Consider the following 121,896-nt stretch of genomic DNA (forward strand, 5'->3'; position numbering starts at 1 on the left):
GCCATTAGCTCCCCTGTTCTGGTTCTGACAAAGCTGCCAGTTTGATTTGATGTACTGCTCCAAATTAATTAATTAAGATACGTGCACGGAGAGATCAGACAGACAACTCACTACATGGAGTTAATCAGTATCTCTGGTTTATTTCTGAAAACAACATGGGTTTCATGAGAGGAGGGAGTGGGAGGGGGGTGAAAGATAAAGTATATATTTTCTATTGGCTATGAACTCTCTACTTTTCTGTAACCTTGACGGCCAGAGGAAATTCCTTCTCCCTCCCCCCCTTGTTCCTGGGTGAAACCGTTACTTCTTTCTTTGTAGCTGCTTGCTTGAGCTGAACGGAAACCACAAAGAAACACATGATAAAAACACAAAGTAAGATTCTAGTTTATAGGTGTTGGCTGAATGTCTGGCCGCCATCTTAGCTCAACAAGCAAGTATCCATTTTGTATCAATAGTCCATAACAGTCCCCCCTTGGAGACTTGATTGTAGACTTTCCCTTCGCCTAGCGAATCCCCTGGGCATACCATTCGTATCCTCTTCACCCGCAGTGGCGACAACCTACCCCTTATAGGTAGGCTCCCGGTTGCTCGGACTTGTGGTAATACCCTGGGATTCATCTCACCCTATCTCAGCCAGGCATCATTGTGAGGAGGGGGAGCTGTGTTGAACGATGTTTCCTTCTGTCCTTCTTCATCATAGAGGAGCATAATAGGTCGTTCATCAGTTTTCTTCATTCTTTTTGAAAAGCGGGTCACACAAATAAGAACGAGCTTAATCACTACATATATCACCAATATTATTAGGGCTACCTGCAATATTACCTGGACAATTCCCATGAGCCAACCCCCAATACCTTTGAACCAGTTATTGGGGTTAAGGGAAGAGAAGGTATCAGACCACCATGTATCTTTACCAGCTTTATGTGCGTCCAGCCATTTATCTCTTAAATCCGCCATTTCCTCTATACCCACCTTAACTTGCAAATTACCCTGCGGGTCTATGTAATGGCAACAAGAGGGTCCCACAACCTGGCACATACCTCCATCTTTAGCTGTAACATAATCTAGAACTAATGTGTGTTGGTTGGTGACAATGATTAACTGGTTTTGCACAATGTTTGAGGTATTCATAAGTCTAATCACTCCCCATATTTGGTCATCCAGGTAGTCTGTTGCTACTACCAGATGATCCCACATCTGCGCTATCATGGGATATATGAAGATGGAACTAACAATTTTGTTGGTAATGCTCATCTCTACTACATGTGGCTTGCCATTTGGTCTGGGTGTGTTATCTTTGGCCCTACGATACAAGGTGTGTTTAGGTACTGCATTTATGCCAATTTCAGAGTGTGGTACTATAAAGGTGGCAGGAGTAAGCCTGGCGATGGTGCACAGTCCTGTGACATTCTGGGATAACCATTTGTACACTTTGTGTCCACAAACTAAGTATATGTCTTCTGGAACTTCTACTGCTGTGCCATTGAATAATCGGGTAATTAGTTTGGCTAATTGTGTCCCTTTCGCCAACTCATATCCTTTTGACTGACTTTCGGTGTCGTTAGCTGATATACCTGTTAGGAGATCCTGTACAGTACGGTTGTTACAGGGCAGATCCTTTCCGTTCACAGCATCTACACCAATACACTGTACATGGCTGTCTGTTTCTGAATCATCGCAACCTGAGTGTATGTGTGGACTAAATGTCATACCTTTGGTTTGTACTTGGAGACAATAACAGTGTGTCCAGCTAGGAAAACATGTGACATTAGCCCAGTGTCCCTCTTGCCAAGGAGTAGAGCTATAATCTACCGAGGGGCCTGATCTGTTTATCATGAGCCATGGGGCATCTGCCCACCCTGCAACAGGTAAGGCTACTTCCCTGTCCTTGTTTGTACTGGATTTAACTTGGTGTATGCTAGTGAGAAATATGGTAGAATTAGACAGGTCAATCAGTTCAGAAAGGTCCACGGGAATTGCAACATAAGGCATACTGGTTGAACTCACGGGACTGTGGGTACAGATCCAACAATCTCTGAGTGTCTCAACCCCTGGACTAGAATTTGATGGTGCCGTGTCAGTGAATTGTCCCATTCATCACCCAGTGGTGTGAACACTGCTGATATGCCCACTGTCAAAGTCATGATCAGTATGTGAATCCTCATGGCTTATTGTTCCAGGGTCGTCGGGACAGCCTTTACTCTTTTACAATGTGAGGTGTGGATCCAGGTAAGCCTCCATCGAGTTTCACAGAGGTCGGGGTAGTCAGCAACACCTGGTAAGGCCCCTTGTATCGTGGTTCGAGGGCGTTTCTGACGTGTTTCTTGACCACCACCCACTCTCCAGGTTTGAGAGTGTGTATTCCCTCTAGGGAGTCAGGATCTGGAATGGAAGAGAAAACTTGTGCACATATATTAGACAATTGTTTACTATGGGCAATCACATATTTAGCAACAGATTCATAATGCATTTGCAATTGCTGTGGGAAGTACTGTCCCATCCTAGGCCGTGTCCTAAACAAAATTTGGTGTGGAGGCCTAGGGGTGTGTCTAACTGAAAATAGTGCTATTGGCAGGCATTGTACCCAACTGAGCCCTGTCTCCCCAGTCATTTTCAGCATCTTGGACTTCAGTACCCCGTTCAGTCGTTTGACTTTGTCGCCGCTTTGGGGTCTGTAGGGTGTGTGATAGGCTAAGTGTGACCCTACCATCTTCCAGACTTCTTGGGTTACTCTAGCAGTGAATGCTGGGCCCTGATCACTCTCAATGACCTCAGGTACTCCGAACCTACAGACAAGCTCCTGCATCAGTTTTTTTGCAGTAGTGGTTGCTGTCTGGTTTCGGACGGGGTAGGCTTCTGGCCACCCAGAGAACAAGTCTATCACTACTAGCACATATTGAAACCCTTGGCACATTGGCATCTGGATGTGGTCAATTTGAATCCGTTGGAACGGGTACTGGGCTTTGGGGAGACATTTGGTTGGTGTAGGCTCAGGTCTTCCCGGGTTGCACTGCGCACAGATGAGGCAAGACTGAGTATGCCTCACCAGGACAGGGGTTATACCTGGGGCCATTGTCTATTAGTTCTTTCATGATGGTCTTAGATTGATGGGTGGGCCCATGAGCTATTGAAGCTATCAGAGGATAGAGAGCTTTGGGCAGAGATGCTCTCCTTCCTTGGGTCCACAGTCCAGATTCTTTCTCTTCTTGGGCTGTTTTAGCCAATCCAATTTTTCTTGTGGCGTGGCCTGTTTCTGTATTTGTTTCAGGAGGTCCTATGTGATTTCTTCTTGTTCCAGGTCTTCCTGTGTTATCATAATCTGGTCTGACTGGACTCTTTCCTCTTTCACTGCTGCTTCCTTCGCAGCTTGATCAGCTAGGGCCTTTCCTCTGGCTTCAGAGGTGTCAGCTCGAGTGTGCCTGTAGATCAATAAAATCTTCAGATTCTCCAGTATACTCCCCCCTTGGAAGAGGAAGGAGTGCAGCAGGATTGAGGATGTGGCACCTCTGAATGGTGACATTATCTGGCAGAAGCAAACTACACGGAAGCCGGAGGTGGCGCTGTGCAGTGAGGTGTTTAGGTTGAGTCTGCTGGAGGATGGCAGAAATGTCAAGGGGAGCCAGAATAGTGAGGGGATGACCCAGCACAACGTCAGATGTGACATTTAGAAGAGAGCTGGCAGCATGGATAGCTCTGACACAGGAAGGGGCTTCTCTGGCTACTGGGTCCAGTCTCTTGGTATGGTAGGACTCTGGGGTCCTTCAGGGTCACAGTGACTGGTGGGACATTGAGGTATCCAATATCCTGGGGTCCTCTGGCCCAGAGAGTATTGGGGATGAGGTGCAAAATGGTTTGCAGCGAATCCCCTTGCTCATATAAATCAGTGCAGAATTTTATTGTCAGACATCCGGCAGCCGTGGGTGTCACATAATTTGAGTAAAAACCACAAAGACCAAGAAGCGAGACAGTTAGTTTCTTATCAGAAAGAGGAGCTTAAACTAACACAGCAGAAACTAACATTTCTGTGAAAAGAAAAAAGGTGGGGGTCAACTGATCCCCCGCAGCTGTCCTGCAGTGTGGTGAAATGATCTGCATGGAATGATCTGCAAATTTAGCTTTTGTCCATTTCTGTAGTTGTTCTATAAAGAATTCTCCAGACTCATGATCTTGGGGGTCAAAGTTAGCACCTTTAAGTTCAGGGATGTGGATTTGATCCATTATCAGTGAGGAGTATTCACCTGTCTTGTTTTCCACTATACTTTGCAGGTCCGACCATGTGCACCCATAGGTTTGATGCACTTGGGACAGTTTCCTGAAAAAGGGCATGGGATGGGTCTCAGGGTCAGGCAGTAAATTCACTATGGTGAATAACTGTTGTGGGGTGAAAGACACATATTTTGGTGGTCCCTGTGGCCGGTTAAGTGCTAGGGCTTCTTTCAGTGTCTCAAGGTTTCCCTGCTCAATTTTCTGTAAGTTCTTTTGTAACTCTGTAATCTGACCCTGCAGTATTTGATCTTGTGAACGTCGTGATGGGCGCACGGTCATGGGTACAGTCCACTGTGGTGCCAGGGGTAAAGTTGGCGGATCCCCGTAGTCTGTCGGGGTACCCCGCGAAGGAGTCTGCATATTACCCGGTGCATTTTGTATGCCCATTGTGGATTCTGCAGCACCGTCTGCATCCCCCTGTTCTGCTTCATCAGGTTGCCCCCCTACCATTATAGGAGTAAGGGTGGCAGGTGAGTGGGGTAGCATGAATGTACCGTCCGGGTTTATCATCGGGTACAAGGTAGTAGGAAGGGGCAAGGGTGACATAGGAGTGACGGGGGGGTCCGGACCGAATGATATTAAAGGTCCGTTCATGGGCGTTGCCTGGGGACAAGATGGCGCTGTAGCTAACACGGGAAGTGATGGGACGTGCCGGGGAGTAGTTACCAAGGTGTGGTTTTGTGGGTGGGGAACCCCACAGGGAAGGCACGTATCACGGGAGGAGGGATTCTGTTGACCACATGTTTTGCAGGTCCACCCACCTGCTCTCTTCCCGGCGCCATTATAGGGTGGTGGCTAGTCATGTATCAATGCAACACCAGGCTTACAGAAATATCTCTGTCTTTTCTCATCAAAATTTAGTTCCCCCCGGTCTGTTCAAATTCTTTACTACAGTCCAACCACACACGGACCATGTCTGTCAATTTATCATCTTCTAACTTCCCTCTCTTCTCGTTTAACAACACTTGCCAGGTAGCACTACATAGGATGCCTCCTTTACAGACACCTTTAACTCTTCTCCAACTTACTTAATCCTTTTATGAGGATGCCTCCTTTACAGACACCTTTAACTCTTCTCCAACTTACTTAATCCTTTTATGAAACGTTTGCCTCTCCTGTCCGCCACGTACTGTTCAGGTGAACAGTAACCCTTCGGGACACTTTCCTCATTTCCCATTATCTCTCGTACCTACTGAAGCCGCCTAAAGACCTCTGCATAGAGTAATCACTGGACGTGAAGACCTTTGAGTTCCGGTCAGCACACTCTGGGCTACCGCGAACCGCTCTCCACCCATCTGTGATCGTCCCCTTTATGGAGATTCGAGTCAGACACCGGGCTGAACTCCGATACAGGAACACAGGAGAACTCCGTGTCTCAGTCAATGATACTTGTCAACAGGGTCTTCACAACTTATAGGCACAACACAGTACATCAAGACTTTAAGAAAACATATGGGGTTCTTACTTTCATGCCCTCGAGGACGTCCCAGACTGCTTCCGCACCCCTCCCTCAGACGAACACCAAGAGGCTACACCAGGGGACACTTTATAGGCAAGATGACTCAATTTTCCTACCTCATATCACGGGTTGCGATCCCGGTGTCCGTTAGTGCGCCTCTCCTCGTCTGGTCTCTGGGGGTACGGGAACAGAGGGTCCAATCCTCGAGCCCCACGTTGGGCGCCAAAATTGTTCTGGTTCTGACAAAGCTGCCAGTTTGATTTGATGTACTGCTCCAAATTAATTAATTAAGATACGTGCACGGAGAGATCAGACAGACAACTCACTACATGGAGTTAATCAGTATCTCTGGTTTATTTCTGAAAACAACATGGGTTTCATGAGAGGAGGGAGTGGGAGGGGGGTGAAAGATAAAGTATATATTTTCTATTGGCTATGAACTCTCTACTTTTCTGTAACCTTGACGGCCAGAGGAAATTCCTTCTCCCTCCCCCCCTTGTTCCTGGGTGAAACCGTTACTTCTTTCTTTGTAGCTGCTTGCTTGAGCTGAACGGAAACCACAAAGAAACACATGATAAAAACACAAAGTAAGATTCTAGTTTATAGGTGTTGGCTGAATGTCTGGCCGCCATCTTAGCTCAACAAGCAAGTATCCATTTTGTATCAATAGTCCATAACACCCCCAGTGCCATCAGTCCTCCGTGCCATTAGCTCCCCCAGTGCCATCAGTCCTCCGTGCCATTAGCTCCCCCAGTGCTATCAGTCCTCCGTGCCATTAGCTCCCCCAGTGCCATCAGTCCTCCGTGCCATTAGCTCCCCCAGTGCCACTATCTCTGCTCCTAGCCGTCAGTCCCCAGCGCCAGTTAATACTCACCTCTCCTGTAGGGGCGCCGCGGACACGTCACAGCTCGTCCATCCTCTTCATCTTCGCGCGCTGCACTGTCCTCCTGATGTCACACAGCGTCAGGTCATAGCGCGCGCTTACATAACATAGTATGTGAGGCCGAAAAAAGACATCTGTCCATCCAGTTCAGCCTGTTATCCTGCAAGTTGATCCAGAGGAAGGCAAAAAAAAAAAAAAAACCCTGTGAGGTAGAAGCCAATTTTCCTCACTTTAGGGGAAAAAATTCCTTCCCGACTACAATCAGGCATCAGAATAACTCCCTGGATCCCCGACCCCTCTCTAGTAGCCATAGCCTGTAATATTATTACCCTCCAGAAATACATCCAGGCCCCTCTTGAATTCCTTTATTGTACTCACCATCACCACCTCCTCAGGCAGAGAGCTCCATAGTCTCACTGCTCTTACCGTAAAGAATCCTCTTCTATGTTTGTGTACAAACCTTCTTTCCTCCAGACGCAGAGGATGTCCCCTCGTCACAGTCCTGGGGATAAATAGCTGATGGGATAGATCTCTGTACTGACCCCCGATATATTTATACATAGTAATTAGATCTCCTCTCAGTCGTCTTTTTTCTAAAGTGAATAACCCTAATGTTGATAATCTTTCAGGGTACTGTAGTTGCCCCATTCCAGTTATTACTTTAGTTGCCCTCCTCTGAACCCTCTCCAGCTCTGCTATGTCTGCCTTGTTCACAGGAGGCCAGAACTGTACACAGTCCTCCATGTGTGGTCTGACCAGTGATTTGTAAAGTGGTAGGACTATGTTCTCATCACGGGCATCTATGCCCATTTTAATGCAACCCATTATCTTATTGGCCTTTGCAGCAGCTGCCTGACACTGGTTTCTACAGCTTAGTTTGCTGTTTATTAAAATTGCTAGGTCCTTTTCCATGTCACTGTTACCAAGTGTTTTACCATTTAGTATGTACGGGTGACTTGCATTATTCCTTCCCATGCGCATAACTTTACATTTATCAGTGTTAAACCTCATCTGCCACTTATCTGCCCAAGCCTCCAATCTATCCAGATCGCTCTGTAGTAGTATACTGTCCTCTGTAGTATATATACAGTATACTGTACTCTGTAGTATATATACAGTATACTGTCCTCTGTAGTATATATACAGTATACTGTCCTCTGTAGTATATATATATATATATATATAGTATACTGTCCTCTGTAGTATATACACAGTATACTGTCCTCTTCAGTGTTAATTACTTTACACAGTTTAGTGTCATCTGCAAAAATGGATATTTTACTATGCAAGCCTTCTACAAGATCATTAATAAATATATTGAAGAGAATAGGGCCCAATACTGACCCCTGAGGTACCCCACTAGTGACAGTGACCCAATCTGAGTGTGTACCGTTAATAACCACCCTCTGTTTTCTATCACTGAGCCAGTTACTTACCCACATACAGACGTTTTCTCCCAGTCCGAGCATTCTCATTTTATATACTAACCTTTTATGTGGTACAGTGTCAAATGCTTTGGAGAAGTCCAGATACACGACATCCATTGATTCGCCGCTGTCAAGTCTAGAACTTACCTCCTCATAGAAACTGATTAAAATTAGTTTGACATGGCCGATCCCTCATGAAGCCATGCTGATCTGGCGTTATTTGCTTATTTTCATTGAGGTACTCCAAGACAGTGATGGCCAGTTCGCCTGCAAACAGGTGCGGGCTGCCATCTTAAATCACAAGTCTGGCGATGCACAGGTAAGTCCTTACCTGTGCCTGCACCGCAAGCCGGTCTGAAACAAATGCGGTCACCGGGAGCAGGCAGTTCCGAGAACAGCCCGATGAAGGCCCCCGGCGGCTGTTCTCGGAACTGCCTGCTCCCAGTGACCGCATTTGTTTAAGACCGGCTCGCGCACAGGTAAGGACTTACCTGTGCATCGCCGGACTTGTGATTTAAGATGGCAGCCTGCATGTGTTCGCGGGCAAACACAGCGAACCGGCCATCACTGCTCCAAGATAGCATCTCTTAGAAAACCTTCAAACAGTTTACCCACGACAGATGTTATACTTACCGGCCTATAGTTTCCCGCCTCTGTTTTTGGCACCACATTTGCTATGCACCAATCCTGGGGGAACACTCCCTGTCAGTATATATCAGAAATAAGGGTCTGGCTATGGCATTACTTTATTTTCTTAGGATACAGGGGTGTATGCCATCTGGTCCTGGTGATTTGTCTATTTCAATCTGATGATGTGTCAAGATCCAGCACAGTGCAGGGCTGGCGGATGACCACGGAGCGTGAGTAATAGTAAGCGCTTCACTCACGCTTCATAGTCACATGACACAAACATTTTTTTTGGTGTCAAGTTACTATATTTATTCGAGTAATCATAGCAGCCCTAATTAAGGGCTGTCTCCAGCCATTTGCAGAGAATGGTCGGGGTTTGTTTAATTTCAATCCAAGATCCTTTTTAGTTTCTGGGAGATAAAAACGCACTGAAAAAAGTGGCCTAAACGGGTGAAAATGCTCCAAACCCAGACACTGTATCGTGTCTATAACCGGGGAAGCAGTTCATCCGCATGCAGTCCGCAGACAACAGCAAAAAAAAAAAAAAAAAATGTGTACAATGGAGGATGTCGGGGCGGACCGCATGCACCACAAGGACATCTTACACAAAATTATAAATTTTCACCCGTTTAGGCAAGTTTTTGTCTTTATGTTATGGAATGTGCCACTTTATTTTGTTGGCAACGTTCTTATACTCCTGGTAGCTTCTGTGTCACATGGTCTGTTGTGGGTGCGGCTTCTGTGTCACATGGTCTGTTGTGGGTGCGGCTCTCAGCTTTATCCTACCTCACAGTGCATTGGTGATACCACTATGGAGGCATGTGAGAGTCTGGCTGTGAGTGGGTTTCTAGCACTGTTCAGACCCTGTTCACACACCACGGGCAGTTGAGTGGTAGGATCCCATGTGTACTGAGACACCGTGACGCGGTGCTCTGATATGTTCCTGACTGGATAAAGTTAAAGATAAAGTTCTCAGCTTTTAACATCGGCTTGAGGAATTAGCTAGCATTGTCAGTTGCTTATCATTTTGGTGCATTTTTTGCAGCGATTTGTTTCTGGGAGATAAGCCACCACCACCAGGGGTGCAGTGCTGGCAGGCCCTTTCTCCCTCTGTCCATTAGGGCTCATGCCCACGAGCGTACTTGCTCATTGCCCGTATACGACTATTGACATGAATAGATCCACATCTGTCAGAAACGACTGAAGCTAGGGATTCAACTATCTTTTTTGCGGTACGTAGACACGGATCGGAAGCAATTTGTGGCCCACAGCACAGGCACTAAGCAAGTCCGCTCATGGGCATGAGCCCTTAAGGACACATGCATGATCGGTCACGTCGAGCGTTAATGTACAGTACAGACCAAAAGTTTGGACACACCTTCTCATTCAAAGAGTTTTCTTTATTTTCATGACTATGAAAATTGTAGATTCACACTGAAGGCATTAAAACTATGAATTAACACTTGTGGAATTATATACATAACAAAAAAGTGTGAAACAACTGAAAATATGTCATATTCTAGGTTCTTCAAAGTAGCCACCTTTTGCTTTGATTACTGCTTTGCACACTCTTGGCATTCTCTTGATGAGCTTCAAGGAGGTAGTCACCTGAAATGGTTTTCACTTCACAGGTGTGTCCTGTCAGGTTTAATAAGTGGGATTTCTTGCCTTATAAATGGGGTTGGGACCATCAGTTGCGTTGTGGAGAAGTCAGGTGGATACACAGCTGATAGTCCTACTGAATAGACTGTTAGAATTTGTATTATGGCAAGAAAAAAGCAGCTAAGTAAAGAAAAACGAGTGTCCATCATTACTTTAAGAAATGAAGGTCAGTCAGTCCGAAAAATTGGGAACACTTTGAAAGTGTCCCCAAGTGCAGTCACAAGCTCTACAAGGAAACTGGCTCACATGCGGACCACCCCAGGAAGACCAAGAGTCACCTCTGCTGCGGAGGAGAAGTTCATCCGAGTCACCAGCCTCAGAAATCGCAGGTTACCAGCAGCTCAGATTAGAGACCAGGTCAATGCCACACAGAGTTCTAGCAGCAGACACATCTCTAGAACAACGGTTAAGAGGAGACTGTGTGAATCAGGCCTTCATGGTAGAATATCTGCTAGGAAACCACTGCTAAGGACAGGCAACAAGCAGAAGAGACTTGTTTGGGCTAAAGAACACAAGGAATGGACATTAGACTAGTGGAAATCTGTGCTTTGGTCTGATGAGTCCAAATTTGAGATCTTTGGTTCCAACCACCGTGTCTTTGTGCGACGCAGAAAAGGTGAACGGATGGACTCTACATGCCTGGTTCCCACCGTGAAGCATGGAGGAGGTGGTGTGATGGTGGGGGGGGGGGGGGGGGGGGGGGGGCGCGGGGTGCTTTGCTGGTGACACTGTTGGGGATTTATTCAAAATTGAAGGCATACTGAACCAGCATGGCTACCACAGCATCTTGCAGCGGCATGCTATTCCATCCGGTTTGCGTTTAGTTGGACCATCATTTATTTTTCAACAGGACAATGACCCCAAACGCACCTCCAGGCTGTGTAAGGGCTATTTGACCATGAAGGAGAGTGATGGGTGCTGCGCCAGATGACCTGGCCTCCACAGTCACCGGACCTGAACCCAATCGAGATGGTTTAGGGTGAGCTGGACCGCAGAGTAAAGACAAAAGGGCCAACAAGTGCTAAGCATCTCTGGGAACTCCTTCAAGACTGTTGGAAGACCATTTCAGGTGACTACCTCTTGAAGCTCATCAAGAGAATGCCAAGAGTGTGCAAAGCAGTAATCAAAGCAAAAGGTGGCTACTTTGAAGAACCTAGAATATAACATATTTTCAGTTGTTTCACACTTTTTTGTTATGTATATACTTCCACATGTGTTAATTCATAGTTTTGATGCCTTCAGTGTGAATCTACAATTTTCATAGTCATGAAAATAAAGGAAACTCTTTGAATGAGAAGGTGTGTCCAAACTTTTGGTCTGTACTGTATATAGGGGAGGGATCAGAAAAGTCATTTAACAGCGTTATCTTCTGTATGGTTAGCGTAACTGTTACTCACCCCCCTACGGGTACATTGTTTTGGATGTCCTATTACAACTTATCCCTTATCAAAGCCTATGGAGTTGAATGGAGCAGCAGTGCAAATACATATGCGCCTGTCCATTTAAAGGGCATCTGTCAGCAGTTTTGTACCTATGAAACTGGCTGACCTGTTACATGTGCATTTGGCAGCTGAAGACATCTGTGTTAGTCCCATGTTCATATGTGCCCGGATTGCTGAGAAAAATGAAGTTTTAATATATGAAAATGAGCCTCTAGGAGCAATGGGGGCGTTGCCGTTACACCTAGAGGCTCTGCTCTCTCTGCAACTGCCACAATCTCTCTGCTTGATTGACAGGGCCAGAGGTGATGATGTTTTCATTGCATGGCCTGATCAACCAAAGTGCAGAGGGCGCGGCAATGGCAGAGTGAGCAGAGCCTCTAGGTGTAACGGCAACGCCCCCATTGCTCCTAGAGCATCATTTGCATATATTAAAACATAATTTTTCTCAGCAATGCGGGCACATATGAAGATGGGACCAACACAGATGTCTTCAGCTGCCAAGCGCACATGTAACAGATCAGCCAGTTTCATACGTGCAAAACTGCTGACAGATGTCCTTTAAACAAGGGCATCTGTGATTGGTGGGGGCCCCAGCAGTCGGATCCCAGCTGTTAAGACACTTATCACATATCCCATGGATAGGAGATAACTTATAACAGGATAAACCATCAAACCGGTTAATACTTATCCCTTATCCACAGGATGTCTGATCGCTGGGGGTTCGACTGAGACCCCCAGCAATCATGAGAATGGAGGTCCACAAGTGATGCTGAACTGTCCAATGAGAAAAGACCGCCGCTGCTGTGAGCACTGTACTTGACAGTCCCATAGAAGCAAATGGAGAGGAGGACACTGGTGAACCACCGATTCCCCTTATTCTTTTGACTTCTGGGACCCCATGGAGGCGGAAAGCTTAATTTAATCACTAGAATAGGCATCCAAGCAAGAGCACAGCTTGAGATATGACAGATTGCTCACTGAAGTCCATCTGGATTCCACTCCTCTGCCAAGCACACAGCTGGCACTGCACCCACCTTGGCCCAGGGCGCAGTCTCCAGTCATCTGCCAAACCCAGTTTGGCTTGTTACCTTCTCGCTGGTGCAGAGTCCAATACCAGTGCACTATACACCACTCCAACCAACTCATGGCGTTGCATGGTGACCTTAGGCCTCATTCACACGTCTGTGATGAAATCCGCGATAAGATGGTCAGTGATGCAGCCATGAAGATTTCTGTGAAGAATCCGTGTTTGGTCCAAGTGTCACAGCTGAAAATTTATTTTTCAGAGCAGCAACCATGAACATAGACAAAATAGAGCGTGCATGCGTGCTAAAACACAGATGTGAATACATACATTAATCTGCACGTGTGCTGTCCGTGGAGAACACAGAGCGTGCATGTCCATAAAACACTGATGTGTGAATGAGGCCTTAGACTTGCATACACTACAATGGAAACTCAATGCATTGCACCTGCTGAAGCAGACAATTTGGGAGTCACCGGGGAGCGCTGCAGACTGGATTATGTCGCCTACTTTTCAGAATCTAACGGATCATGTTCTTACCCGTCAGATCAGGTCTGCTGGCCCCTGCTGATCTCCAGGGCCACAGCTGTGGGTGATGGAAAGTAAAAGATATGTGTTTAAATGGAAGTATCCTAAGCCCTTGGAAGAAATTCCAGTAAACCTATGCTGATCTGCACACTTTTATCTGTAATCAAACATCCCATGAGTTAAAGGGGTTGTCCGATGAAAAATATTCAACATTTTTCAAACCCGCACATGGATCTGAATACTTTAGGAATTGCATGTAATTAAACATTTGCTATAGCCGCAGACTTATTCAATAAAATCTGTGTGTATAGCGCCACCTGCTGTTTGCCCTTTCCCATGTTTCTCTGTCCACCTCACTAAGGTGGACACACCCGCTCAGTTTAGATCTTCAACCGCCACCTCCGTTTCTACTGTTGAAGCTGTGACAGTTACAGGGAGAGCTGCAGCAGAAAGGACACACGCTCTCTAAAAAGGACATGCTCCCTGAGCGGTCACCTTGAAATAAATCTAGCAGAGCAATTAGAGCAATAAGATCTCTGGATCCATGTGAGGTCCAGGGCTGGCACTAGCTTTGTTAGAAAGAGAATGTCCTGTACTATATGTCGTCCGATTTTTATTTTTTACATTAATAATTTGAAAACCACTTAAGATTTTTGCCTGAGCTCTACTTGGGCTTTGATAAAAGGACGTAACAGTTTGGCGAAGCAGAACTCCGGCAGCAGGGTGAGAGGGGATGGCCGCTTTTACCCCTCATATCTCGGGATCGGTAGCAGCTGTTCAAAAGCTGACGATCTAAGCGTTAGAATAAGGGTCCATTCACACGTCAGTGTTTTGCGGATCCACAAAACACCGACACCTGCAATGTGCGATCCGCAATTTGCGGACCGCACATCACAGACACTATAATAGAAAATGCCTTTTCTGGTCCACAATTGCGGACAAGAATAGGACATGTTTGATTTTGGTCAGGAACGAAATTGCGGATCCCGAAAATGCGGATCTGCATCTGTTCCAGCCCCATTGAAAGTGAATGGGTCAGCAAATTGCGGAACGAATGCGGACCCAAATTACGGACGTGTGAATGGACCCTAAGACTAGAATCAAAGCATTATCTCCACTACATAGCTGTTAGAAAATGGGTCAGGAGTGATAGCAGCTGAAAGTGAAAACAGGTTGTTGGCTGCTTTCAATCCTGGTCTAATTTATAACCGCTATATCCCCCGATGTAGTGGAGATACTCCTGTGATTCTGGTCTTGTTTTAAAAGCTTAGATTGTCAGCTTTAAACAACACCAGGTCCATATGTCTAGCTGCTACCCAGCTTCCCCCCTTTAGATGGCTGTGATCTCCTGGAGTAAGAGATAGAGAGGGAGAATGGGGCACTGCGGGAGCTGACAGCCTGCAGGAGAGAAGGAAAAAAAAAAAATCTAAAATACCATAAATTTGGCATCATCATAATTGTATTTACCACAACATGTTAAATTTTTTTATCCTTTAGCCTAATAAAATGTTATTTAATACACTATATGTACCCCAATATGGATTCTAAAAAAAAAAAAAAAAATTCCGCAAAACTGAAAAAAAATAAATAAAAAAGTTATGACTATTAGAACACAGAGGGAGAAAAATGTTACTGGTCCTTAAGGCTAAACTTAGTTGGGTCAATAAGGGGTTAAAAAAGTACTTGTTTCCCCCGAGTTGTGCCCCAGCTATAGTTACTTCAGACAAATACAAAATCTACAATAAAAACTGACATTTTCGGGAGGGATTTTCCAATTTAAATTTTAAAATTCTAGCCTCCTGCAGCTGCCACTAGGGGGAGCTAACTACACACAAATTCCATATAGGTGTCTTCACCATGCTGATAAGTTCCACCTAGTAGCAGTTTGATTTTTAGCATTATATTTTATGGCTTTGGGCCACAACCTCTATGATAAAAAAGTGGAAGTCTGAAAATGTGTGTGTTTGCGTGTGTGTGTGCGCGCAAGAAAGAAAACGTAGAAAAGTTTAATAATGACAGTTTAATGAACTTTTTTTTATGCAAACTTTACAAGAACCTCCTGTAGTTAAACAATTACAATTCCAGTGATGGAATGTTAGTATTCTAAAATACCCCAAAAAAGTGCATGCTGCGTCTCTAAACTGAAGTATATTGCAGTAAAAGACCAACTTTCAAAAATAAACACAGTACTTGTAATAAGAATATATATATATATTATGTATAAAACACAAACCACTGGTAGATTTAAAGCAGGGATCTGTTCAGACTCGTAAGAAATAATACAAAAAGGCAAAAACAGACCAGAGCCGGAGCTGCCGCTTCAACAGAACTGAAACGCTGGGGTCTTCTTTAGCTTCGGCTCTTTAAATCGTCGCAATGTTCACTGCTATTTGGTATCCAGCAGTAAAAAGGAAAGGTGTGTGGGGGGGAGGTTAAAGGGGCAGACATTCTGAACAAATCCCTGGGGTGAGCAAAAAAAAACAAAAAACAAAAAATTATAATTATTCACAGTCTGAAAATGTCAACAACGCAAAATTGTGAACGTCATTCCGAAATCAGCAGGTTTAATGGAGGAGGGGGGGTAGAGCGAAACTTCACGACCTGGCTTCTCTTATGTATCAGATAAACGCAAGAAAGGAAACGGAATAGGACAACGGTGGCGTGAAGCGGCACATCTTAAAGGAACAGAAACCGTATCTACGTGTCAAAAACCTGCCATTTACTTACAGGTGTGGCGACTTGTTGAGAGGCACAAATCACCGCCTCCTGCAGACATGAAATACAAGCACTGGGCTGTACAGTAAAGCTCGTGTGCTGCTCCAGGGAAACCACATGCTCCTCTACGTCTCCCATTCAGCCCACTATTCCTCATGCGTGTAACACCGGGTTCAGACATCCATGTGCGACCCGTTAAAGAAGGTCAGCTGCCACTAGGTTATACCGTACTGTAGACCCACGATGCAGCAAGTTCGGGTCAGACAGGGCGCAGTCGTACCGGCCCAATCACTAAGCCTCATAAAAAGGATCCGTCAGCAATCCCGACGTGTCTGTTTTAGTAAATACTTGCTTTCTCCATGTACTAACAACTCTCAATTATGGTTTCCTACAACTGGGCCCTGTGCTGTTCCTCTACTATTCCACCTCGAACTGTATGAATAACCTGACCGCTGGTCTTTATCAGCTGGGTGTGTCCCTGCCTACTCTGTCCAACCAGAGCTAACAGTGTCCGAGACCAGGGGAATGGCGATGTCCGATGGTCAATGAAATCCTACATTTCGAAGGGGGGATAACAGAGGAACAGCACAACGCAGATTGCAAAAACAGATGCTCCAGAATTGGTATTACATGGGGAATACAAGTATTGACATGTCAGGAGGGGTGACTCCCTCTCGTCAGAAGCTATGTATCCAGGAGTTGTCAAACACCAATTCGCCATTACTTATCTATTATGCTTCCAGGCTGGCTGTCAATGGTGTGGTTCATCACTCCGTTTCTGCCGGCTGGTATACTGCGGCATTAGTAGGCAGGGCTGCCGCTGGAGACAGGCGTCTGGTTAGTCACTGGTGGACAGTCATTAAAAGGGCATTCCCATCTGGTATTACTTTATGACAGGCGGAGCGTGCCCTCTAAGATTCCCACCAATCCTGAGAAGGAAGGGGTATAGGACCATATCCAGTTACCAGCACCATGTTCCCTTCATTCTCAGGACCATTGGGGCGCCAAGTGGTCAGACCCTCCCCCACAACCCTATAATGAGTGGATATCCTAACAATATGCCACTTCAGATGGGACTACTCAACACCCAGCTTTCCCTGTAACGTACCACTAGAAGACGTCTCAAGTACGTAAAGTCACTGGTGAATGGCGGTCTTTAAGTCGCCAGCATGCCCCATACAATACTGCCTCCTCCTACGATTATATACCGTAAGTCACAGCTCACCTAAAAAAAAAAAAGACAAAGCACATATTTCCTCCGATCCTTACTATGAAGGCGGGTTACGGAGGACGCCGCTTTACTAGGTAAGTACCAAGATAAGGGAGCTGGAGAGATCGCAATTACATTCCATTAAAGCTACATTCACCTAAAGACAAACCGACAGCCAAGTAAAGGAGCAGAGCAGACGTGACCGGCCCTGTAACAGCGAATCCTCCATGTGCCTGCGTGCTAAGGATGACTGAGGCGGCAGAACATCGCTCCCGCACAATCCTGCAGAGTATTGCAAGCAGCAAACTATAACTAAACATCACAGAGGAAAAAAACTAAACAATCCTATTCACAGTTTATTGGGTGCCGCAACTCGAAAAAAAAAACTAACAAAAAAACTAAAATGTAACCGCCGGATCATTGACCCCCCCCACCCCTCTCTCTAGGCCCGGACTATAAAGAACCAAACAAGTATAAAGACACTATATGGCTAAGTGTGCCACCATGAATGCAATGTACAAAAGTCACAACAGTCTGAAATGGACAGAAACTACAGCCATAGGCAGCAAGTCATGTGCAGAAGGTGGTCGCGTTTATGATGTAGGTGCCAATCTGTCGGTATATTTATTGGAGCTTTAAACCTTAAAGTGAATGTTCACCTTGAAAAAATTAAATATATATATATTTTTTTTATAAAACCTTTTAACACAGAGCTCCAAATCCTCTGCATAGTCAAGCATTAGATCATAAAATTCTGTCTGCCTGCGGTCACCACTAGAGGGAGCTTATAGAACCCATAGTAGCCTTAGAACCCAATATCACAGAATGCAGTGCGCTCCCTCTAGTGGGGAGTGCAGGTGAACAGCATGCTAATGTTTGAAAGTCAATGCAAAGGATTTGGAGCCATGTATGAGAAAAACTAAGCTGTGATCCCTTTTAAGATTTATTAAGAAATGATTCAGAACCTCTCTCTGGACGTAAAAACGGTATGAGGATAGAAGGAGAAGATTCACTTTTTGCAAGAGAGGCGCTGCAGTGTATAAGCGAACCCACAGTCCTACCAGGCAGTAAGTCGGTGCTACTGCCGTAATAAAGAGAAGATACGCCCCCGATCGTGACAGAAGTGCAAATAAGCTGCGCTCCCGCACCATTGAGCTCCAACCTGTGTCTCTCCAGCCATCGTAAAAAACGACAACTCCCAGTCTGCCAGGTGGAGAGCCACAGGACTGAAACCACATCTGCACACCATCGTATATACAACACACACTTTTAAGGGGACAGACACGTCCAGGACTTTCAGAGCCGCGACATCATCGCTTCCCGACGCCTCTCATCTGGCGCTATGGAATCCATCCATCACTGGTTCAAATGTAGGAAATACATTGGGGTATCAAACACACACACACCGCCCTCTGGTGGGAGAAAATATAGCACTGTGCATCCACGGAGATTTAAAGCTGAACAGAGGATTTCAGACGACAACCTCGAGCGAACAGAAACTATATATGCACTACGACCCAGCTAAAAGAAACCACTAGCGCCCATAAGACAAAATATGGATGCAGAGAGCAGTCACGGCACCATCGACGTGTGCCAACCTAAACACTCGGGTCATCCATCTTCAGGCAGTGTCACCTGCTTGGCCGAAGCTAGACTACCTGGTCTTCGAGGATACGCCCAGAAGTAGGAACCTACTTTACTACTGTATCAGCACATTTCCTATGCAATTAGCAGTTTCTTGATCCAAGGCAGACCAGTTTACCTCTGGTTGTGGGGTAGAAGACACAGGCAAAGAAAATCATTAAAGGGGTTGTTTTTCCATGTCCATGGGCTGTTTCTAGTATTGCAGCCAAATCCTATAGAATTTAAAGGGCATCTGTCAGCAGTTTTGCACCTATGAAACTGGCTGACCTGTTACATGTGCACTTGGCAGCTGAAGACATCTGTGTTGGTCCCATGTTCATATGTGCCCGCATCGCTGAGAGAACTGGTGTTTTCATATATGCAAATATACCTCTAGGAGCAACGGGGGCGTTACCATTACACCTAGAGGCGCTGCTCTTTCTGCAACTGCCGCGCCCCATCATAAAACATGGCCCTGACATCTCCTAAAGTCAAATCAAAGTGCCGAGGACGCAGCTGTTGCAGAGAGGGCTGAACCTCTAGGTGTAATGGTAACGCCCCCGTTGCTCCTAGAGGCTCATTTGCATATATTAAAGCATCCTTTTTCTCAGCAATGCGGGCACATATGAACATGGGACCAACACAGATGCCTTCAGCTGCCAAGCGCACATGTAACAGGTACAAAACTGGTGACAGATACCCCTTAATGAAGATGATCTGCAATACTAGATGTAGCCCACTGACCAGTGTGGCGCAGTTTCTTGGCTAGGGTGCGTTAACACTGCTATATACATACTGTGCAGTATAATTTTTTTTTTTATTTACCGTCCCAGTGGAGGCCAGTAAATGGGTAAACTGGGGCCTATAGATATGTTTGCCAGAGTGTAAATGCGCGGCACACACACAAAAAAAAAAAAAAAAAGAAGCAGAACCTTTTCCAAATCTTCGAAAAATTTAACAAAATCAAATTAAAAGCCGTATTCAAAATCAACTTTTTTTTAATCAAACCTACGCGCCTCTCCTCTTTTTCAGGCAGCAGCTGTCTTAACTACAGAAAGGCAAGGTCAAAACAAAAATCTTCAGCTTGGGCCATGACACACCTAGAAAGACCAGACCCTGTCACAGGAAGGCGATGATCTCTCCAATTATAGTAATCGCTATATAGCCCTATATGCAAAAAAAAAAAAAAAAAAAGCAACCAACGAGCCTTGAGACAATCCAGTCGAAGGGCAAACTCAGACAGTCAGGCCATCGACGGCAAAGCTACGGTCACTAAGCAGTGTGTAAGTAAGAGACACTTGTGTTGCAGTTAGTTTAGGAAATGCCATGTACAAAAAGCCCCCCCCCCCCAGGCCATAATCTACAGATGTCTGCTTCCGGCTGCGACTCTGTTCGATGAGCAGCAGGAAGAACAGAAAGGAAGGCGAGATAACAGGGAAGACCCTCTCCGAGACAAAGCATCAAAGACAAAGCGGTTCCTGTGTTTTAGGATGGGCGCCACAAAACGAGGTAGATAAAACAAAAAGAAAAAAAGCAAAATGATACATTCATGCAGAGCGTCAGAATGACACTGTACATATATACATGACACTGGCGGGGAGCGCCATCCTCCAGGATTGTGGGGACCGTCCGTCCGAACCTTCGAGAACTTATTCTCCATTGCACAAAGGTTTCAAATCATTTCAGATTTTTTGGGGCACAAAAAAAATATAAAAATACGGACCTGGCGCTCATGTTAACGCACACCTTCCCCCATGTGCAATTAGACACGCTACCTTATAGTTATTGCGCAAAATTCAATTCACAGCAGTGAAACCTTACTGTAGGCCGGAGCCATAGAACGCATCGATCCGTGGGCGTGCCCTTTAAGGGCCTGTCCATGGGCCCCATCCAAGTGAGCTCTGCTACAATACCAGACACAGCCCATAGACGTGAGTGGTGCTAGTTCTCTCCCAAGCCTAGGTGCCACCTTTTTCAGGGCTTGTATGTGCAAATGGTTGAAAGATGGATTTGGACCACTACCCTCCTTATAGGGTTATTCCAAATAACAAGAAGTTATTCTTTAAGCGCTGTATAGGGGATAACTGTTCGATCGGTGGGGGTCCCACTGATCTAAAAGGGGCTATGGGATAACATAGGCGGCAATAGAGCGATGGTCAAGCACACCTACCACGGCTCAGCTATATCCGGCAGTTTAAATGGAGTCACGATACACATGCTCAACCATTGCTCCATTCCAACTGGGGGTACGGCACCGCTGTTCTTGTGATCCCAGTGGTCGGACCCCCACCAATCTCTAATAATTATTCCCTACCTCGTGAATAGGGATAACCTCTTGTTACCACAACATACATTTAATTAGCATGGCTCTCTGCTTTAGAGGACCTAGAGAATCCATTGAGATGAACAGATGCCTACCCCATGAAGGCGGGGGGTCCCTACCAACACCACAGCCTAAGTTCCACGGCAGGCACACCGACCGGTATCTTTCCGAATTCTTAATGCACCTTTTCTCCTACCTTCTCGCTCCCAAGCACTGGGTTTATAGAGTATTTTTCTGCAACAATATTAAACCTCATTCACATTAAGCCCTCATTAAAGTAATAAAAAAAAATGGGAAATGGAAAAAAAAAAACAAAAAAAAAAACAGTACAGTTTTTTTTTTAGTACAAAAATGTATCTACAAACTAGCTGAACTTGAAGTGCCTTCGGCCTGTACGCTGCGGGGTCTAAAATGGCAGGTCATCAAATTCAAGAGACGGCAGACTGTACAATATTCCCCCCAAGGCACAGCAAGAGTCTGCAGGCAAAGCAGAAGCAGCAGTTGTGCGAAAGACAGAAGCTAGAAGGCCTCTATGTTATCAGGAGGTACCGGGAGAGGGGGGGAAATGGGGGGCTTTAAATGCATGCAGGTGAAGCCAGAGAGACATTGTGCTCCAGAGCAATTAAAGAAACCGAGTGACCCTGCTCTGGAGCCAATAAAGCTTGTTGCCGCCGATGGACGTCGGAGACTGTACCGCTTGCCTGGGTAGAAAGCATCCAAAATGCACAACAGCATTATCAATTCACATTATTCCGGAGCTGGTGTAGGAAGCTTCTGTTTTAGGAGATTCTGAAATGGAATCACTGAATACAACAAAAAAAAAAAAACAACTAAGATTTCCAGGGAGGTCGTTGACCACCCTCCAAACAAACATGGGGAGCCCCCAAGAAGCCAAAAGAGGATTTTCTAGTAGAAAGGAGACATTGTTGTGCTGTGTAACCTTGTACAAAGGCTCGGGAGGTGATGGCAGAATATGAGCTGCGTGAATAATATTTCCCATGCCTCTCGCTCAGTACTTTGCTTTGCTGCAGTTTCTTTTGAAGGCTGGGACACATTCGTTCACCTGTATGGCACCAGGAGTGGCCTCGAAAGGTTTGTCAAAGTAAAAAGTGAAATCACATTGCAGGATGACTAGGTGGAGCAACGAGGGTACGTTCAAACCCAATTCACACAACACAGCACGTAGAAAAGGAGGGGGGGGGAATATCCCCCGTTAACGGGAGAGAGGAAATAACAGCACACCCTTTGTATCACAACCAACCAAAGAGGTAAAACAACCAAAGAAACGGCGAGTGGGGGTCCGATGAAGTCTGCTGTACAGGAAGGCAGGGAAATCCCAGAGAAAGTTCTACAGTCTTTTAAAGGGATCATTTGGGGGAGGTTGGAATTGTAGCAGCTTTCTGAGCTGTAGCGGAGGGAAATGCTTGCATTCCGATTCCAGGCTGGTATGCTGCTGCAAGGTGCTGTGCAGGAAGGCTTGGCGCTTGGCTAGGCCACTGTACAGGGTAGCCTGCGGGGCCCATTGCATTGAGCTGGCAGGCATGCGGTATTGGGTAGGATGAAATGCCACTGGATGTAAAATTGGGAACGAGTGACGGAGAGATAGCAGCCGGAACAGTCCCATGAATCTGTGACAAAGGGGGGGCCCAGGTGGACGTGAAGTTTAATGTGACCGATGAAGCCTGAACGAGAGATGAGAACAAAATGTAAAATTAATTAACTGCAAATGCATTTCACTCCACATTCCACTATCATATTAGAGGCATACAATTACCAGTGAGAACGTAATTGATGAACACATATAGACAATAAAAAGGTAACCTACCTCTTAAAATAAATACTAGCCTCATGCACACGACCGTTGTTGTTTGCGGTCCGTTTTTTACTGATCCGTCGTTCCGTATCTGAGGTGGGGTTGTTTCGGGTATCGAACTTTTGGTACCCAGTAGATACTTTTAGGCCGGTATCTACCGGGATTTGTCTTTTAAATCGATATTAAGCTGTGCTACTGCAGCCCAGTATCAGAGAACATGGAGCGCACTGCTGTCAGCGTACGCCATGTTTGCTCAGCAGCACAGGGAAGAAGGAAGCAGTCTCTCCCTCCCCCTGTGCTGCTGCTACTGCCACCAATGAGAGCGCGGAGGAGGCTGCAGCAGAAATATACATTGCCGGCACCCTGCCTCTGACAGGGCGCTGCGATCTGCAGCAATTAACCCTTCAGGTGCTGCAACTGATCGCAGCGCCCTGTCAGAGGTCGAGTGCCGGCAATGTGTTTCTGCTGCCGGCTGTGTTTGTATAGTAAACGTTAATTATCGTTGGTGGCGCAGTGCATAAAATACGTTCGTGTGCATGAGCCCTTAGGCTGAGTTCACATCAGCGTTCAGCTTTTCCGTTCTCCTGCTGCGTTATAGGAGCAGGAGAATGGAAAGGATGGGTTTGGTACATAACTGAGCCAAACGGAGCCTACAGGCCACATAGACTATAATAGAGTCCGTTAGGTTTCCACTCAGAGGGAGATTTTTGAGGCGGAAGCAAAAGTGCTGTATGCACAATTTTTGTTTCCACCTCAAAAAATCTTCCTCTGAGCGGAAACTCCATAATAGTCTATGGGCCTCAAAGGCTCCATTCGGCTCAATTATGTGCTAAATCCATCCTGCTCCTATAACGGAGTAGGAGAACGGAAAGGAGAACGCAGATGTGAACTCAGCCTAATACAGCATGAAATCCTCCCAAAGTATACTTTCATTGAGGGCTCACACTGGACGTGAATAAAGACTTAAATTTAAGATTTTCAAAGGGTAAATTAGTTCTTGTCTTGGCGGTCTAAGACCTTTGGTTATGAAAGGATTAAGGAATGACTTTGGGGTTAATGGTTACCTCATGACCCCGACTCCAACCATCTGCCTCTGGGCGGTTCTGGTTCAGTTTGATCTGATTCAGGCTAGGTTTTTGATGCATGTTGCCTGCATTGTCCTTTGCCCAGTCATCCACCAGCTTATGCAGATCGTCAGTGAACAGGCTCTTCTTCTCAGAGGTCGACTGCTGGCAGGCATCCGAGTTACTCTCACTACACTGCTGATCTGAATAAGGAACACAAAAAGACTACGTTAGAAGAGTGCAGCGGTCTTCTCACTGTTTACCGCTGGCCCAGTGACGTCACGACTAGTATTAATGGCCTGGGCCGGGCTAAGCTCCATTCAAGTGAACAGAGCTTAGCCGCGCCCAGACCAGTTGATACTAGTCGTGACGTCACTGGGCTGCGGGAAACAGTGAGAAGGCCGCGGCGCTGCTGCCTTCTCAAACAGCTGATCGGCGGGGGTCCCGGGTGTTGGACCCCCGCCAGTCAGATGCTGATGATCTATCCAGAGGATAGATCATCAGTTTAAACAAACTGCAGAACTCCTTTAACCACTAGCAAAAATACTTCATGAAAGGGGTAATTTTTATCTGATAAAGTGATTGCATAATCGCTGGGATGGGTCATCACTCTGACCTTTGGGGGGTTTGAGCTGAGGAACCCCCGCAGATCAAGGGAACGAAGGGGCTGCTGATTTAGCGCTGCATTCCCCCATTTTAAGTTTTCATGTGAAGCAGCCAGGGCACCGCTGTGCAAAGACAAACAAGTGAAGGAGGCACCGCACTAAAAATAGCTCTACAGCCCCTTCATACTCAGGATTAGGGGTCCCACAAGTCATACATCCACCAATTATAAAACGATGGCATACACTAACACTGTGTCATTTTATCAGATGACACTGTGGATGGTGGACATGTCATCTTACCATGTAGTTAGAATTTCTGGCAGCTCTATTATCAGCCTAAACAAATATTCTGCCATAAAGATAATCACAGCATCAAACATCGGCTGGATTCACAAGTGGAGGACTCCCTGTCCCCTCACCAGTGACTAATGGTAGCCAGACACATCCAGCTAAATGCTTTCATCTACACTAGTGCTGAATAGTCAGTTACAATGTGCCGTACATTACAAATAAGATTCCCATTAATTGATAAGGTATCTTCAAGTGACAGATACTCAGCAACTGACGTTCATGAATGACAGCTTACCTGAATGTCCGATCCCATTATCCATGTGGGTCATGGACGGTGGCCTGCTGCGCTGCTTACTCTTCAGAGACCTGGGACGACGTGGGGACATTGGCTGGGAAGGATTGTCAGAGGTCTGTGCTTTGTTATCCCTTAAAGCCCACAAGCGTGCATATACTTCTTGTAGCTCTCGGTTCTGCTGGGCCTGTAAGCTCACCACCTCCTGAATGTGCCTGTGCAAAGAGTAAACCCATGCATTGGTCTAATAGTCTTTTTAAAGGAAAGCTTATACAGAAACAAAAAAATATATTAAAAAAAATCCCAGCAATTTTCCCCCATAATATTCTCCTGTCCTTTGATCCAATTCTGCGAGATCAGAAAATTCACCTACTAATTATACTTTATTTTAAACTTTGGCTGTGATTTCCCTTTGCCCAGAACACTGCAGTGTCTACCACTGCGTCAAGCAGTCCCGCACATCCCATCTAAGGGGGTTGAAGGTGCAGACGGGACATCATGCCACAGCTGTACAAACGCATTGCCCCAATCATGTGACTGTCGGGGAGAAACAGGAGTCACAGTGAAACCTGGAAATGGCGCAATTGGTAACTTTCTCGTACAATGCAAACATACATATTGCTCTCTTCTTTGAGCTGGAGAAACCTTTAACTTTCCTGTAAGGATCGACATTTCTTAAAAAGGTAAAGAAAACATCAGAATGCACTAACTTTTCCCGAAGTTTCTGCAGTTCCACCTTTAAATCCTCATCCTCTAATTCTGACTCATCGTCACTGCTCATGGGAGAAGATGGAGAGTAGAGAAGGGAGTTCTGCTTTTGGGTGAAGGCCTTTTCTCCCAGGCAATTCTGTCCAGTCTCCTGGGCTTTACCCGGAGCTGCAGACATTTCCGAGTCACTACTAGGCTGCTTTGTAAAGCTTTCCTTCTTGATTTCTTTCATCCACAGTGCTGAGCTAGATGGGGCGCTGCTGCATGTGACGGAGGTTTCTTCCAGCTCCCGATCAGGGGTAAGAGAAGATGTATCTGTCTCACAAGCTGTGCTGGCAGACTGCGGCGTCTCCACAGCTCTAGTGGCGGCAGACTCCATCTCTTCTGCAGAAATGGTTTTCTCTGACGGCAGGGAATTGGAGGGAATACTGGGAGATTTGGCGGCAACTGACTGCTCTTGTTGTGGAACTGTCACAACCTGAAGATAAGAAAGTGAAGGAAAAGAATAAAGCCACAAGGCAACGAAGACTGTTTTCGTATAAAAATCAAGAATGGATGTTTTATTGAAGGTTACGTCAAACTATGTGCAAAATTCATCGGCCTCTCAGGTGCAGAATTTGGCCATTAATACTTATACATATTTCTTTAAATTTACCTATCCCAGGTACAGCAGTCCCATCCCTGTTGTAATGACAATTGGGGGCTGTGTCAAATCTAGCTGCCCCCACTAACAAACATGCCCTCATATGACCATTTGTCTACTTATGTGAAATCAGAGAAGACAAAAGTGGCAACTTAAACCCACCTAATAAATGTGCGATGGCACAGTAAATGGTCAGTTTTCAGGTTCTTTCAAATTGATTTCCCATCCTAAGGATAGGCAGTCAATATTACATTGTGGGGACCCAACACTCGGCACCCCCATTCCTCCAGATCAGCTGTAGTGAACTGTAATACCCAGCGCAGCAGATACTAAACAGTACAGATCTATGCCTGGTAATCCATGAAGGGGAGGCGGCGCTCACAAGAACGCCGGAGGCCCTATTAAACAACTAATCTCCCTCATCCATGGTTTATAGGGCAAAGCCTTGTACTTTCTAGTAACGGCACAACTCACAGCTTCGTAAAGTGAATGAGACTGACCTGTAATACCACAGCCCAACAATCCAATATTGATGGCTTACAATAAGGATAGGCCAACAATTTTAAAGAACCAGAAAACTGTTTTAAGTGGTGAAAAATGTAATGTGAGGAAGTGGGACTGAAAACTTATCAATTATGAATTTCTATGCTAATGAAGACTTTTGAAAATATGGTGTATATGCAAGGCAAATACATTACTGTTTTTTTTTTTTTTTTCGTTTTATAATATGCACTCTGGCCCCCCCCCCCCCTAATAAAAAATAGTGGCGGAAAATGGCAGTGCATTTTATAAAGCACATACTAGTGGGAGCTTCCATTATGGAGGCACTCACTAGCATGAAGTAGGCGCGGGAAGTGAAGCGCTGCGAGTGCTGCCGGTACTCACCCTCCCTGGGGACGCACTGCACTGTCCTGACTGTGTACATAGTCAGTACGTAGTGTGCACGGGGGCCTGATACGGGGGGCCTGACTTAGAAGTGTGATCTGAGTTCCTGATATGGGGGTCTGATCTGAGAATCTCAGAGAGGGGTCTGATGAAAAATATTTTTTCTTCGTTTCCTCCTCTAAATCCTGGGGTGCGTCTTATAAAGTGAAAAATACGGTATATACAGACACATTCAATCAAATTAGACTGAACTAAAATAACCCCATACAGTCCCTTTACATTTGGGAGCACACACCTGAAAACGTCCACGTTTGAAGGCACTGGTTCCAGTTGAGGTTCCCTCAGACAAGGCACATTCGGCCAGTGCTTCTACCACCCTCTGTGCAGCGTCGGGTACCTCTCGTCTCACGCCGTCATCGTCAGCTAAAAAGAAAAAAGATTACAAAAAAAAGCGCAAAAGCTCAGGGATTTCTGCTACATGAATAAATTGTGAAGACCTGTTATCCTACTACCAAATAGAAGGAAGGGGGCAAAGGAATACAACGGTGCGTGCGGGCTCCAGCTTAAATACACATTGCCATGCTCAGGCAAATACCAGTGGTTCACATGAAAGACATAAAGCAACGACCGTCCGATGCTCTAACAACGTGTCAGTAAAGACACAGCTTGACAAACACAAAAAGAAAAGAAAAACGGCAAAAGTGAATGTGCAAGAAATGTGAGGGAACACTTCTGAGGATGAAAAAAATGAAAAAATTAAATAAAATAACTCACTAAAAATAAATATATACGTACGGAAATAACCAAAAGGGATGTTCCTATGGTACGGGCCTAACTGTAAGCAACACTACCTTGGCGGACTCTTGACCTCTTGAATAAGCTGTTGGAATGCCGCAACCTGCATGCCCAGCTTTTTAATTTGCGAGCCCACGGTTTCTTGCTAATAGGGTTTTTGAGACTAGGACAAGTAAAGCTTAGGCCAAAATATCCACCTCCTGTCTGTAGATGCGAGGCTCCGGCGCCCATAGAGCGTTTGGTGCAGGAATGAGAAGAAATTCCAGGGTGCCAGGCGTCTTCAGAGCTTTCCTGCAGAGGATTAAATGAATGAAGAAAATAGATTATGTGAATAATATGAGAAGTAGATCTGAGGAAAAACTGTAAAAAAAGAAATAAATATAAATAATAATATTTTTGTTCCTAGTCGAGGAAACACAGTCTGAGCCGCCGTGAGATTTATTTTTTGAGCAATGGATTTTTTCACAAATTTTCAGAGAGACTTCACTATGCCCCAGCAGTGATGTCAGTAGTAAAGCAACCCTACCAGTATACTAGCAGTTAGATCATCTTTGTATGAAACGTTGCTCAGGCATTGGATAGATCTCCACTGTATATAGACATGGTTGTGTGCATGAGGCCTAATAAAGGCCAACTTAAAGAAGGCCATACACATTAGATGGGAAAAGGCTGTTGTACTGATCAACCAATCGATGAACGCTCGATTTACAGGAGACCGCTGTACACACACAGGGGCCGACTGGCCATAGACCCTACAGGGAAATTTCCGGATGGGTCAATGCCTAGGGGGCCGCTCAAGCCCTCCTCACAGCTCCCATCCAGGTCCTTAATGATCTGATGCTCTCCTATACACCTGGCCAGCCGCCGCAGGTTCCCACCTGAATTCATCTGCATCCTTAGGACGGTGATAGAGTTGAATACAGTCAAGGATGGCAGGACTGCACTGTGGTATTGCCTACATTTGCAGTCCCTGCCCACTCGTTTCCCCTGTTTTCGGGCAATTTGGACGCACCTACAACCTTTTTTTTCCAGGGCCACGTTAAGTTTCCAGTCCACCCCTTTACACATAAATCATTCAGATGGAACAAACACACGTTGCAGTGAAAACAGGGAAGGGACCTTCCTGGGAACCATCAATCAATATTTCATCCACAAACCATCTTTCTTTGAAATAAAGATCTTTTGCTTGCCTATTGGACGAAAATGGTCATTAGCTGGCTACACTAATGAGTATGGGAACCTATAGAGTCTAGTAAATGAGAGATAAGAGTACAATATATATGACAAAAGCCTAGATTGGGACTGGGGTTCTTTGTGAAGTTCTGCCTAACAGCGTGAGAGCTTTTTATACAGTTGATTTTAGGTTTGATGTTCTGAGTCGATTCATTTAAAATCTTTGTGTTTCTGATACGACACTACACATCTCCTGCATAGACAGGGATTTAAAAGTTTACTGCATACATTGGGAGGTCCTCTTGGCATATACCTCCAATTTACAATGAAATCAAGTTGTGAATAGAGCCTTACGTGATCTAATAAAAAACAAAGCTACAACTGAATCAGATAATGTGAAGTACTGCAATCAAATAGATGAAGGCAGAAAGACACTTGCAGCTCCAGTAAATGAAATGTCTCAGGCAAGCGCTGGAGAGGGGAATTACTTACAGATGGCGTTAACACATCGGGAACTGCAACGACCGCTTCAGCAGCTTTGACTGGCAGGGGATGAACAGGCTCTGTCTGCTCCGGAGTGGCCTGAACACTGGTGGCATCCACACTGGCGGCTTCAGGGGCAGGACAAGACAGGGTATCCTCAGCAGAAGATGAAAGGGGGGACTCTGTACTCTGCGTCTCCTTCTGGCTGTCGGCATAAGAGCTGGCAGAGCTGTCTTGATACAACAGGTTTCTCAATTTTTCATCAAGGGTTTTGATGCAGTTATCAGAATATTCGATTTTGGGTGGACCTTCATTGTCAGACTCCACAACTGAAGCAGAATGCACAAGTGACGCTTCAGAGACGGGCGTCTGCGGATAGTAAGGAGTTTCTGAAGGTCCAAAACTGTCTGACTTTAAAGGCCCAAGAGACATACCCGAGGGGTTCTGAGCAGCCATGGGACCAGAAGGGGGCTGCACAACGGACTCCGCTGTGTAAGCACCACCGTCTGCCACTTGCGCATCCTGACCAATACCACCGTGAACGGCTGGATGCTGAGCTTCTGTCACCACAGCTATATTATTGCCATAGACTTCAGGCTCTTTCTGAATCTGCCCTGCTACTGAGCTACTGTTATTGACCGTAGAGGACAGGACGTCATTACCATTTACCACGCGAGTGGTAACTACCAGAGGAGCAGCTTCTTTGGAAGAAACCTGGCCGTCGGAGGATGTAGAGAGCATAATGTGCCCAGTCTGAAAGGGGCAGCTTTGCTTAGCACTAGAGAGATCATCAGGAAGACTGCGCCTGGCTTCATTATGTGGTCCTGGGGAGAGAGAGAGAGAGAGAGAGAGAGAGAGAAAAAAAATAAAAAAAGAGAAAAAAGTATGAATACCATAATGCAGTCTGCTTGTTAATCTCCCCTGACAGGGATAGATAATAAGCAGCTACGAGAGACTTTCGATGAAGAGTGGGCAGACTGAAATCATATGCCCAATCTTTGGCCTTCAATGGCAAACGCTGAGGGGCAACCAGTATGCCAACAGGAACTACCAGTATTATCTAAACTTAGTATGTGGAACGGTTTCCCCACACACATCACAGTATCACATTATAAAAGTTGCCTTATAAAGGTAGGGCTGCGCGATTAATCGCATTAATTTGATTTATTTGCTTTCTTGCATCCTGATGATGTCCATTTTATTAAAGCGGCTCTGTCGCCAGGATCAACCCTATACAAGCAGGCATACAGCCTGGCGGGGTTGATTAAGCTGATTAAAAGGATACCTTTCTTTTCTATGTAGGAACCTGCGTGCTTGAGAAATTAGAACTTTCATTAATATGCAAGTTAGTTATTGGAGCACCAGGAGACGGGCTTATGTGTTTTGAGCACCGCTAAAGCAGAGGAGCTTGTGACTGCGGGGAAGATCGAAGAGTGAGTATTCTTACCTCCTTCTCCTGAGCCTCCACTGCCACCAATGAGAACAGGGAGCATTAAAAACACTTAGTATCGCAATGCATGCTGCTGCTACTGTACACTGCCATTAGTGATATCACAATGTACAGTAGTAACACCATGCATGCACCTCTGGTCTAGCACTATCAATCTAGGGAAGGGGGGTGGGGGGGGGACCACCATGTTTTAAAGGAAAGAGGAGCCAGTATGGAGCACCGGGGGCATGGAGTGGTGCTCAAAACACATACACCTGCCTCCTGGTGCTCAATAGCTCATTTGCATATTCATAAAAGTTCAAGTTTCTCAAGAACGCAGGTTCCTAAAGAGAAAAGAAAGGTATCCTTTTAGTCGGTCTGTGAAGGTTCTCATTTATCCAGGTCATGGTATATCCGTAAAGAATAAATCAAGGCAACTGGACTTACTGTAGATTTCTTGAAAACGTTTCACTCGTTCTTCCGAGCTTTCTCAATTCTGAGTGACTGTACAAGAATTCTCTGGGAATAAATATGTAACTGAATCAACATCTGGTAATTATACCCAGCATGGGGTCAGAGGTCATTATACCCAGCATGGGGTCAGAGGTGTTCATTGGTACAAACGAGGTTTGAAGGAGGCCATCTATGTAAAAATGGAGAAGCCAAGCTTGAATAGAGGGGTTAGACATATTGTCTGCCACATACAATGCTGTCTTGACACCTTTTTCTGGGAGGTCATTATTACCTACTGACTCCAATTAGGATAATGGCATCAACACTTTTGACCCCATGCTGGGTATAATTACCAGATGTTGATTCAGTTACATATTTATTCCCAGAGAATTCTTGTACAGTCACTCAGAATTGAGAAAGCTCGTTGGAAGAACGAGTGAAACGTTTAAGAAATCTACAGTAAGTCCAGTTGCCTTACTTTATTCTTTACAGATATCCTTTTAGTCGGCTTCATCAACTCTACCAGGCTATATGCCTGGTCGATCCTGGTGACAGAACAGCTTAAAATATTGTGACATCCATTTTTTCATCTGACGAGCTGAATCAGCGCAGACTGTATGGGTCCCTGCCGACAGCAGCCTGTGATGTGCTGATACAGTGCTCCAGATCACAGTGGGCGCCAGCACTGACTGTAGCCAGGATCACACTGTAACTGTTGGGGGTAGAGAGCGGATGTAAGAGCCGAGGGGTAGAGCACGCACTGCAGTTCTCTGAGCAAGATAGCTTCATCCGGGACTGCACGTGGCTGACGACCAGGGGATGGGGGGGGGGGGGGGGGGGACTGGAGTAGGGTATATCATGTATATAGAGAGGAATGGAGGAGAGTAAGTAATGTAGATAGATACTCTCCTCCAGTCCACCTATATACATTATTTTACCCTCCTCCACTCCTCCCACTATAGACATTATATATACACACCTTCCCCCAGTTCATCAATATCAGATCGGCGGGGCTCCGACTCCAGGCACCCCCGTCGATCAGCCGTTTGAAGAGAAGGTCGTTCCTATTAAAATGTATTGTATAGGAAGGAGCTGCCTCATTGAAGTGAATGGGATGGATTACTTGTAATTACACCTGCACCACTGAGCAGGTAAACAAAGGATATGGAGTGCTCGCAGGACTGTGGCCTCTTCTTCAAACAGGTAATCAGAGGAGGGGGAGCCAGGAGTCGGATCCCCGCCGATCAAGTATTGATGACCTATCCTGAGGATCGGTCACCAATATAAATAAAGCAGACAATCCCTTTGAGGATAGGTCGAGGTGCATCTTCTCTTTCAATGTTACAACACTATATTGTAAACCAAAAAGAAATGAGATCATGCAACCTGTCAGCTTCCAGTCAGAGAGTAAAATCACTTCACTCACAGGACAGGTTGGAGGGAGGTCACATTGTCATTACACGGGTCTTAAGAGTCACAAGTGACAGTTGGCGTGAATGACAAGCTGATGCAAGGCCAGGCTATTTTCAGACAGCATAACAGGGAGAGCTGCACCAGCCTAGGGTTCTGAGAAAATGAGAAACGCTCCGTTCCATTGCAGACTTTTCCTGCGTCACAAGCACATTCCCTGGTGTACCTCTGTCAGCACCAAGGCGGTTTGCATCTTCACACTCTCCATGGACAGTAGAGGAGAAACAAGATCCTGTGGTGAGTGCAGGCAGTGGATACAGTGCGCCCTATCATGATGCTGCAAATTGTGTAGACATCTGTCAGCAGATTTGTACCTATGCCACTGGCTGACCTGTTACATGTGCACTGGGCAGCTGAAGGCAACTGTGTTGGTCCCATGTTAATATATGCGAATGAGCCTCAAGAAGCAACGGGGGTTACACCTAGAGGCTCTTCTCACTCTGCAAATACACCCTAACGGTCCATTCACACATCAGTGCGTGTTTTGTGGATCCGCAAAACACGGACACCGGCAATGTGCATTCCGCATTTTGCGGACCGCACATCGCCGACACTTAATAGAAAATGCCTATTCGGAACGGAATTGCGGACGTGTGAATGGAGCCTTACAGTGACTAAGTGCTTTCTGCAACTGCCACAACCTCTGCACTTTAATTGACAGGCCGGGAACTGAAAAACGAGATTTTTGTATAACTTACCAGTAAAATCTCTTTCTCGCTCTTTCCTTGGGGGACACAGAAGACCTTGGGTATAGCTCATCTCCATAGGAGGCGTGACACTAAGTGAAAACTGTTAAGCCCCTCCTCCACAGCTATACCCTCAGCCTGGAGAGAGAGGCTGCCAGTTGCGTGTCCAAGTAGTGAAAAAAAGGCAAAGTCCAAAAGTGGAACCAACAAGCCAACTACCCAACGGGTAAAACAACTCGGAAACCGTGTAGAGAAAAAACAAAGAATGGGTGGGTGCTGTGTCCCCCAAGGAAAGAGCGAGAAAGAGATTTTACTGGTAAGTTATACAAAAATCTCGTTTTCTCGCCCAGTTTCCTTGGGGGACACAGAAGACCTTGGGACGTTCAAAAGCAGTCCAAAAGGGGGAGGGACCACAGCACCAAGGCGAATCACCCGAAGGCATCAAGAAACCGCCGCCCGCAGACCAGGCGGCCCAAGGCAGCATCTGCCGAAGCCAGAGTATGCACCCTGTAGAACGCTGTAAGGCAGACCAGTGACCGCCGCGCACAGACGCATGGCCGAAACCAAATGCCACCGGCCCAGGAGGCACCGACCGCTCCGGTGAAACGAACGGTGACACCAAAAGCAGAACCCTGCCCTTGGTGCGGTAACCACAGCAACAACCACTGTGAGAAAGCGGAGGAAAGCCACCCCGGAGGCCACCAACCCGTTGCGCGGACCTCCTGGAAAACCAAGAGACCGAACGTCGACAAGAGTCGGAGATCTCCAAGTAAAAACCGCAAGGCCCAAACAACTCCCAAATCGGTGAAGTGTCCGTTCCCGGGGGTGGGAAGGGGAGGACGAAAGCCCCGTTAAAATGAAAGACAAACACCACCTTCAGAAGGAAGGAAGAGACGGGATGGAGAACAGCCCTGTCCCGAGGAAAGAGAAGGCTCGGAACAAGAAGGGCCGCCACCCAGGCACCCGCCAGAGACACGACGGCTACGGAAACATAACCGTACAGGACAGAAGGAGTAGAGAGAACTCCTGTAACGGCTCCAAGGGAAAGATTGGAGCGCCAAGAGCCCAGTATGCAATGCCCAGGGCGGTACCCAGGGGCAGTACGAGGGAACCCCAAAGCCGCTCCACGGAAAAGGGCCCTGACAGGCCCAGAGGGCCGGGGAACGCCGAAAGGGGAAGGACAGCGCTGACACTTGACACTTCAAGCAACAGAGTCCCAGTCCCAGATCCAGGTCGGACTGGAGAAAGACAGAACCATGGAGAGAGAAAGGCAGAGTGGGGGAACGCCCAGCTTCCCACAGAACCCCCGGTAAAACCCCTAAGTCCTACAACAGATCCTGGACAAAACACGGCCAGGAGCGAACACTAGCGAGCCCGCTAGAGTCGCCTGGGCAAGCGGGTGAAACCCAATGTGAACAGGCGCAGACCAGTAACACCGGCAGAACGGTCGGCAAAACTGGTCCCGTCGGCCCCCGAGCAACGTAGTCCTGTAACCACCCGGAGTGGGGGAGCAGAAGGACAGACGGAAGGAACCGAAGGGTCCGCCCAGCAACCGCCAGGACAAGACAGGCTAAAGTCCATGCTGATGTAGCCACCACAGGAAGACGTCCTACAGTCCCGGTGTGGGAGATCTAATGACAATCTCGACCGAATGGGGGTCCTCCCAAGTTACAGCCAGAGTGAACAAGGGAGACAGCACGAGGCCAAGAGGAACATCAGAACCATCCACATGAACAACCAAGCTCTCCCCAGAGGGGAGGGCAGCGAAGGAACAGCCACTGAAGCGCGGCCGGGCAAAAGCCACATCGGAGGGAGCCGAGCCAAACCGAGTGGGAGCCAAGCAGAGCCGGCGAAAAAAGGCAGTCGAGACAGAGGCCGGCATAACACCCTACAACTGAAAGGAGGAGTGGGCAACAGGGAAGCCATAGGACAGCTCAAAGGCAGAACCCCGCTCACCGAGACGCCCGGTTCACTGCCACGCAGAAGGCGAGTACCCTGAAGAACCCAAGGTGGAGGTCCTACGGACCTGGGTAAGTGAGCACCCAAGAGCAGCTGGGTGACCATCCCGAGAAAAGCGGCCCGAACCCGGTAGCGGACCAGCCTAAAGCGCAGAGGGGGCGCCAAAAGAAAAAACTCATACTGCACGACACCCGAAGAGGAGGAAAAAACAGTAGCAGGCGAGGGAACAGCAGTCCCGCCAGAGCTAACGCAGAAATCGAGTGGCACTGCAAACGGCACTCTCGACCCAGTGACCACTTGCGCCGGGAAGCGAGTGCACGGGAGAACGAAAGGGTACGTATCAAAGAACCACGAACACTCCCCAGGTGGAAAGGCCAACGGACATGGTGGATGCCGAAACAACGGGACCACAATATACAGGCCAAACCAGAAAAACGAGCACCACCCAGCTCGGCGAAGTAGAGAGCAAGTAGAGCCCATCTACTCATATCTAAAGAATACACCTTTGAATACAGCGGCATACTTGTAATGCTTGTATGACAGCACCCAAGGGTTATACAGGTGGACAGAATGATCTCTTTAGAGAAGAGTGCAAGGCCCGTGACAGCACCACATCCCAAGAGAAAAAAGGGTATGTCGCAGGAGGAAGTGAGGCATACGTACGAACAGCCCCGCAAGCAGTGAGAAGGCCAACCCACCTATGGGAGGAGAAGGCATACACGGCCCAAACAACGGACAGAGCGCACCAGAAAATTCCGCTCACTGCAAAAAAATAGTCACCCAGTGAAGGGGATCAGCCACAGAGCCCAACAGTATCAACGGAAGTGCAAAATGCAACCTGAAAGGGAGTGATGCACAAGACATCAGTATGGCATGCGATGGGAACGCAGGCAGGCCCCCCAGAAAAGGGGGAAATGCACCTGGCAACACTGCAGCTGGTAAGAATGCAAAGGCCCGTCCCAAAGGGGGGTTGCCCAAGGCCAGTAACAACTTCAGAGAAGTAGAACATACCATAGTTCGCCCAGAAGGTGACTAATCACATGGCCGCACAGTACCCAGCGGGAACGCAGGAGGTCCGCCCAGAGAAAGGGGGACATGCACGGGGTTATCTTACCATAAAGCGAGTGCGCAATAACCCACCTAACACCGAATACTGTGAGAGTGCAACTACTCCACAACGAAGGAGAACAAGCAAGAATCCCGCACAGCATTTCAAGGACAGCCATGGGTCACGTGAGGGTGCAAATTCTTGCCCATGGATGAGGTGGGCCGTGTATGGCCCGCAACATATCCGGCGAAAGAGCAGTATTCCACCCAGAAAGGGGCGGGTAATGCACACGGCCGTCATCGCATCCAGCAAAAATGCAAGCACCCCGCCAAGGATGCGGGACATGCACATGGCCAGCAACGCACTGGCGAGAAAACAACCACAGTCAGTGGCGTTGTGCATATGCCGCCTGAGGAAAGGATACATGCTCATTGCTGGCAGCGATTCCAGTGAGTGCAGCACACCACCCAAGGAAGGTGTCGTGCACATGGCCGGCAGCGAATCCAGTGATAGTGCAGCAAACCACCTATGGAAGGAGTTCATGCACATGGCCGGCAGCAGATCCAGAGAGAGTGCAGCATTCCGCCTATGGACGGAGGTCATGCGTATGGCCGGCAGCGAATCCAGAAAGTGCAGCATTCCGCCTATGGAAGGAGGCAATGCACATGGCCGGCTCATGCATATGGCCGGCAGCGAATCCAGCGAGAGTGCAGCGTTCTGCCCATGGACGGAGGTCATGCATATGGCCGGCAGCGAATCCAGAGAGAGGGAGCGCAGCAGCCCTCCTTTGGACGGAGGTCATGCGTATGACCAGCAGCGAAGCCAGAGAGAGTGCAACATTCCACCTATGGAAGGAGGTCATGCATAAGGCCGTAGCGAACCCAGCGAGAGTACAGCATTCCGCCTATGGAAGGAGGTCATGCATATGGCCGTAGCGAACCCAGCGAGAGTGCAGCGTTCCGCCTATGGAAGGAGGTCATGCATATGGCCGTAGCGAATCCAGCGAGAGTGCAGCGTCCCGTCTATGGAAGGGGGTCACGCATATGGCCGTAGCAAACCCAGCGAGAGTGCAGCGTTCCGCCTATGGAAGGGGGTCGTGCACATGGTCAGCATCGTATGCGGTAAAAGGGCAGTATTCCGCCTACAGAAGGGGGTCATGCACAAGGCCAGCCCGCAGCCAGAGAGAGTGCAGTATGCCGCCTATAATGGGGGGTCATGCACATGGCCAGTACCGTGACTGGAGAAGGCGACTAATTCTGCCTATAGAAAAGGGCGGCCTGCACCTGGCCAGCGCCGTATCCCAGGAGAGGGCAAGGGTCCGCCTAGAAGGGGAACATGTATACCTGGCCAGTGCCACGGAGCGCAACATGCCGCCTATGGAATAGGGGCAGGCATACGGCCAGCGCTCTAAGGTCAGGCTGCAGCATCCTGCGCAGCCAACAAAAAAATACATATATACACACATACTGTTAATTCTTTTTTTTTTTTTTTTTTTTTTTTATTTATTATTCTAAAACACAGCCTCTTTGAGGCAGGAAGGGGCCACCATATAAGGGCACAGCCTCTTTGAGAGGCTAGCCATCCTAGGGTCTCCTCCAGATGGGAGCCGTCGGCATCCAAGAGGTTAACAGGGATCCGACCTGAGAGCGGTGCAGCGATGCCCTGGGGGCGGGGGGACCTCCGGCGGGAAGAATTCGCGCCTGGAGAGTGCCCGCCCCCTCCAATCGAGGCCGGAAATTTGCGGCCTACTAGGCCGCGAAGCCGGGGCCTAAATTTTTCGCGGCCGCGAAGCCGGGGCCTAAATTTTCGCGGCCGCGAAGCCGGGGCCTAAATTTTCGCGGTGCCCGGAGGTACCGGCAAGGACCTGGAGGGAGCGGAGCGGCGCGTGCATAATACCGGCCGCGGGAGCCCACCCCGCGGGCCGGAACAGTCAGGGGGCCCGGGAAGGAGCTGGAAAGAATCTTTCTGCGGCGCCCGGCCGACCGGAAAGACAGCCTCTGAGAGCAGCAGTGGTCGCCAGGGTCTGCTGGGACACCGCACCAGTCATGCCGGCCGCGGGTGCCCACCCCGCGGACCGGAAACAAGGGCCCTACGCTGCAGCCGTCAGGAGAGGGCCTCTGGCCCTGAGCAGCGCACCGGTAAGGCGATAGGGGGGGGGGGGGGGGAACCCTGTGACCGGGTGCCCGTATAGAGGCAGCTCCCTGGGCGGCATGATAGGGACGCCAGCATAACCCCTCAGTGGGCACCTATTGTGGAGGGGAGGAGAGGGAGCTAATAAAACAAGCTAGGATGGGGCCAGCCTAGGACCAGCAGGGACCAATATGGGGGTCAGTCACGCAGGAGACCTGGGTGGGGGGAGGGGGTCGTAGGGCTGGAGAAGCCACTCTCTCACCACAGCCGTCTTCACCCTCGGTCCGTTCCAGCAGGGTCGCCCCTTCAGCTACTGGCACCGTAGTGGCAGGACGCTGGAAGAGGGGCTTGGCGTGCGGGCGACCCTTGCGCTGGCGGGATGCAGGGGAGCTGGGCTGCCCTGGTCCACCTTGCCTTCTGTGGGGGAGGCAGCAGTGCGGATGACCGGCACTGGCGCAGCTCAACCCCGGGAGAAACAGAGAGGTCTAGTGCGACTCTGTTGTCCCGTAATGTCTGGAACAAAAAGAAAAGAAAAAGTAAAAATCAAAATTAAAAACAAGGAGAAAACAGCCCTGCAGTAGCAGGGAGTGTCTTGCCTCCTTGGACACTAAGCAAAAACTGGCAGCCTCTCTCTCCAGGCTGAGGGTATAGCTGTGGAGGAGGGGCTTAACAGTTTTCACTTAGTGTCACGCCTCCTATGGAGATGAGCTATACCCAAGGTCTTCTGTGTCCCCCAAGGAAACTGGGCGAGAAAAACACCTGGTCCTGTTAATCAAGTTGCAGAGGGCGTGGCAGCTGCAGAGAGAGAGCAGAGCCTCTAGGTGTAACGTCAACGCCCCCGTTGCTCCTAGAGGCTCATTTGCATATATTAAAACATGACTTCGCTCAGCAATGCGGGCACATATGAACATGGGCCCAACACCGATGTCTTCAACTGCCAAGCGCACATGTAACGGGCCAGCCAGTTTCATAGGTGCAAATCTGTTGACAGATGCCCTTTAATAAAAGTAGTCTGATGTGTATGCTGGCTACAGACGTCCTTAGCAAAACATATAAACCACATAACTTTTTTTGCCCGAGCTCAGCTTAGGCTGTGGGAAGAGTACTTAATTGTTCTGCCCAAGATGGACTCGGGCAGAACTGGAAGGGGGAGCTGCTTTAGTAAGACCAGGGCCTGGTCTTGTTTGCAAGCTGGCATGACCAAAATGCCAGCATTAGCCCAGGATAAGCAGGAGATATCACTGTAAGAAATCGAGTTGGGAATAATTGCGGTCAAACCTGCTTTTGCCTTCACTTTCAGCTGTATTCACTGCACCCCGATTTCTCAGTGATATCTTCCTGAATTGTATTGAACAAAATGATTTGCCAAACATCTCTAATTTATAAGTATAGCACTAGCAATTATTATGCATTTTTGTACTTTATTTGGTTTGCAGAGCTGTTGCATTGCATGTTTTGTTTTACAGTGTTGTTCTCAGCCATAGCAACGTGGCCCTGCGCATTGGGATGTGCTGACTGACCCCCTTTTTCTTTGTGATATCTTCCCATGTACTGATGATAATGCTGCCATTCTGGTATTGTCTGAAAGCTTGGAATCCCAGCCCATATCCCTAGCTGCTACCAAACCTGAGATTTGAGCATGTAAAGCAGCTCTCCCCCTCCCTTCAATCTGGAGGAGAATGAAGGAGCAGTTGCAGAGCTAACAGCTGCAGGAGAAAAGTAAGAATAGTAAAAAATGGGGGGCGTGGCCTAGCAGCGCATGGAGTAGGATGCCTGAGCGCCAAGCTCCGCCACCAAGCCGCAACATAAGGGGCCTCCTCAGCACAGACCTCCACATGGGCAAGAAGCTGCCCAAGAACCCGCCACAAGGGGTCATACCTCCGGAGTGTCCTCAAGTCGCTGGTCTCCACGAGTTGCAGCGTCATATAGAGGATTTAGACAATCGTGGGAGGAGAAATAATATCAGAATCCGTGGTCTCCCAGAGCCCTCAGGGGAGGACGACATACAGGGAATCCTGGACGTGCTCTTCAACACGTCTCATACCACTAAGCTGGACAGGGCCCACAGAGCCCTCCGACCCAAAGGATCCACCCCCCAACCCAGTGACATTATTTGCTGCATTTACGACTTAGCCTGGAAAAAGGCGATCATGATGAAAGCCAAAGACTCCCATTTTGTGGACTTTTGGGTAGCCAAAGTCTAGCTTTTCCAGGACTTGTCGTGGATCGTGCTGCAGAAACGTCAACAGCTTCGCCCTCTTCTGGACACCTTGAGGGAAGATCAGATCCCATACCAATGGGGGTTCCCCTTCTCCTTGAACGCCCGGATAAATGGCCGCACTGTGGCATTGGGCTCCTACGCTGACCTCAGCCCATTCTGTGCCGCGCTGGATTTGCCAGTACCTGAAATCTCTGATTGTTAGATTGCCACGACATCCCTGCCCACCCCTCTTGCTTAGCAGACGTCGGGGGGGTTACAAGAGACGTCGACAGCCCTTGCCCAAAGTGAGGTCTGTTGATCCTGGGGGAGCATCCCCTTCACCGAGATTGGTGTTCCCTGAACCCGGAGGAACATCTCCTCATTGCTGAAGCTCTTCTTACCCCACAGAGAGCAGCCTTGGACGAGGCCCATCCCCTCCCTGAAGTGGACACCTCCTGTGCTTTTGCCACTACCTTCATAGTTGGTAAGACTTTTTGCTACTCACTCCTCCTCAATGGTTACTTGTGTCACCTTGAACGTTAAGGGTCTGAGCTCCAATGCCAAGAGGCGTCTGGTTCTCCAGGCTAGGAACTTTCGTAGCGTGATCAGGCGTTTTGCCCTCTACGACCTATGGAGGGTGGATAACCACCTCGGGTAGAATATTTACCTTTTACACTCCCCCGCCCCCAATAAATTGCACGCCAGGATAGACTACTTTTTTGGCAAGGCTCTGACTATGAAGATGATGCACATGGAATGTTACCATTGGATTTATCTCATGGTCAGACTATGCCCCCGTTACTCTCACCCTCTCTTCTCAACCTGTACCACAACGCACGTGTCACTGGCGCCTAAACAACACTCTACTGAAATCACTGCTCACCCTCGCGGACATTGGGGGATATATCCGCACGTTCTCTAGCGAAAACACTGGCTCGGTTTCGCCCCGGGCTGTGCTCTGGGAAGCCCATAAGGCGGTAGTTCGGGGCCAATGTAATGCACTGGCCTCGCGAGTTAAAAAAAACAGAACACTCCGGGTTCGGGAACTTACAGCACAAATTACTTCGCTACAAACCCAACTAAGCCATAGGCAGAGTCTTTCCCTTCTCTAGGAGCTTGTGGAGGCCCGCGCTAAACTAAAAGATGCCTCCATGCATACTGTGGAACGCATGCTGCTTTACCCCAAGCAGCGATATTACGAAAAAACAAATAAAGCCCACACTATCTTGGCCCATCAATTATGGAATGCTGCCTCCAAACGTGCACCCCAGGCAGTGAAAGACACAGCTGGCTGTCCCCAATACCAACGTGACGCGATTGCTCGATGCTTTCGTGATTATTACTCTAAATTGTATAATCTTGCCGACAAAACACTCGCACCGACCCCACCACCGCGCACTTTGCCTCTTGTAAATTGCCAAAGCTCTCTCCGAAGGCAGTTGCCTCTCTGAACAGCACCATATCAACCGAGGAACTCAGGAATGTGATTAAAACTCTCCCCCTAGGCAAATCTCCGGGACCTGACTGGTTCACAGACCTGTACTACAAAACGTTTGAATCAGAACTCTCCCCCCATCTCCTGGCCTTACTCAACTCATTTCTACTGGGTTCGCCAATCCCGCCATCTATGCTGTCATCCCACATTGTAGTCATCCACAAGACGGGTAAAGACCCTCAGGACTGCGCTAACTATAGACCAAATGCCCTTCTTAACACAGACCTGAACATTTTCACCTGTATATTCTTGTGGCTCCCCAGCCTGGTCCACAAGGACCAGGTGGAGTTTATCCCCTATCGACAAGGCGGAGATAACACTCGCTGGGTTGTTGACCTGATTGATGTGGCGACGCGTACCTCAACCGCCACAGTTATTTTAAGCCTTGACGCAGAAAAGGCTTTCGACCGATTTGATTGGTCCTTCTTATTCAAAACCCTCCTCCGAACCATCGGTATCACAGGACCCTTTCGGCAAGCCATCCTCAGCCTCTACTCATGCCCCTTCCGCGCTTGTCAAGTTGCCGTTCAGCTCCTCTATTCTGTTCGATATTTTTAAATGGTACAAGTCAGGGCTGCCCGCTCTCACCGCTTATTTTTGCATTGGGTATAGAACCCCGGGCAGCACATTCGACTGAACCCCGACATTCAGGGACTTAAAGTACGGGACAGGGAATTTAAGATCTCCCTTTATGCGGACGATGTCCTCCTTACCCTGATCAATCCCTACATTACACTACCAAACCTACAAAAAGCCTTAACTCACTACATCGATCTTTCGGGATACAAGGTTAATGCTTCTAAGTCAGAAGCCCTACCTATCCTTATACCCCCCGTGATCTAACATTGCTCCAGAGCAATTTCTCTTATCCATGGTCGGACACCACGCTAAAGTACCTAGGGGTTCATATTACTCCTACGTATGCCTCATTGTACTCCAGTAACATCCCTCCCCTCCTCCGGGAACAATTCCAAACAATATGGCTACCCTGGGATACATACCTTGCATCCCCCTAATGGTCTCTCCTCCCACCCTACCATCCCCACTCTCTTACTCCCCCCTTACCTGTTCCTTTAATTTTGTGACTTATCAGTTGTCTTATCCCTAGTCCTGAGTTTTACGTGCTACATCTTTAGATATAATTATGGGACCTGTACTAATACACGCGATGTTCATTGTGCATGTTCCCCTTTTGATGGTCTGCCAAATGACACTGTATGAGCTATGTCGTACCATTTCACGTTTTTCCCTTTTCTTCCTTTCTGCATTATTAAAAATTTGCACGCTATGGGCTAATAAAAATCTACAGTATAAAAAAATAAAATAATGAATAGTAAAAAAATATATAGAAACGTGGCATCATTGTAGTGACCCACATAATAAAATTATGTTATTTTGACCACACAGTGAATGCCGTAAATAAATTCCACAAAATAATGTGAAAATAGCTTTTTTTTTTATCTTTCCCCTAAAAATTAAATAAAAAAGTTATTTACTACACTATATATACACACCTCAAAATGGTTCCTAAAAAAACCCAAAACCTACAACTAATCCCGTAAAATAAAAAGTGTATTTAGAAGAATAAATTAAAAAGTTATGACTGCTGGAACACAAAGGGGGGAAATATTATCGGTCCTTAAAGAGGACCTTTCACTATTTTAAAAACTAAAAACTGTCAGTGGGCAGAGCGGCGCCCAGGAGTCCCCCTGCACTTACTAGTATAGGTATAGGCTCCGGTGTCTGCAGCTCCTTCTTTTGTACTGGGCGGGGTTTTTGTATTAGGGTTGTCCCTTGCTGCAGCGCTAGCCAATCGTAGCGCACAGCTCATAGCCTGGTACTCTCTAATACAAAAACTCTGCCCAGTACAAAAGAAGGAGCTGCAGACACCGGAGCCTATACCGGGCGAACGGAGCGGCGCCCAGACATACTAGTAAGTGCAGAGGGACCCCTGGGCGCCGCTCTGCCTACTGATATAGTTAGTTTTTAAAAAGGTGAAAGGTTCTCTTTAAGGCTAAAAATAATGTGTCCCCCCGAGTTGTGTGCCAACAAAATTTACTGCAGACACATTAAAAATCCTAAATAAAAAAGTGACATTTTTGGGAGGGTTTGAGGAAGTTAAACAAGTGTGTCTTTTTGGCATGCTAATGAAATCCATGGCTACATGTGGTGTAGATCAGGCGCACTGCCGCCTGTATACGTGAAACACAGATTACAGATGTGAACGAAGACTTATTCTAGTGAACTATTAATTATAACTGAACAAAACTGCTTTAGATTGCAGACCTGTAGCTTGCTGAGGAACTCTGGTCACTGCAGTCTGGGTGACAAAAGAGTGGGCTTCACGGTTTCTAATCGTCTGGTTGATGAAAAGCCTCCATCGACCTACGGGTGACGACTGTGGCATCGAGTCCCCTAGAAAAAAAAGTGAACAAGTTTTGAGCTCAACAAATCCAGGCAGAATTACAAATAGAAATAAAAAGACTCCTCACATTCCACCCATTGAATTGATATGTGCTACAAGAAGCCAACCTCTGAACATACAGGCCTAATGCTCAAATCGGTGTATTACACCAACACATTATCTGACCCATATCTGCCCAATCAGACCAATAGTTGGTGTGTATAACAAAAGATCTGTGTGTGTAACTGGCCACCTGTCCAATGATTGGTCAGAAAATCTGTCAGATAATTTTAGGTGTAATACAGGCCTTAGGGCATATGCACACAAATGTATTTTCTTTCTGTGTCCGTTCCGTTTTTTTTTTTTTTTTTTTTTGCAGACCGTATAATGAACCAATCACTTCAACAGGTACGCAAAAAAATAAAAAAAAACGGAAGTTACTCCGTGTGCATACCGTTTCCATATGTCCGTTCTGCAAAAAAAATAGAACATGTCCTATTACTGTCCGCATTACGGACAAGGATAGTACAGTTCTATGACGGGCCAGCTGTTCTGTTCCGCAAAATACATACGGTTGTGTGCATGAGCCCTTAGTCTGGGGCAACTCTGGCTGTGACACACGTTGCATTGCCAAGGATTGTATGCAGCTCTGTGGATATTGAGACTAATGTACGTAAATGGAGTCACGTCGCAACGATTTCAACATGACAGTATTAAGAAATCCAGCCCTGCTGTCATTTTGCATTAAAAGGGTTGTCCAAGTTATATTTATTGATGACCTATCCTTAGGATAGGTCAGCAATATCAGATCGGTTGGGGTCCGACACTCCCGCCAATCAGCTGTTTGAAGAGAAGGCGCGCGCCATCTCCTCTTCACCGTTTACCTTCTCGTCGTTGCATCTGCAGCAGTGAGCAGGTGTAATTACACCTAACTGTCCCATTCATTTCAATAGGAAAGATCGTTCCCATACACTTGCATAGGAGCGATCTGTACCATTTAAACGCAACAGCGAGAAGGTAAACAGTGAAGAGGAGGTGGCGCTAGCACGGCGCTCTCCTCTTCAAGCAGCTGATCGGCGGAGGATAGGTCATCAATAAATATAACTTGGACAACCCCTTTAACTTACAGGCAGTTCACTGAACCTAGTTGTGATTACCTGCAATGTAGGCAGGGCTACATTGTGATCTTTGGCTGAGCTACCAGCATGACGGATGGTGGTCAAAGTCACTCTGTAGCCGAGTACTTTTATTTAAATGGGTATTCTGGTTGCAGAACGTTGTCCCCTGTCCACACCATTACTTTACAGTACATCAGGAAAAAAAAATGACGTCTCAATGGATATGATGCTTATGCAGACACAGTATTAAAAAGGGTCTTGAGTTAAAATGTTTTTGCTTCCAATGTTCTGCAAAGTAAATGTAGTCTGACTGTTAAAGTTCTGCTACCTCTCCTTGTAAAAAGCTTACCTCCAGTTGGGGCAGATGGCGGAGCTGCCACTTGCACATGCTCAGAAGATCCCGTCTATAAGAGGAATTTACAAATTTAATATGACAGATCAATTCCAAGACGTGGCCGGTTTACCGAACAGCATTACATGAACTTACTTGGCTGGTTGACTCTGATGGGGCAAGTTCAGCCCGCCCTTCCGCTGGAACACTGCGCAGTATCTCCTGGGCTTGGGTTACAATCAGCTTCAGCTCCTCCACAAATTTTTCTTTCTCAGCTTCCAGTACAAAGTCGTCTTCAACCTAGGAATTCAAAAAACTTTTATTTAACGGTCAGTGATTTTCTGTCACATGTCTGATGCTTACAAGCTACACTGCTGCCATGGAGCATCATTGCTTCTGCTTCAAATAGATTCTGTTGGCAAGTGTCAGCATGCTTTCACTGATAAAGGTGCAAATGACTGTTGCACACTGTGGACTTGCGGTGCTGGAGTCCTGAGTTCAATGACGTAGCTTGCACTGATCCCGAGTAACAGTCTGTGGTACAGCAGTGTCGTGGGTTAATACCTCACACATCATATTAATGACCAGAAGCTGAACAATACTGTGCTTCACAGAAGGTAAAAATCATCAGAAAAAGCTTAGGCTACTTTCACACTCGCGTTTTGTGCGGATCCGTCATGGACGGATCCGTTCAGATAATACAAGCTTCTGCATCCATTCAGAATGGATCCATTTGTATTATCTGCAAAATAGCCAAGACAGATCAGTCTTGAACACCATTGAAAGTTAATGGAGGACTAGATCAGTTTTCTATTGTGCCAGATTGTGTCAGTGAAAACGTTCTGAGCTCTCACAGGCGGTCCAAAACGGATCAGTTTGCATTCTAGTGCATTTTGAATGGAAAAGGATCCGCTCAGAATGCATCAGTTCAGTTTCCATTTTGCTTTGGAGACTGACACCAAAACGCTGCTGATCCGTTCTGACACACAATGTAAGTCAATGGGGACAGATCCGTTTGGCTCAGTTTCATCAGACTGACACCAAAAACACTGCAAGCAGCGTTTTGGTGTCCATCTCCAAAGCGAAATGGAGACTGAACTGATGCATTCTAAGCGGATCCTTTTCCATTCAGAATGCAAACTGATTCGTTTTGGACCGCTGTGTGAGAGCCCTGAACGGATCTCACAAACAGAAAGCCAAAACGAGATCTGAAAGTAGACTTGGTGAAGACACTGAATCTGGCTTAAATATTGGTGTATTTCAGCTCTGAAGTCTGCAGAATTGAGAATGAAGCTATGATATAGCTATGGGCTATGATGCAGACGATAATGCAGGATTTGTACACCACTAGTTCGGCCGACCGCTCTCTCTCTCCTGATCGTCCCATACGTATGTACATGTAGTGAGAGGGGAGAAAGCAGCTCCCAGACATCTCTGACAGCAGCTTATTTCTTGAAAACAATAGGACCGGGTATTTGTAATCCAATATGCCTAATTCTTCTCTCCCTCCACATCAGTGATCAGAGGAGAGGCTGGAGGCCCCATACACATTAGATAGTTGGTTGAAACCACCAGGGTTATACTCGCATGCAGATCTGTAGCAGAAAATCTGAATGAAAATCCCGTCTTTCTTCTGGTTTTATTAAAGTCTCTCAGACCGGTTACGTCATCACAAGGCTTGTGCACTGAGTATGCTGGATGCCTCTGTAAGAGGACTGCAGTGATGTTCTCAGCCTGTGGAACTTCAATCAAGCCAGGAGCGGTATCTGCCATCATGACTCTTCCCCATCCCCATGACTCTTTACAAGTTAGGCTACCTTCACACTGCCGTTTGGTGCGGATCCGTCATGGATCTGCACAGATAGATCCTTTCAGATAATACAACCGTCTGCATCCATTCAGAACGGATCTGTTTGCATTATCTTTAACACAGCCAAGACGGATCCGTCTTGAACACCACTGAAACTCAATATAGGACGGATCCGTTTGGCTCAGTTTCATCAGACGGACACCGAAATGCTGCAAGCAGCGTTTTGGTGTCCGACTCCAAAGCGGAAAGGAGACGGAACGGAGGCAAACTGATGCATTCTGAGAGGATCCTTTTCCATTCAGAATGCATTAGGGCAAAACTGATCCGTTTTGGACCGCCTGTGAGAGCCCTGAACAGATCTGAGAAACGGAAAGCCGAAACGCCAGTATAAAAGTAGCATCATTTAACTAAAACTTCTCTCTCTCTGTTATTTCAAAATCTCCCAAATTATAATTATACTACCTATATACCATTAATGCATGAGATAGGAATACTCCTTTGAGAAATGCATTACCTACAAAAAAAAGTTTGAGAGGTTTACATATTAATAACATAAATGACTCCAGAAGAAGAATAGATTTAGGCCATTTTACACGTTCCAGTGAAACTAACCATATAAAGGGCAATGTCCTCTGGGGCATCGCCGTCTGCATCAAATTTAAAGGTGACCATCTTGTTGTTGTGAGTCTCCAGTTGGCACTCCACCATGTTATCGCCAAAATTTGAGACCTGCAGCCATGGGGAGGAAGAACAACAGATGAGAGATTCTCACTTGCATTATATAGCAGATTACAAACTCCAAACAGACATACGTACCCCTAGGAAGGACAGATTGAAGTGAGTCATTTTATCCGGCCTGGGGCAAGAAGCCCGCCGTTGCTTCATCTTTTCATGCTTGCCATTTCCAATGGGTCCATCAGCAATGGCAGTGCTGTCCCTGGGATAGTCAGCCTGGGCGCTGCAATGCAGTATGTTTATTACCAAGGGCAGACAACACATATACCGTATGCACCACTGAATAAAACCTTTCATTTTTTTTGCGCTACTAATATGCACAAAGCGTTAAAGAGGCTTTTTACAGAAGTCTGAAATAGAGAAATCTCTTGTGTGTCGGGATCTGACAGGCAAATATGTGACCGCTATAGCATGGTCGCTTGTGCAAGCAGCTTTATATCAGCTCAATATATTTTCTTTATAGCGGATTTAAAGCCCTGGCCTGTAAAAATTTACAGCACATGGATCTTCGTTGGTCGATATAAAAATAAAAGGTGGAGGATCTGAGTCCTAACGTCCTTGTCCCTTGAATAACCCGAGACAAACTGGGGACTTGCTGAATGGTAAAGCTGTAGTTGTAAGGCTATGTTCACGTCGTGTCTCTGTTAATAAAGGAGGCCACAAGCCATGTGAGGATCCATTGTACAACAGATCCCAAGTGCCCATCATCAATGTATCAAGCTCCATTTACATGAAGCAATCATCGGTACTGTACGTGACTGATCAAGCGTTCGGGCCCACACAGTTTTATTATTGTAGGCACCACGTGTGGTATCACAGCCTAATAACAGGTCAGTTACCAAACGTATCACATAAGAAAATGCTTTAAGGGTTTGTCCCATTCCACGGCGACATGGGACCAAGTGCCGGCCAGGCTTAGGGAAACAACTGGGCGAGCCAGTGCTCCACTGTTTTGTGTAGCTACCATTGTAGTGAATGGAAGCTGTGCAAATGACGTAGCAGAACTAGCTACCCTGCTTCCATAATTTCTGGAGTAATAGAAGCAGCACAGCTGGTTCTGCTACACTGCTTGCATAGTTCCCATTCAATACAATGGGAACTACAGAAAAAGTGCGGTGGCGGCCCATTCAGCTGCTACCTATGACAGGCCTGGGAACCTCCACAAAGACCCAGGCTTTCATTGCAACCAATTGAAGCCCCGTGATCAAGTTGCGGGGGCGCCAAAGAGAGCCCCTTCCCTCTGTCTAACCTTGCACATGCTGTGATCGCCATTGACAGTGGCACATAAGTAATTAAACTACTGGGATCTGCATCATCGCTGATACCACTAACTGTCAGCAGGTATTGGATGCGGACAAAAAACACTGTTGTGTGCATGAGCCCTTAAGGGTACTTTCACACTTGCAGCAGAGGATTCCGGCAGGCAGTCCCGTCGCCGGAACTGCCTGCAGAAACGGCAATCTGGACGCAAACTGATGGCATTTGAGAGACAGATCTGTCTGACAAATGCATTGAAAAACCAGATCCGTCTCTCCGGTGTCATCTGGAAAAAAGGATCCGGTATGCGCGAACCGGAAGAACGGATCCGTCAATGCGGCAATTTTAATTCGGCACTAATACATTTCAATGGAAATTAATGCCGGATCCGGAATTCCGGCAAGTGTTCAGGATTTTTGGCCGGAAAGAAAACTGCATCATGCTGTGGTGTTTTCTCCGGCCAAAAAACATAAGAGGGACTGAACTGATGCATCCTGATGAATACTGAACAGAATGCTCTCTATTCAGAATGCATTAGAATAAAACTGATCAGTTTTTTTTCCGGTATTGAGCCACTGTGACGGAACTCAATACCGGAAAATAAAAACGCTAGTGAGAAAGTACCCTAATATGACAGAAGCACAATGTTTAATAACTTACCTTTGAACAGCATCTTTTGCGGCCCAACAAAAGTGAATAGGTCTGCATCCGACCCACAAAAAATGGGGATTGAATGTGGACAACAAACCACGGTCGTGTGCCTGAGCCCTTAAAAGGGTTGTCCGAGTTATGAAAAAAAATATAGCACGGTAAATCTGATGGGCAGCAATATATAACTAAGCAAGTTTTAAATAAAAAAAAAATCCTATTTCCTCATTTCCCTGGTTCTCTTCTGGCTCTTTGTTTACCTGCAGTAACAACAATCTCTGCCCCTCCCCCTGCTCTGCAAAGGGAGTGAATAAGTCTGCCCTGAGTAATATGTCTGACTGCTGGGAGACACAGCAGCATGTTGTATGTGTAGGACTATAAGTCCCAGCTGTACAATGACACTGCTGATACACACAGGATCTTCCCCCTACCTGTTCTTGTGCAATGCTCTGCAGAACTCTTGTCAGCTTCTGTGCCCAGCATTTGTCTCCTCACTGCCTGCAGCTACTCAGTAAAGACTTCAGCCCTGAGTCTGTGCAGCTGAAGGGGTTATAAATCTTTTCTTAAGTATCCAGTGGGAGGGAGACACAGGGCAGAGAGCAGCAGCAGAGCAGGGAGGTGTGGCCAGAACAGTGACGTCTGGTGTTACAGACACATATCTGCTCTGTCAGGCTTGTGCACGAAACATCATCTGAGCAGGGAGAGAAGCTGACATCACAGGTCATGTGACCCTCAGTGAAATATGAGAAAGGAGCAACTACAGATGCAGTAAGTGCATGGTAAAGCCTTTACATTTAATTTGTTAGAAACCTAAAAAGGAACAAAAAATAACTCGGAAAACCCCTTTAATATGACGGAAGCACAACATTTAATAACTTACTGTTGAACAGGGTCGACGTTCTGAACACCAGAGAGTTCTGCCGGATGTGCCTGGGAAACATGAGAGTGATAATTAGAAGATAACACCGGTATAACAAATATGGTACAGCGCTGTAGTGAAGTCAGGAAAAGGCAAGAGATGTGACCTACCATACTAAACTTTCATGGAGACAGATTACCTTTGAAGGGCTATTTTTTTTTTGGGGGGGGGGGGGGGACACAGACCCATTGTGCTGTATAGTCATACCTGCTGGTACTTGACATCTGGCTGATGGGTTTGAGCAGGAAGCTGGTACGCATCCTGAGGAATAACAGTCTCGGTACTGGCTGATATCAGGGACGACTGCTGCAACACAGGATTCAGGTAGCCAGGCTGTTGTGATGCTTCATGGTTGTCAGGTTGGAGATGTGGCGTTGGCTGCTCTAAAGCAGAATGAACTTGATTTGAAGAAACCTGGTGCAAAGCGTCCTTGTTGTGAAATGCAGGAAGCATTCCGGCCATTAACTGCACATTGTCCATCATCTGTGGCTCGTATGCTTGCCCGGGGGGATGCTGTGACTGCAGATAAGTTTCTTGGGTGGGAAGAGAAGCTTGTGCTTGAACACTTTGATTACTTTGATGGCCATTCTGCTGCGATTGGCAGCTTAAATCCTGTTCGGAAGGAAGGACTCCAGCTTGTGAATAGCAAAATGGAACAGCTTGCTGTTCGACATTCGACTGAACCAATAAGCCTGGTTTATCTGGAGACTGTACAGACTGCTGTAAATAAATGGCATTTTCCTCCTGGCCTTCAGGTCTGTGATCTTGCGGAGGGGTCCCAGTTTTCTGCAGCTGAAGGTGTGATGGTATTACATGCGCAGCATAACCCTGCGTTTCTGCAGCTGTTAATGTATGCATGGCGTGCGCCAGGATTTCTGAAGAAGGTATTGAATTCTGAGCATAGGCCTGCATATCCGAAGGCGGCAAGTGCCCATGCACAGAAGATGGGGTGGCATGGCCGTACAGCACTGTATTTTCTGAAACGGGAGGGGCATGCTGCATTGCTGCATATACGGGTTGAGAACTATATATGACTGGATGAGACTGAGCACCAGTCTGCTGGGCATACAGTTTTTGATCGGCAGGAGTAGAAGTCTGCTGTATATACGCCTGGTCCATTGTTAGGACTGCCGGTGAGACGGGTCTATGTGTATGTTGCTCAGCCCCATGTTGTGTAAAGGCCAGCTGGTCCACAGCAGTGACTAGGTGTTTATTAAGCAGAGGTTGAGGTGCAGGGTGAGGATATCCTTGCTTATCAACTGAAGGAGTTAGATTCTGGGTATAAACCTCTAGAGGGGAAGGGCCAACAGATGACTGGACATAAGCTGGACTGTCAGAAGATGGCACAGCTTGCTGGCTATATGGATGTTCACTAGGAGGGACGTGCTCATGGTTATACATGAGCTGATCTGCATATATGTCGGCTTTCTGGGCATATACTGGCTGGTCCGAAGGCGCCACTGCATGCTGTGCATATGCAGGCTGCTCAGACTGTGGCATCACATGAACTGGCTGTTCAGATGGTTGTACCACATGCTGGGCATAAGCAGGCTGCTCAGTTGGAGGTCCTGCATGCTGTGTACATAGAGGTTGCTCTATTGGGGGCGCTATATGTTGTGCACACACAGGCTGCTCCAATGGTGGCATCACATGCTGGGTACACACCGGCTGAACATATACAGGCTGGTCAGCCGTAGGCATTAAATGCTGACTATACATGGGCTGTTCAGTTGGTGGTGCGGCATGCTGAACATACACAGGCTGTTTCTCAGCTTGTGGTATAGCATGCTGGGCGTAGACAGGCTGCTGCTCTACGGATGGGGGTACAGCTGGCTGGGTATATACCGTTTGCAACTCTGGTTGGAGCCCAGATTGTTTGCCATATTGCAGTTGCAGTTCAGGCAGGGTCACGCTTTGCTGGGAACACACTGGCGGCTGTTCAACATTTAGCGGCAAGCTTTGCTGGGCATATACTGTTTGGGCATACAACGGTTTCTCAGCTGGAGCATTGACTTGCTGAGAATACGCAGCATGCTCTGGTGGAGGTACAGTTTGCTGCGCATACACAGGCTGCTCAGCTGGATGAACAACTTGCTGGACATACCCAAGATTTTGGGCTTGCGGTACGGATTGCTGGGCATACATATTCTGTTCAGAGGATGATTGAGAATACACTGGCTGCTCAGCGGATGACGTTTGCTGGATATATACTGGATTCTCAGTCGATGTTGCCTGTAGTACATACATAAGCTGCTCTGCGGATGTAGCCTTTTCAGGCAGCAAAGACTGTGGTGGATAAACAGCCTGCTGGGCATGAGCGAACTGGTCGGGCATAGGTATATTTTGCTGTAAGTAATGTATCTGGTCTGCAGATTGCATAATTTGCGGGTTGTAAATCAGCTGCTCGGGCAAGACTCCGGTTTGATGCACAAAAGGAGCCTGCTCGGATGGTGCAGCTGGTTTCTGAGCAATAAGAGCCTGTTCTGTGGCCACAACAGGTGGCTGACCATACATTTCCATAGGAGGAATCTGGATGTAAAGAGGCTGCTCTGCAGGATGGGTGGGAAACTGCTCTGAAGGTGCTCCTACAAGTGGAGGAAACACTGGCTGTTCAACCACAGAAGGTTTGGCCATGTGCAGTGTCTGAACGCAGGACGGCTGCTGCACAGGTATTTGTGACAGTGGGTGCTGGTTATTTGGAAGCTGCTCGTGTATAGATGAAGTCAAAATCAGCTGTGTGTGTCCAGTAGCATCAGGGAAAGTGGATATTGGAGCTGGGAATGGCAAATGTTCTACCTCATGTGGATGTTCAGTTTGCACTTGCTGCACAACAGTTTCCTGTCCGACAGCAGTGGAGTGTATTATTTTCGGAGTTGGTTCCACAATGGGCTGTTGCATCAATGGACTTTGGTACGACATCTGAGAGTTGGAGCTCTGCAGCTGCTCTAGGTGTGGCTGCATGTTAAAGTTCTGTCCTTGCTGTAAACTTGAGGAGTACGCCAAATGGTCTTGAGAAGGCATCGGCTGCTGCACCGCAGCCACTTGATGTTGCTGAACGTTACCCTGGACCCCCGTTACATGTTGGGTCTGATGCATCACATTCTGTAGACCATACTGATTTAGCACAGTAGGATGGCATACAGGGAGGAGTGTCGGAACTTGTATATCTGTCGGAACTTGCACACCTGTTGAGCCGCAAACATCGAGTGGAAGGCCAGCCCTTGTCTGCTGAGTTGCCATTTGTGAAGACATTATTTGAGGCGATAATGCAGACATTGCGGGTTGCAATACCGAAGTGTCTAGTGTGTTGGAATGAGGAAGAGTTTTCCCTTCTGCTGCAAATGCCATTTGTGTGTCCACAGACTAAAAAATAAAATATGGGAAACATGATTTAATTTTATTAACAAAACCGTAATGCTACAGCTACTGATGCAAATATTATTACCTGTGCATTCAGCTGTCCGTCCACCACTGGTAACTGTTGGTATGGGGAGCACGGCTGAGGCATGCACTGCACAGGCAACATCTGTGCCATGGGCATCTGAAGAAAAAATAAAAGCTGCATTAAAACAGATGCAATAATTGCAGACTAAGCATTTTTCACTGGGTACAAATGTTGCAGATCGTCATACAAGCAAGCTCATGATTAGAGCAGCACTAAAAATCATTTCATGGCAGAACACAGTGTAAAGGCAGGGCATGCTGCAGAAAAAATAAAAACTGCACTGACACCAACAATCTTATTAATTATGTTTCATGTCCATACTCGTGATGACTGCCACATGTAAATGGCACTTAACTTACAGGTCAATATATAAAACTATGCACTAAGTGTATAATGTGAAAGGAGAAAGATAAAAGTCCACAGGAAACACTGATAAATCTACAGTTTTGTTTTTGCTCAGAAGCGTCCTGTGGGTGACATCAGATCTGTAAGCCTCGCACAGACTCACTCGCATCAAAGAGCTACTGCAGGGGAATAATTGTACCTCATTCAAATAAATGGCTGTCCATGTAATATATTAGTAGGGTAGGTGCACCAGGGCTAATAGAGTGTGCCCCCATGTGAGGGGGACATCCTCTATACAGCGCTCCAGACAAAAAAAAAAATATCAAGGAGCCATTGGATCCTAACCTGAAAAATTTAGCCGCCAAATTTAAAATGCATATAATTATGGTATAATAATAAATAAATAAATAAAAAAGTCGTGTCTTAGGCTACTTTCACACTAGCATTTTTCTTTTCCGGCATAGAGTTCCGTCCTCGGGGCTCTATACCGGAAAATAACTGATCAGTTTTATCCCCATACATTCTGAATTGAGAGCAATCTTTTTGACTGTCCGCCTCCGGACCAGTCTACAAATGCTGTCCGTTTGCCGGCGACAGAACTGCTTGCCGGATCACTCTGCCGCAAGTGTGAAATTAGTCTTACCTTGTGTACTTGTCTCTCCATTTGATTCGTTCTTCTAACCCCATCAATCTTGAGGCTATTGAGGGGTTGTGCACTAATTTCTATGAACTCTCAGACTAGACAGATTCGCGTTGCTGATCATGCTTCCTTCATCCCCCGATGCTGGGCCTTGGCTCATTCGCTTCCAGGCCTCTGCTGCTTGTCTTGGGTTTATCCATGAAAACTTTTATCTTGATGCAGCTGAAGCCAATCACTGGCCACAGTGGCGATCTGCTCCCCTTGCATCACATGACCATTTAACATAATGCAAGGGAAGCAGTGGTCAGTTATTGGCTGTAACGGCGTCAGACTGGAAGTTTTCATATAGGGACTCGAGACAAGCAACGGGGGCTGAGGAGCAAACGAGCCGGGACCCAGCACTGGGGATTAGGTAAGTATGATCACCAACAAAGGTCCTGCCAGTCTCAGAAATTAGTGTATACAAAAGCCTTAAGGAGTTAATTTTTTTAAGGGGGTTTCAAACCAATATTCTTCTGAATGAGACACAGACTGGGTTAAAATAAACTATCCCAACTGCACTCCTTAAAAGGCCAATCACTTAAGAGAGGCGCAACCAGTGACCACATCAGCGAGCATCAGCGCTCTCCATACACCCCCCCCCCCTCTACACAGAGCGCTCTCCATACATCCCCCCCCCCCTCTACACAGAGCGCTCTCCATACATCCCCCCCCCCTCTACACAGAGCGCTCTCCATACATCCCCCCCCTCTACACAGAGCGCTCTCCATACATCCCCCCCTCTACACAGAGCGCTCTCCATACATCCCCCCCTCTACACAGAGCGCTCTCTATACATCCCCCCCCTCTACACAGAGCGCTCTCCATACATCCCCCCTCTACACAGAGCGCTCTATAAATCCTCCCCTCTTTATATATCTCCCTCTATACAGACCGCTCTATATACCCCCTCTCTCTACACAGACAGATCTCCGAGCACCACCCCTCACAATCTGCTTCCTTTTCATCCCTTGTCCTATTTACCCTGATAGAGCTCTATTAGGGTAAATAGGATCTCACACTCTCCCTGCTGCCCTGTGCATAGTACACACAGCAGCAGGGAGGTTACCATGGCAGCCAGGGCTTCAGTAGCGTCCTAGTTGCCACGGTAACCGATCAGAGGCTCCGATCACAACTGCCACTGCACCACCAATGGGTGGTGGCACAGTGCGCCCCCCATGAATATAATTAACACATTAATTTAAGTGCCGGCAGCGGTATCACATACCCGGCACCACCTCTCTCTGATATGGCGCTGCGATCCCCAGCAATAAACCCTCAGGTTCGGCATCTGTAGCGTAGGTGATCAGAGGCGGGGCAAGGAATTATTGGCTCCCCTGCCCCACCGCAATATTCAGCTACAGTGCGGCAGCCCTGTCTTGTCGCCATCTGCAAATTTTAAGGCGCATTGGTGACCATTTTGGTCGCCATCTGGAGCGCTGCTATATAATATTCATATGTCCTAATAGTGTATATGTAAAGGGAGATAACCCTTTTAAAGTAGTCCTCCCACAAAAATCTTCTGATCCGTAGCTGTGTCATGTGACCAACACTGATCTCCAAATAAAACAGAAAGCCAGTTTCTCTATGTATTCCTATGGTAGCCTCAATGTCAGTCTCCTAGGAATGAATAGAGAAGTAACTGACTTCCTGTGTGAGTTGGAGATCAGTGTGTTGGTCACATTACACAGATGAGGATCAGAAGGGAGGTTATAACTCACAAATGCAGTCACCGGTAAGAAAATTACCTTCACTACAATTTACATCATGCAAAGAATTTTGTGGGAGTGCTTTTTCCGAAGACCCGGAGGTGTGGCCTCTAGCATACCCGATCCTGGCTGTCACTGAATTTGCTAGATTGTGCAGAGCACTAACCAACAGATAACTAGATGGTTCTTTAAAAGGTGTTATACAACCCCTATAATGCCCCCCCCCCCCCCCCCCCAATGCCTGGGCATCTCATATAGACTATACTTACCCCCGGGAAGATGCAGCAGCAACCATGCGGGGATCAGGCGCGATGCAGGTAAGTATAACCTATATGAGGGGCTTGGGTGGGGTCATTATAGGGGGTGGATAACTCCTTTAAGAAACAAATGTACCAAAAGCGGGTGGACAAAAATATTTTTTAATAATGTAGTCAGAACTAGACTATATGAAGAAACATCCTTTAAAGGGGTTGTCTCACTTCAGCAAATGGCATTTATCATGTAGAGGAAGTAAATACAAGCCACTTCCTAATGTATTGTGATTGTCCAATATTGCTTCCTTTGCTGGTTACATTCATTTTTCCCCCACATTATACACTGCTCGTTTCCATGGTTACGACCACCCTGCAATCCAGCAGCTGTGGACGTGCTTGCACACTACAGGAAACAGCACCAGCCTATGTGCGCTCCCACAGTCCCGGCCACCAGAGAGACTGGCACTTTTTCCTATAGTGTGCAAGCACGACCACCACTGCTGGACTTCAGGGTGGTTGTAACCATGAAAACGAGCAGTGTATAATGTGATGGAAAAATGAATCCAGCCAGCAAAGGAAGCAATATGGATAATAACAATACATTAGTAAGGCTACTTTCACACTAGCGTTGTTTAAATCCGGCGTTCAATTCCGACACCGGAACTGCCCGCCGGATGCGCAAAAACGTGTGAAAACGGATTACATTTGAATCCTGATCACAATGTAAAAATGCATTTGAAAAAACGGATCCGCCATTTATGGACTAACTTTTTTTTCACATTTTTCAGGTTTAACATGCAAAAGCCGGATCCAGTTTGACTGAACACACAGCGCCGGATCCGGCGTTAATGCAAGTCAATGGGAAAAAGGCCTGATCCGGCGTTCAGTCAAAGTGTTCAGGATTTTTGGCCGGAGGTAAAAATACTGCATGCTACTGCATGATCAGTCAAAAAGACTGAAATGAAGACATCCTGATGCATCCTGAACGGATTACTCTCCATTTAGAATGCATTAGGATAAAACTGAACAGTTTTTTTCCGGATTTGAGCCCCTAGGACGGAACTCAGCGCCGGAAAAGAAAACCGCTAGTGTGAAAGTACCCCAATTGGCTTTTATTAAGTTTCTCTACATAGTAAATACTATTTGCTGAGCTGAGACAACCCCTTTAAGTCTGTAAAGGTATCCTAACAGTCTGCCTACAGACTCTAATTTAGGTAACTGCAGATGTGAAGAGTTATTTAGAGGAGGCCTCTATGACACACATCCAAAGCTGTCGAGTGTTAGATTACAGGAGCAGCACCGCTGCATATTTCATGGCTACCACAACATCTCTCTTTGCTTGGAGAACACTATTCCTTTTATAGAAGGAGCATGCACTCACCGCTTGCGTCTGCTGATAGTGTCCCATGACATGCTGCGGCGGATAGAACTGCACCATGTGACTAGGCTCCGTGTGAGGCATGCCCGGGACTTGCGGCATGGTTATTGCTTCGTGGGATGTAGCATAGATGGCGCTGTGCTGGCTAGAAGCATCCGACAGCGTGATAGACCCTCCGCCTACATCACACAAGCTATCAGCTAATAGAAGAAAAGAAAAAACATTATTTTCGGTGTATCATGGTTCCTGGGGACTCACAATACAAACAGCCTAGAAACCAAAGTTATGTGGTTGCAGAAGTATTGAATATAACACACATACTAAACCAGCAAGCTTTCGACCAAGGGGGAACCCTGACAAAAAATTTTTTCCTTGGGAAACCCCAAATCTAAGCATCCTGTAATGGAAATATCCCTTTTCGGGACTGTACACATGTTCAACGGTACCACAGTTTTTCATGGAGCCCTGGGATCAGTAAGCCTTACACTCATCTAGGAGGAGTCTAGGTAGGTGGGCAGTCAAACCTTTATAGCAGCTTTTTATTATAGGCAGGAGTAAGAAAATGACAACTTACGGTATTTCACTGGGTGTCACCTGGGTGCAAGTGCTGCAGGGGTGGTGCTTAAGGCTACTTTCACATTAGCATTTTTTTGCGGATCCGTCATGGATCTGCAAAACCCTTCCGTTACAATAATACAACCACATGCATCCATCATGAACGGATCCGGTTGTATTAGGTCTTCTAGCCATGATGGATCAGTCTTGAACACCAATGAAAGTCAATGGGAGACAGATCCGTTTTCTATTGTGCCAGATTGTGTCAGAGAAAACTGATCCGTCCCTATTGACTTACATTGTGTGCCAGGATGGATCCGGTTGGCTCCGCTTCATCAGGCGGACAGCAAAACGCTGCATGTAGCGTTTTGGTGTCAGCCTCCAGAGCGGAATGGTGACTGATCGGAGGCAAACTGATGCATTCTAAGCAGATCCTTTTCCATTCAGAATGCATAAAGGGCAAAACTGATCCGTTCTGGACCGCTTCTGAGAGACCATGACGGATCTCACAAACGGAAAGCCAAAACGCTAGTGTGAAAGTAGCCTTACTCTGCTGCGTGCTCTAATCTGCAGTGACAACTGCAGTGATTTTCTGGCTGATTGCTACAGTTGTCAGAGGGGCCGGTAAGCAGCTCAATGCAGAGATCACAGAGCACTTCACAGTAAGACTGCCTCCTTTGCGCAGCGAATTATAACTTCAATTTCTCACTGCTGCTGGTAACGCAAGTACGACTACCAGCTCTGATCTCTGCCTAGCTCTGTCAGCAGTTTTGCAGGGTGCTTTAAAGAGATGTTAGAACAAACCTCAGACTTCAAAGTCTTTCACATTACACAGCATCCCAAGTAAGCAACAGAATCTTAAAAGCAATTGTGATCAATAACACAGAGAGCCTGCAGCGGTCAGAGTGGTTTGCTTGTGCTGTGGTTAATACACAACCAAAAATACTCACATAGAAGTTAGGTGTGAAACTTTACAATACTTAGAACAGTTTGTGCAAAAAGTAAATAAAAGTAATTTAGCAAATATACCGCATTACTTCTCTTTTACCGATTTGCAACCTGGAGCTGCATTCAGAATTCTACAAGCTTCAGAGATGAAATCTCACAGCAATCTTTGTCGGCGTAGTGTCTTTACAGCGCTTAAAGGGATTATCCTAGAACCCAATTAGGTCATCATGAGATCTGCGGGGATCTGACAATCTGGACCCTAACAGATCAGCTGTTAGAAGAGGTTGGGCACTCAGTGAGCGCTGCAGTCATATGGCCTAGTTGCAGCTCAGCCCCAATGAAGTGAATGCAATGCCACACACAGCCACTATACTATGTGTGTCGGGAGCTCCGGAAAGTGTGGCGGCTCCCTGAATCAGCTGATCAGCAGAGGTGCAGGGACTCAGACCCCCGCCAATCTGATCATTATCTTTTCCAGGATAACCCCTTTAATCTGTTTTTTTGCTTTCCATGCAGTGAAGTCTAGACCAAGTACTGTACAATAATCTGATGCTGGAAGCGCTAACCATTGCACTATACCATTAGAGCTTAGTTAAGCTGGTACTGGTATGTCAGACAACAAGTTTGCAGACTGTGTCCACTAAAAACCAGCAGAACTATGAATGCAGCTCCACTAAAAACTAAGTAATGCAATTTACTGTACCTGTAACAGACGAGCACTGCTGATATTGCTGCTGCTGGAGTTGCTGGCGCACATGCTGATCCACCTCCGTCTCCTCACTCTCATTCACTGCTGCCTGTGATGCACCAGCAGGAACGGGGGTGCTCGTCTGCGTTACCAGCGCCCCAACAGCTTTGCTCTGTGAATCCCGGCGCTCCTCTATGTGATCAGCCAGGATCTTCCTTTCCCTTGTCTTCTTGATTAGGGAAACTCTATCACGTATGGATTTTGAAACGGCCTTGCTGTCACTTTCATGGAAAAACCCAGATTTTACCTTTCCCAAAAAAATTAAATAAAAAAAACTTAAATTAGAACAGCAACTCCAAGAAAAGTTAGTATCATTTAAGAACAGACAGATAAAACCATCACCATTTCATAAGCCACTTCGTCTGGATTGTCTAGGTCCAAGTTAAAGCTGAATTCTAGAGCTTCATTGTCTTTGTGTTTTCCTTTGAGCTTTTTAGGATCTTCTACCCAGAGTCTTAAAGCTAGAGAAGCATTGGTGCCATCATCGTCCTCTGCTAATTCGACCCGTAGCCCAGTATCTTCGGCAAAGAACGCGTGGTTTAAGAGCTCCTTAACAGATAATCTGCAGGTAACGAAGAAACCATGAAGAAAAACATTTTCCACACTTTGGAAGGAGAGTGGCGAATTTATTGGGTGCAAAGACACCCACTTAAAGGGGTTTTTGAAGATTTTAATACTGATGACCTATCCTCTGGATAGGTCATCAGTATCTGATTTGTGAGGGTCCGGCACCTGGGAACCCCGTCGATAAGCTATACGAGCCGTGGCCTTCTCACGGCTTTCTCCTCGGCCAGTGACGACTAGTTCATTGGTCACATGGCTTATGCCCAGCTCAGCCCCATAGAAGTGGATGGGGCTGAGCTGCGATCCAAAGCACAGCTGCTATACAACAAACGGTGCTTCAAAATTCCCAAAATTAAAGGGCTCTGTCTTAGAGAAAGGTGCCCTTTAATTACCTTTCATTCCTACTCCCAGTAGTGTATTATCAAGCATTATCGTGCTACTGGCATAAAGACAGACAATACAATTACTGCTTATCTTTCTTTGCCCATTGCTACTAATGGTTGTTTATTAATGGGCACTGCCGTCATATTTCTGGATGGAGCAATTGCTTCTGATTTATCACTGGGCATTACAATCTGCAATGGGTTCTGTGTTATTAGGCTGAGCTCAGTGATGTAGATATATTAGCGGGATGAATTCTGAGCTGCATATTCATTACGGAGATGAGTTTAGGGCTGCAGGGGTAATATTATACTGACAAATGCATTTTCATGCACAGGAACTGGAGTAACCACTTAAAGGGATCCTCCAGATCGACGGGGGTCAGACACCTCAGTGTAGCTCCAGAGCTAGAAATAAATGCAGCACTGCTGCACGGGAGTGAATAGCTTCTGACTTATGGGCAATTCAGTAATATCAATTCTTCATAAACATACAAAAGTTAAAAGGTAATCTCTTGAGCCACATTTATATTTACAATATACTGGTATTGTTTTCTTTAAAGATCGCAGGGGAAACCTAAAGGGGTTCTCCACGATTTTGATATTAAAGGCCTATCCTCAGGATAGGGTTCATCAATATGAGATTGGCGCGGGGTCCGACTCCAGGGACCCAGCAATCAGCAGTCTGAGAAAGTCGGTGAACATTGTGATTTCCTTACAGCTCATCAAGCACAGCGCCGTACACTGTACAGTGGCAGTGCTTGGTATTGCAGCTCAGGCCCTTTCACTTGAATGGGACTGAGCTGCACCTAGGCCACATGAACGATGAACATGAAGTCATTGGCCTACTAAGAGATCTTAGAATTCGGGCCCCTTCAAACAGCTGATCAGTGTGGGTCCCGGGTGTCAGATCCCTGCTGCTCTGATACTGGTGACCTATCCTGGGAATAGGCCTTCAATATTTCAATATAAAAATCCCGGAGATACCCTTTAAAAGTGGGTCTTAAAATATGTTGACTACTTTCTATGTTGTACTTTCTTACCTTTCGGTCTTATTCTGCTGTATGCAGCTCTCTATAATTTCCTTTACCTCCGGGTCAGACACTTTGTTAAAACTGGCAGGCTTAATACCCTGTGGTGTCAGGAAAGACAATTAGCAGTGCTGAAGTGCTTAACATGACGCATCTCATTATCTCAGGCTATATAGGCTACTAAACACATACAGGTCCTGATACAAATAAGGATGAAGTTCTGGGAATGGCGGCTCATGTGGACAGCTATAACCAGGCTACAATAAGATTGGAAGAGGAATACGGCAGCTTGGAAAGCAATACAGGATAGGTTACAGCTATAAGAAGCACATTTCATGTTACAGTACACCACAGCCAAAAGAGGAAGGAAGAAAAGCACGGGGTCTGACGGCTATTCCGGCACAAGGCACAACCATGTTAAAATGCAGACGTACACTGGTTACTTTGCGGTAGATCTGAGCTGCGTTCTGGCATTCAGAGTACGGATATTCTGAGGTAGCCATTTCCAGCATGCACATGCCAAATGCATAGACATCCACAGATTCGTCGTAATGCTCCTCATACATTTCTGGGGCCATGAATTCTGGGGTTCCTAAGGAGAAATGATCAAAGATGCCATCACCTCCGAGGCCATTTAGGAAAAAAAAAGAAAATCTTGCGGCAGCAATAATACATCTCATGCAGAAAAAAAAAAGGGGAAAATATGAGTTTGACCATTCACGCTGCAGTGGAAATAGGTGAATAAAAATCCTGAAAAAAAAGATTAGCAAAATCCAAGTCTGCAGAATATTTTCCTTTAAAGACACTCCTAACAGAGGGATCTGAGAAAAATGGCGGCACCGGCAAATGTTGAGAAAATGGGTGCACGCTCCTAAGGGAATAGGCCTCTTACCCCAATGAATAGTCCAGAAAATGAACGGCACTCCGGTAAGTTAAGAACAAATGACTCCATTAATCACCCGTGTGGTGCAACGTTTCGGCTCTAGTATTGAGACGAAACGTTGCACCGCACGGGTGATTAAAGGAGTAATTTGTTCTTAACTTACCGGAGTGGCGTTCATTTTCTGGACTATATACATAATGCATATATATCTCTCATCACCCTGTGCCCCCCTCCCCTCTCACCTTCATGGTCTTTGATATCAATGCTAGGGGGCCAAATTATAAAGGCAGTGTGACAAACCCCGACAGGAACAAAGTGATAAAAATCCTGTTTTGTCATGGTAACGGTATATTCACATCTGCGTTGGAGCCTCCGCTTGGGGTCTGTCACATATTCTACTAAGGCAGAGTTCTCACTTCAGTTATTTGATCAGTTATTGTAAGCCAAAACCAGGTGTGGGTCAAAAACTCGGCGATATATTTCCATTACACCTCATCTCTCAGTAGGTTTTACTACTAGTTTTTGCTCACAATAACTGATCAAATTACTGAAGTGTAAACTCAGCCTAAAAAGTGCGGACAAAAAACAAAACACCACATGCAGGACCTTTTTTGTCTGCCCAAAAAGTGGGGACCTGAACAGAAACCAAACAGACCCCAATATAGTCAATTGGGTCTGTTTGGTCCTGATCATCTCCGTTAGGCTACTTTCACACCTGCGTTAGGTGCGGATCCGTCTGGTATCTGCACAGACGGATCCGCACCTATAATGCAAACGATGGTATCCGTTCAGAACGGATCAGTCTGCATTATATTTAAGAAAAAAGTCTAAGTCTAATTGTTAGTCAGACGGATGCGTCCAGACTTTACATTGAAAGTCAACGGGGGACGGATCAGTTTGCAATTGAACCATATTGTGTCAGCGTCAAACGGATCCGTCCCCATTGACTTACATTGTGTGTCAGGACGGATCCGTTTGGCTCCGCACGGCCAGGCGGATACCAAAACGCTGCAAGCAGCGTTTTGGTGTCCGCCTCCAGAGCGGAATGGAGGCGGAACGGAGCCATACTGATGCATTCTGAATGGATCCGCATCTATTCAGAATGCATTGGGGCTGAACTGAACCGTTTGGGGCCGCTTGTGAGAGACTTCAAACGGATCTCACAGGCGGACACCGAAACGCTAGTGTGAAAGTAGCCTTATGTGCCAGATCTGCCACTTCCAAATACAGACTTTACCAACAGGTTTGGTAAGACGAACATATAAATAAACTTCAGCAACGTAACAATCCAGATACTAAACGGGGTAATTTGATACCAAACCCAAATCAATGAAGGAAATAGGGACTTCAATTCTGTAAGGCTACGTTCAGATGGAGGATTTTGGGCATAGGTTTCAGTGCCGAAATCCAGGCCAAATGTGCGCTGAAACTGCATCCCACTGTTTTCAATGGGAGGCTGTGCTGCAGTTCATGTGGCCCCCAGCGTTTTTGCAGCCAAAGTACAGGAAAGTACAGGTCCATCCCTGACACGAAACCCTGACTAAGATACATTCAATGGAATTAAACCTAGAGCGGGTGGGGGTCAGCATGAAAACCCACAGCAGAAACTGACAAAATCCTCCGTCTGAACATATCCTTATTCCACCATAGTGGAAGATTTCTTCCCATTTAAGGAAACCCGTCAAGGCACGTTTTCCCTCTAAACCAGTCCAGCACTAGTGTTATATCTAAAGGTAAAAGGTTTTTAAGATGCCCCAGTCTAACCTGCCCCTTGCAGCATAAGGCATAAAATAAGTTACAAATCAGTACGTCTTAAGTTAATTATTATCTGTGAAGAGTCATGTGGTCTCTCCTAACGAGCCATGCAGTCTTTGCTTGATTGACGCCCCACAGGTTGGGATGTGCGCATGAGCACTGCGGATGTAACTGACATCAGTACACATTTTTTGACCGCGCATAAACTGGAAGCCAATGAAACAGATTTTGTAATTCTGTAATCCAGCCTGTGGGACGTCAATCAAGCCAAGACTGCATGACTCCTCAGGACTGCGACAACCGTGCTTCGATGCTTTCTGGGTCCTTGCTGTCTCTCGACATACAGGATACGAGAACGAAGTCAGTCATTTCCAGTGTGTCCAGAGGGACCACAGAGAAGAGACTAAGGGTACGTGCACACGTTCAGGACTCAAGTGTGGAGAATCCGCACCGAAATCCAGAAGGCGATCGCAGGCAAATCTGTGCGGTCAATCCGCATCAATTGGTGCGGATTTGGTGCAGATTTTCCGCGTGCGGATTTTACTAAGTGAATGAAGAAAATCCGGTCAGAAAAAAATAAAATAAATTGACATACTGCGGATTTCGAAATCCGCACCGCAGGTCAAAATCCACGTGGATAAAAAAAAATAAAAATCAGCGTCGTGTGCACTGAGGATTTCAAATTCTCATAGAATACAATGCACATGACCTACGGTGCAGATTTTTCACACGCAAATCCATACGCAATCTTGATTGTGTGCTAAGGATTGGTAGAGTGAGTTTCACTTCTTTTCAGACTTTTTTTTTCTAATAATAATAAAATGTTACTGGGTGGAAAACCCCTTGAAAGGGATTCTGCAGTTTGTTTAAACTGATGATCTATCCTCTGGATAGATCATCAGCATCTGATCAGCGGGCGTCCGACACCAGGGACCCCCGCCGATCAGTTGTTTGAGAAGGCAGCGGCGCCCAGGCCCTTGATACTAGTCATGATGTCACTGGGCCAGCGGTAAACAGTGAGAAGGCCGCGGCGCTGCTGGAGCGCCGCTGCCTTCTCAAATAGCTGATCGGCGGGGGTCCTGGGTGTCGGACCCCCGCCGATCAGATGCCGATAATCTATCCAGAGAATGGATCATCAGTTTAAACAAACTGCAGAACCCCTTTAATAGCCCATGAACACTCACGTGAGCGGTCCCAGACAAGCTTTTTAATATACAGCGTATGGTACTTTAGAGCTTCTAGAAATACTTTTTTTTTTTTTTTGTTTAGACAAGGACATCTTTAGAAACCTTTTAACATTTGGTATAAGGCTATGGTGGTGGTTTAGAGGCAGAAAATAGTGTGAAAGATGGTGACAGGTCCCTTTTAAAAGGTACAATCCTGGTGACCCCGATGTTATTCCTAGAGCAGGGCCTGAGGGACTGGAGCATGACACAGCGATTCAACAAAGAAAACATCCTTGAGTCATGATCTGGCTCCTCAGGACATGAACTAGTTAGGCTACTTTCACACTTGCGTTCAGGGTTCCGCTTGCGAGTTCCGTTTGAAGGCTCTCACAAGCGGCCCCGAACGGATCCATACAGCCCCAATGCATTCTAAGTGGATAAGGATCCGTTCAGAATGCATCAGTTTGGCTCCGTTCCGCCTCAGGAGGGGACACCCAAACGGATCCGTCCAGACTTACAATGTAAATCAATGGGGACGGATCCGTTTGACGTTGACACAATATGGTGCAATGTCAAACGGATCCGTCCCCCATTGACTTTCAATGCAAAGTCAGGACGGTTCCGTCTGACTAACAATTTGACTTAGATTTTTTTCAGAAATATAAGGCAGACGGATCCGTTCTGAACGGATACCATCGTTTGCATTATAGGTGCGGATCCGTCTGTGCAGATACCAGACAGATCCGCACCGAACGCATGTGTGAAAGTAGCCTTATCTCACAGGTTATCAGTTTTGAATCCTTCGCTAAAAAGAAGAGATTCAGAACTGAAAAGGACTTGAGGGGAAGATGTCATACCTTGACAAGATTCGATGACATCCCACACAGCAGACCTAGGGGGGAAATGGTAAGGGAGCACTAGGAGGGATGGCTTGCACCAATAGAAAATTGTGGATTAATCCCATCCATAAGGGTCTTACTGTATGTGACATCAGCTCACCAATCACACTCTTTGCAAAGGACGTCCGCATCAATGTGGCCAGACCAAGGTCTCCGATCTTCACAGAACCAGTGGGCCCCGTGATGAAGATGTTGTCACATTTCAGGTCGCGGTGGATTATAGGGGGAGTCCGGGTGTGGAGGAATTGCAGCCCTTTCAAGATTTGCCTACACCAGCTTCTTAATACTTTGGGCTTCATTACTTTGAATCGTTTCAAGTATCTGAAAGGTGAAAACAAAATATAGTTTTTTTGCACAATACGAAAATATTCATTACGTGTAACATCTCTGTCCAGAACTCTGGTCATACATAATTCAGCAACCTGCTCTACATACGAACCAAACACTACAAAAGAGGAGACACAAGAGAACATCGATTCTAAGGCTCGATTCACATGACAGTGACGGACGGCACACGGACCCGTTCACATCAATGATTCAATTTCCACTTCAGTTTTACAGCACGGACTGAGGAACTCGAAGCGTTCACTACTCTTGTCCGTTTACCTCCAAGACTCAGTCGTGTGTATAGAGTACGGCTGCAGAGAAGACACTGACGCAAATGGAAACCGTACGGACGTCCATACGGAGCGAAATATGTCTGGATTTTAAAGACAAGAATCAGAGCGGTCATCTGAATCAGGCCTAACGCAAAGGAACAGCTACAGGCCCTCTGTAAAGGGAAACTCCACACTAGATGACGCCCCAACAAAATATTAGATATTGAGTTATCGGCAACTTTTGAAGTACATTCTTATAAAGGGAATCTAAGCCTCGTCGGTGGCTGGTGTCATGAGAAAGCGGAGCAGTGTTCTCCAACCCGCGGCTCGACAACTCCAACATGGCCTGACGCTCTGAAGACATCAGGACATTCTGGTGATTGTGGTTTTTTTAATGCCAAAGGTTGGGGAACAGCAAGGGAGTCCTGAACCAATACAGAGACTACAGGGCTCTTCCAGACAGCTGAAGGTAGCAGAAGAAAGCAATTCCGTGCAGGCCCCATCTACTTAAGGGGGTTCTCTGGGAAGTAAGAAAAAATGAAAATACTTAAATATTAGTTTATTATAATTAGATTCTCAAATATCTTTCATTTTTTATAATAGCTCGTTTTGTCTGGGGAGCAATCATCAGGAGAAACAAAATGGCTGCTGTCCCATTAGTTCACACAAAATCTGTCCTAATTACACAGGAAGTTACTTCACAACACTGAGGTAAAGAGCTGCCTCATCCTCCTCTCCTCTCTACTTGTCAGGGATTATGATCCTGAATAAAGATAAGAACTTTAGCTGAATCTCTGGGGAATTTAGTTCATGAAGAGACATGAAGTACAGAGAGGACGGACAGGACAGGCTGCGGTAATGGAGAATGCATACAAGTGCTGCTGATTACCCACAACTCCCCTCCTCTCATGTTTCCTCATCATCCCCATTCCCAGAGATTCACCTGCATTCAGGATCATAATTCCTGACAAGCAGAGCAGAGAGGAGGATGAGGCAGCACTATGGCTGATTGTGGTGAAGTAACTTGTCCTCCTGTGTGATTAGGACAGGTTTTGTGTGTGCTGATAGGACGGCGGCCATTTTATTTCTCCCAATGATTGCTCCCTAGGCAAAACAAACCATTCTAAGTAATGGAAAGTATTTGTGAATATATTTATTATAATATTTAAGTTTTTTAATTTTATTTTTAAATTCCTAGAGAACCCCTTTAATGCTTGTCATCTTTTTGACATATAGGCCAGGAAAACCTATACCGCCAATGAAAGGCTGCGACGTATTCCTTTTTGGCCCAGACCGTGGGATTATTTTCTGTTGTAAGGCTACTTTCGCACTTGCGTTGTTGTTTTGGTATTGAGATCCAGCAGAGGCATTCTGAATGGAAAAATATCCTTTAAGGATGCATCAGGATGTCTGTTTTGTGACTGGACACAAAGGCGTTGCAAGCTGCAGTTTTGGGTCCGGTCATAAAAACAATGTAAGTCAATGGTGACAGATCCATTTTTTTAAGAACCTAAAAAAACTGATCCGTCACCCATTAACTTTCAATGTATTTAGGATACGTTTTGATTTCACACAACCGTATCCTAACGAAACGGATGCATCCTCATGAGCAAAATTAAAATGGATCCGTTTAAATCCGATAATGAGATCCTCTGCCGGATTTCAATACCGGAATTAACAAGGCAAGTGTGAAGAACACTCTAAGGAGCCCTTAGGATGCACATGGCATATACGCCGAGAGCTTTTCCCAGAGTATACGCCCTGCGGGGAGCTATAAATTATGAGAAAAAAAAGCCCTAAAAACCAACATAAGACAGAAATGCTTGTATTGTTATTTCCTCGTGTAATATGGAAGTAGTCTCCAATCTAGTGATCCTATTTAAAGCAAACTAAAGACTGTGATTTATCAGTGGAAGCATCAAAAATACAGTGGGCCCTGGAGGGGGCAGGACGTCCGTGCTGTGTGGATATAGGCAGGAGTTCTGCAGATGGAGGCCTGTCCTCTCACAGCACCAGATACCAGGTACATTCCACTGGAAATTCCTTTCCTCCAATTATACCTTTCCTACCCCCACCCCTATTCGTTTAATGACAGATTTTGTCCTAAGCTGGTATTCTAAAGAGAATATTTGAAATAGCTTTCCTCACTCAGAGTCTCAGCCTGCCCGTAGTTTGCATATAAGCAATCGGAGCAAATAAAGAACAAGGAAAGTGAATTAACTTTTAAGGGGGGTGTACATCAAGATGACATCACCTGCCTATATGTCCTATTAAGGAAAATGAATTCATAGAGCGGGATCAGCGGGATCAGCGGGATCCCCGGGCCGCCCCCCCCCCCCCCCCAACCCTATGAACCAGACAGCAGCTCCCGTTCTAGTGGACCGCAGTTGTCTTCAATTACAAGGGCAAACATTCATCTGAATGGCATCCATGTAGAAGTCCGTTTGTCATAGAGAAGCTGCTTTTGCAAGGCCTGATATATATGTACACACTATAAATCATAGGCACCAATATAGATAATAACCTATGTGGCTATTTGATCTACTAGTGCCAATCGGTGGTGATGTGCTATAGATTAATCCCTCCATAAAGTCACTCCACATCCTGGCATCAGAAGTGGTATTATAACAGAAGTGCCCATCGTATTACCAGCTAAATGTCAGCAAAAACAGCCACATACCTGGGTATATAAATGGTCAATGCCGGCAGAACAAAACAGCTAAGGTAAGTCGTATGTCCGTATAATGCTAAAGACACTTTTATACAGGCCGAGCATCAGCCAAGGAGGAACGCTTGTTAGAGATTATCTGGCGGTGTAAAGGTGCCGCCGAATACCCAATGAATGTTCATGATTGGTGCGGTCATCCAAATCATCATTTGCCGGCAGGCAGCAGATCATGCCGTCTAAACATCCTCTGCTGCCGGCAAATGATTCTGTATGAGGAAGAGCGATGGTATTAGCGATCACTGCTCCGCATACTGTGGAGGAGATCGCCGCATGTAAATGCAATAGTTTCCTTCCTGACGAGCAGGTGATTACTGGGAAGGATGGCTTCCTTCCCAACAACTGTCTACTAAATTGTGCAGAGCAAAAGGGCCTTAAAAAAAAACTATTTTCAGGGGGCACCAATTTTAAACAAGGAGGAGCAGGTTAGCCACCTGCATCTGAACCTTAGAGAAATGATTGTAAGGTATTGTCACCAAGCCTCTACTCTATGTGATGGCTAACCTCCGGCACTCCAGCTGTGGTGAAACTACGACTCCCAGCAAGCTCCATTCATTGCTATGGGGTTCTGAGAACAGGCAAGCAAGTGTACATATTTGGAGTTGTAGTTTTACTATAGCTGGAGTGGCGGAGGTTAGCCATCACATGAGTAGAGGCTTGGTGACAATACCTCACAATCATGTCTCTAAGGTTCAGATGTAGGTGGCTAACCTGCGTCTCCTTGGTGCCCCCTGAAAATTTGGTAAACCGGAGATCGATTCCTGCACTATTTCATGGTTCCCCTGGCCCCCAGTGCAGGATCTGTGAAAAGGGGGGGGGTGCCTAACATGTGCCATTTATAATATGGTGTCTTGTTATGCGAGAAGGGTCTTTGGGACCAGTCGGGCACCAGGGGCCTGGAAGCAACTGTTATCTCTTCACCCCATATCACATGCATAGAGGTGTTCAAGTATTAGTAGTGTCCCAATACTCATGTGGCAGACCAGATAACGAAATGTAAACCCTTGAAGCAGACAATCAGAATAACCACCATAACGGATCCTAGGCAGATTAGCCATGCAAGAGCCTTGGAAAGCTTCATGACTCCCCTGTAGTTGGCGTTCCTCCAGCTCGTACATGAAATAAGGAGCTGCCCTTCAAATGTCAGATTCTATACATCATCATCGTGAAATTATCTGTGAATAGAGCTACTTACGTTTTTAAAGTGCCAGACGTCATCAGCTCCGTCACTAAGACTATGCATTTCCTTCCCTTCAGTGAGGATTCCCAGGAATCATAAAAACGCACAATGTTCGGATGCTGGAGCCCCTTTAACATCTCGGCTTCTTCTTTGAATCGCTGCTGCTCTGCTTTGGTTAGTTTCCGGTCCTGGAAGACAAAAAATAAAAATCTCTGATGTAAAAGGAGGAAACCTATGACCCGACGGCAATAAATCCACAAAGTTAGTGTTAGGGTAAAAAAACAAAAACGGATTTACAGCCCGTTGTATGGATCCTGTAATATTAGATGCGTCATTTTAGCTGCAGATTTGCTGCGTCAGTACAAGTCCAAGCATGCCATGGTAGCCACAGGCTGGATAAGGAATACGCTCATGGGATAACAGCCGGGTGATATCTGATTGAGTCCTACTTGTATCATCAAGATGAACAATATTCTTGTCACAGTTGTCATGATAGATCCGTATCTATCAGATGAATCTTTACTATAGGATTTGAACTGAGAAGTGGTGCGAGGCTTAAAAATCCATGTAAAAAAATAAATAAAAATAATAATCTGCAAATGTGTTGCAGCATGAATATTGACTGCATGAGTAGGCCCAATCCGCTCATTTTTCTTTCACATGCTAGGCTTCATGGATGTGTATAGAGTCTGTGTAAGTCACGTGACTACTGCAGCCAATGACAACCCCCCCCCCCCCCCATTAGTCATGTGATGCATGGGGGACAAGCCACCGATCTGGACAGCCATTGTCTGCAGCTGCCACGTGACCTAAATCAGATGTCGACGCAGTTAGACCCGAGATCTGCAGCGAGGAGGTATCGAAGAAGCACACAGTGGTGGGCATCTGGTAAGAGGGACTCCTTCCACAAGTCTGGCCATGCTGGGGTTAAACCCAAAAGACCCTGGGGGTGAACAACCCTTAAAGTAGGCTTCCTGGTTTAACAATCGTCTGACAGGTCAAAGGGCAGGGATGGGTAAATGCAGTGGGTTTCTGAAGCCTTTAAGACCAGTGCAAGGGTCACTTACTGTTACCCAAACACGTTCGAAACCAAAAGTAAATTCCTGAGTCCTGTTTCAGGTCCAACCCTCGCCAGCATGTAAGCAGGTGGTGATCTGGGAACCCACCAACCTAGAATGAACAGGGGCCCCCATGTAAGCGATGGTGATCTCTGTACAGTGATGTGGAATGTGGCGGTGCCACGTAACTAATAACAGGATGGTAAAGAATGGAAACACAAAGTAGATCAGAAAGTAGCAGATTGTTTGATTGTACAATGATTCAGGCCAGGTTCACACGAGCAGCACAGCATTGCGGGAATGGGACTGACAAAAACCGCTGCCGCATCGCTCTACCGCTACTGTGAAAGTAGCCTAAGCTGCCAAGTACATAAAGCTAGAAACGCAAGAAGGTAAATGGATGCTACCATCCTAAAACTTTTTAGCGCATATTAACAGCCTATATATGTGAATATTTTCTGTAAAATATATATTTTTTTTTTAGTTGGATGGTTTTCTGGGAAAAAAAATGTCAAGTCCCTCCATGTATGCTACTTCTCTTGGCTCCGTAAAGGGGTTGTCAGGCCATATAGATTGATGACCTATCCTCAAGATCTGATCAGCGGGGGTCCGACACCTGGCCCCCTCTGCTGGTAAGATGTGTGAAGTGGAGGCCGCGCTCCATCTGGCCGCAGCTTCCGGTTTATTACACTGCACGTTGTCTCAGAAGGGCCGTGTAAGTATAAGTACTTGGATGGAGAGAGTAATTACTCTACGCCACCGCTCCACAGGAGACGTAGTGTAATACCCAGGGAGACCCTCCTCGTCTCACAGCCGATCAGAAGATAGGTCATCAATGAACATGGGTGGACAACCCCTTTAACGTCTTTCTTTGTTTAGACTTTTAGTCCTCGCTGCACTTTCACCATCAGACCATTCGCTCCGACCAGAGATGCAACGGGGATGAATGACTCAATTCCAGCATCAGATATTAGACTGAGAAGTGCAATGCTCTTCTGTAAGAGACACACCTAGGCCTATAAAGAGAAAATACAGCGCCATACTGTCATCCAAATTCTACGCTCTACTATTTTACTGGCAGACAGCGTCTTCAATTCACAGCTCCCTTCTGTGAGCATCTTAATGAAGGCCTAAAGAGGAAATACAGCTGCCATACTGTCATCCAAATTCTACAGTCTACTATTATACTGGGAAACAGAGGTCGCAGTAACGCCTGTACAAGCGTCATAGATGCCTGTTCAGGCCATTTTACCCCCTGAAAAAAGTCTAAGGCGTACCAACACACCTTAAACTTTTCCCCCACATTCATCAGCGCTGTGAACGGCGCGGGCAGCGATGCTGCCCGTGTCTGAAATAACCAATAGCAAAGCTCCTTACAGCAAGGAGCTTTGTTATTGGTTGGTATAGGCGCGTGCCAAAGCTATACAGGTCCTGCAGCAGGGGAAGCCGGCGGGAGCTGGAAGAAGGAGGGGCTGACAGGGCCGCTGGAAAGGTAAGGAGCCGCTTATTCATGTGACGGGTCCCCAGTCTGAGAGAAGAGCTGCCCCCAGGCATGTGTTCCCTCTGGCCACCGGGTGGAGCGGGCTGGGTGGTGGGAGAGTTGTTGTTCGGTCCACCTTTCCATCACCCCATAACTAGCACCCCCGTCCGGCTGCAGGATAATGAGGAGCGTAGTCTCTACTAGGGTTGTTGCGGGTATCGAAATATCCATACCCAATCGATACTTTTGTCCCTGTATCAAGACGATACCAGGATTTAACATTTATCGATACTACTCAGCAGCCTAGCATCAGAGAACATCAAGCGCGCTGCTGTCAGCACGCACAGTGCTCTCTTCAGCAGTACAGGGGAGAAAAGTCTTCCCTCCCCCCCGTGCCGCTGCTGCTGCTAATAAGAAGAGAAAGGGGCGGGAGCACTGTGCCACCAATGAAAGTTAACGTTTAATACAAATACAGGTGTCGGCAGCAGAATCAAATAGTCGCGATCAACGGCAGTTAACCCCTCAGGTGTCACCCCGCTCCCGTCACCCCACTAGTGACCCTGCTCCCCCCTCCTCCCGTCACCCCACTAGTGACCCTGCTCCCCCCTCCTCCCGCCACCCCACTAGTGACCCTGCTCCCCCCTCCTCCCGTCACCCCACTAGTGACCCTGCTCCCCCCTCCTCCCGTCACCTCACTAGTGACCCTGCTCCCCCCTCCTCCCGTCACCCCACTAGTGACCCTGCTCCCCCCTCCTCCCGTCACCCCACTAGTGACCCTGCTCCCCCCGTCACCCCACTAGTGACCCTGCTCCCCCCTCCTCCCATCACCCCACTAGTGACCCTGCTCCCCCCGTCACCCCACTAGTGACTCTGCTCCCCCCCTCCCCCCACTAGTGACTCTGCTCCCCCCACCTCCTGTCACCCCACTAGTGACTCTGCTCCCCCCTCCTCCCGTCACCCCACTAGTGACTCTGCTCCCCCCACCTCCTGTCACCCCACTAGTGACCCTGCTCCCCCCTCCTCCCGTCACCCCACTAGTGACTCTGCTCCCCCCACCTCCTGTCACCCCACTAGTGACCCTGCTCCCCCCTCCTCCCGTCACCCCACAGGGAAGAAGCTGAACAGACTCCACCGGCAATGATGGGATCCGTTCAGTTTCAGTTCGGGATCTGTCTTTTTACCGGACAAAAAAAGTGCTGCATATAAGGCTTTTTTGGTCTGGTCCTTTGACAGAATCTGCAACAGGAGCTCCAAACGCAGCCTCCAACGCAGATTTGAAGTAGTGTAGGCCTACGTATTATGTATTTGAATTACCACAACTTTCGTACTCCTTCTCGGGTAAAAGCACTCCTCAAAAATGGTCAGAGGAGTATTTTTACTCTTCTGCAAACAAAAAGTCATGCGACCTCTGCTGAGAAATTGCATCTTCCGTTCACAGCTCTCTTCCGTGGGCATCTTTATCTATGTCTATCAAGAGAAAGTACAGCTGCCATACTGTCATTCTTATTCTACAATCTACTATTATACTGGCAGATAGCACCTGTCTTTCACAGCAGCCGCAAACTGACAATGGGTTTCCTATCTATATAGGAAGTTTTAATCTCTTTTTTCCCAAGGACGACAATATTTTGCATTTGGCAAAGTACAGCCGAAGTGTCCTTTTAATCAGGAGAACAACTTGCGTGTTTCACAGACCGACATAACATTTTAACTAAACAGACTCTGGCCCAGCCAAAACTAAAATCTCTTTTCATAGTAACATAGTTTAGGACGAAAAAAAGACATCTGTCCATCTAGTTCGGCCTGTTCTCCTGCAAGTTGATCCAGAGGAAGGCAAAAAACCTCTGAGGTACAAGCCAATTTTCTCCACTTAAAGGGAACCTGTCTCCGGGATTTTGTGTATAGAGCTGAGGACATGGGTTGCTAGATGGCCACTAGCACATCCACAATACCCAATCCCCATAGCTCTGAGTGCTTTTGTTGTGTGTAAAAAAAAAAAAAAAAAAAAAAAAAAAAAAAAAAAAAAAAGATTTGATACATATGCAAATTAACATAAAAAAAAGAGTCATATCTTACTTGTGTGACCAGAGAAGAGTCATATTTTCAGGCTGACTCATCTCAGGTTAATTTGCATATGTATCAAACCGTTTTTTTTTTACACAAAAGCACACAGAGCTATGGGGACTGGGTATTGCGGATGTGCTAGCGGCCATCTAGCAACCTATGTCCTCAGCTCTATACCCAAAATCCCGGTGACAGGTTCCCTTAAAGGGGAAAACAAATTCCTTCCCGACTCCAATCAGAATAACTCCCTGGATCCCCGACGCCTCTCTAGTAGCTATAGCCTGTAATATTATTACACTCCAGAAATACATCCAGGCCCCTGCCGGTATATGTAGGGAGGCTTATGCCACGATTGGTGAATCTGCTATTAAATACCATCAACAGTTCCCTGTGTTACCAGCAGGGGGAGAATCTGCTTCACCCCTTGACCAGCCTGGGTCCCGCTGATGCTCGTGGCGGCGAGGGTCTGAAAAACAGGGGCCAGTCAGCTCTAGCCCACTTTAAAGGACGCTGCCTGGTACCGGAGTATGGCAGGACAGAGGTATAAGCTACCAGTTGTGAAAGCCTACAGGGATCATCTTTCTCAACAGGTAAACCTCACCCAAAACAGGGGATTTTATTTATTTTTTCTTTGCTTTTTTTATGCAACCAGAAGGCCAGGATTCGGTATGGAAGTGGAGTTTGCAGGACCTCATCATCCTCAGGAACACAAAGAGCGTTACAGCTCCACAATGTATTTTGTGGGATCTAGTCTCATTCATCCCAAATCCTTGGCTGAGGCGCTCATGTGGCAGGGGATAATCCACAGGCGCTCGCTTTCGTTTTCTCCATCTTTGCACTCAACCCAGATCCTGGAGACGTCCCTCACATTCCAAGTCACTTACTAAACCGATGCCCTGACCCACACAGTCTTCCTCGTGGCGGTACATTTCCCACTATTGTCACATATTTGGCCATTACATCACAGCTGAAGAATGCCTCCCCTCTACCCCGTCCACCCTCCCGTCCCTCTGTTTAGCATATCCTTCTGGTGCGATCCTATTACTTTGATGATCCTGGAAATCTGCAGGAAGCCCCAGTGATACTATAGCACGAGCCGCCTGAAGCCACTGCTAATACAATGGAGACAATACAAAGTGCGGCTCTACTGGGAGGCGCTGCAGACAGAGGCCCCGAGGCCCAGCATACACTATAGGAAGGTGTAGGATAGTCCAGGATGAACCTTGCCCTCAGTCCTGAGAGCAAAGGGAGCGGCTGTAGATGGATTTTCTTAAGACTGACAACATGTGGCGTTCTATTCTAAAGCTCCATTCACATTCGGCCTCATGCACACGACCGTTTTTTTTTTTTTAAGGTCCGCAAAAACGGGGTCCGTAGGTCCGTGACTGTTTTTTCGTCCGTGGGTCTTCCTTATTTTTTGGAGGATCCACGGACATGAAAAATGAAAAAAAAATCTAAGTCAAGTTTGCCATTGAAATGATAGGAAAAAACGGACACTGATCACGGACACGGATGCCAATCTTGTGTGCATCCGTGATTTTTCACGGACCCATTGACTTGATTAGGTCCGTGAACCGTTGGCCGTGAAAAAAATAGGACAGGTCATATTTTTTTCACGGCCAGGAAACACAGATCACGGATGCGGCTGCCAAACGGTGCATTTTCAGATTTTTCCACGGACCCATTGAAAGTCAATGGGTCCGCGAAAAAAACCGGCACAACGGCCACGGATGCACACAACGGTCGTGTGCATGAGGCCTTCCACGTATGTATAAGGAAAGAAGCATCGGGTGACTCTCACAAAAGGTTTCTCTGGGGTAAAAAGGTCTTTAAAACATACAGGTTAGGCTACTTTCACACTAGCGTTCGGGCGGATCCGTTCTGAACGGATCCGCCCATAATAATGCAGACGGAGGCTCCGTTCAGAACGGATCCGTCTGCATTATATTAGCTAAAAAAAGCTAAGTGTGAAAATAGCCTGGGACGGATCCGTCCAGACTTTCAATGTAAAGTCAATGGGGGACGGATCCGCTTGAAGATTGAGCCACATTGTGGCATCTTCAAACGGATCCGTCCCCATTGACTTACATTGAAAGTCTGGACGGATCCGCACGGATCCGCACGCCTCCGAACGGCCAGGCGGACACCCGAACGCTGCAAGCAGCGTTCAGCTGTCCGCCTGTCCGTGCGGAGGCGAGCGGAGCGGAGGCTGAACGCCACCAGACTGATGCAGTCTGAGCGGATCCGCCTCCATTCAGACTGCATCAGGGCTGGACGGCTGCGTTCGGGTCCGCTCGTGAGCTCCTTCAAACGGAGCTCACGAACGGAAACCCGAACGCTAGTGTGAAAGCAGCCTTACTTTGCAATTTTTTTATATTATAAAAAAACAAACAAAAAAAAAAAACGTATTTGCGCCCCTTTTTCTGTTGCATACGAAATGGACCAAATGGCAAGTGAATGGAGCCATTTAAAGACACATGGATGTGCTTCAACTGATTAAAGCGCCGTCTTTCCCTGTACTGATCCAAGGCTCTGTTCCGGAGTTATGAAGCTTTTTCTTAATATGCAAATTTGACTTTGGTGCAATGAGGGCGCCACCATGGCTCTTGTTGCACCCAAGCTCCAATGCTTTCTGTGGCCAGCCTCTCCCTCGCTGCTTTGCCATTGCCTGACCCTGTCAATCAAAGCGGCAATGGAGGGGCTGGCCACAGAAAGGAATGCGTACAACTACAAATAATTACCAACCAGTTTACCCACACGCCCTTTATCTTTTGGGCCCCCCCGGTCACTAGCACAGGGAGATATTCGTTAAACAGCATTTATTATTAGGTAGTTATTTATTGGAGTAAAGGTTTTTGAACATAAGTGCTGACCGCCCAGTTCTCGCCCCGATTTTTATATGCCTGCCATTGCTATTTTGGGTGTAAATCTATAAAAATTATTAATAAAGTACTGGTTGTTATAATTTCTGCTTTCCTGTGCTATTTTTCCCTTTTTTGGTGGTTATTTTAGTGGTGGTGATTATATGGAACCAGTTAAATTTTTTGTTTCGCTGTAGGTAAACTACAGTCTGACATTGGCAGCACTGACGGGACAGTGCAGGACACACCCAGGTATTCGTAAACTGCTAGGAGGGATAGCTGAGGGACAGCACAACATGCGGCTCTAGAACGGTCATTTTATATAAAAGTCGGGAGCCGGACGCTGCTCTACTCTCGCCAACAGCACGCTCCCAGGAGATCGCGCCTCACACACAGACTTGAAAAAAAAGGGGCCCTATGCACCCCGAAGCGCGTCGTAAATAAAAGATCAAAACCAACGTACAAGCCCCTGGTCGTGTTTTGCGCCTACAAGCCATCAGTCCAGAAACCACTCTGCACGTCGGGGAGAAGAGACAGGTCCTCTCCTAAGAATTATTTCATCTGTGCGCTCGAACCACAGATATAGGCGCCAACCACAAGGTAAAACGGGACTCCGGTCCATTGGTCGGATCCCACTTTTTCTACAGACGCTAGTGGAAGCTTTCTTCCTATTAAACTGGTTAAATACCAAAGCAGCACTTGAAGCCTGAGCGATGGCAGCAGGCTGATAAATTCAATTAGTAAGGTGTAATAAAGAGACGGATAACCAACAGGCTTCATAATAATGTGCTCATTAGATACGGTGACCGGTTTTGGTGTTAAATGCGGCCATCTGAAGAAAAACAAACTATCCCCCCAGGCCGGCAACAAAAGTAAAATCCTGAATTGCCCCCCCCCCCCCTGCGCCTTTCCCCAACACTGGTAACGTTATCATAAAATCTTTCTGATCTGGTGAATGAGGAAGCAGGGAAAAGCAATAAAAGGCAGAGCGCGGCTAATGAATAACCTTTATTACCGCAGGAGTCAGACACATTCTTAGCTCGCAGTCTGAGCGCTGAGCACGCTTATTACGCCATTATTTATTAATGCAGTTCTTTAGGGGGCCAGCGCTTAGATGCCACTAATATGCATCCCGTTTATGTGATTAAAGCCAAATAGTTCAGCTAAACACTGCAGGCGTGTCCCTTACTGAACCCTATGGGGGGCGCTGTTTGCCCCTTTTTTAATTGCTCTGTCCAACTCATTGAGGAAGCACATGCTCAGTTCCATCCGTCACCTGCTGCAGCCGACAGGACACATCCCTACTCGGTCAGCTGGATATAAATCTAGTAAGGCCTCTTGCACACGACCGCATGGCTAAAAACGGATCCACAAAAAATACGTTGGACATCCGTGTGCATTGCGGTTTTTGCGGAACGGAGCAGCTGGCCCCTGATAGAACAATACTATCCTTCTCCGTAATACGGACAATAATAACAGGACATGTTCTATCTTTGAACGGAAAAACGGAAACCAAAGACATAAGGAGTAACTTCAGTTTTTTTAGTTTTTTTTGCTGACTTATTGAAATGAATGGTTCTGTATACTGAACATAAAAAACGGAATGTAAACAGAAACAAAAAGTTTGTGTGCAAGAGGCCTAAACCTAACTGCAGGGGGGTGACGGGTGGTCCCAATATACACTAATTGCTTCATTTACACAGTGGTAATCAAGCGCCAATCCACTTGCTATACCATCGAATGGCGCTCGTTAGGGGCACAATATCAACTTGTATAAAATGGGGCCTAAGTTTTAAGTTCATCTTGACCTTTGTTTTCAGTTATGTTTTGGTATTTTCTTTTATGGATGAATGCTATACTACAGGAGAGCCCTGATTCATATATTAGGGTGGTGTGTGTGTATGTGTGTATATATATATATATATATATATATATATATATATATATATATATATATATATATACATACATATATACATACATACATACACACACCCCCCCCCTACATATAGCAGCTGCTCTCCGCCACTATCGGAAATGCCCCCGCTTGTTAGGCCGCATTCAGAAGCCAAAGCCGGGAGTGGATTCAAAAAGAGCCGGTCTATCCTTTATATTCCATTTATGATTCCCCCCCCCCCCTGCAAAAAATGCATGAAACAACCTGAACATGGAAGCCCAACACAGAAGGAAAAATCAGGCAAATAATATATATAATATGGAACTACTGAAATCACTAGAGCACAAGAGCAGCTTCAGCAAAAAAATAAATAAAGGAGTATCGGCTTTAACAAATCCCAAGTCCACTATGCCGTGAACTCCCCCTCCAAGAATTCTTCAGTATCTATAGCATTCCTGCTGCAAATGAGAAAAGGATGTTAAAGATTGTATGACGCTGCAGCCGGCATACAGGAAATATTAAGGTCGGAGTCTTCAGGGATGTTCCTGGAAACGGTTAATTGTTAGCCATAAGGTATAGGTTACAACACTTAAAGGGAAAGTAGTGGCAAAGTCTTCTCAATAAAACTAAATAGTGTGAATAAATGAGCAAGCGGGCAAAACCTAAAGCATGAACTAGCCAGAATGAGCAAGCATAAGCGAGCAGAGAGACTAAGGCCTCCTGCACACGACCGTAGATGTCCCGTTGCCATATTGCGGACCGCATTTGCGGATCCGCAATACACGGGCACCGTTCAGTGTGCATTCCGCATCACCGATGCGGACCCATTTACTTCAATGGGTCCGCAAATCCGGAGATGCGGAACGGGGTTTCGTCCCATACTTCCGTTCCGCAAAAATATAGAACATGTCCTATATTTTTGAGGAACGGCCGAATCACGGTCCCATTAAAGTGAATGGGTCCACAATCCGCTGCGGCTGCCTCAGACGGTGTTCGTGCATTAAAGGGGTTGTCACTGAGCCCTTACGTTTGTGTGCATGACCCAATGGGGGCACCTAACTCGAGAACGGACCCCCGCAAGGTGGTGGCTGGAGGACTCTGGTCCGGCCACCACCAAGCCGGCTCCCCATAGAAGTGAATGGGAGTGCACCGCATATGCCCGGCCCCCGTTCATTTCTATGGTGCTCAGCAGTTTTCGCCAGCCCCATAGAAAATTAATAGATGGCGTCTGCGCAGTGCGCCCTCCTTCACTTGCAGGGTTCCGTTCTCGATATAGGTGCTGGTCCCAGCAATTCGACCCGCACCTATAAGACAATGGGGGCATATCCTAGCGATATGCCCCCATTGTCCATGATGAGACAACCCCTTTAAGAACTTATGCACACAAACGTAAGGGCTCAGTGTCCTGGAAAATTGCGAACCGCAATGTACGGGCACTGGCTACGTGCACTCTGTGCTGCGGATGCAGACCCGTTGACTTGAATGACTGCAATCCGAGAGATACGGCAAAAGATGGGACATTTCCTATATTTTGCGTTTTGGAGGCACAGACCCGAAAGCCCTCAGAAGCGCTTTGTAGTGTTTTGTGGGCTTCCGTTCTGTGCCTCTGCTCCGCAAAATATAGGACATGCCCTATCTTTTGCCGTCTCTTGCGGAGCGCGGACCCATTCAGGTCAATGGATCCGCAGCGCGGAGTGCACACGGTCAGTGCCCGTATATTGCGGACTCGCCCTAACTGGTACTGTATTAGGCTTCATGCACACAACTGTAGTTTTGGTGCGGATCAGATGCGGACCCATTAATTTTAACGGGGCTGCAAAAGATGTGGACAGTGCACCGTGTGCTGTCCGCATCCGTATGTCCGTGAATCTGCAAAACAATTAGAAACAGGCAAGCATACGGCATGTTCTTACAGATGGAAGAACATACTGATCTGCTGAACGCACACAGCCAGTATCCGTGTTTTGCAGATCCGCAATTTGCAGACAGCAAAAACAGAGATACGGCCGTGTGCATGAGGCCTTACCCTGTGGATTTTCTGTACAAACATCCATATGTAGTACGCACCTTGTGCATATGACCTAAGAGTAAATGAGCAAGTGTGCTCACTCAAGGGTGTATTTGCAAGTCACAAAACAAGACACAGTCACCAATCATTGTGTGGACACATTCCCAAGATGTAAAGCCACATCCTTCCGAATAAAAAACGCTTTTCAGTCTTCGCATGGAATGGACGCAGATAAAAATCAGCCCGAGAGCTAATAAAATAGCCATGAAGAGCTCACTATACAACTGACACTAAAAATATCTGCTGTACCACATAGGGCCTCAGGGTAGAAATGGAATAGTCACAAGTATAGTGGCGGGTTTATTCTTAATACACAGTCAGCTGACCGTATGTTCCTGGAAACGTGCAGTCAAGGTTTCACGTGGTAGATATGCTACTACACTCAGGGTTAACCACAGCCCGGCAGTCGTGAACATCCGCTCTCAGCCGTTCCCTGCAGATCCTAAACAAAAAGCATGTAATTTACTTGTAAGTACGGCGTGCGCGCAGAGGCGGCGCACACACCGGCGATCGATGAGGACAGGGCCTGGGGGACTGGTTGAGGAAACAGGTCGATTACTCAGGTTGCAGGACGGTCTGCAGACGTTGTCGTCTGGACAGTCTGCAGCTCCAGACCAGACGTGTGAATCTGAAGACCACAAATAAAAGACCTGCCGTCTGAAAGACAAGTGGTTTCCTTGTGAATACATTAACTTAAGGACCCATTATTAAGATTAAAATCTTCTCTAAAAGAAATAGGATTCAAATGAGCGGTAATAAAAGGTGGCGTTCTAATGTTTTGACCTTGCAAAAGTAAAAAAAAAAAAAAAAGAACCAGTTCCGTCTCCTGGTACGTTCTACTATCTACATGTACTCCCACTAAATAATTCCATTGTGTTACTCCTCTCTTTTTCTTCCAAGAAATGTATAAAGAAGTGGTCAGCTCTGTGCTACCGTACCGCTTGTCAAAAAGTACTGATAGGATAGTGTTAAGGCCTCATGCACACGACCGGTGTGTTTTGTGGTCCGCAAATTGTGGATCCGCAAAACACGGATGGCGTCCGCGTGCGGACAGCCATTAATATAACTGCCTATTCTTGTCCGCAAAACGTCCAAGAATAGGACAGGTTATATTTAAATTTTTTGCGGACCACGGAACGGAGCAACGGATGCGGACAGCACACGGAGTGCTGTCTGCATATTTTGCGGCCCCATTGAAGTGAATGGGTCCGCACCCGAGCTGCAAAAAATGCGGCTCGGATGCGGACCAAAACAACGGTCGCGTGCATGAGGCCTAAGGCTGTATTAGACAGCTCGATAAGGCAGATGACTGTTGCGAGGGAAGTGTTCCGTCACGGCAATCGTCGGCTCGCTAGTAGAGGAGACAGATACTATTACATGCAGTGATCTCCTCCTCCGTATGGGGAGGATCGATCTCTATGCCATCGCTCGTCCCCATGCTGTATAGTGGTTTTCTGGGAGCAGATTGTGATTAGACACCACGATCTGCCGCCTGTGAACGGTGATTTATTTATTTTTTTAAACATGTCCAAAGATTTCGACTGCGCAATGAACGAGTGTTTGCTTGCTCATTCATTGGGTAATCTGCGCCAGTATTAAACTGCCAGATGATCGCTAACAAGCTCGTTAGCCATCATCTGCTGAAAAATTGGGAAGTGTAATAAGAGATTTAGACTGGGTATGAACACACTCCACTGAAAAGGAGAATGGTAACAACCCATAATTCATAATTTACCAGGAGGAATAACAGAAGAGCCGTTCGCAGGGCTGCAAGGAAATGTGCTCCAGAATCGCCATTTTATGAACAGACATGTCAGGAGATCTCTGTACAGTGCAAGGGTGCATAAAAGCGCTGATAATATTCGGGCTGTTCACACTTCAGCCACTCGTGGACCCTCACTCTCTTGGATTTCTGACTTCATCTACTGAGATGGATAGGAATCTGTAGCTCTTCTACAAGTGCTACTAAGGTAGCTATAGAAAAGCCTGAGTATATGGACGACAGACTCTGCTATAAACTTTATATAGCCACCGCTCCATTCTCTTCTATGGAACTGTTGGAAATAGCCGAGCCAGCGTGGTGCGCTCTCCATTCATTTCTATACAGTGCACCGCTCTGCAGAAATGAAGGGAGGCCGGCCGAGCATGCATGGTGCGCTCTTGTTCAGTTTGGGGGTCCCGCACCTAGCGATATGCCACTAATGTTTGAGGCGAGACAGCCCCTTTAAAAACACTGAACTGTAGAGCTGGGCATACACATTAGATGTGAGACAACCCCTTTAAGGTAATCACTGGAATCCATAGCTAATCCTGATAATCTCTAATATTGTACCTCGTACTCTCACACCTGACTTCGTCGTGAGTGAATTAGACGTGAGTGACGGCTTCACTTAGTTCCTAAATCTGTTATTTTTATCAGTAAATCTCCTAAACGTGCAGCGTACAACGCTCTACGAGGACACGGAGAAACTGCTAACTGCAGAATCTATCTAATAGCATAAAGGCTCATATTACCACACAAATGACAAAAATGACAGCAATCTTCATAAAAGAAAAAAAATCCACAGAAATCACACAAATTACTCTTTAATCAGCAGACGTCCCCTTAAAAAATACCAGCCTCCTGGGAAGCGTCCGGCAGTGCCACAAAGTATTCCCAGGAAACGAGCCGACAAGGCACCGATCAACAGGAAACACTCGGGCTCAGCCTCGGCAGTGGATTTATTGGAGAAAACAATTAAAGGTCTATAATCTGCATCTGATGATTATGGTCACCACCTTATCCCACAGATCTCTGGCTCTCGGTGACCACTATTAGGTACACTTTCTTGTATTTGAAAGGACCTGCCTATTGTCATCAGAACAACTTAAATCCTCTGCCCTCTGGGAAAAAAATCTATTCTGTTCTGTCGAGTCAAAGCCGTGTTACATGTGCTCTGTAACAAGGTGGAAATCGAGGGGATTCGTACCAGGGGTCTGCGTTCAGGACACTCGGCTGAAACACCCCTTGTACTGGAGGATTTAACACATTTAAGCACTGCATGGACGGCACCATGTCATACTTAAAAGGGGTTCTCCAGAAATTCATATTGATTGTCTACCCGCAGTCATCAATATGAAATTGGCAGGTGTCGGACTCCCAGCACCCCCTGCAGAAGATGCGGCACTTACCGGCCTGCTCACAGATTACGAAGCACGGCGCGGTCCACTGCAGCTCAGGCCCATTCACTTGAACAGGACTGAGCTGCATATAGGTCATGTGACATAACCGGTCTAGGAAGAGGCCTAAGCATTTACAGAGTGCCGCCACCTCTTTGGGGTTGCTGCGAGTCAGACCGCCACCAATCAAATACTGATGACCTATCCTGAGGAATCAAAATCCCAGACAATCCCTATAAAATGACCTTCCAGCTGCAGAAAAAAAATTCATATTAAAAACTGCAGAATGAATAGAACACTTACCTGTTCCCCTGCTTCATATTTTAAGCTGCAGGTCCATCACTTCTCAGGCTTCTCTTCTGCCATCCAACATGGCCGCACCGCTTCTCAGACTGCCAGATGTACACTGCATTTGTTGGTCCAAGACACTTCCTGCTGACTTTGGATTGGCCGACACTGCTCACGTGAACAGAGCCAGCCAATCCAAGAGAAGGGTTGGATAAGTGGGCTCCTAAAGCTCAGTGTCAGAGAGGCGGTGCAGCCATCTTGGATGGCAGAAAAGGAGCCTGTGAATTAGTGGATCTGGTCACCATCTAAGTGTCCTGTTTGTTCCCCAGATAGTGTGAATTTTTTCTCTTGAACCAGGGAGTCGCTTCCATTTCCCCTGTGGTGGTTCTACAGGAAAAATGTAGAAAAAATGTTTTTTGCCAAAGATGACGGCTGATTGCTGGGACACCCGAGATCACCTTAGGGTACTTTCACACTGGCGTTTTTCTTTTCCGATGCCGAGTTCCGTCCTAGGGGCTCAATACCGGAAAAGAACTGATCAGTTTCATCCCCATGCATTCTGAATAGAGAGCAATCCGTTCAGGATGTCTTCACTTACCGTAAGTCACTGAACGGCGGTTTGGACGGAGGAAATACCGCAGCATGCTGCGGTATTATCTCCGTCCAAAATTCCGAATCAGTTGCTGGAATGACAGATCCGACATTAATTTACATTGAAATGTATTAGTGCCGAATCCGGCATTAAAAATACCGCAATGCCAAATCTGTGAAAAAAATATATAACGGATCCGTTACTCCGGATGACATCCGTCTACAAATGCTGTCCGTTTGCATGCAGATTGCCGGATCCGGCAAGCAGTTCCGGCGACAGAACCGCTTGCCAAGCCACTCTGCCGCAAGTGTGAAAGTAGCCTTATTTGCTGAAGGACCCCGGACCGGACATCTGTGAACCAAACAGGCTTGTTCAAGGAGAAGGGGTGTTCGATGGAGGTTTAGGGCACGGTCACAAAACGCCTTTTTGGCATGGGTTTTAGCGTGCATTCAGTGACCAAAACCATGCCAAATCTGCGCTGAAACCACTTCCCATTGTTTTCAATTGGCCGAGACACACCGCAGTTCATGTGGCCGAGGATGTTCCCCGTGTGGTTTCCCAGACCACATGCATTCTTGGCACCCTCATCTCTGGAAGCCCGTTCACGGTTTGACTCCATTCAATGGAGCTAAACTGAAAGCGGCACCGCACCATTCAATGAAAAGCCAGGGGTTTCTTGCCATGGAATACGCAACGGATTTTGACACTGTTAAAATCCTGTGTGTGAACCTACCCTTAGAGGACGTTCACACAGTGACCTCTTCAGCTGACTTTGGGCGCAGACAGCCACACTATAATTTCGCCAAACACCCGCCAGCGCGCTCTCTGCCTCCAACACATCTCAATGGGAAGCAGCGCTGAGGATCACAGAGCAGCGATTTAAAGCCGCAGCTGCGCCAAGAACGGACATGTCCATTCTCGGCATGGCCATCCTCAGCACTGTCTCCCATTGATATGTATGGAAGGCAGCAAGGACATGACCATCGGCGGGTTTTTGGCTAACTTTCGGCCAAGCTGTCCACGCCAAAAAGCCGCCCGTGTCAACGTCCACGGCAGTACTGTGCGCCATTCTCCGAAAAGTGCTGTGTATGAAAACCACAGCAGATTCCGAGTTTCTTAAGCCCCCCCCCCGTTGGGCACCAGCAATCACTCCGCAGTCAAAGTCGTCAGATCACATTTCCTTCGCATTCTGCCGTTTGATGGGAGTAAATGCCGAACCTGTCGGACCATATCTGCGTGATTTTATGCATCAAGTCACCGACACGTGTTTGGCTGATTAAATGATTGCATTACTAAGCAGGTATTAAGGCGTATCTAATGGCCGCTGAGCTCTCGGCTTCGGGCTCCGAGGAAGGGGTTAATGGCGCTCTTCTGACTGACTGATTCTGTGTGCATATACTTTCAGGCATTTGTTTAATCATCTCAGGATTCATTGAAAAACTTTCATGCCTCGCATGGCTAGTTCTCGTTATATAACCTCAGTACACTGATGTATTATACTGCAGATCTCTGCTGTCAACCAGAGGCTTTGCTAATGTCGAGCTGGCACCCATCTGTGCCAACATCCTGTATAAACATTTTTTTAAATAAATAGACGGGTTACTTTGGCTTCGGCTGCTTACAGTCCGCCAATGATGTACCGAGAACGGCAGAAAGACAAGCTCCATAGACAATGAGAAAAAGTGAGCTGGAGGTCAGTGTCCGGCGCGGGCATCAGCAATGTCTGTATCTGCGCAGTTATCAATCAAATCCTTTCTAGTACATCCCTAACATCTATTGTAATAAAGCTGCATGAAGATCCACTCAAGAGCAGCTGGCATGTCCTGTACTGCTCCTCAGGACCCTGCAGGCAGACACTGCAAAGATGCAAAAGGAGCCATGAATGCTGTCACTCAGGTTCAACTGAGAAATGGGGGAAATTAAGCAGATTTGTACCTATGAAACTGGCTGACCTGTTGGCAGCTGAAGACATCTGTGTTCGTATGTGCCCGCAGTGCTGAGAAAAATGGGGACGTCGCCGTTACACCTAGAGGATCTGCCAGTATGGTGCCAAAGAAAAAAATTAAACCTCACCACGACCAACTCACGTGAGACATCATCACGCTAGGAGTATCGGGTTCTGCTGCCTTCAGTGAGGCGCGAGCGTCCGTGCATAAATTGCAACCCCTAAAATCTTCTTGAAGCCATTTTTAACGCCCATTAGACGGGTGCACGCCTGTCTATACAAAAAAGTGGACAACCCCATTTAATTGGTTCTCAAAAAGGACGTGACGGCCGTTATAAATTTAAGAAACCAAACCCCCTTGACTGAAGCGCTGCCTGTACAGCGGTGTAGCAGTATTTCATACAATCCATCTAATGTCTCACAGCGCACTGTACGCAGGTGTTCAGACAGGACATTCTGTAACAAGACTGCTCCTAAACCCAGTACAGATTACACATCTGCCTGCCACTAAACAGGCTGGAAATGCCCCAGAAACAGGAAACCGGAAAGCGTAAAAACAGGAAAGCAATACAGGCACGATGCTGACTATAAACAAACATGTATTAATGCCGTAACACTGTCACCAGTTTCTACGCATAGCAGATTAATGTGCGGGTCCTCCACTTTTTTTTTTCCACTTATAAAACCTGATTAACATCTCAGCCTGAGACGAGGAATGGCACGGCTGCTGCCAAATCTGCTTCTTACTGGTCAGCGCAGTAAAATTCCAGCTGCCTGACAGTCTGGTCACTAAGGATACTCTGCCTGACAACCAGTCTTTGCAAAGGGGTTGTCAGTCAACTCCAACCTAGCCAACCAGCCTGTCTCAGATCAAATCGTTAGTGTTATTGAGTTGTCAGACTACATAAAATATTGAAAAGAAGCCGTCCCCTCCGATAATGCCCAGTTATTGCTAGCATATGCCATCAATGTCAGATAGAAGCGTCTCCCAGAGGTGGGAACCTGGACCTATCTCAAGAACGGGGCCCCCGGAAGCAAACTGATAATAGCTGCACATGCGAGGCCACCCTCTGGTCACCGCTATGCTCAAGCACTGGTTTTGCCATTTCCAGCAGTCCTATACCGGTGGCAGCGCTTGCATGGTGCACTCGCCGTGCACTGCTATGGCACGCTTGCTTGGCTATTTTCCGAACTTCCTGAACAATTTGGAGAGCACGCCGCAGATGTGCAGTGTGCTCTCCTTCACTTCCAGAGCCCCGTTCTGGAGATAGGTGTGACCCGCACCTATGTGACATTGATGGTATACCCTAATGCAGCAATAAGCAACTTCCAGCACTCCAGTTCTGAAACAATTCCCAGAATGCTTTATTCATTTCAGTTACAAGAACAGCTGAACAAGTGAGAATGTTGGGAGTTGTAGTTTCATACGCCATCAACATCTGAAATGGGCCAACTCCCTTTAAGTGCAGTAATATCAAATAATGCTGCTGCCACCGACTTGTTTGCCCATGTGTATTTTACCACTCACCTCCGTTCCCCCTCTGTGCACCTGCAAACAGGCAGCGGAGTATGCAAGGACGACTGAGCACCGGTACATTAGGGAGAGTACTCCACGAGGAGTGCTCTCCATGTATTCCGGTGAAAGGGGTGAAGGTTCATGTAAAATTTAGCGATCTGGAGTCAGCAGCGACAGACAGATTCCATTTAATGACAGGCAGGAAACTGTTATAGTGTAAGTGCCACATTTTTTTAATTTATTTGCTAGTTTATTAGAGCTAGGCATGTATACCGGAGTTCTTCTGTTAATGATTGCCAAAAATCTGTAATACACTTCTAATAACAGCTTTCATTAATGTCCTCTGTCACTTTCCACTGCTCCCTTAAAAGACCGTTGCTATGGCTTGTCTGTCTTCCCTTTAGTATAAACAGAAGACAGAGGGGCGGTCCTTCACACTGCATGCCTGCATGAGGCTTCAGAGTGAGGAGGCGTGTGTCTCAGTAATCCGATCTGATTGGCTGTCAGGAAGCTGCTGGCTACAGCAAGTGTGAATGTGACCTGCGGGAAAGCAGTTTTGGCCTCAGAATTGGCAGAGGAGCCACTTTGAAAAGATCCTCACAGAATGCTCAAGAAAAACAATGGTAAGTGAAGAAACTAAAGATTGCTTTATACATAATGCTGCTGCAGCAGTAACATATGCTAAAATTGATTTAGTTTTTTTGTTTTTAAAGGGAGTCTGTCAGCAGATTTACCCCTTTTTAACCGCTTGCCGCCGCGCTAACGCCGAAAGGAGTCATCGCGGCGGCTCTCCCAGGTCACACTAACGCCAATAGGCGTCATCTCGCGAGACGCGAGATTTCCTGTGAACGCGCGCACACAGGCGCGCGCGCTCACAGGAACGGAAGGTAAGCGAGTGGATCTCCAGCATGCCAGCGGCGATCGCTCGCTGGCAGGCTGGAGATCCGAATTTTTTAACCCCTAACAGGTATATTAGACGCTGTTTTCATAACAGCGTCTAATATACCTCCTACCTGGTCCTCTGGTGGTCCCTTTTGTTAGGATCGACCACCAGAGGACTCAGGTAGGTCAGTACAGTCGCACCAAACACTACACTACACCCCCCCCCCCCCCCGTCACTTATTAACCCCTTATAAACCCCTGATCACCCATGATCACCCCATATAAACTCCCTGATCACCCCCCTGTCATTGATCACCGCCCTGTCATTGATCACCCCCCCCCCCTGTCAGGCTCCGTTCAGACGTCAGTATGATTTTTACGGATCCACGGATACATGGATCGGATCCGCAAAAAGCATACGGACGTCTGAATGGAGCCTTACAGGGGGGTGATCAATGACAGGCGGGTGATCACCCATATACACTCCCTGATCACCCCCTGTCATTGATCACTCCCCTGTAAGGCTCCATTCAGACGTCCGCATGATTTTTACGGATCCATGGATACATGGATCGGATCCGCAAAACACATGAGGACGTCTGAATGGAGCCTTACAGGGGGTGATCAATGACAGGCGGGTGATCACCCATATACACTCCCTGATCACCCCCCTGTCATTGATAACCCCCCTGTAAGGCTCCATTCAGACGTCAGCATGCGTTTTGTGGATCCGATCCATGTATCCATGGATCCGTAAAAAATCATGCGGATGTCTGAATGGAGCCTTACAGGGGGGGGTGATCAGTGACAGGGGGGTGATTACCCTGATCACCCCCTGTCATTGATAACCCCCCTGTAAGGCTCCATTCAGACGTCCGCATGCGTTTTGTGGATCCGATCCATGTATCCATGGATCCGTAAAAAATCATGCGGATGTCTGAATGGAGCCTTACAGGGGGGGTGATCAGTGACAGGGGGGTGATCACCCTGATTACCCTGATCACCCCCTGTCATTGATAACCCCCCTGTAAGGCTCCATTCAGACGTCCGCATGCGTTTTGTGGATCCGATCCATGTATCCATGGATCCGTAAAAAATCATGCGGATGTCTGAATGGAGCCTTACAGGGGGGGTGATCAGTGACAGGGGGGTGATCACCCTGATTACCCTGATCACCCCCTGTCATTGATAACCCCCCTGTAAGGCTCCATTCAGACGTCCGCATGCGTTTTGTGGATCCGATCCATGGATCCGTAAAAAATCATGCGGACGTCTCAATGGAGCCTTACAGGGGGGGTGATCAATGACAGGGGGGTGATTACCCTGATCACCCCCTGTCATTGATAACCCCCCTGTAAGGCTCCATTCAGACGTCCGCATGCGTTTTGTGGATCCGATACATGTATCCATGGATCCGTAAAAAATCATGCGGATGTCTGAATGGAGCCTTACAGGGGGGGTGATCAGTGACAGGGGGGTGATCACCCTGATCACCCCCTGTCATTGATAACCCCCCTGTAAGGCTCCATTCAGACGTCCGCATGCGTTCTGTGGATCCGATACATGTATCCATGGATCCGTAAAAAATCATGCGGATGTCTGAATGGAGCCTTACAGGGGGGGTGATCAGTGACAGGGGGGTGATCAGGGAGTCTATATGGGTGATCACCCCCCTGTCATTGATCACCCCCCCCCCCCCCCCCTGGTAAGGCTCCATTCAGACATTTCTTTTGGCACAAGTTAGCGGAAATTTTTTGTTTGTTTTTGTTTTTTCTTACAAAGTCTCATATTCCACTAACTTGTGTCAAAAAATAAAATCTCACATGGACGCACCATACCCCTCACGGAATCCAAATGCGTAAACATTTTTAGACATTTATATTCCAGACTATTCCATTTATATTCCAGACGCTTTAGGGCCCCCTAAAAAGCCAGGGCAGTATAAATACCCCACATGTGACCCCATTTCGGAAAGAAGACACCCCAAGGTATTCCGTGAGGGGCATATTGAGTCCATGAAAGATTGAAATTTTTGTCCTAAGTTAGCGGAAAGTGAGACTTTGTGAGAAAAAAAACAAAAAAAAAATCAATATCCGCTAACTTATGCAAAAAAAAAAAAAATTCTAGGAACTCGCCAGGCCCCTCATTGAATACCTTGGGGTGTCTTCTTTCCAAAGTGGGGTCACATGTGGGGTATTTATACTGCCCTGGCTTTTTAGGGGCCCGAAAGTGTGAGAAGAAGTCTGGGATCCAAATGTCTAAAAATGCCCTCCTAAAAGGAATTTGGGCCCCTTTGCGCATCTAGGCTGCAAAAAAGTGTCACACATGTGGTATCGCCGTACTCAGGAGAAGTTGGGGAATGTGTTTTGGGGTGTCATTTTACATATACCCATGCTGGGTGAGATAATATCTTGGTCAAATGCCAACATTGTATAAAAAAATGGGAAAAGTTGTCTTTTGCCAAGATATTTCTCTCACCCAGCATGGGTATATGTAAAATGACACCCCAAAACACATTCCCCAACTTCTCCTGAGTACGGCGATACCAGATGTGTCACACTTTTTTGCTGCCAAGGTGGGCAAAGGGGCGCATATTCCAAAGTGCACCTTTTGGATTTCACCGGTCATTTTTTACACATTTTGATTGCAAAGTACTTCTCACACATTTGGGCCACTAAATTGCCAGGGCAGTATAACTACCCCACAAGTGACCCCATTTTGGAAAGAAGACACCCCAAGGTATTCCGTGAGGGGCATGGCAAGTTTTTAGAATTTTTTATTTTTTGTCGCAAGTTAGTGGAATATGAGACTTTGTAAGAAAAAATAAAAAAAATAAAATCATCATCATTTTCCGCTAACTTGTGACAAAAAATAAAAAGTTCTATGAACTCACTATGCCCATCAGCGAATACCTTAGGGTGTCTACTTTCCGAAATGGGGTCATTTGTGGGGGTTTTCTACTGTTTGGGCATTGTAGAACCTCAGGAATTATGACAGGTGCTCAGAAAGTCAGAGCTGTTTCAAAAAGCGGAAATTCACATTTTTGTACCATAGTTTGCAAATGCTATAACTTTTACCCAAACCATTTTTTTTTTTGCCCAAACATTTTTTTTTTATCAAAGACATGTAGAACAATAAATTTGGCGAAAAATGTATATATGGATGTCGTTTTTTTTGCAAAATTTTACAGCTGAAAGTGAAAAATGTCATTTTTTTGCAAAAAAATCGTTAAATTTCGATTAATAACAAAAAAAGTAAAAATGTCAGCGGCAATGAAATACCACCAAATGAAAGCTCTATTAGTGAGAAGAAAAGGAGGTAAAATTCATTTGGGTGGTAAGTTGCATGACCGAGCAATAAACCGCTAAAGTTGTGGAGTGCTGATTTGTAAAAAAGGGCCTGGTCACTAGGGGGGTATAAACCTGTGGTCCTTAAGTGGTTAACAGTTGCCATACCGCTGTAGCCACAAAACAGATGATTAACACGGTACCTTTATATGCTTTGGTGGACTTTTAAATATACCAAAAACGAACTTTGATGAGGGCTCGCAAGTGCCCAGGGCGGAGTCCACCGGGTTGGAGCCCAGGCAGCTCTGCCTCTTCGGCTCTTATCCCCGCCCAGCCTCCTCCTCTGCTCGCCTATCTGTTGTCTCTCCCCCTCAGCGAGATCCCGCGCAGACGCGATGACTTCCTTGGTCGGGGCATGCGCATAAGCTACTGCGATGCCGTGTCAACAATGGGCATGGCAGTGCGCATGCCCCGGCCAAGGAAGTTATCGCATCGGCACGGGATCTCGCTGAGGGGGAGAGACAACAGATAGGCGGGCAGAGGAAGAGGCTGGGCGGGGATAAGAGCCGAAGAGGCAGAGCTACCTGGGCTCCAACCCGGTGGACTCCGCCCTGGGCACTTGCGAGCCCTCATCAAAGTTCGTTTTTGGCATATTTAAAAGTCCACCAAAGCATATAAAGGTACCGTGTTAATCATCTGTTTTGTGGCTACAGCGGTATGGCAACTGTTAAAAAGGGGTAAATCTGCTGACAGACTCCCTTTAAATGAAAACATGACAGTTACACTTATAAAAAAAAAAAAAACTCCACCACTGCTGTAAGGCATCCGTCATAAGTAGGGACGAGCGAATCGACTTCGGATGAAACATCCTAAGTCGATTCGCATAAAACTTTGTTCTAATACTGTACAGAGCAGGAGCTCCGTACAGTATTAGAATGTATTGGCTCAAATGAGCTGAAGTTATTACTTTGCGAAGTCTCGCGAGACTTCGCATAATAACTTCAGAAATTTATTTATACTGTAAAAAACACTTGAGACTTCGCAAAGTAATAACTTCAGCTCATCTGAGCCAATACATTCCAATACTGTACGGAGCTCCTGCTCTGTACAGTATTAGAACAAAGTTTTATGCGAATCGACTTTGGATGTTTCATCTGAAGTCGATCCGCTCATCCCTAGTCGTAAGCTCCAATGCTCACACACTGTGTGAAGATACAACAGCTTGCACCCATGATATCAACTATCAGTTATTGGCAGACAGTGTACAGCAGGATCTCCTGACTGATGATTAATTTGTACCCTGTGATAAATAATCTTAAATCCTGAGAAATACATCCGTTCGCATCCTAATAACCACAAACTCCTCTAGCCGTGCACCCTCAATAGCTCCTTCAGCCAGTCGTCATCTCTCCCGACTCCCCCATACACATGCACAGATGGTCTGGCCGAATAAAGCTGCTGCTGCCAGACACCTCGGAGGAGAACAAAATGGAGCGGGCCGGAAAATTCAAGAGTCCAGATTACATTGTTTAACGGTCCTGAAAAAAAACTTTAGGTTCGTCTGGCAATATAGTAATGTGTAAGGGGGAAGGGGGGGTCTCTAGACTAAATCTAAGTGATTAAGATAATGAAGACAATGATCATGCATAGAAAGAAAATATTCTAAAATACAACCCGCACTGGGGGCGAGGGCGCCCACGTTCACATCTGACCCAACTACATGGAAGGTAAGGGGGAAGTGAGCACAGAAATGCATGCACATGTTTCACTTGCTAGCAACTGGTAGACTAAAAAAAGACGAGATGCAACAAGGTCAGCATTTGGAAATTCCTCTTTCGCCATGTGCCCCCGGCCACACACTTAGTGCAATAATGGGGCAATTTACTTACTAGCTTCACAACTTCTCCTGTGATACTCCCCAGAAAAGCTACAGTCTGCAACTTTCCTGTCTTTAATTCATTTACCGTGAATGTGCGCCCTGGTCATTTCCTAAAAGGTTTGCCCAAGTGTTTAACACTGATACCCATCTCCAGACACCCCCCTCCCAATCTGCTGTTTGAGGCCATAGTGATCGGGTGCTTGGTATGCTGATCAACAGGGGTGCCGGGTATCGGGTCCCCACCGAACACATAGTGATGACCTACCCTGAGGACATGTCATCAGTATTTAAAGGGGTATTCCCATCTCAGGCATGGGGGGGTAGAATATGCCCCCAATGTCCGATAGGTGCAGGTCCCACCTCAGGGACCCACAATTATACTTCGAACAGAGCCTGCAAAGTGCCAGAGGGCGCACCGTCCTTCATTCCTTCCTATGGGAGTGCCAAAAATAGCAGCTGGCTCGGCAGTTTCCGTAAGCCCCATAGAAGTGAATGGAGCGGCGTCCGACTTTGAGTGGTGCGATCCCCATTCATCACAATGGGACTTTCGATGCAATCAAAGGAACTAATGGAGGGTGGCCGCACATGCAAGGTGGGCTCTCCTTCACTTTATGGGCTCCGTTCTACGTATAGACCCGCACCTAGCGATATGACCCCAATCTTCTAGCGATATGACCCCAATCTTCCAGATAGGAATAAACCTTTAACAGTCGGACAACCCCTTTAACATTGTTTTATAGTAGGGGGAGCTGAATTTTAATGATACAGAGCTCCAGCTCTTCCGCATAGACAAAGTTAAATCAGTATGCATAAAGGAACCGGCACGGCCGAGATACTGCATTAATAACGTAATTCACAAGATACTTATATATGATTTACCGTGTTTTTATACCAAAACAGAGAAAGTCTTGAATGTTTTCCCCAAAAAATTCTAGTCTATTTCCTATCTGGAACCTGGTAATAACTACGTATCAGGTGAATGAACTGACAAACGTATTTCTCTCACTAGATGGACAGAAGGTAGATAGCGGCATACTGTATATTGAAACCCCCCTATGTATACTGGTAAGTGGTTCTGATCCTATGATGGTCATTACTGCCTAGATCAGGCACAGACAGGCCGACTGATAGATGGAGCGAACTGAGCAGCTATAAACCTGCACAGTGATGTGTACAGATCAGTGGCAGAGGGAGAACTACGAAGCTACGAGCGGCCGCACAGTTCTCTCAATGATCAGACTGCTATATATTTGTTCTGCACAAGCATTAATGGGGATATTCAGCACTTTTATTTGAATAACCTATCCCCAACATAAGCCATCGACATCTGATCGTGGGGGGGTCTAACCCCTGGCACCCCACCAATCAACTGTCCAGTAGTAGCTCTGGAACTACACAGCTCCGGGTGAAGTGAATGGGAGCAATGCTGCAGTAACCAGCTCTGTCCATTACACTATGGAAGGAAACTGTATAGTTCTGGCGCTGGATCTATTTCAGAAAAGCCGATTGGCAGGACTGCAGGTATATGGACCCCCGCCAATTAGATATAAAAGCACTGGGCTATACGCACACAACTGTCCGCAAACCGCGGATCCACAAAATATGGATACCAGCCATGTGAAGTCCACTTATTTCTACTGGAGCTGGCTATTGTTGTCTGCAATTGCAGACCAATAAAAATGAATGGGTCAGCGTACAACCCGCTAATAACACGGATTGGATGTAGATCCAAACAGTTGCAGATGGCGATAGAGTTTATTTATTTTTTAATCACTATTATTATTATTGCCATTATGTAAGTCCATATATCATTTACAAATAAGACTAACTCCACCTGATATTACCCCAAGAAGAGTCTGCTATAATTTAATAAGACTTAACTTTCCTGAGGGCAAAACAAATGCTGCCAAATGTGAATAATAGAGCGTATTGTGCCATTTTTAGGTGATGTTGCCATAAAGCAACTCGCTCCGAGAGAGTAACTATTGCAGATCAACTCTTCTTATTCTCATTTGTTTTAGTTATTTTTTTTTTATATATTTATTTTGATTAAAACATTTTACTTATCTACAGCTCCAAATCTCCATAGTATAGAATTAAAATATTGAATTTTGTCTGCCTGCCCATGTGTGTGGATGCCGTAGCGCGCGTCTGCATGTGGATCAGCCTGGCAAACTACAAATCTGCATCAGAAGTCCGCCTCAGATTACACATCGTATTTTCTAAGGTGCGTTTTGAAGCATAAACAGATCCTTAGAAGGCAGGGCTTCAACCCGTTTACCGCTTAAGGACCGCAGAATGAGTCCGCATCCATTCCGATGGGTGTGGACCCATTCATTCTCTATGGGGCCGGAAGAGATGCGGAAAGCAGTATGCTGTCCGCATCTCCGGAGCGCGCCCCCGATCTTCCGGTGCGCAGCTTCGAAAAAATAAAAAATAAAAGGGAAGAGCATATTGCGGACAAGAATAGGCATTTCTATGGGGGTGTCGGCCAGGTGTATTGCGGATCCGCAATGCACTACGGACGTCTGAATGGACCCCAAGAGTTCCTAGGAACTTAGCTATGACAAGCCTCTTTCCGAGGCCCAAAGCTTTCATAGCAATTAGCAACTGAGCGGCTCCCTAGATTTTGGTGCCCAGGAGCCATTTAAGCCCCGAGTCCATCGCCAATCTCAGACTGGCGGCTAGAGCGGGAGCCATCTTTTAAGTGCGGACATCTGTCGTATATGTACAGATGTCCTTAAGTGGTTAAAGAAGTTTTCCAGGAGTTCGATACTGATGCTCTATGACACCTGTGCTTTGCACTGCAGCTAAGGCCTATTCAGTTGCCTAGGACCGAGCTGTAAATAGACAATGTGACATCACTGGCCGAGGACGAGGCCTCAGTGCTCACTGGAGGGCCGTGACCTCTCAAACAATTGATCAGCAGGGGTGCCAGGAGTCAGACCCCCACCAATCTGATATTTACGAGCATTGAAGATAGACTTTCAATACTAAACCTCTGGATAACCCCTTTAAACCGACACACACCATATCACAGTGCACTCTATTCCCTCTATTCCAACTTAAACTTGGCCTTGCTATCGACTGTAATAGGCTTCTTACGCACTTGTCCTGGGCGTGACAGACAGTAAACCAGCACATGAGCCGCAGTTCATGTGGGAGAATCCACAAGGGGGCTGGTTACTCAGAGCAGGCTGCCCAAACAAAGTTTAACTCATCTGGCGACTGACGTTGTGCCAGACTTGGCATTACTTCTCGGTCACCTGTGGATCCCCCAGTTCAGATTTTTTGTGCCCCAGAAGTTGTACCAACATAACACAGGGAGCGGTCACCAAAAAGTCCCGTATATAAGGGTGCCATTTTGGCACAGCTTATCCACAGCTAAGGCCTCATTCACATAGGCTGTTCCCGCATTGCGCACCACAAACAGCAGTTAAGCAATATACGGGCACCGGTCGCGTGCACCCCGCATCAAGGATGCGGACCTATTCACTTGAGTGCTTCCGTGAGGTTTCTGTAGGTGCCTCTGCACCTCAAAAAAGTACTGCATGCACTGCTTTTTTGCAGTACAGACAGATCGCGGACCCATTCAAGTTGATCAGTCTGCAGAATCCGCACGGAGGTTGCCTGTGCATTGCAGCCGTGTGCATGAGGCCTGACACCTATATTTGCTCTCGGTGCAGCAGTGGTTGATATTTGCTGCCTGCAGATTTCACCCCGGCTGTAGTACCCATTCCCGGCAGGGCATCTGTGGCATCACCACCACACTGCACTCACAGGGGCGTTACTGATCTGTGGGGGTTATCTTGATCACTCCAGACAGCGATCTCTCACATACTGGGGTTTTGCCTAAATTCATAATACGCCTTCCCCGGTCTTTAAATGACATTTGAATAAAAAGTATCCCCGTTTCACCTTAATGTTTTCTTTAGGCAGTGAATTCGTTTTCCAGGAAACGTCCCCCATAGCACTGCTGAGGAGTGATTATGCCGTAAAAGTCAAGTTAAGCATTTTTGCGGGTCAATGAGCCGAAACCACAGTCAAACTCCAAAACTAAGATGAGTCCGGGTACATTGACCAAATTCTTTCAACACAGCTCAGTCTGCCAGAACCAGCCGCGTTTAACAGGTTTGAGTACCTTTCAGGGCACCACACCCCCTTTTTGTAAGTCAGGTAAGGCTCCAGGCTGACAACTGTTGCAGCGCTCACCATACATATCCCTATAGCCTTGTGCCACATTGAGATGCTGCTCAAGGAAATCAGCGCGGTGCTAATGATTTTAAAGTGGTTTTCCAACTTAAGGATATTGATAGCCGAGGTGCAGAATAAGCCATAAATATCAGGATACAACTCTGGGCACCCAGGCCTCTTCATTGTGTACCTCTGTCGGTCTATTTAGTAGTGGCTGTACACAGTATTGCCATTTCACCCAATTAGAGTCCATTCACACGCCTGCAGTGTTTTGCGGATCCGCAAAACACTGGGTCGGCACCCTTATTTTTTTGCAGAGCCGCAGACCGGAAGTTCGGAGCCCGCGGACCGGAAATGCGGACAGCACACTGTGTGCTGTCCGCATCTTTTCAGTCCTCATTAAAAATAAATGGGTCCGCACCCATTCTGCATAATTGCGTAACGGATCCGGACCCAAAGTGCGGACGTCTGAATGGACCCTTAATCTGAAGAGGATGAAGCTGCAAAATGGTGTACTACCAGGTATACAGTGTGCAGGGAGATCGACTGAAGCTAACAATGAAGAAGCCCCAACACAAGCAAGAGCACTGCAGCTCCATCAAACAGCAGCCAAGGATCGGACACCCAACCTATTCCAAAAAAGCCATTTATAAAGGGGTATTCCAGTTGTGTCAAGCTAATTACTATTAGATTGCTGGGGTTCTTACCACTGGGACCCCGAACGATCATAAGAACGGGGGCCTTGTATACCCCTGAAATGAACGGAGAGGCTGGTTGCACACGGCCCCTCCATTAGTTTCTATGGGAGTTCTGCAGATACTGTAGCTCTGTACTCCGGAACTCCCCCAGAACTAAATGGAGATGCTGCATGCATGTCTGACTGGCCGCTCTGTTCTTTTCAAGGGGTACGGGGCCCCGTTTTCATGATCGGTGGAGGTGCCAGCAGTAAGACCCCCACCAATCTAGTAGTTAATCCCTATCCTGTGGATAGGGGATACCTTCAAACAACCCGAATACCCCTTTAAGTGGCATCCTACACGTCTGCAGTGGATAATCTTATTTCGCTCATTCTCAAGAATGCAACAAGCAAGTTATCAAGCAGATGTGTAACGCAATAGAAATTCATCTTCATGCAGCTATGAGAGAAAGTTTGTGAGAAATTGTTAATGTGTGCCTCAGTAACACCTCAGAAAGCAAATGAAAGACATATTCATAACCTATAACATTCCAGGAAGCTGAAGAGCAAACACAGGATTTACCAGCCGCCACAGTCAAGCAACCGCATAGAGGTCACTTGTGAAGCGAGAGTTTTAGCAAAACTGGACTAACCTGCAGCTCGCACCAAGCAACTTCTACCCAAGTCTCAGTGTCCAACCCTTTAAAGACTGTCTTAAAAGCCCCACGGCCCAACTCAATGTCAAACTTCAAAAATCGGCCACCGGGGGACGTCGCCACGGCCTTCATTTCAGCCTCTTCCTCCATTTCCTTCTCTGTTTTCTCTCTAGGGGAGTCCTTGCTGGCATCCAATACCACTTTTGGTTCGTGCTTATCATCCTGACCTACTCCAACGGCATTCACCATGGGGTGGTCCTGTTGAGGCTTGCCCTCACAGTTGGCGACCTTCTCCTCTTTGATGGGTTGCTCCAACATTGTGTCATCTTCAGTAATGTCGACGCTCTTTCTGAAAAATCGCTTCCGCTCGCTAGTCCCTGAAGCGGAGAGAGGTTTCTCGCCGTCTTCCAGGCTGACATGCCGGACCAGAGAAGAGTCCTGAGGGGCGAGATTTTTTTCTGCAGAAAATCCAGCTGGTTTGTCCGACTCATCGGTGCTTGCTGGTTCTCCAGAGTCGGTCGCCATTTTCCTCAGATTTGCTGTTCAAGTTTCCACAGAATATACAGTAAATGATCTTTCCAGAATTAAGACCTGTAAAAAAAAAAAAAAAAAGTACATAATATTAAAATCTGGATAAAAACACAGATTTAAGAGTACATACTATTACTTAGTGGTAAAGTTGCACCGGGTTTTGAAGTTTCTATACTTTTAGACTCAGATTGACACGATACTGGGTCTTACTATTTAACATTACATTAATTTAAGTGTAGGCAGCGGTATCACATACCCGGCACCCGCCCGCTATGACATGGCGCTGCGATCCCCGGCAATTAACCCCCCCAGGTGCCGTATGCGATACTGCTGCCGGCACCCACTGCCTACTCTTAAATTCATTTGTTAATTATATTCATTGGTAACGCAGTGCGCCCCTCAACCCCAGTATTATAAAGTATAATCATTGGAGGTGCTGTGCGCACCCAACCCCCCCCATTGTTATATTCATTGGTGGCAGTGACCACAGGGTCCCCTCCTCCTCATTAGTGGTGCAGTGGTAGCTTCTGATTAGAGCCCCAGCAGTGTAAGGCCTCATGCACACGGCCGTTGCTTTGGTCTGCATCCGAGACGCAGTTTTGGTGGCTCGGATGCGGACCCAGTCACTTCAATGGGGCTGCAAAAGATGCGGACAGCACTCAGTGTGCTGTCCGCATCCGTTGCTCCGTTCCATGGCCCGCTAAAAAAAAACAACATGTCCTATTCTTGTCCGCGCTTTGCGGACAAGAATAGGCATTTATACTGAAGGCTCTCCGTGCCGTTCCGCAATTGCGGAAAGCGCACGGACACAATCTGTGTTTTGCGGATCTGCAATTTGCGGACCGCAAAACACACCACAGTTGTGTGCATGAGGCCTAATCCTGGGGCTCCCATCGGTTACCATGGCAGCCAGGACACTATTGAAGCCCGGGCTGCCATGGTCAGCCCCCTGCTGCTGTGTGTACTATGCACAGGGCAGCAGGGAGAGTGTGAAGTCCTACTCACCCTAAGAGAGCTCTATTAGGGTGAATAGGACAAGGGATTAAAAGATCTGTGGTTCTGGCCCCTAAGGAAGCTGATAGTAAATAAAAAAAAATTATTATTTTTTTAAAAACACACACACACACACACACACACACACACACAAAAATACTAAAAGTTTAAAATCGCCCCCTTTCCCAATGTTGCATATAAAATATATAAAACAATAAAAAAAATAAACATATTACATATCGCCACGCCAGAAAAAGTGCGAACTATTAAAATATACGTTCCTTAAATTGCGGAATGCACGCGGCTTTTTTGGCGTTTTATTTTTTTTGCGTGGTATCGAATATCGCAATGGTATCGAGACGGAATCAAAATTTTGGTATCGTGACATCCCTACTTAGTGGTATGTTTTCTTTGTACTGCCGCTGTAAACAGAAGCGTCAAACTCGCCAATTAACACATGGGGTGAAGAAAAAGCACAGTGTAAACACATGGCAGAGCCGGCGTGCTTAGAACTCGCTGTGTGCCAACTCGACAATTTAGCGATGGCTCTAACATAACAATGTCCTATTTTGTGCCTAATGCACCGCGGTACAATCACCACCTGATTTAGATTAGGGAAAAAATGTCAACTAGCCCAGTGTAATGAAAGGCTGGCATGTTACCCCCGTGTTCTTTGGGGACAGTTATAGGAGAAAAGAATTTTGCCAAGAGTCTGCAGATGCACTGGAAATAAAAGGCAGGCATCAAGCTGCACATTATACTCAATGCCTCCATAATAAAGAAGATCCTTAACTACGAGTTGTCTCGTATGGACACTTTACAGGCGGAAGGGTCCTGGGCCCACCCTCTATAAACCAGGGCAGAAAGCTACCCCTGTTAGATCGGTGGGGTCTGTCAAGAACCATGCCCCCCGTTTAGACGTACCAGTAGTCGATCATAAGCAATGCTGCAGCAGTTTACTTGCATGGGACTGCTAGAGATGGACAAGTGATGCACTCTGCTATCTCTGGCAGTCTCATAGAGATGACCGGGGAGGCAGCACAAATGCTCAACCACTAACCCATTCTTCTAATGATTGGTGGAGGTCCCAATTGTCGGGCCCCACCAACCAGACACTTATCATCCATACTTTGGATAGGGGATAACTTGTCGTTCCTGTGATCCCCATTTAAGTGTTAGCAGATAACTACACACTGATCTCCAACAAACTCAACCAATTCCTCAGCAAAACAGATAAATCCCTTTCTTGGTCCAGATTCCAGAGAACTACTCGGATGTGTCACTTGCTTAGCAATTTGCGTCCAACACTGACTATCCTTAAAGGGGTATTCCCATCTCAGACAATGGGGGCATATCGCTAGGATATGCCCCCATTGTCTGATAGGTGCAGGTCCCGTACCTATAACGAGAACGGAGCAGAGAGTTGTGGCAGATTTCCCGGGGTCCGTCCACCACAAAGCGCTGCTCACAGAGATGCGCGGCCCAGGCTCCCATTCATTTCTATGGGGCCGACGGAAATAGTTGGCTTGGCTATTTTCGGCAGCCCCATAGAAACGAATTGAGGGCGGCTGCGCATGCGCAGGGCACCCTCCTTCACTTGCGGGGCCCCGTTCTCGATATAGGTGCAGGTCTCAGCGGTGGGACTCGCACCTATCAGACAATGGTGGCATATCCTCGCGATATGCCCCCATTGTCTGAGATGGGACAACCCCTTTAACATAAAACACAAGTCATAAACACAACGAAAAGGAAACAGATTAGGCCTCGTTCACATTTCCACATCCGTGTTTGGCCAGGGTGTCTGTACTTTGTCCTCGGTATTTCACGGACACTGCGAGGCTGAGAATTAATTTCAAGAGCACCTCCTAGCAATGGTCTGTGAGAGACTGACACAACATGGATGCTATCTGTGTTGTGTCTGTGGTTTTTCACAGACCCGTAGACTTCAATGGGTTTGTTTGGTGGCATCATAGAGCAAAGTGGTGAATGTCACGGTCAGTGATTGATGTTGAGGTGTGCCACTGATGTGTAAAAAAAAAAAAACACATTAAAATCAATAGGTACTGTGGAAAATGGATAATGCAGATGGCACACGTCAGTCCGTGAAAATGGAAAATGTGAACGATGTCTTATACTTAAAAAGAAAAAAATAATAATTCAGCCTAGATCTACCCAAACTCCTGACAGGTGGCATGGACTGCACGGCCATATAAATTATTGTAAGCGTGATTTATTTATTGCTACTTATAACTAACAACTATATTCTATAGTGGTGAATACAGATTGCCATCACATTAGTAACTGTTCCCAACAGGACCCTTAAAAGGGGTTATCCTACAAACAGCATAGGCAATAAATGTAGTGATCCCAAGACCGGGAGACCCCAAGTCTATGAAAGGAGCAGCAGTGCTCCTGTGGGACCACCATTCACTTCTATGGGACTGATCCCAGCCACCCTACATGGTGATAGGTGCCGTGCATGGGACAACACATTTACACAGTGTCATGCTGGGCTTCTGTGCATACATCGAGATCAATGTAAATAGACTGACCACATTCGGGATAGTGACGTACTAACAGTATCCTGTTCCCCTCCTGCTGTAATTCCTGTACCCAGGGATCAATCAGTGACAGAATGAGCACTTAAACAGCGATAGACACATTGCGGGACTTATGGATATTTACATCCATGAAGATCTGCAGAAAGCAAACAGCCAGGCTCATTGACTATTTGGCTCCTGGGATTTGTCAGATCACTACATGCGCTTCAGGTGGTCATACACACTAGATATGAGCTGGTTGATGGTTGACCATACACATGTTAGTACATATTGGCCATTACAGGTCAAACTGCCCATACACGTTCAATGGATGAACAATCCCCCTGGGAAGGTTCTTTCAAAGAAGGATCTTTTAAGAAGAAAATTATAAAAACACGGACAAATTCTTCCCAGACAATTCAGGCTCATTCGCCATGCCCCGGTTGCAGACCGCAAAACACGGGCACCAGACGTGAACTCCGTGCTGCGGCGCAGACCCATTGACTTGAATGGGTCCACGATCCACAAAATTCGGCAAAAGAAAAGACATATCTTTTGTGGTGCAGAGGCGTGGACCCAGACAACCACAGAAAGGCTGTAATTACACTGCTCGCCGCTGCGATGTCAAGCAGGTAAACACTGAGGTACTGCCTCATCTTAACCCATTAAGGACCCAGGACGAGAATGGCCGGTACTTTGCGCTCCAGGATGAGCATTCTCGTCCTGCGGTCCTTCCTCCCCCCCACGTGCGGTGCTGTGATCAGCGGCAGAGATCCGCTTATTAATGACAGCCGCATCCACCAGCATCTGTGATAACGCCGAAGCCGGTGGATTAACCCCTCATATGCTGGGGTTAGCACTGACCACAGCATATGGAAGTTTGCGCTCCCTCTCCTTAGCCATCGGGTCCCCGCGCTGCTGTGGCAGGGACCTAATGGTTGCCATGGCAGCCCCAAGCCAAGCTATCAGTGTATTACACTGTGTAATACACCAATAGTCAATGCAGTACAATACAGATGTATTGTGATGCATTCTAAAGGGGATCAGACCCAGTAATGTTGAAGTCCAAGAGTGGGACAAAAATAAATAAATAAGTTAAAATAAAATAAAAAGCGTCCTGTAAAAAAGAAAAGTAGACATATTAGGTATCGCCACGTCCATATTGACCGGCTCTATAAAAATATCACATTACCTAACCACTCAGGTGAACACAGTAAAAAAAAAATAAAAAAAAAAAAGGGTTAAAAAAATAAACATTTTTTGTGACCTTACATCACTAAAAGGTGTTGCACTTTTAAGGTCACAAAAATAGTTTTTTTTTTAGTACAGTTTTTATTTTATTTAGGTAATGTGATATTTTTATAGAGCTGGTCAATATGGACGTTGCGATACCTAATATGGTATGGTTAGGTAAAGCGATCAAAAAGGCGTATACACCCCCCAAAATAGTACCAAACAGTCACCTCATACCGCAAAAAATGAGCCCCTAAGACAATCGCCCAACAAAATTTATAAAAAATATGGCGACACTAAAACATGATTTTTTTTTTGTTTCAAAAATGCTTTTATTGTGTTAAATGTAAAAAAAAAAAAAAAAAAATATATATATTAGGCATCGCCGCGTCCGTAACAACCTGCTGTATAAAAATATCATATGAACTATCCCCTCAGGTGAACACTGTAAAAGAAAAACTGTGTCCTAACATCTCAAAAAGTGTAATACCAAGCGATCAAAAAGTTATATGCACCCCAAAAATAGTATCAAACTGTCATCTCATCCTGAAAAGTTACCCAAAATTTTAAAAAAGAAAAAAGAATATGGAGACACAAAAAAAAAAAATTTTTTTTTTTTTTTTTTTTTAATGCTTTATTATGTAAAACTGAAACAAACAGCCAAAAAAAGTAGTCATATCTGGTATGATCTAACCTGTCAGATGAACATTGTAAATAACAAAAAAAAAAACTGTGCCAAAACAGCTATTTTTTGTTACCTTGCCTCACAAAAAGTGTAATATAGAGCAATCAAAAATCATATGTACCCTAAAATAGTACCAACTAAACTGCCACCTTATCCCATAGTTTCCAAAATGGGGTATTTTTTTGGAGTTTGTACTCTAGGGGTGCATCAGGGGGTCTTCAAATGTGACATGACAGCGTAAAATTATCCCAGTGAAATCTGCCTCCCAAAAACCATATGGCGTTCCTTTCCTTCTGCGCCCTGCCGTGTGCCTGTACAGCCGTTTACAAACACACATGGGGTGTTTCTGTAAACTACAGAATCAGGACAATAAATATTGAGTTTTGTTTGGCTGTTAACCCCTGCTTTGTTAGTGGGGGGGGGGGGGGAATATGGATTAAAATGGAAAATCTGCCAAAAAAGTGAAATTCTGAAATTTCATCTCCATTTTCCATTAATTCTTGTGGAACACCTAAAGGGTTAACAAAGTTTGTAAAAATCAGTTTTGAATACCTTAAGGGGTGTCGTTTCTAAAATGGGATCATTTTTGGGTGGTGTCTATTATGTAAGCTTCACAAAGTGACTTCAGACCTGAACTGGTCCTTAAAAGTGCGTTTTGGAAATTTTCAGAACAATTTCAAGATTTGCTTCTAAACCTTCTAAATTCTAATTACTATCTATTATAAAAGTAGAGAAATTGAAATATGTGAATTTTTTCAAATTTTGGTATTTTTTATTTTTATTTTTTTTTATAAATAAAAATGAAACTTTTTTGGACTCAATTTTACCACTGTCATTAAGTATAATATGTGACGAGAAAACCATCTCAGAATGGCCTGGATGAGTAAAAGCATTATAAAGTTATTACCACATAAAGTGAAACGTCAGATTTGCAAAAAATGGCCTGGGCAGAAAGCTGAAATATGGCAGGGTCCTGAAGGAGTTAATACATCTGATCGGCGGAGTCACAGCAGTCGGGCCCCCCAACAATCCGATATTGATGACAAAAGTGGAGAGCCCGTTGAGGAACCGCAGGGTTTGCAATTTTTAGGCCAGACATGCAGTGTTGTGCTACATGATGTCCTGTGGATTTTATCAAGGTGCCCGAACGCTGGATTGTTTTATCTTGCATAAAATATCCAATAGGTTCAAGTCCCACCTGTGACGGACTGAACCGTCACTGGGGCTGCTGGAGAAGCCCGAGTGCCTGCCTCCTTCCTAGCGACTACGGACCTAGGATTTTGGAGATCCCCCTTGTTTGGTTGAACCGGGTGTCCAGGGCACATGGACGGTTGTTGCAGTGGAGCCTGTCCCTACAGCCGTTCACTTTCACAATCTAATATCGGCATGGGAAACACAATGGGAATGCTGATGGACTATCTCGCCAAACAGAACTGGAAGGGTGACTAACATTGACATCCCCAAGCGCACCCGTAGAGGGTCTTACCGGGTCTGCCATCCTTTAACTTGGGGGAGCTATGTGATGACATGGTCATCAGTTGGAGTTAAATGTTTATTGGTGTTGGATATGTGTAATTAGGTTATACTGGTTAACTGGTTACCAAAAGACTGTCAGCACCCCACCACACCCCTTCATTATCTCCCAGTGTACTGGGAAAGAGCTCTGGATAATGACATTTTGGCCAGGCTCCTGCTGGGGCTGTCTGGATCTATTTCATCAGGTGGACCCCTGTGGTGTGGTACAGATAGAATGTCTGGGGAGGGGAAGGGGGATGTGATGGGATTACAGTTTCATCTGATCACTTTCTGTATCTAAGTTTGTGCAGTTGCTCAATAAAGCAGCCTTTATTTCATCTACACCGAGTCTCGACCAGTGACTGGGGAAACTGGGAGCTACAGATTAGCGGTTTGCAATATCTCCTGAGTAAGGAAGAATACAGATGCGGACATATTCTTCCTGAGTACTGGGGGTCGGTCACACCACCTATCTGGAAAACAGGGCTCGTCCAGCTACGCTGTGAATAGAGGGGGCAGCACACCCTTTTTCTACTCCTGGACAACTTTATTAGCATATACTACAGGAGAGATTACATTTAAAGGTTTTTTTTGAGATTTTCTTACTGGTGACCTATCCTCGGGATTGGTCACCAGTATCTGATTGGTGGGGGTCGAAAACTCGGGACTAGGGCTGCAGTAAATGATTATTTTAGTAATAGAGTATTTTATCGATAATTTTTTTACGATTATTAAGTAATCTAATAAGAAAGAATGAATTAAGACTGTTTTCCTTTATAAAAACTCATCAGACCCCCTGCCATCAGTCCCCAACACCCTTCGTTCCCCTCTGTGCGATCAGCCCAAGTGCATCAGTTCCCCTAGTGCCATCAGCAACACTATCCCCCCAGTGCCAACAGCTCCCCCCACCCCAGTGCCATCAGCTCCACTCCACCAGTGCCATCAGTCCCTCCATGCCATTTGTTACTATGTCCCCCACCCCTCCCAGTGCCATCAGATCAGCCCCTCCATGACCCCCCAAGTGCCATCAGATCAGCCCCTCCATGACCCCCCTAGTGAAAATCAGATCAGCCCCGCCATGTCCCCCACTCCCATCTGCCCCTCCATGCCATCCATTGCTGGCTGTCCCCCTTCAATGCCATGTCCCCAGTGCCAGTGAAATAAAATACTTACCTTTTCCTGTAGGGGCACCGCTCCACAGCTCCTTCCTCACGCGCTTCACTGGATCCAGTGCAGCACGGTACGGGCCAGCGGGTGACCACAGAGTGGGAAGTAATAGCAAACGCTTCATTCCCGCTCCGTGGTCACATGACACAAACGAATCCTCGATGCAAGAAATTTTCATCGATGATTTTTTGGGGTCAAATTACTGGATTCATCATTTTACTCGGGACCCCTGCGATCAGCTGTTTGAGAAGGCAGCGGTGCTCATCTGAGTGCCGCAGCCTTCTCTCTGCTTTCCTAGGCGTGATAGAGCGTGATACCAAGCACAGCCACTATACCCGTGGTGGCTAACCTCTGGCACTCCAGCTACTGTGTAACTACAAGTCCCAACATGCTCTGAGTAGAGCAGCTGGAGTGCCAGAGGTTAGCCACCACTGCACTATACAATGTACGGTGCTGTGCTAGGTAAACTGCAAGAAGGTCGTGGGGCTCACAGGAGCGCCAGTGCCTTTTCAGAACAGCGGATCAGCAGGGTCCCGGGTGTCGGACCCCCACTGATCAGATACTAATGACCTATCCGGTCATTCAGGTCCAGTCAAAAAATAAATAAAAAAAAGTCAGCAAACCTCACATGCTGTAGGTCAATATCCACGCGGAAAGTATACGCAAGGTGTGCATGGGATTTGTCACATGTCATTACTCGGCAGTTTTTCCCACAGGAAAATCCACATGGAAAACACAGGCGTAATCTCAAGGTGTGCAGGAGGTCTAAACACGCTCCTGGATGTAACTACAGAAACCAGAATAACATCCACTGACTTAAACAGCTCCAAATGAGCTCATACATGAATAAACCATGGGGCTAACCTAAAGAGTTAATGCTGGAGCGGGCAGCCTCCCAAAAGATCCTGCAGACCTGTTCCAAAACCAACACTGATAAGAACACAAAAGACACCAAGAGACGCACTCATCCAACCACAAATCTATTCCGTGACTTACTAAACAGCGTTAAGACCTCTGCACACGACAGCGGCTTACACTTCTCACAACCGGACATGACAAAACGCTATATACATATACAGGACAGTCGTCCTACAGCTACTGTGTAACTACAACTCCCAACATGACCAGATGCGAGAGCCTGCCAGGAGCTATAGCTCTCCAACTACTGTGTAACTACAACTCCCAACATGACCAGCTCTGAGAGAATGCCAAGAGCTATAGCTCTCCAGCTACTGTATAACTACAACTCCTAATATGACCAGCTGTGAGAGCCTGCTGGGGGCTATAGCTATCCAACTACTGTATAACTACAACTCCTAATATGACCAGCTGTGAGAGCCTGCTGGGGGCTATAGCTATCCAACTACTGTATAACTACAACTCCTAATATGACCAGCTGTGAGAGCATGCTGGGAGCTATGGCTCTCCAACTGCTGTCAAACTACAACTCCCTTCATGACTTGTGGGCAGCTGGGAATTGTAGCTTTGAAGCTGTTGTGAAACTACAACACTCAGCATACAGGTGAAAGGGCATGCTGGGAATTATAGTGTCACAGGAGCTAGACTCGACAGCACAAGGAGGTAAGTACATACAAGATCACATATAGAGACCCCGCACAACTGAGCAGGCTGGTTCACCAAATGACAAACACGTCAATAACTGAGAACAGTACAAAAACAAAACAAAAAAAACACGATTATCGAGCCTCATGTGGAAGCAACAAACCTCACAGGGACCCCGCTGCGGACACGGCGATGGACCAGGACGGGCTTGTTCTTAGGGGAGAAGAGGACAGCCTTGTGACCCCTCTCCCGGTCAGATGACGCATGGTGCACGGGTCTAAGGACTTGAGCATGTAAGGCAGAGCGCAGGAAGACAGGCAGTAAGCCCGGAGGAGGCGACCAGCCTCACATACTAGTTAGACCAGTTCTCTCTCATTCTCTATGAGCTCATCTGATGCCCTCCAGACCACGGTGACGGCTCCAGACCACGGTTACGGCTCATGCAAATGGGAAGAGATAAAACAATTGTGAGAGCGCGCCGATTCTGTCAGGAAACGATTACCATTTGTAAGAGAAACAATATAGGAAACCTGAAGCCTCGCTTCCCCCGCTCACACAATGTGGCTGCAGACTTTCCATTCAGAAGGGGCTCACAATCAGTAAGAGCCACTCCACGTCTTCCCATTTTTGGTCATTTCTATGGGCTTCAATGTGCTGCGGATGGAGAAGGTGACAATGCGATCATACCGGCTCATAGACAACGTGTTAAACTTTGCCCCCCGACAGCTGATCTCAGCAGAGGATGATTTATTCACATGCTGCTCTATGGACGTTTCCCCAACTATAAAGCCGCCCTTATGCTCCTGAGAGACGCCTGTGCCAACAAGTGTCATCAAAAAGGGGGAGTGTATGCGGCTCTGTGGAGGTAAGTGAACACCCCCCTACAGCTGCTCCTTTCAGCTGTCCACTTCTATTAAACATGACAGACACCCATTTCTTAAGGGGGTTGTCCCATTACAGCAACTTATCACCTATCCAAAAGATCGGCAGGGGTCCAACAGCTCGGGGCCACAGCCAATCACTGCAATGGGGGGGGCCAGGGTTCTCCTGTTTGAATGGAGCAGTGAAACACATGTGTGTCCATTGCTCCATTCATCTCTATGGGAGATAGTGGAGTGCAAGAGCTCAGCTATCTCCAGGAGCCCCATGGAGCTTAAAGGGATTCTGTCACCATCGCTATGTTGACTAAAGTACCTTATTTCCTGCAGTCTTCTTTTTACTTATTTTCGTTTGGTAGTTTTGATATAAAAAGCGATTTTTATGTTATGCTAATTAGGGTCCAAGGTGCCCAGAGGGGCTTTTTTTTCCATCTCCGGTGCCCAGTGACGCCCCCCTGCAGTGCCCAAGACAGCCTCCTGATCATCAAATAACCTCCCACAGCCCGGTAAACGGTTCCGCCCCCTCCCCACGTCATAATCTACCTTATAGATATGCCCCGTCCTTCTTCCTGTCTGCGGCCAGAAAACTCGCGCAGGCGCTGTGCCGCCTGCGCGATCATCAACCTCCTGAGGGCAACAGCCTCAAAAGTCTCACTGGGCATGTGCCGAGCCCAGTGATGTGACCTGAGCGCTGTTGCCCTCAGGACGTTGATGATCGCGCAGGCCGCAGGCGGTACTGCGCCTGCGCGAGTTTTCTGGCCGCAGACAGGAAGGAGGACGGGGCAGTTCTATAAGGTAGATTATGACGTGGGGAGGGGGCGGAACCGTTTGCCGGGCTGTGGGAGGTGTTTTGATGATCATGAGGCTGTCTTGGGCACTGCAGGGGGGCGTCACTGGGCACCGGAGAGTGAAAAAACGCCCCTCTGGGCACCTTGGACCCTAATTAGCATAACATAAAAATCGCTTTTATATCAAAACTACTAAACGAAAAAATAAGTAAAAAGACGACTGCTGGAAATAAGGTACTTTAGTCAACATAGCGATGGTGCCAGCTTAAAATGCTAAAAGCAGGTGACAGAATCCCTTTAAAGGGTTAATCCCATCTTGGACATTAATAGCATATGCTAGCGATAAGCGCCCAATGTCGGATAGGGTTCGGGTGCCACATCTGGGACCCGCATCTATACTTAGAACTGATCCCGCAAAGAACAGGAAAGCGCACTGAGCATGCACGGCCTCCCTCCAATCGTTTCTATGGGTGCACTGAAATGAATGGGAAGTGCACTGTACAAGAGCAGCCACTCACTGCTCCATTCACTTCTATGGGGCTGATGGAAATAGCCAAGCCGGCGCTCTGCTATTTTCAGTGCTCTCATAGCAATCGATGGAGGGCGGCCACACATCAATGTGGGCTCCATTCTAAGTATAGGTCCCAGAGGTGTGACCCGCACCTACCAGACACTGCGGTGCATATCATAGTTATATGGCCCCAATGTCCAAGGTGGCAATACCCCTTCAGCACTGACCGTGGCACGTGCGGTATCCTGACTGGTCCCCGCGCTGCTGTGATGGGGACCGGATGGCAGGGAAGGCAGTGTAATACACTTACAGCCAATGCATTACAATACAGAAGTATTGCAATGCATTGTAAAGGGGATCAGACCCCCAAAAGTTGAAGTCCCAGAGTGGGACCAAAAAAAAAAAAATCCTAAAATAAAGTAAAGTAAAAAAAAAAAAAAAAAAAAAAAGAAACTAAATAGCAAAAGAAAAGTAGACATATTAGGTATCGCCACGTCCGTAACGACCTGCTCTATAAAAATATCACATGACCTAACCCCTCAGATGAACACCGTAAAAAAATAAAAATTGAAAGTGTGTAAAAAAAAGCAATTTTTTGTCACCTCATATCACAAAGTGTAATACCAAGCAATCAAAAAGTCATATGCACCCTAAAATCGTACCAAATAGTCATCTTATATGGAAAAAAACGAGCCCCTACATAAGAAAGTCGCCCAAAAATAAACTATGGCTTTATTATGTAAAACTGAAACAAACAACCAAAAAAGGTTGTCATAGCTGGTATTGTCGCCTCCGTAACAATCTGCTCTATAAAAATAGCTCATGATCTAACCGGTCAGATGAACATTGTAAATAAAAAATAAAAACGATGCCAAAACAGCTATTTTTTGTTACCTTGCCTCACAAAAAGTGTAATAAGGAGCAACCAAAAATCATATGTACACTAAAATAGTACCAACAAAACTGCCACCTTATCCCGTAGTTTCCAAAAATGGGGTCACTTTTTGGGGAGTTTCTACTCTAGAGGTGTACCACGTGGTCTTCAAATGTGACATGGCAACTTAAAATTATCCCAGTGAAATCTGTCCTCCAAAAACCATATGGCGTTCCTTTCCTTCTGCGCCCTGCCGTGTGCCTGTACAGTAGTTTACAACCACATATGGTGTGTTTCTGTAAACTACAGAATCAGGGCCATATATATTGAGTTTTGTTTGGCTGTTAACCCTTGCTTTGTAAGCGGGGAAAAAAATGGATTCAAATGGAAAATCTGCCAAAAAAGTGAAATTCTGAAATTTCTTGTGGAACACCTAAAGGGTTAACAGTTTCTAAAATCAGTTTTAAATACATTGAGGGGTGGTTTCTAAAATGGGGTCATTTCTGGGTGGTTTCTATTATGTAAGCCTCACAAAGTGACTTCAGACCTGAAATGGTCCTGAAAAATTGGGTTTTGGAAATCTTCTTAAAATTTTTAAGAATTGCTTCTAAACTTCGAAGCCCCAAAAAAGAAAATGTAATTTACAAAATGACCCAAACATAAAGTAGAAATATGGGAATGTAAAGTTATAACTATTTTAGGAGGTATCACTCCGTTTTAAAAGCAGAAAAATTAACATTTTGAAAATTGCTAAATTTTCTGTAAATTAGTTTTTTTTTATGAATAAAAATTTAATATTTTGACTCAAATTTACCACTGTCATGAAGTACAATGTGTCACGAGAAAACTCTCAGAATGGCTGCAATAAGTAAAAGCGTTCCACATACGTTATTAGCACATAAAGGGACACATGTCAGATATAGTGTTGAGCGAACTTCTGTTTTTAGTTTGGCGTCTAAAGTTCGGGTTATCGAAGAATCACGTTATGGATTCTAAATTCCGTTATGGTCCGTGGTAGCGGAATTCATAACGCGATTCTTCAATAACCCAAACTTTAGAAGCCGAACTTAAAACTAAAAGTTCGCTCAACACTTGGTGAGATATGCAAAAATCAGCCTGGGATTTAAGGTGAAAGTGCCCTGGTACTGAAGGGGTTAAGTTGGCCATGAACGTTAGATAAACAGTGGGGCAGCTTACTCCCCTCTCCCCACACATGCCCCCATGGCAGAGCAGAGCGTGCATGTGTGGGGAGGTCGGCACTAACGAGTCTATGTGCGTCCTCCGCAGCTACAACCTGTGGACGTGGCCATACTGCTCCCCACCTCCAAAAAGGCAAAACTGTAGACTTTTTAGCAAAAACCACTTCAAACCAAAGAATCAATATAAATAAAACAACGTTACAGAGTAGCAGAACCGACCCTTTGAAGGGTTGATGCTGCTAATTAAAATAATGTCTGTTGGTCGATTTATCATCTCCCTGTGCCACTTCTGTGGTGTAATAAAAAAAAAAAAAGTCACAAACACCATGTTTGCAACTTTTTAAAAGCCATTTGCAAAAAGTGGCGTTTCCGCGTGGGCGCGACACATTTATCTTCATTTGCATCTGTTTTCAGGCACAAATGAAGACAGAAATTTATAGTAACTATGAGCTGCGATAGGTCTCACTCTAGTGTCGGGCGCAGCAGTTGCAGAGAGAGAAGAGCCTCTAGGTGTAACGGCGACGCCCCCGTTGCTCCTAGAGGTTCATTTGCATATATTAAAACATCATTTTTCTCAGCAATGCGGGCACATATGAACATGGGACCAACAGTTGCCTTCAGCTGCCAAGTGCACATGTAACAGGTCAGCCAGTGGCATAGGTACAAAACTGCTGACAGATGCCCTTTAAAACGAACGCAGGACTGTTCTCAAGAGAATCCCAATGACTGTGCTACCAGGTGAGGGAGGCACAGTCATCATCACCGCCTCCCACATCAGGTGCACAGACTGGAAAATAAGACTCTGCACTGATAGGACATGGAAAATTTAGGAAGAAAAAAAAAATCCTGTTACAGCTCGGAGCGGCGGGCAGGGCTCGTCAGCTGGCACACAAGCAAACACTTATCTACGCCAAGAGAACAGTTCACAAAGCGAATTAGAAAGGCAGATGGCGGAAACCAGTTATCAGCTAAACTCCAGTGACATTTAATCGCACCGTATAGCCGGAACCTCAATCAATGCAAATGACATAACTTATTCATTACCAGGCTGAGGAACACGACTAAAAACGGCCAGAGCATCAAAATACAGGCAAAGCCGCTGCGGGGCAAGACTGACAGGGGGCTCAGCGGCGGTCAGTGCCACCATGGCGAGGGGCTGGCATCGCTGAGAGCAAGTCTGTACTGTGAGGAGAAGTAGAACGCCCATCATCTGTACCTACACAGGGAAACTTTCAGAACTCATCATCTGGATGTGATCACAGCACGAGCTCCGGGACTGACGTATAAACCAGCCCAGGGGGGGGTCCTGTGTGTAACAGAGCGCGGGTATGAATGTATACACTGCGCATGTACGTATACATCATCAGGGTGTGGGGTCAATATATGGGCTTCATGCCAACCTATCTGTACATACATATACCTCCATGGCTGTCTGATATATACCGTATGCTATACATACACAGCTATAGAAACATATAACTTTACACATACATCTGATATATCTGAGAGGCTATACACCAGGCTGGGCGCCTGGACATAGTACCGCCATCAGTGCACAGAGAAGATGTAAGCTACAGAGATAGATAGGTAGGATATAGATACTGTAGATACGACACAGATACTGTAGATATGATAAAGATAATGTAGATACGACACAGATACTGTAGATACGCGATACAGATAATGTAGATACGGCTACTTTCACACTGCCGTTTCTGGGTCCGCTTGGGAGATCCGTTTCAGGGATCTCACAAGTGGCCCCAAAACGGATCAGTTAAGCCCCAATGCATCCTGAATGGATAAGGATCCGCTCAAAATGCATCACTTTGGCTGCGTTTGGTCTCCGTTACGTTTTTTAGACGGTCATTGAAACGCAGCTTGCAGCATTTTGGTGACCGTCTGACGATGCGGAGCCAAACGGATCCGTCCTGACTTACAATTTAAGTCGATGGGGACGGATCAGGTTTTCACCGACACGATATGGTGCAATTTAAAACGGATCAGTCCCCCATTGACTTTCAATGCAAGTCAAGACGGATCAGTTTTGACAGACTTTTTTTTTTAATGAATAATGCAAACGGATCCGTTATTAACGGATACAAGCGTTTGCATCGTTAGTGCCGATCCGCGACACAGACACCGTAGATGCGCGACACAGACACCGTAGATGCGCGATACAGATAGTAAACATAACCAGTACACACAACTACTACCATCTACCTGACAATCCACCAGAAAATCAATCTACCCACTAATCTGACCAATGGCAGGAGGAGAACCCTCATCATCCACATCACATACATGACTGAGGAGTCCCAGCAACACATGTCTGCTCCAACTCCTGCAGCCCGGTGTGATCACACCCATACATATACGGCATATACACACTGCCCCCCTCCCCCCGGTCACCACAGGTCTCACCGGCTGCTGATAACGGTTCTCGGCCGCCCCCCTCTCCTGGTCACCGGCAGCTGTGCTCTCTCAGGGTGGGAGGGAAGGAGGCAAAATACTAGGTGGGGGGTGTATGGGGGTAACGGGAGGGCGCGCTCTACGGAGGGGGTGTGGAGAGGGGGGCGCCGGTCACAGGAGGGAGTCCCCACCGCCGCTCATCACACACCGAGCGAGACGCGCGGACCCGAGGCAGGAGCGGTAACGCGCACCCTTCAACTGCGCGCCCCCGACATTTACCTCAGGAGGAAGAAAAAAAAAAAAAAGGTGGATGGGGGGGGTGTAACGGATACGTGAGAGAAAAAAAATCTGTAATGTGAATACACGGAAAGCACGACACAATGAATGGAGGAGAGCAGCCCCGGACAATAGACCGGACGACGAGCGCTCAGCACACGGCTACGGGGACCGGAGCGGCTCTACACTACGTGGCCGTCCGCTCTAAGTGTTGGGGCTGTTTTTTTTATTTTTTTTCCCCCTCCGCCCGCCGAGGCCGCCCAGCCATTGGACAGACAATGAGAAGGTCTCTGAAGCCCAGCGTCTCCCAGGCGCGTACTCGTGAGAGCGCTCTCAGTCAGCCAGGCGCGCCCCCGACTCACCCTCTGCGCGCTCACAGCATCCTAGCTGCAGTGGGTTAGACCGACGTACCGTGACGTCACACGCTGCCGCAAGTGGTGCCGGGAGATGTAGTTTTACTCAATGAACTAGATGGCCTTGTTCACTCACATGGTGCTGATTGTTGTCGGTTTTCTTTTTTTTCTCCAAAAGTTTTTTTCCTCTTTTTAGACATGATTTGTTAAAAAAAAAAAGTTAAGTTCCTTACTGGAAATCGAATTCAAATGAATGCAAAAATAATGGCATTTTTATTTATTTTTTTTATGTACAGAATTCTTGAAAATGGTACAACTTGTGTCAAATTTCTGTTATTGACGACTTTTCTGAGGGGCCCTAAGGATATGTTCACTTGATGGATTTTGATACTGTCTAAACCTGCCGGACTGAGGACTAATCTCTAACAGAATAAAGTACGTCTGCTCCAAAAAGGTTATTTCAGGGGTCTTCGCATTATATCCTTACCGCAGACCTCTTAAAATCTCTTGATATTTTTTAAAAAAATCATGCAGATTATCAAGAAAGTAATTTTTGAGGGAACAGGAATTTCACCTATAAGAGGGGCTGCCAATGAGGCC

The 121,896-nt window shown here is 46.6% G+C and overlaps 1 protein-coding gene across 2 annotated transcripts; it reads right to left on the bottom strand.

The window, feature by feature from the left end:
* Positions 1–19,464: 19,464 nt before the first annotated feature.
* Positions 19,465–120,835, bottom strand: WNK3 (WNK lysine deficient protein kinase 3). 2 transcript variants are annotated; one of them, XM_044305947.1, is made up of 24 exons: positions 120,680–120,835; positions 103,779–104,372; positions 73,295–73,467; positions 68,876–69,096; positions 64,507–64,664; positions 64,085–64,173; positions 62,440–62,659; positions 62,053–62,344; positions 59,850–60,046; positions 55,482–55,577; positions 52,244–55,399; positions 51,998–52,047; positions 49,294–49,435; positions 49,090–49,206; positions 46,824–46,967; positions 46,686–46,740; positions 45,101–45,229; positions 29,954–30,768; positions 28,486–28,579; positions 27,789–27,916; positions 25,968–26,443; positions 25,261–25,472; positions 24,070–24,272; positions 19,465–22,874 (listed from the first exon to the last, which is right to left on the bottom strand). In XM_044305947.1, the coding sequence occupies exons 2-24, from the start codon at positions 104,304–104,306 to the stop codon at positions 22,560–22,562; spliced, it is 8,010 nt and encodes a 2,669-aa protein (XP_044161882.1). In that variant the 5' UTR covers positions 104,307–104,372; positions 120,680–120,835; the 3' UTR covers positions 19,465–22,559. The 2 variants fall into 2 exon arrangements, with proteins under 2 accessions (XP_044161882.1, XP_044161883.1); XM_044305948.1 differs by lacking the exon at positions 120,680–120,835 and adding an exon at positions 114,172–114,770.
* Between the last annotated feature and the right edge of the window lie 1,061 nt (positions 120,836–121,896).

Source organism: Bufo gargarizans, chromosome 9 (genome assembly GCF_014858855.1).
Source record: "Bufo gargarizans isolate SCDJY-AF-19 chromosome 9, ASM1485885v1, whole genome shotgun sequence".
Lineage (NCBI taxonomy): Eukaryota > Metazoa > Chordata > Amphibia > Anura > Bufonidae > Bufo > Bufo gargarizans.

Excerpts from the sequence above, each read along its gene's own strand:
- WNK3 (XM_044305947.1), bottom strand. The coding sequence starts at position 104,306 with ATGGCGACCGACTCTGGAGAACCAGCAAGCACCGATGAGTCGGACAAA. Across the intron at positions 62,660-64,084 it reads CAGCAGAATAAGACCGAAAG|ATTATCTGTTAAGGAGCTCT; the intron begins GTAAGAAAGTAC and ends CGTTACCTGCAG. Across the intron at positions 45,230-46,685 it reads GCCATCTGCCCCAACTGGAG|GGGACTCGATGCCACAGTCG; the intron begins GTAAGCTTTTTA and ends TTTTTTTTCTAG.